At 48.8% G+C, this 106,645-nt stretch overlaps 3 protein-coding genes and 1 long non-coding RNA gene across 8 annotated transcripts; 3 read left to right on the forward strand and 1 right to left on the reverse strand.

Moving 5' to 3' along the window:
* Positions 1–24,944: 24,944 nt before the first annotated feature.
* LOC140703799 (uncharacterized) lies at positions 24,945–34,189 on the forward strand. Of its 4 annotated transcripts, none has more exons than XM_072987593.2 (3): positions 24,945–25,128; positions 26,789–26,909; positions 30,320–34,189. In XM_072987593.2, exon 3 carries the CDS (start codon positions 30,653–30,655, stop codon positions 32,192–32,194), a length of 1,542 nt encoding a protein of 513 aa, XP_072843694.2. In that variant the 5' UTR covers positions 24,945–25,128; positions 26,789–26,909; positions 30,320–30,652; the 3' UTR covers positions 32,195–34,189. The 4 variants fall into 4 exon arrangements, with proteins under 4 accessions (XP_072843694.2, XP_072843697.2, XP_072843696.2 ...); XM_072987596.2 differs by lacking the exon at positions 24,945–25,128 and adding an exon at positions 25,277–25,336; XM_072987595.2 differs by lacking the exon at positions 24,945–25,128 and adding an exon at positions 25,321–25,349.
* A 14,349-nt stretch (positions 34,190–48,538) lies between these two features.
* LOC140704271 (uncharacterized) lies at positions 48,539–51,672 on the reverse strand. Its single transcript, XR_012083369.2, has 2 exons — positions 51,484–51,672; positions 48,539–49,011 (listed from the first exon to the last, which is right to left on the reverse strand). It is a non-coding gene; the product is annotated as an uncharacterized LOC140704271 (long non-coding RNA).
* Positions 51,673–53,903: 2,231 nt separating this feature from the next.
* LOC140703787 (fatty acyl-CoA hydrolase precursor, medium chain) lies at positions 53,904–79,227 on the forward strand. Its single transcript, XM_078387123.1, has 13 exons — positions 53,904–54,061; positions 54,844–55,048; positions 59,677–59,806; positions 61,698–61,831; positions 62,689–62,842; positions 65,838–65,942; positions 66,781–66,891; positions 67,852–67,992; positions 70,369–70,449; positions 71,603–71,750; positions 76,733–76,882; positions 78,553–78,625; positions 78,726–79,227. Exons 1-13 carry the CDS (start codon positions 53,989–53,991, stop codon positions 78,910–78,912), a joined length of 1,692 nt encoding a protein of 563 aa, XP_078243249.1. The 5' UTR covers positions 53,904–53,988; the 3' UTR covers positions 78,913–79,227.
* Positions 79,228–83,913: 4,686 nt separating this feature from the next.
* Positions 83,914–104,160, forward strand: LOC140703734 (uncharacterized). Of its 2 annotated transcripts, XM_078386960.1 has the most exons (5): positions 83,914–83,985; positions 86,005–86,082; positions 97,050–97,224; positions 100,853–103,114; positions 103,449–104,160. In XM_078386960.1, the coding sequence occupies exons 4-5, from the start codon at positions 100,944–100,946 to the stop codon at positions 103,927–103,929; spliced, it is 2,652 nt and encodes an 883-aa protein (XP_078243086.1). In that variant the 5' UTR covers positions 83,914–83,985; positions 86,005–86,082; positions 97,050–97,224; positions 100,853–100,943; the 3' UTR covers positions 103,930–104,160. The 2 variants fall into 2 exon arrangements, with proteins under 2 accessions (XP_078243086.1, XP_078243085.1); XM_078386959.1 differs by lacking the exon at positions 103,449–104,160 and having other exon boundaries at positions 97,124–97,224; positions 100,853–103,311.
* The last annotated feature ends 2,485 nt before the right edge of the window (positions 104,161–106,645 follow it).

A 106,645-nucleotide genomic window follows, 5' to 3' on the forward strand; every position in this document is an offset into this window, starting at 1 on the left:
AAGGCGGGACATCAGGAGGAGGGGCTGTGCTGTATATATATGTGGAGTTTGTGTGGAGAAGTTAGAAGAAGCTGGAGGAGAGCTGAGAGAAGAAGCTGGAGTGGGAGTCTGTGTGTCAGACAGGGTACTACTGTGTGTCAGTCAGTACCTACCTGATAGGTTCAGGTGTCTGTATGGGTAGCCAGAACTGATAGGTTCAGGGTCTGTGCTTTATTTAAAGGTGTTCTGTGTGAACCAAACTGGTGTATGTATGATTGAGACTAAGCCACGTTACTGTATCTTATTCACTTGATCATTTTATTTTCCCTGTGTGTTATTTAAATAAACCTTATTCCTTTATTTGTTAAAAATCCATCCCTGGTCTGTGTGACTTCTTATAGGGAATGGTTGGTGGCAGCTTAGTGAAACTGTGGCATATCCCAGTAGGTCTGGGGTTGTCACACTAGGCCCTCCCACTAGGCCATGTGATGAGCCAGAACAAAGAGACAGGAAAAAACAGACTTCTTCACAAAATGCCTACCTTTCTCTTCCTTCCCAGCCAAAACCCTTAAGGAAAATGAACACAGGCGCCAGTAAAATCAGGATTCAAACTACCAGGCCCTCCCACTAGGCCATGTGATGAGCCAGAACAAAGAGACAGGAAAAAACAGACTTCTCCACAAAATGCCTACCTTTCTCTTCCTTCCTAGCCAAAACCCTTAAGGAAAATGAACACAGGCGCCAGTAAAATCAGGATTCAAACTACTAGGCCCTCCCACTAGGCCATGTGATGAGCCAGAACAAAGATAAATAAATAAATAAATAGATAGATAGATAAATAGATAAATAAATAAATAAATAAATAAATAAATAAATAAATAAATAAATAAATAAATAAATAAATAAATAAATAAATAAATAGGCCGCTGGCTGCACCCTGGGCATGTCAGAAAGACCGGCCTCAAGAGTAGCCTGACAGGGCACCATGATGGGGGGGTCTGTCCAGGTGGGGTGAGCCACGGTGGCTGCAGCCCTCCCCTCTCGGTGGTCCCCCCACGGGAGCCGGCAGGGCCCCTGCGGTCTTTCAATTTCTACTGGGATCCTTATTCCCCTCCCCCCCTGTCTGGTTCCAGGGGCAAAGAAGGGAAGGGAAGGTACCGGGGGAGGGCATGGCCATGGGTCACCCCCTCCCCTTAGGAAGCGGATGAGGAAGGGCCCCCCCGGGTCTTCCCCCCCATCGGCCAGGGATGGCCAAGCAGGAGAGCCTCCTGTGCTCGGCCTTTGTCTCACACACAGGTTGTGTTCAGAACACCGCAAAACGCACGCCCTGAAAGGCGGTGGGCTGGTGGGGACGGACAACCCCCCCCCCGAATATCAAGGAAGATTGGTGGAGGAAGAAGACTAAAGCCAAACTGCTCCTGTACCGACCTTTGGGAGGGATCTCTTGGGCGGGCTGCCTTCCAAATTCACTGCCCTGGGGTAGGGTGGGATGGGGGGGCCTGCATTTAACGCAGAGGGCCCACACCGTCCCACACCCTCCGCCTCCCCCCCCATGGCCAAGACCAGGTCTGTGCCGTGCAGCCTTTCAGGGGGGAAGAAAACCCCCATGGGAGGGCACGGGCCACATCCCCCGTTGAGGGAAGGGCTGGGATTGCTCCTGCCTTGGGGAGGGAGCGGCTCCCCCTCCCCGCGTTCCTTTCTCCGTAGGGAGCTGTGCCCCCCGCAAGCGTGGACTGGAGGTTCTCGGCTGTCTTGCTTCTGCGAGACACCCCTGCCCCCCCGAGCCTCTGGTCCCGGGAGGAAAGCAGCCTCTCCGGGCAAGGGGGTGACTCTGAATCCTGTGGGAATGGCCGCCTCTGCCTCCTTTCCAGCGTCATTGAGAATCAGACGTCGTTGACCAACCTGACGCTGGACGACATGAATCAGATGTCGTTGACCAACCTGATGCTGGATGACATGAAGGCTCCTTGGGAGCTGAAGAACCTGTGAGTCTCTGGGCTTCCCGGGGGTGGGGGATGTTAGGGTTTTTTGGGGGGATTTGGGGGGGCTTGGTCCCTTTGTAGGGGACAGGAGGGCCCTTGAAGCTCTTCCCACCCAGCAACTTTTCCCTCCCTCCCCTCTTTGTGTCAGGCAGGCTGGGGAGGCTGCCCCACGGCTGGGCTGGCTACAGTAGGCCCCGGTCAGGTGGCCTGGGTTCAACAGACGTGCCAGGGCCAGGGGGTCCCGGGGCCCCCTCTCAGCCCCACACAACCGCTGATGGGAAGCAGTAGAAGGGGGCAGCCACCCAGGCGAGGCAGCTGGATTTGAGTTCGGGTCCTACAGCCTGCCATCTCTTGGGCTGGGCGGGGATGGCGCCCCCCTCCCGGCCGTTGGGCCTGGACCCTGACGCCTGGCAAGTGGTCCATGGGGCCTCCCCCTCGCTTCAGCAGGGGAAGGGGGGCAAGGAGGGTGCCCTCGCGAATAGCTGTGGGAGAGAAAGGGGTCGGCGCGCGGGTGGGGAGGAATCTCAGCCTCCCGTGGCCTTCCTTGCAGGACCATCTCCAAGACCCGCCTGCCGTTCATCTCCCCCAACGCCTTCCAGTAGCCATCGCTCTCTCTCCGGGGGGGGGGTCTCTCTCAGGGGGAGCCGAGCCTTTTGAGCCCTCCTGCGCCTTTGGGGGGCCTGCTGCTCCGACATGCCCCCTCCCTTGCTGGCTTTGCCCCCCCTGCTCCACAGCCCCCGTCCTGCCCCCCTCCCCTGCCATAGCCATCGCCCCCGCCTGCCTGCCCTGAACTGGGAAGTTGTCAATCACCGTGAGCAGCGTTCATTTCCCATCGACAGAGTGTTATCGATGGGCGGCGGGGGGGGTTTCTGGTGGAAGCCAAAGATCTCACCTTTCCAGCTCCTCTCGGCAGCTGTGGGGGGGGGGGAAGAGTGGTGGGGGAGATGGACAGGTTGGCAGAGACTGAGTGAGACCCTCCGCCCCCCCCACTGCAGGAACCTGGCCTACAATCAGCTGCGGTTCCTTTCCTGGCGGCTTTTCCAGCACCTCCGTCTCCAGGAGCTGTACGTGGGGCTCTGCAGGGGGGCAGCTCTTGGCCCTGGGGGGGCATTTGGGGGCCAATCCTAGACTCACGTGAGGACCCAGACCCCCCAGTCCAACACCTCGGCTTCTTTTGGGAAGAGAAAAAAGGGCCTTAGCTCCAGTTGGACCTAAGAGGGCCCTGTGCGCCAGAGGGCTGGTGTGTGTGTGTGTGTGGGGGGTCTCTCTCTCTCTCTCTCTCTGCTGTGCCCTGCTCATCCCTTTTCTGGGGCGGGGGGGCCACATCTCACCCACCCCCTGCAGGGTCCTGGTGGGCAACCACTGCAGGTCTGGGAGGAGAGCCGGCAGGCCGAGCTGCCCGCCGACCAGTCCTTGCAGTGCTTGGAGCCAAACGGGAAGGAGATCTCCCCCCCCCCCGTGAGCAAGATGCGCCTCCAGGGCTGTGGTGAGGAAGAGCTCTGGGCTGGTGGGGCAGGGTGGGGTGGGGGGAAAAAGGGGGGGAATAACTCTGCGCCTGCTCTCCCTTCCCCCTGCAGAGGCTCCCCCCCAGGGTCTTTCCCAGATGCCCAAGGTTCCCGGGTGGTGCGGGGAGCCTCGGGGGTCCGTGTCTGAATCCGACACCTGCCCCGTCTCTCTTTGGTAGAGTTCCCGAAGGTCTGGATCGACAACGACCCCACCCCGATGGGGGAAAATGGGAACGCCACCCTGACGTGCCACGCCGTCGGGCAGCCGACCCCGGCCATGAAGCGGCGCGTGCCAGACATCGGCCCTGTGGCTCCCCTCCGTCACCCGCGTGAGAGCCCTGTGGGCAGGCAGACCGGGCCCCTGGCCTTTTGGAGGGTGAGGGTGGGGGCAAACGGCCTGGAGGGGGAGGGGGCCCTCTTCAGCCCACCCTGATCCTTCAAAGCGGAGCGAAATCAGGATCCTTGGGGGGGCAGGAAAGGGGGGAGGGAGAGAAAGGATCTCAGGCTCTCCTCTGTGGCAGCTCCGTGGTTGTTGCGGCCAGGGGAGGGAGGGAGGGAACGGATGGAGGGAGGGGAGCCCAGCCGACAGGCCGCGGCCGTTCTGTCCCCCTGCAGGTCTCCGACTCCCAGCTCGTGGTCCAGATGGTCAGGGTCCCCTCGCAGTTCAACCTCCAGAACATCACCTCTCTGGCCTATGGGGCTCCTCCTCTCCTGGGAGGTCTCCGAGATGCCCTGCGGTGTCCCCACAGTTCCGGCCACGATCCTCGACCTCGGGCCAGCTGTCCACTACTACAAGTGATGCGTGCCCTTCTCGGTGGACAGCAACCCCACCCCCAGCATCTGGTGGTGCTTTGAGGGCCGCGACCTGAACGAGACAGAGTACGTCCGCACCCGCTTCTACGATCCGGCCCCGAACTCCACGGTGGTTCACGGCTACCTTGAACTGGACAAGCCCACGCACGTCTCCAACGGCAAATACACGCTGCTGGTGCACAACCCCCTGGGGGCTGACGCCCGGAGGGCCTACCAGCACTTCATGGACGTCCCCGACAGAGGAGCCCATCCCTGGTAGGAAACGGCCGGCCGGCAGGGTGGGGCCCTCCAGGGGCCCTCCCATCTCGCAGGATCCCCACCTTGTCCTCGGAAGGCAGCCTCGCTTCAGAAACGGGCCAGGCGGCGGGCTCTGCTGGAGGAGAAGCACCCCCTGCACTTCCCCCCCCTCTGTCCTAGGAGAGCATCCCTCCCCAGCTTCTCCTCCAGAAGAAGGGGGAGGCCCAAGGTGGGCACTTGGAGGCGCCGGTGCCCTTTGCACCCCCGTCTCGCAGCCTTGCAAGCCCCCCCCATGCAGGCGCTTCCATCCAACCCGGGCCAAGCCCCGAACCCGACCTCCGCCCAGCCCCGACGGGTCGCCCGCATCGCCTCCAGCGGATTCCAAGGGCTTTCCAGCTCGACGTCCTCCCTGTGGGACGGAGTGGGGGGGGCAAGGGGTGGTGGCTGGGCCAAGTCCGGCTTTCCCCCCCGTGGGCTTAAGAAGGCTGGAGGGAGGCGCCGCCATGTCCACTGCCGCCTGAGGCCCTGATGCTCCAGGAGGCTCAGGGTGGGTCAAGGAGTGGCTGGGAGGGCAGGGCAGGGGAGGGGGCGCAGGGTGCCTGCCAAGCCCTCCAGGGCCCAGGTACGCTCACCCTCCCGTCCTCCCTCCCTCTCTCTCTCTCTCTCTCTCTCTCTCTCAGCTGCCATAGGGTTCCCTGAACTGGGTAAGTGTAACATGGGTGGGGTTAGAGCTGGCTGAGCCACAATTTTGTGATTCAGGTGTGGGGACGGAAGCTAGCGAGGTGCAGCTGGCCTGGTGAGGATGATGCCGATGAGGGGCAGGGCTGTGTGGGGTGAGCCTCAGAGCCCCAGGCCAGGCCGCCCATCAGCAGAGGGGAGGGCAGAGCATCCGCGCCAGAGGTGGCCTGCAACCCCCTCCAGGGTCACCGGGCGTTTCTCTGGCGCCTTACCTCAAACGAAGATGGCAGGAAAGCCGGGAGGAAACCCTGGAAGAAGTGGGATGGCAAGCTGTCCCTCCCCCCTGCCCTCTGCCCCCCCATCACAAGTGTCCTGAGGGTGGGGGTGGAAAGGAGACCCTGGGGAAGGACACCCCCCCAACCCACGGCTCCGGCATCGGCATGAGGGGGCCGTCGGCCCAGGTGCCTCTCCGGACATTCTCTCCTTGCCCCCCCCCAGGCACAGACAACAGGAACCGTACTGGGCAGGACCCCGTGGAGACCTCCAAGGTGGACACCGTTGGGGTCGGTGCCTGGAGCCCCCCCAGAGCCCTGGTGGGGCTGGTGGGGGCTGGCCTGGCTCATGCAGGGGGGGTGGTTGAGGGCAGCCTGGCCAGGGCACACCCTCCCTGGGCCCTCTGGCAGAACAGTGGAGGAAGGGGTGCCTCTGAGCATGTTCGAAGCGCCCAAGCAGAGCCCAGTCACAGGAGAGGAATTCTTCCAAGAGGGCACTCTCAGGCTTTCTCCCCCCCCCCGGGAGGGCAGCTTCTCTGACCTGAGCTCCCCCCATCTCTCTCTCTCTCTTTCTCTCTCTCTCTCGCCTCCAGATCTCTATGGCCGTGGTCCTGGCCGTCTGTGCCGGCCTCTTCCTCTCCATCATGCTGATCATCCTCAACAAGTGCGGCCAGCACCCCAAGTTTGGAATTAACCGTAAGTGTGTCTCTGCCCCCTGCGCCCCCCCCTCCGCTGTGGCCTGCTCCTGCCCTCCAGCAGCCCTTCTGGGGGGGGGTCAGATTCAGTTCTCTGTGCCCGAGGGCCCGCTGTGGAGGGAGGGGGCGGCTCTGGACGTCTCCCCTGGGTTTTCCCGAAAGGAATCCTGGAGCCGCCCCCCCATGGCCCCCCCCCAAGCGCCTCCCTGCCCGGTCGGTGGAGATTCCCTCCCTCCCTCCTACCCGTCCCAGTTCCCTGCAGCCAGGGTTGCTTACAGGTATACTGCTCCTGAGCAACATGCTCTGCCCTCATCTTTTCAGGCTGCTCTCGGCCTTCTCTGCCCCCACCCCACCCTGACCCCTCATGGAGCTTTCAGTGGACAGGGCTGCCCCCCCCGCTGGCTGGCTGCCTGCCTGCCGACCTATGGGGCGATTGCCCTCCGCCCGGGCAGGCGTTTGGGGCCAGGGCGGGTGCCGAGGAGGGGCAGCCGAGGCAGGTAGCGTGAAGTGCGGCTGTGAATGGAAGGTGGGGCCGGGTGGGGTGGGGTGAGGGAGTTGGCTCCTTCCACTTTGACCCCCCCTCCCCATTTCATTAGAGCAACTCTTCTCTCCCCCCCTCCATCCCCCCCCCCCGCCTTCAGGCCTCAGCTGCTAATTCACTGTTGGAATTGATTCAGGCTGTAAATGGGTTTGATCTGCCTGGATCACCCCCAAGGGGGCAGGGAGAGCAGGGAGGGGGAGCAGGAGCAGTCGCTGGGGGGGGGTTGTGGCAGGCAGGGAGGGAGGGAGGGAGGGAGGGAGGGGCCGCTGCCAAGCCCGGGTGGGGCGGAGGTGGGCAGGCCCTAGGGCTTCCCTCTGCCCTGGCTCGCTCCTTGGCAGAGGAGGGCAGGAGGCTCGCTGGCTCGCAGGCAGAGCCCGGCTTTGGGGTTCCCTGAGCCACGAGGAGGGCAGCTCTTGGCCAAACTCACGCCTGACCCCTGCCTGCCGAGGGCACCACCGTGAGAGCCGAGTGTGGGGATTTTGTAGTTTAAAGTTCCATCTTGTGGCTATTAAGGGATACATCACTGGTGTTTAGCATAATCAAGTTATTGTAGTATAAAGATGCATTGTTCTATGATTCTCTCTCTGCGCAGGCGTGGAATGCCTTAAGACTGATAACCACACGACGCCTCTATGGCCAAATTCTTATCTTATGCTAATTTTGCTTGTTTTGCGTGCTTAATAAAAACGTCTGGGGGGAAGAAGGTAGCCATATTCTTCATCTTCTTCTTCTTCTCTACCGGTACCTGAATACTAACAAGATAAAGTCTGCAGTGTCTTCATTTATCAGAGCTCTCCCTGGTTTTCATGCAACTGCTGCTTGGCTGGCTTCCAAGCAGGGTTCCCTGGGGATTTCCCCACATTTTGGTGCCCCGTGTGAGGCAAGAAGCACGGGACAAGCTGAGCAACGCAACAGCGCGACAATTCACACTGCCCTCGCCCGGCAAGGGTTCCAGACGTCACACATCCGCAAGGATCCCGGGTGAGTGTTGAATTTGTCAAGTTAGACACCTAGCCTCCTGGCAACATGGGGAGCTTTGTATCTAATCTTCAGGAAGTACAGGACCTCCACTTCTTATTAAAAAGGAATGGTCACACGACCACACGCACAGAAGTGGAAGATTTAGTTCATACTATTCGGGATGTATGTCCCTGGATCCCCGAAGAAGGGACACTGGACCTCCAGGAATGGTCTAAAATAGGCAGCTGTTTACAGGGACATCCAAGAGTTACAGCAAAAGTGCTTTCTACATGCTGCAAAGTGCGTACTTGCCTCCAAGGCTTGGCACCACCACGGAACATTCTTTTCGACCAAGAATTTGAAAATAATCTGTTCAAACAACTCCCTCAAATTTTGCCTCCCCTTCCTCTCACACCAGCCCCCTCGGTTCCACTGCTGGACTCTCTGTCTCATTCTGCCCAGCCAACCGAGCCTCAGCCTGGGAACACCTCAGCATTGTCTCCCAGTCCTGCCGTTCATCAGGCAACTGAGAACAAAATTTCTAACTGTCCTTTAATGGATACAATGGGTGCTGCTTTAGAAACTGCTTATCCTGGCGTTCAGGGAACACAGTCACAGGCACAGGGAGATGCCGCGGCAGTTTCTCATAGTTCTGAACTGCTCCCATATCAAGGCATCCGCGAACTGCAACTCAGTCTCAAGGACAAACAGACACAGACTCTCCCGGAATCCTCATCCGCCCAATGGCCGGCCCCTAGTGACTGGAGTAGGGGTCTCCTTCCACCAGCAGAAGGACTTATTTGCCTTCAAGGATGGCAAGATTTAGCAACTAAGCAAGCAGAAATTAATGCTGTTGTTTCTGTACGTCAGCCAATTATTATGGGAGAAGGTATATTCACTTCTGCTGTTCAAGTCCGTCTCATGGACGCAGTTCTCAGTCAGCCAAGGTCACATGGGAAATGGGACCCAGGGAAATGGGACCCAGGGCCGCCCCCAGGCCAAGAGAGAATAATAGGGGATCTGCAGGATTCATGTGATGTCATGGGCTGGTATACAAAAGAAGCTTTACAAGCATGCCATGTGTCTTGTGAGAAATCAGAAGGGGAGGAGGAAGAAAATGTAAGGGGGACAGCCCAACAGGAGGCCTGTTTTGAACTGCCACAATGGGTCTATGTTTCTAAAGCTAAATGTGCTGCTATTCCTCAAGGCTACACTGTTCTGGTTTTTACATGCACTGCTTTTGTTTGTCTCAGCTTGAATGTTGTGCCAGGATTGATAACTCGCATGGCAAACATTCAGGTTTGGGGAAAAATCCTACTCAGCTGGACAGTCATAGCTGAGAAAGATTGCCCCCCCACCTGGCCAGTAAGAGAGAAAAATGCATATGGGGTGGGAGGAGGTGAGCCAACTCCTTAAAGCGCTTCCCCCATCACCTTCCAATCTGGAGAAAGCATTGTTACTCTCAAGCCACTTGTAACATCCTGGACACTATGTTCCATGTTCTTCCTAGAACTACAAATTCTATCACACCTTGCATTGCTTAGCAGTTTCCTGAATATCTCAGCGTGATGGGATCTCTAATCTCATCCACGGATTCAGTGCAGCCTGCTAGGACATAAAGTCTGTATTGTTTTCTGTGCCTCTGGAAGTAACAAATTCAAGGTCCACACCTGGAGCAATGCCCAGACTTCTTATCAGCGATTCTGGGCATTCTGCCAAGAGAATGCCATTGTATTCGGACAGTCTAAATGGAGAATCATTTGGCAACCTACAGTCTTCTTGCAGAAGGGTTTTTGTGCAGCCCACAGAAAAATCAACAGACTGGACATAAACTTTTGCATCTATACCTTTGAGATATCAATTGGGCACATCAGTTTGGTATTGTCTACTAATGATCTCTCATGGTTGTTCTCTGCACTCCCTGGTCGTTCTTCACCTGTTATTGTTATTGTGGTAACTCCAGCTGACATCATCCTTATCACTGCATCGATGAAAGCTTCTTACAGCTGATCTCTCAGCAACTTCGACTGCAAGCTCGCCTGAGAGCATTCCTATTTCAAGTCCAATCTTAGCTACGTCATGGCTGTCAATTGCAGTTCTCTACACCCTTGACAAGGATAGGATCACAATTGTTGAATGGATGCACTTGCCACACACTCCCTTGAACTTGTACTCCTGTGTTAAAGCAGTTGCAGATTTGTTTTGCCAAGGCATCGTTCCAGATGTTGCCACAATTGTCAGGGACGTATTAACTCTATTTTTCTTTTCTGCAGGGTGATGTTGAACTCTCCAAAAGACAAGCGCCTGCTTTCCTGTATTTTTTATCAATTAACCACTTGTTTTTCCACAGACGCTTTTTTCAGATGGTTTGCCTTTCCAAGGTGTTGTCATGTGGCAGCGTTTGAACTTTTTTCTAATGATGAGTTTAACTTTGTTATAGACACACGTTTATAAGCTTTTTAGGCATTTGCTTTTTTAAATATCTGTCTCCTTCCATAGATAAGGATTGTTTTCACTGTTTTCCTGACTTTGTTACTTTAAAGCAGAACAGCATTCTGTTCCATTGCCCATATATGTTCCCACCCTCAACTTCCGGGATTTTTTACTGAAGGGAATGCTGTTGCTGATTCAACTTTCAAGCAGAATTCATGTGCTTTAGTCTTTTTTCTGATCCTATTTGCTTCTCATGACATGTTTCATTACTCTGTAAATATGTTTCACAGAATGTTTTCTATCCCAATGACACAGGCAAGAGACATTGTAGTTGACACGTGGATGTCACACAAGTGCAGGTTTTTGCCTAAATTACATTTGACTGTGGATACATTTTCTGGGTTTATTTGGCATCTCCTCTTCATGGAGAGACTGCAAGACAAGTTATTCAACATTACATTTGGGACAATTGCTGTAATGGGCCATCCTAGGCCTGAAGACTGGACAATGGACCTGTCTATATATCATCTGCCTTTCAAGAATTTTATGTTCAATGGGGACTATCACTGAAGCATGAGATTCCTTTTAATTCCACAGGGCAAGCAATTGTGGAAAGAGCACACTTAACGCTTAAATTTCTTTTGCAGAAGCAAACCTCAGGCAGAGGGGTTTCTGGGTCAGATTGTTCCTATGGTTGTTGCAAAAGTTCTGTATACTTTAAATTTTCTGCTTTTTCCTCATTAACAGGGTTCACAACCCAAGTTAAAGTTCATTTCAGGGCAGAAGAGCAACTTCCTCGACCACCTGAGTGGTAAGGGATCAGTTCTCTTGGTCACCTGGGGACAAGGATGCTGCAGTCGCACTGGACAAAGGCGCTGTTTGGATCCTGGCAAGATGGTGTGTATCTCTGCCATCCGACTCCTAGGACTGCTTGAACTGTTCTTGGTTCCACGTATTTCTGTTCCGGACAATCAAGGCAATTCTTGGGTGCAACATGCTCAGTATATATTTGATGTTCATGGACAGAATGTTTCTCTTTTATATGAATCATGAGCTCACTGCCTGGTCTTATTGATGATCCAACCTTAATTCTTGCCTCTTTGCAAAGTATTTCAGAACATGGTCAATCTGAACTTCTTTTCCATGCTGTTCCTCCTACTTTTAATATTTCAAAGGTTCAATTTACGCACCACATCTGAGCTTTGTGTTTCTGTTGTATTCATGCAGGGAACTGGCCACTACAAGAATCATGGTAGCTCTGCAGAGTGAAATACTGTAGATCAGTTAAAGCAGCTTTCAGTTAAAGCATCGCTAATTGCTTGCACATACTTATACTATGTTTTATTGTAATAGATACTCAAAGTATTATTTGCTTCCATAATTTGCAGTTTTCAATTGAGCATATATTAGTTGATTTGAGTGATACCATTATTACCAATAATATTAACGCTTCCCTATGGGATGGCTTTGCATACTACTAATGCATGGTATTATTTTACTGACAATTTGTATTTGCCTTATGCTTGTTTTAATCACTGTATTCCTTCATTAATTAATGTTTTCACTAAGTGATATCAAACATCTGTACAATCAATGTCTTTATCTGCTCAGCAATTGTATCAATTCTAATATCATGTGTTCCTTTCTAGAGTAGGTGATTTTTATGGTAAGGCTGATGCACGATATACAGGTTGAGATGCCATGGCTGTTGCCCTCCATCAATGAAGAGCTTCCATGGACTCAGAAACCATCAGGAGTCTTACTGGCAGTAACTTGCTCATTCAAAATGAAATACAAACGGAGGGAATGTGGGGATTTTGTAGTTTAAAGTTCCATCTTGTGGCTATTAAGGGATACATCACTGGTGTTTAGCATAATCAAGTTAGTGTAGTATAAAGATGCATTGTTCTATGATTCTCTCTCTGCGCAGGCGTGGAATGCCTTAAGACTGATAACCACACGACGCCTCTATGGCCAAATTCTTATCTTATGCTAATTTTGCTTGTTTTGCGTGCTTAATAAAAACGTCTGGGGGGAAGAAGGTAGCCATATTCTTCATCTTCTTCTTCTTCTCTACCGGTACCTGAATACTAACAAGATAAAGTCTGCAGTGTCTTCATTTATCAGAGCTCTCCCTGGTTTTCATGCAACTGCTGCTTGGCTGGCTTCCAAGCAGGGTTCCCTGGGGATTTCCCCACAGCCGAGGGCGAGCAGGCCCCTGGCGGAGGAACCTGGACATTTGGAGAGGCAGCACCTCGCTTCCCCTCGCTTCCTGCCAGGAAGGGACCCCCCCTCTGCTCAGGGTCTCCCCCGCCCCCACCCCTTTCCAGCTTCCTTCAAGATGGGAGCTGAGGTTGGTTTCTGCCTCCTTCCCTCCCCAGCCCTGACACGGACGGAGGGACAGGCCTCCCCCCCCGCTGTCAGTCAGAGGAAGGTGGGCGTCTGTCCCCGTGGCTCCTTCCTGGGTACCCGTGGCCGCAGAGGGAGGCTAAGCGGGACGGGTGGCGAGGCTCTCTTCTCCCCCCCCCCATCGAAGGCCTCCTCTCTCACCTGGCACAAAGAGGGGCAGAGGGACAAAGCCACCCTCCCGGCGGGCTGGCCCTGCTTTGGGAGCATTCTTGGTGTCAGAGGCTGGAAGTGCTGGGCCTTGGGCCAGGCAGGCAGGCAGGCAGGCTCTCCTCTCCCTCCTATACCCACCCCACCCCACCCCACCTGACGCCTGGATCAGGAGCCATTACCCCCACCCCCACCCCACCCCAGGGAGCTACAGCCAGGCATCCTTGCCTGGCGCTGATGAAGATGCATGGGGAAGAGGCTTGCCGATTATGGTCCCCTCTCGGGGCAATTACTGCAGGCTTAAACCCTCCGATTACTGCTGCCTTGCCAATCCCTCCCACTCAGCGACCAGGGAGGGGAAGATATACGGGGGGGGGGCAGGCGGGAGCGAGCGGGGGGGGCTAGGCCTCCCTGGTGCTCTCTGCCTTCTTTGGCGGGGCGGCGGGCAAAGTCAAAATCGGCTGCTGAGGGACACCGATATTGGTTGCTGTGAGCTTTAGACCTTTATTGTAATAAAAGAGCTTCTGCTGGCGGTGGGGGGGGGGGAGGGAGGGAGGGAGGGTCCCCTGGCTTCCCAAAATGCTGTTGGCTTCCAATGGGGCTGAGGGTGGGGTGAGTGGGAGCCCCGTGGGAACTGGGAGCTGGGACGGAGCGCTGTGGGTGGGTGGGTGCCTCTCTTCGCCGGGGGTGTTGTAGCTCGTATGTGCTCCGAGGAGGAGGAGGAGGCCTCCTGCTTCATCCATGTCCCCCCCCCTCCTTGTAGGATAGCAGGCACCCTTTCTGGTGGGGGCATTACGGCCACCCGGGAAGGGGAGCTGGGCTGCATGGGTGCTTGCTTAGAGGGCGAGGGAGGCCTTGGCCGGGGGGGGGGCTTCCTAAGCAGCGCCTGCCCCTCTCCGAGGGGGAATCCATTGTCGAAGAGACCAAAGTCAGCCGGGTCACGCACGCACGCGTTCCCTTGGCCGAGGAGGGGCCCGTGGGTGCCCGGGTGGTCGGGCCCGCCTGGAAGGGGCCACCAGCCCCTGGGCGGCTTCTGCGGAGCCCAGCCAGGTGTCGGGATCCCTTCTCCGTAGAGGGGGCAGGAACCTCTCACAGCACGCCCCTTAGAAGCCCCCCCCCTGCTCTCTTTGAATGTGGACTCTCGGGGATCGGGTCCGCCTCCTTGGCCCAGATCCACAAACGCTGGCCTTCCCAGAGGGGCGGCCATTGGCCTTGCAGCATCCGGGGGCCCGTTCTCCTCCCTCGCTTTTCTGCTCCAGCTTTTTTTTGTGTGATGTGGTGGCCGCTCCTCCTCAGGTGGGCAAGGGGTGTGCTGGGCCTGCGGGGTGGGGGCCCTCCTGGGGTGGCCATGCGCATGCACCCCCCTCCCCTGTGCCCCCTCCCTCCCTCCTTCCCTCCCGCTGGTCAACCCTCCACAAGGCAGGGGAGATGCCCAGAAATAATAATAATAATAATAATAATAATAATAATAATAATAATAATAATAATAATAATAATAATAATAATAATAATAATAATAATAATAATAATAATAATCATAATCATCATCATCATCATCATCATCATCATCATCATCATCATCATAATCATCATCATAATCATAATCATAATTAGGGGGAACATCTTTATATCTGGATGAAATCTACATCAATTTAAGTGGAATACATTAGATTAATACTATGCTAAGAGAGTGTAAAACAAGATTAAATGAATGGAACGTATTGCAATAAATCACTCTGGTTGCATAGGGATAGAAAAAGTACAAAAAATACTGTACAATAAAAATATTATATATATATTAAAAAAGAGCCCGCGGGCAACGGGCACAGGCCCCCCCGCGGTTCTTCCCCCCGCCCCCCCACCCGGCTCCCGCCTTTGGCCACCCCCCCCCCCCCGGGATGCCTTCTTGCAGGCGACCCTCCTTGGCCTGCCCCCCCTCCCGTGGGCTCCACCCCCCCCCCGGCTCCAATTCCCAGGTGGACGAACGAATGGGGCGGGGGGGGGCCTTCTCAGGCCGCAATGGTGGCATTGGGGGGGTGCGGGGGGGGGAGGTCCCTGCTATGCCCTGTGGGGGGAGGGGGGAGATCATTCCTTCCAGAAGCAGAACCGGGAAGGGGGCCTGGAGGAGGAAGAGCCCCCCCCTGCCCTTCTCGGGGCCCCCCCGCCCTCCTTCCCTGCCCTTGGAAGCGGCGAAGAAGCGCGAAGAACCGGGCCAGCCGGCAGAAAGAGAAAAAGGCTCCGGGCTGCTCAGCTCCGGGGTCCCGTCCTCTGGGCCCCCCCCCTTCCCGTCCGGGCACAGGACCCACCCCCACCCCCCACGCCTGCTTGCAAACCCTCCTCCTCCACCCACCCACCCCACTTCTCCCCCATTACCGTCCTCTCCCCCAAAAAGTGGAAAGAGGAGTGAGTGGGGTTGGGGGGAGGGGGAAGAAGGCTAATAATGCACTTACTGGCAGGGAAGGAGGAGTAGAAGGGGGGACGCCTGTTGCCTGCGGGCGGGGCGGGGGGGCGACTCGGGGGGGGCGGGTGCGGCTGGCGGGGAAGCCCGGGAGGGGGGGCAGGGCAGGTGTCACCTAACCCGCCCTCCCCAGGGGGAGTCCCCAAAGGGGATCCTCGCGCCACCTTTTTCCCCGGCCCGATGTCCGGCAGCTCCCCCCCCCCCCCGGGACGGGTCCCCGGTTCCCTTTTTTGGGGTGAGTGGGGGGGCGGGGGGGGTCTCTGGCTTGGGGGGGAGCAGCAGCAGCAGCCGAGCGGCTCAGAGTCTTCGGGAATCGAGGGGGCAGAAAGTGGAGCTCTGGCGCCGCCCAGTGGCCGCCCTGGGGAAAAAACGGCGGAGGGGGATGCTGCTGCTTCCCCTCCGAGGAGGAGGGAAACACCGAGGCTGCGGACTACAACTCCCATGAACCCCAGGAGGGCATCCTAAGGGTTAGAAATGTGTTTTATTAGAGTCCAAGGCAACAGGCGAGGCGTCCAGACCGGGATTGTTCTGGCGAGCCAAGCCCACCGAGACCCCCCCCCGGTCGACTCCCGCCCGATGGAAGCCACACTGGTCCGGGAGGGGGGCACCCGAGGGGGGGCCTTGGCCTGGCAGAGAAGAGGGGCCTGCCTGGCAGGGCGGGCGGGCGGAGGAGGCCACGGGGGGAGGGGGGCTCCTCTATACGGGCCCTCCCCCCCTCCCCACTGGGGAAAGAGACGGGGGGGGGGAGAGGAGGCGCTTCGAGGGGGTGGCAGCAGCCTTTCGAAGCCTTTCCGTGCCTGAAGGGGAACTAGGCAGGGAGGGGCGTCCTGAGGAAGGCCTTCGGGGAAACAGCCCTGCAGGGTAGGCCACCGCCGGGCGCCGGGAGCTGCTGCGTGTGCGCACACCCGTCTCTTTTTTTCTCTCTCTGCCCAAGGGCGGGGGGGGGAGGAGGGAGATGGACAGCAGTTCCTCCTGCCGGCAGGGGGCACCCCTTCCCCCCCCGTGCCTTGCACACATCGCCCCCCCTCAGGCGCGCCTTTCCTCCCTCGTCCGTGCGGCGGTTGTGGCCGGTTGGCGCATGCGCTGCGCGCGCTGCCTGTGGCGGGAGAGAACCGCCGGGCGCCATTTTGTTCTCGACGCTTCGCGGAGGGAAAGGAGAAGCCGGTCATGGCCGGGGGGGGGGGGGAGAAGAAATCTGCCTTCTGCGCATGCCCCGCCCTCGACGTACCCCAGCATGCCTCTGGGCAGATCTTCTTTGGGCGGGAAACCGGAGTAGGGAGGGAACGGCGGGGGGGGGGGTTGTTTCTTCTTCTTCTTCCTCTCCCGCCCAAGCCCCCCCCCCGGGGTGGAAGAGGACACCCCCGCCTCTTCTCGGGGGGGGGGGAGCCGCTGCCACCGAGGAGCCTCCGCTTCTGCCAGGGATGGGGTGGCGGGGCCTGGAAGGAACTCAGGCACCGGGGAGCGAAGGGCACGGGGGGGGGCGGCGGAGGGGAACAACTGGGTGATAATTCCCCTCCTCTTCCTCAAAAGCTTCCTGAGGGCTGATCCCGTCCCCTTTCTGCCTCTCCCCGCTCAGCGACCTCCCCTTGCTGCCTCTTGTTTCACACTCTTCAACTTTCCCTCCGCCCAGCTGGGGTTGGGACGGAGAAGAAGCTAAAGACCGTCCCAGAAGGACGCCGCTCTCAGAAGGGCTGGTGCCGCACTGCCCTTCCTTCCCTCCCTCCCTTCCTTCCATCCATCCATCCACCCATCATCAGCTCTTTCCTTCCTCTTTCTTTTCCTCCCTGCCATCTTTGTCCCTTTCTCCATTCATTCCTTCTTCTTCCTCCCTCCCTTCATTTTCCTTCCCTTTTCTTCCTTCGCTCTCTTTTCCTACCTTCCTGCCTTCCATCCATCCATCCATCCATCCATCCATCATGAGCTCCTTCCTTCCTTCCTTTTCCTCCCTCCCTCCCTGTGCTCAAGGGGGTTCCTGGGGGTCTCGGCCAGCCTGCTTCCCAGGAGGAGGGGTGTTAGAAAAGTAAAGAACCAAGTTGCATAGGAAATCTTCAAAAACCTGAACATCAAGTGTATTTCCATGTGAACGGTAGTCAATGGAAGCACTACACAGACCGGCCGTGAGGGTTCCTGCCCCCACGCCCCCACCCCACCCCTTTGCAAGCATCACCTAACACCTCTCCCCTTAGATATACATCGCCCGGAATCCTCCTCACTGCCAAGGCACCATCCACTCGAGTGCCCTGTGCCTCCCACACGGATCTCACTCAAACTCATGGAGGTGCACAGTGGTGCTTGGTGGATTCCAACCCACCCCAATTTCTTCACCTGCAGAACTCCTTGTTTAGCTGCCTTCCTTTAAGCTGCCCCTCGTGTCAGGAGCAGAGCGCCTTCACAGCAACAGGGACATAGCCCCTTGGTCCCTCTTTAGACCTTAACACTTGCAAACCATCGTTCACGCACCTCACCTTTCACCAAACATCCATCTACAATTTTCTTTTTTTAAAAAACAACCACTTAACAAGAACAAAAAAAGAGAAAACAGAAGAGGCAACCTTCATGTGCCCATATTTATTTGTTTGTTTGTTTGTTTGTTTGTTTATTTATTTAATATCCTGCCTATCTGGTCGTGCCAGGACCACTCTAGGTGGCTAACAACATAAAAAATAATACAATAAATATACATATTTATTTGATTTATACCCCACCTATCAGGACCGATGGACCACTCTAGGCGGCTTATATAAAAACAGTTTTACGTAACAAAAATATTAAACAGAATGGGAGAGCTGTAGGAGAGGGGAAAAAAGGGCGTCAGGAATTGCCTGATGGGAAGGCCTGCCTAAACATCCATGTTTTTAATTGATTCTTGAAAATACCCAGCGAGGGAGCCGCGTGAATCTCAGGAGGTAGGTTGTTCCAAAGGCGAGGAGCCACCACCGAGAAGGCCCGATTTCTTGTCTTCTCCTTCCAGGCCTCCCTCAGCGTTAGGCTCCTCAGCCTGAATGTAACGCCATGTTTTTAATTGACTTTTAAAAGTGTCCAAAGTGGGGGCTGCACGGATCTCAGGAGGAAGATTGTTCCAGAGGTGAGGAGCCACCACCGAGAAGGCCCGGTTTCGTGTCCTTTTTTTCCGGGCCTCCCTCGTCGTTAGGCTCCTCAGCCTCACCTCCTGGCTCATGCGGGTGATCCGAGTAGATTTAGGTGGAAGAAGGCATTCCGTCAAGTATCGAGGCTTTGTATGTAAGCATCAACACTTTGAAATCGATGCGGAATTGGATGGGCAGCCAATGCAATGCAGCCAGAGTGGGTGAAATATGTTGGTATTTTCTCACTCCACTGAATAATCTGGCCGCCGCATTCTGCACCACCTGTAGTTTCCGCACCAACCATAGTGTCGGGCCTGCTACTATTATGTCACAACAGTTATCAAGGGAAAAAATACTGCTAAATCAGTCAAGACAAATGTTGAATTTTAAAGTTAACCTGTTGTATCCAGGCCTAGTGTGATTGGGTTCTTTATCAAGAATGGGCAGCCGTAGGGATTCGGTGGGAATGACAGCCGGCGTAGACGTTATTGTTCCAAAAGATTTTGTTTTATTAACTTTAACATCAAACAACTCAGGACCAAACGGGTTCGGCAATTCTTCATCCATTAACAAATTATACTTCTTGGGTTTAGTCCAGGTTCCACATCTTTAACTTTTACAGTCTCTTCGCCCCAAAGCGGGAGATTACGTTCATGCTCCCGACTGGCGCACTCAGCACCACGCAGGTTGTCCTGCAGCAAGGATGGATTACCACCGAACCCCCCAACCGGGGTAAGAATGGGCTGGTTCCACCAAGGGTCCCACAATCCTCTGAGTGCGGAGTAGTCGTACCCACTCCCGGACTCCATCCCCTTTTCTTCTCACCTGCTCCAGACTTGTCTAATTCCTTTGGTATGGGCAGCAAACCATCTTCCCTCATCAGGTTTGGGAAACTCTTTATCAATGTTACGATCCTTTCCACCGTCTGTGTCTCTTTGTCTACTCCCAGAGAACTCCTCCCGCCTTCCCCTTTCTCCTCTTTTATACTGTCATTCCATCTCCACGTCTCCAACTCCTCCGCCCAGTCTCATGACCTCTCGGCTAAGAACACTTCAGTCGCTTTATTTATCTTTGCTATGCTAACAGGTTGTTTTCTAGGCGAGCAGAGAGAATGTTATTTTGATAGCCTGAGAAAAGGACTCGGTGTGATTAGATGGGAATTGTTGTGACTTTTTGCGAAACCACAGTAAACCCAAATAACATCTGGTGTGTATGGGAAAGAAGTCATGTGGTGCAACAGGACTGTTTGCCTAGTAACGAACTCTGATTGGATGACATTGTGGGAAGGTGCGATAAGCCCTTGCCAGTTACTCTTGAAAAAGGAACTTTTTGCCTATGGACATTGTCTTTCAAGACCGACTCTTCATTCATTCGTGACACACGGGACTAACCTTTACTATACTGGATTACCCTTGGACTTATGGGCTTTTTCCTAAGGACTATGGATTATTTCTCTATGAACTATTATTTTAGGAATACTTCATATGGACTATGCTCTTGTAATTTTGTAAGGACAATGGTACATTTACTGTAGGAACCGGCAATTCCACTCCAGTATCTTTGCCAAGAATGCCCCATGATCAGAAACAAAAGGCTAAAAGATATGACGCTGGAAGATGGGACCCTCAGGTCAAAAGGCGTCCAACATGCTACTGAGGAAGAGCGGAGGACAAGTACAAGTAGCTCCAGAGCTGATGAAGTGGATGGGCCAAAGCCGAAAGGACGCTCAGCTGTGGACGTGCCTGGAAGTGAAAGGAAAGTCCGATGCTGGAAAGAAAAATACTGCATAGGAACCTGGAATGCAAGTCCGATATGCAGATGATACCACTCTGATGGCGGAAAGTGAGGAGGAACTAAAGAACCTTGTAATGAGGGTGAAAGACGAGAGTGCAAAAAACGGTCTGAAACTCAACATCAAAAAAACTAAGATCATGGCCACTGGTCCCATCACCTCCTGGGAAATAGAAGGGGAAGATAATGGAGGCAGTGACAGATTTTACTTTCTTGGGCTCCATGATCACTGCAGATGGAGACAGCAGCCCCGAAATTAAAAGACGCCTACTTCTTGGGAGGAAAGCAATGACAAACCTTGACAGCATCTTAAAAAGCAGAGACATCACCTTGTCAACAAAAGTCCGAATAGTCAAAGCTATGGTTTTTTCTGTAGTGTTGTATGGAAGTGAGAGCTGGACCATAAAGAAAGCTGACCGCCGAAGAATTGATGCCTTTGAATTGTGATGCTGGAGGAGACTCTTGAGAGTTCCCTGGACTGCAAAGAGAACAAACCTATCAATTCTAAAGGAAATCAACTCCGAGTGCTCATTGGAAGGACAGATCCTGAAGCTGAGGCTCCAGTACTTTGGCCATCTCATGAGAAGAGAAGACTCCTTGGAAAAGACTTTGATGTTGGGAAAGTGTGAAGGCAAGAGGAGAAGGGGACGACCGAGGATGAGATGGTTGGACAGTGTCATCGAAGCAACCAACATGAATTTGACACAACTCCGGGAGGCGGTGGAAGATAGGAGGGCCTGGCGTGCTCTGGTCCATGTGGTCACGAAGAGTCGGACACGACTAAACGACTGAACAAACAAACAAAAGGACAATGGAACTTTTACTGAATTTTTCTTTTTAGTACAGGATTCTTGTTCTACAGGATCACTGAGGACTATAGCCTTTTTATAACCTACTTGGATTATTTTGTTTTTACTAATGGAATACTGGACTGGAACTGTTTTTATTCTTTTTAATGGTTTTTTGTGTTTTTGTAAGGTTTTTGAACACTTTTCTATTTTTCATGTTTTCTTTGCCTCACTACAGAGTTGTAAATAACTAACACAATGCTTATTTATTTGCTTTGGTTTAGTTTGGTTTGGATACCTAGTAACATGCTTATTCTTTAATAAATTACAGATTATAAAACTCAATTGGTTTTCTTAGGGTCATCTGAGAGTGCTGCCTCGGCCTAGCATACTTAAGGAGTCCAGCCAGTGGTGCAAGTTAAATCTAAGGACTACAAAGCCCACTTGATCTTTTCACAGTAATATCTGAGAGTACAAGGGTGTTCTTATGTGGGCAGACTTGTAAGATGGAGTGTTGTAGCATGGCTAGCTGAGCTTGGACTCACTCAGCCCATTTTAGCGTGTGCAAACTCCTGATTGCTCTCTGTCCAGGCTTACGCAGACGTTTTCGAACTCCGTGTTTGCTCGCAACCGGGAAGGTTAGACGCCTGTTGTATGCTAGAAATAAGGCTTTTAAGTCTGGGGATGATCTAGACTACAGTGCAGCAAGAACGAATTTGAGGAGAGTCATTAAGCAAGCTAAGGCCGAATACAAGAGGAGAATTGAAGACTGTTTTCTCAGCAATAACATGAGGCAAGTCTCCAGGGGGTTCAACAACTAACAAACTATAAAGCAAAAAAGGTTTCCTCGGGCGGAGGCGTGGAGGTGGCTGAGGAGTTGAACAACTTTTTCGCTCTATTCGAGATCGATCAAACTGAAACTGTTCGTTTGCCATCATTTACTCAGCAGAGTCCCCCCTTCATTGTGAATGAGCAGGATGTGAGACAGACTATGAAGGTGGTTAACTCCAGAAAAGCAGCTGGACCCGACTTAATTCCTGGCCAGGTGGTAAAAGGCTGTGCTGAACAGCTAGCCGGGATATGGACTGTAATTTTTAATCGATCCCTGACGTTATGTGCAGTTCCTGTCTGTCTCAAGGCTTCCATCATCGTTCCACTGCCTAAAAAGTTGCCTACAAACAGTCCGAATGACTATAGGCCAGTGGCACTAACTTCAATCTTAATGAAGTGCTTTGAGCAGTTAGTTCGGAAATATATTATCTCCTGCCTTCCGGATTCCTTTGATGGGCTTCAGTTTGCTTATAAAGAAAATAGATCAACTGAGGATGCGATTAATACAGTGCTTTATTTGGTTTTATCCCACCTGGAAGAATTATGTAAGAATGCTGTTTGCGGACTTTAGCTCTGCTTTTAATACCATTATACCCCGCAGATTAATAGTCAAACTTAAAGATCTAGATATTCCAGATTCTATCTGTCTGTGGATTTTGGATTTTTTAACAAATCGTCCACAAAGGGTTAAACTGAATGACTACATCTCTACTGACAAGATACTCAGCACTGGCACTCCACAAGGTTGTGTCCTTAGTCCACTACTGTTCTCCATTTATTCATCGGATTGCACCAATAACCATCCCAGTAATAGGATTATCAAATTTGCTGACGACACTACAATAGTAGGACTTATTTCCGGGGATGATGAGTCTGCGTATCGGGATGAGGTATTACAGCTATCTCTTTGGTGCAAAAAAACCAATCTTCTATTTAACATCCAAAAAACCAAGGAATTTATAGTGGACTATAGGAAAAAAAGAGCAGACATTCAGCCACTCTATATAGATGGAGTTTGTGTGGAACAGGTGACTGAATGTAAGTTTCTTGGGACCATCATAACAAATGACCTGACTTGGAGTGCAAACACCGCTGCGTTAATCAGGAAGGCGCAACAACGGTTATGTTTTCTAAGGATTCTTAGAAAACAACAATTGACTGAGAGTTTGTTAACCACCTTTTATAGGAGTTCGATTAAGAGCATATTATCCTACTGTCTTTGTGTATGGTTCACGAGCTGCACAGTGGCAGAGAAAAAGGCAATTCAAAGGGTGATTAAGACGGCCCAAAACATCATTGGCTGTTCACTCCTCTCTTTGGAAGAATTGTATCAGAACAGATGTAAGAGGAAGATATCTAACATACTGAAAGACTCCTCTCATCTGGGACATCAGCTCTTTAAACTATTACCATCGAGAAGGAGATTCAGGGTATTGAAACCAAGGACAAGTAGATTCAAGAACAGCTTCTACCCAAGTGCAGTATTGAGTTTAAATGCCGGGTCATAAGTTTTGGTGGAATTTTAATTGCTGGGAGAAATGGGGTATCTATATTTGTATGGTGAGTGTTGTGTATATTTTAACTTTTTTTGTAGTGGTGTTGTCCAGTTTTACCTTGGGGAAGAGCACCTCATTTCGTTGCACCCACTTGTGAGTGCAATGACAAATAAATTTCTTATGTCTTATGTCTTATTTTCGCGCGCTCTGTAAGCAAGGGCAAGGCGCGAAAATGCTTGCGGTGGCCTTTTGGGCACCCAGTGGCCATTTTGGAACAGCCGATCAGCTGTTTAAAAAAACATTGCAATGCGAAAATCGGTAAGCGAAACGCTTACTGATCATTGCAATGCAATATTTTGCTCATTAAAACATCGCAATGCAATCACATTAGCGATCTAAAAAAATAGATCACTATGCAGATTCATCGTTAAACGGTGCACTCGTTATGCGAGGCACCACTGCATCTATAAAGATTTTGTTTTACAATAAAAATATTCTTTAAAAATCCTTAAGGAATGGTATTTTGAACAGCAAGTCTGCTGAGCCTGCTTCCGGGGGGGGTGGTGGCAAGGCCAGGAGATTGCTAATAAGAGGGTCCTATCTTTCTGAGCTTTAGAGAGTCTTAAGGGACTACAAAGCCTAAGTGCCTGTACTTGTTAAGTATAATTTAGTGCAGGAGTGAACCTTTTAGGCCAGACCTGTGGGAAAGGATCTGTGTTACGCCCTAGCTGGGGTTACCAGGACTCAGCCCAGCTGGAAAGGGGTACCTGGACACCTGGATGCTCTCTGGCCGACTGAGCAGAGATCGCTAGAAGGAGGCTGGTGCGCAACACCCTCACCCAAGGCGGCTGCTGAGGGAACTCCACAGTCCAGGGGAGTTGAGGGCAAGTCTTCTTATGGGTCGAGAACTGGTGGAGAAACAGGGAACAGGGAACAGGGAGGAGGAGGTGTCAATGGGCGAATTCTCAGCATGGAGGGAGGTGAGGAGCAGCCTGCCCCTGGGATCTCTCCTGGGACCAGTCCTTTTTTTGAACCTGTTCACCAGTTACCTGGAGACAGGGAGAAGCAACGAGGGGGCCAAGTTTGAAGGTGACACAAAACATTTTTTTGGCGGCGAAGACCAGAAGGGATTGTGAAGAGCTCCAGAAGGATCTCTCCAAACTGGGAGAGTCGTGGCAAAATGGCAAAGGCGTTTCTGTCTAAGAAAATGTAAAATAATGCACATTGGGGCAAAAAAAAATTCAAAACTTGAGTGATCAGCTCACGGGTTCTGAGCTGTGTGTGAGGGATCAGGAAAGAGAGCTTGGTGTGATGGTGGAAGGGGGCGAGGAAGGGGGAGGCAGGAGCCCCGGCTGGGAAGGGAAAGGGAAGGAAAGGAAGGAAGGAAAGAAGGAAAGGGAAGGGAGGGAAGGAGGGAGGGAAGGAAGGAAGGAAAGAGAAGGGAGCGAGGAAGCTCCGTCTCTCTCTCTGTCTCTGTGGCGGAGTCAGTTCGACGCCTTCCTTTCAGCAAACATATTTTAGATATAAAACCAAAAGGTTGACGGTGAGGGCAGAACCCCCCCCCTCCCTTGGCAAAGAAAGCGCCTCCTTTCGCTCCTGAAGGGAAACACCTCGGGCGAATCCCCTCAGAGGAGGCTCCAAACGGGGAGAGCCCCCCGCACCCTCACCCCCCCCCACGCTCGCCTCAGTCTCCCTTCCTGAGGGGAAAATAGTGACCAACCCCCCCTCCAGGCCCCGCCCCCCCGCTCTCCCCTCCCCCCCCACCAGAGGACGATTGGTCCCTGACGCGCCTGCGCCCTTTGGGGATTTCTCTTCCTTCCCGCCCTTTTCTCCCCCCTCCCCGCCCCCCCTTCAAGGCCGGCGGTTGGAGAGAAGGAAGGAAGGAAGGAAGGAAGGCGGGGGGAGGGGACTCTGGAGGGGGGGCGAGAAAAGAGGAGACGCCCCTCACCTTTTCCCGCCCAAGTCCCTGGCCCCCCCTCCCTCCGCGATGAACAACCCCCCCCTTCTCTCCTCCTTCTTGGCCTCAGGTACGCACAAACTGGGGGGGGGGGAAGAAGTCGCCGGGCCCTCATGACCTCCCCCTCCCCCCTCTCCTTCTCTCTCTCCATTCTCTGCGGGGGGGGGAGGAGGAAGAGAGGGGACCCTAGAGCTATGAAGGCAGAAGAGGTGCCCCCCTCCTCCCTCCCTCTCCTCCCCCCACCTCTATGGGGCTCCGAGGATCTTCCCCCCAATCAGGTCTGGGCAGGAGGTGGGCAAGGGCGGGGGCGGATGATTTGGAGCGGAGGGAGGGAAGGAGAGCAGTGGGGGGGAGGGAAGAGATGGAGAGGGGGGGGTCATTTCCCCGAAACAAAAAGGAACCCGGATGGCAAATCTCCCCCAAGGCTGGCCTGTTGCTTCTTCTGGGTCTCCCCCCACCCTCTGCGTGAGGGGGGTGTCTGTCCGTTTGGAGGGGGGGAAAGAGGAGTCCAGATCCCCCTCCGAGCAAGGCACCCTTGGGGGCCGGGTGGGGGTGGGGAGGTCGGTCCTGGGTTTTCCTGCATGGCAACACCCCACCCACCCCCCCAAAAAATCACACCTTTTCCAGGCGGGTTTTCAAAAGGGAAGGAGAGAAAGGGGCCTGACTCTCTCCCCTCCCCCACTCAAGGGACCCCCCCCCAAGGGGGGGGAGGGGGAAACTCGACCTCAACATTTCCCCCCCCACCCGCCCACCCCGTTCTGTCAAATCTCGGTTCAGGTTGCAAGTCTTGGGTGGGGGTGGGGGGTGGGGGTGGGAAGCGAGCCTGAGGGGGTGGCGAGGAGGAAGAGGGAGGGGGCTCCGTCTCAAAAGCCTCTTGGGTCTAAATGTCAAATTCCACCTGGAAAACTCAACCGTCGTCCCAAAAATACCGGCAGGCCTTTTCAGGAGCGAGATTTAACTGCCTTCCATCAGCCGTTTTAGAGGGACGTTCCCACAGTAGACCTTAAGAAAATGTCCCTGCAATGATGAAGAAATCGAAACATTATTAGATCATGTCTTTTTCATATATAGTTTACAGGGGGTGAGAGCGCGCAGGGGAATCATCCTCGGGTGGTGGTTGTTTTTTTCTCTCCTGTGCATAGAGACCTCTTCTTTCCTTCCTTCCTTTTGGGGGGGGGGGGTTGTCCAAAGGGAAGGAGAGGCGGCAACTCTCCTGATGAGCCCCCCAGGCCTTCCTTTGCCCACACTTGGCTGTGGGGCCTTTTGGATTCCCTTTGGGGGGGAGGATCCAGGAGGAGGAGGAGGAGGTGATGCCCCACCCCTTGGGAGGAGGAGCCTTGGGGTGGGCGGGGCATCTCTGTCTCTCTTGCTTAGACTCTTCTTCCTTCCCTTCTCCTGCCCACCCACCCCACGTCCTTCTCTCCTTGCAATGAGGCTAAGGAGACCCTCCCACCACAGCCCCCTCCCTCCATAAAGATGTGGTTGGCTGTGTCAAGGTTGCTCTGGGACTTTCTTACGAGGAGCTCCTGCCTCCCCCAACACAGTGCCAAAGCCTTACCGAGAAAAGGTGTTCGCCTTAGCCCACCCTGCTAAATTGGACATGCAACTCAGGTTACTGAAGCTGAACTTCAGAGAATGGCTGTTATTTTCAAACCTTTTAAACAAACGGAGTTGGGATGTTATGGGATCTTTTCCACTTAGTAAGACTGTTTTCTCCTTCCCGCTTCCAGTGGCCTTTGAGGAGGTGACCCCGTATTGACCCCAACAGAGCCTGGGATCTTCTGGATCGAGGCTTGAGATCTCTGCGCGAGGACCTCCGGCTGGAGATTTCTGGGAACGACGTCTCTCCAGGTAACTTTAATATTTTTTCTAAATGTTTACAACATAATACAAAGCAATAGCCATTCTCATTACTTACTCCTTCCTCCCACCGCACTCTCTGTCCCATTGCAGACGTGGGATATAAGAGCTTCGAAACATGCTCTTAAAATGTTCATAGTTCAACCTGGCTCACAATCCCCCCAAATGTAAGAGCATCAGAGGCTTTGCTACTCCTCAATAACTATGAAAAGTTCTCCCTCCTGAATAAATAAATTAACGGGGAGGGAGGGCTGGGGAGATTTCATTCCTTTGGCTGCCTGAAGTTTCTTTGTTAACTTTCCCTCTAGTGTGACATTCTGGCCATCTAACACGGAGCTTATAAAAGGTGTATAAAGTAGATTTGCCTGAGCTCTTCCGTAAAGTGACTTGTAAGGCTAACTTTAGAGATCTAGCCTTTCAATCATTCCGGTTTCATTAAATATCCCCAAATGCCTCCAGTTTCTTCCAGAGCCCTTAGAAATCCTGAAACTCACCTCTTTTTCCACTAGAGAAGTGCATTAGAAATCGTAACTTCACTGGTGCGAGATGTCTCTTCTGGAGTCTACCCGTCCTCTTAGAACAGCTGAGCTGGAAGGGACCCTCTGGATCATCGACTCCGTTCGCTCTCCAGCACTTTATTTCCCAGGCAGGTTCTTTCATTTCCTCCTGGTTGACCCTCCCTTCAAGGGAGCCTTTTGAACCCTGTTGGCCCGGTCCCACTTCCAGATCTCAACGCCCCATTTGTGTTCCCTCACCACACCCAGTCCGCCCTTACAGGGAGGCCTGTTCCTAAACCCACCAGGCATGAGTATATTGTCCTTATGTATTGTGTTAAAGAAATATTTATAGGAGAACAATAGTTTTTCTTTAAATAAAGGACAGATATAAAAGTCCTTCTTCCATCCAATCTCATAGGAGGTATGGTCGATAGATAGATAGATAGATAGATAGATAGATAGATAGATAGATAGATAGATAGATAGATAGATAGATAGATAGATAGATAGATAGATAGATAGATAGATAGATAGATAGATAGATAGATAAAACCTTTATTGGCATAAGTAAAAATTGGACATAGTTACGGTGGTTGGTACATATATAGGCATCAAGAGGGGAGAAAAGTGGAGGGGGAGGGGGATCCTGAAGAGGCTCTGGATGGCAGGTCAGGCATGGGGGGGGGAGAGGAAGGGATCCCCGTTGCACCCAGCTGACTCCCTCATGTCCCCCATTTGCAGCCCCCCCTCTCCCCCTCCTTCCACCTGCACTCCATAGCCCACTTCCCACTTGGGGGTGAGGCTGGAAGGGGTTTACCTTGAGGAAGAGAAATTGGGGGAGAGGGAAAGAGCTCTGAGTGACACTCCCTCCTTTCCTCCTTTGCCACACCCCAAAAGGGTGCTTGCAGGATCTGGGGAAAGAAGGGATTCTCCTGGCATGAAAGCCGAGGAGGACCCAGGATATGCACAGAGAAAAGGCGCTGGTGTCTTGCTCAGGTGGGGGAGCGGGGAATTGAGTCCCCTCCCAAACTTCGCATCTGCCCCCCTCCAAATTTACCACCCCCAAGGAGGTGGATGAGGAAGCACAAGAGAAAAATAGACGCTTCCACCTCCCTCCACTTGCAAGGCCTTCATTCATTGCAGACCAAGTGGGAGGAGGGACCCAATCCAAATTATATGGTCTCTGGGTGTTGTGGGGGGCAGGCTCTTTTTTCTGGGTATTTTAAGAAATACCTTTCTGCAACTCAACATGGATGTTTCGGCAGGCCTTCCCATCAGATAATTCCCGACACCCTTTTTCCCCTTTCCTGTAGTTCTCTCATCTTGTTTAATATTTATGTTATGGAAAAATTGTTTTATATGTGTATTTATTATATTATTTTTTATGTTGTTAGCTGCCTAGAGTGGTCCTGAGTGGACCAGATAGGCGGGATATAAATAAAATAAATAAATAAAAAATAAATAAATAAAAATACCTTTCTGCAACTCTCTGTTGAGAACTCTGGGAACTTGCTTACGTTCCAGTAAAATGCACAGCAGAAGGCCAGCTCTTTAAGGTGAGAATTAGCTGTAGAAGTCCCCTTCTTTACCCAATTGTTCTTGGTATCCACCCTCACCAAAGCTTAGCACTAGAAAATAAACCTTGGGAGGTGATCTTTAAGAATAAAAGGTTTTAAGACAGGCTGGAAAAGGGGGCGGGAAGGGGATGATCGGGGAGCTGGAGACTCCCCTCCGGGCAGAGGAGGAGGAGGAGGGAAGGGGGTTAGGGTCGTGTCCAAAATTACCCCCAGGATTTTCATTTTTACCCCTTTCCACCCCCCTGTTTTGTGGGAAAAAAGTGTGTCTTATAGTGTGAAAAATATGGTACTTCTGCTTTATTTATTTATTTATTTATTTATTTATTTATTTATTTATTTATTTATTTATTTATTTATTTATTTATTTATTTGATTTATATCCCGCCTATCTGGACTACCAGACCACTCTAGGCGGCTTTTTGAGTTAGAGCTGCTAGCATTAGCAAAGTTACTTGAGCAACTGCATTAATTTCTGCTTGCTGAGTTAGGCAAATGAGTCCTTCTGCTGGGAATGTTTTTAATTCATCTGGGGTTTTCAAGGAAGTTTTCCCAGGCTGGTCAGAATGAGACTGAGAGTCCAGCAGTGGAGCCAAAGAGGCTTCATACACCGTAGGTCGGCCGAGCCACTCACAATTTGTCATGAACTACCAAGGTCCTTCTTCTCTGTTGGTGATCTAGTCTGCAAAGTGGCTCTGCCCTTCCCTGCCTCCTCCAGCAGCTGACCGCTCTGATGAGGAAGCAAGACAAGGATTCTCCCAACTAAGCAAATGATTAGTTGATCGCAGGAAGAGGCAAGGAAGGGCCAGCAGAGCTCTGTTCTGGATTGGTGCACTACTGGAGAAGATGGACCCCAGAAGTGCATGATAAAACATGACTGGCCCAGCTGGCCTGTGAGATGTGGGAGAGTTCATGTAAAAAAGGTAAAGGTTCCTGTTGATAAATTTCCAGTCATGTCCGACTCTAGGGGGTGGTGCTCACCCCATTTTCAAGCCATAGAGCCAGTGTTTGTCTATAGACAGTTTCAGTGGTCAAGTGGCCAGCATGACTAGACAGGATGCTGTCTAGGCCCATCTTTAGGTAAGAGTTCTATTATGTCTTTCCGCTCAGGCTTCTTTTTTCAAAGCTAAACACACCCAGTTCTTTCCTTCTTTCTATGTTGGCTTTCAGTTGTTAATGCATTGTTTTCAAGTTGCTTGCAGAGTGTCTGCTTTGTAATTGCCTCAAGAATTTTCCCTAAGATGGATGTCAAACTGAGAGGTCTGCAGGTCACTAGTTACTCTTTTGGAAGATAGGACTCTTCTTTCATCTCTTTTTCTCTCTCCATCAGGTGACGAAGAGGACAAATGGAATTCTGTTTAGCCAGTCATTCTTTCAGTCGGAAAAAAAGACATATGAAGGATGAAAAAAAAATTGCACAATTAAAAGGAAAAAGTGAAGAAAGGAAACCAGAAAACAAGAGGTAAAAAGAGATCTCCAGCTTCTGCTATTGATGTTGATGCACTTCTCTAATCATCTGAAAAAATCAACAGGGGAAAAAGGAAGGAGAAACGGTTCCCTGTGCACATAAACATTCAAGTTTGCCTCAGATGCCAGTGAACTTGACAAAGTCCACCCAGAGGAGGAACAAAGCAAATACATTGAACAAGGAAAGAGCATCACAATGCACAGTCATTGTACTTCACGTGAAACATCCCTGAGGAGTGAGAGACAGTACAAATGTGTACAGTGTGGAAAGAGCTTCAGTAAGAGCAGTAGCCTCAGTTCCCATCAAAGAACTCACACTGGGGAAAAAACATATAAATGCATGGAATGTGAAAAGAGTTTCAGTCAGAGCAGTTCCCTGAGTAGACATCAAAGAGCTCATACTGGGGAGAAACCATATAAATGCTTGGAATGTGGAAAGAGCTTCAGTCACAGCACTTGCCTGAGTTCCCATCAAAGAACTCACACTGGGGAGAAACCACATAAATGCTTGGAATGTAGAAAGAGTTTCAGTCAGAGCAGTGCCCTGAGTTCCCATCAGACAACTCACACTGGGGAGAAACCATATAAATGCATGGAATGTGGAAAGTGCTTCAGTCACAGCAGTGCCCTGAGATCACATCAGAGAACTCACACTGGGGAGAAACCATATAAATGCTTTGCATGTGAGAAGTGCTTCAGTTGCAGCACTAACCTGAGTTCCCATCAAAGAACTCACACTGGGGAGAAACCGTACAATTGCATGGAATGTGGGAAGAGTTTCACTGACAGCAGTGGTCTCAGTTCCCATCAAAGAACTCACACTGGGGAGAAACCACATAAATGCATGGAATGTGGAAAGAGCTTCAGTTGGAGCAGTGCCCTAAGTAGACATCAAAGAGCTCACACTGGGGAGAAACCATATAAATGCTTGGAATGTGAGAAGTGCTTCAGTAACAGTAGTACCCTGAGTTCCCATCAAAGAACTCACACTGGGGAGAAACCATATAAATGCATGGAATGTGGAAAGAGCTTCAGTCAGAGCGGTGAACTAAGTTCCCATCTAAGAACTCACACTGGGGAGAAACCATATAAATGCATGGAATGTGAGAAGTGCTTCAGTAAGAGCAGTACCCTGAGTTCCCATCAAAGAACTCACATTGGGGAGAAACCATATAAATGCATGGAATGTGGAAAGAGCTTCAGTCAGAGTAATGGCCTCAGTTCCCATCAAAGAACTCACACTGGGGAGAAACCATATAAATGCATGGAATGTGGGAAGACCTTCAGTCACAGCAGTGCCCTGAGTTCACATCAAAGAATTCACACTGGGGAGAAACCATATAAATGCTTTGCATGTGAGAAGTGCTTCAGTCGCAGTACTTCCCTGAGTTCCCATCAAAGAACTCACACTGGAGAGAAACCATATAAATGCATGGAATGTGGAAAGTGCTTCAGTCACAGCAGTGCCCTGAGATCACATCAGAGAACTCACACTGGGGAGAAACCATATAAATGCATGGAATGTGGGAAGAACTTCTGTCACAGCAGTAGCCTGAGTTCACATCAAAGAATTCACACTGGGGAGAAACCATATAAATGCATGGAATGTGGAAAGAGCTTCAGTCGGAGCGGTGAACTAAGTTCCCATCTAAGAACTCACACTGGGGAGAAACTAAAGAACTCACACTGGGGAGAAACCATATACAGTGGTGCATCGTATAACAAGCGCCCCGTTTAACGGTGAATCCGCATAGCGATGGCATTTTTGCCATCGCTTTTGCGATCGCATTTTTGCCATCGCTTTTGCGATCGCATTACGATGTTGCCTATGGGGAAAAATTGCTTTGCAATATTTTCTCCATAGGCCCCATTTTCACCCAGCTGAGCGGCGGGAGCCTCCGAAGCAGTGCTCCCACCGCTCAGCTGGGGGGAAAATGCCGGCGGTAGCCTCAGAAGGACCCTTCCGAAGGGTCCTTCCGAAACCCCTACCGGGATTCCCCTTCAGAGCATCCGGATCCCCCACCCTCCCACCCTGCCCCCCCGCTTGGATCCGACCCGCGGCCGGCTACCCCAGCCATGGCCAGACTCCTGAGAGTCCGGCCATGGCTGGGGTAGCTGGCCGTGGGTCGGATCTGGGCATCCAGATCCCCCCCCTCCCACCCTGCCAGCCGCCGCTTGGATCCGACGTGCGGCCGGCTGCCCAAGCCATGGCCGGACTCTTGGGAGTCCGACCATGGCTGGGGTAGCTGGCCGCAGGTCGGATCCGGGCATCCGGATCCCCCCACCCTCCCACCCTGCCCCCGCTGCTTGGATCCGACCCACGGCCGGCTACCCCAGCCATGGTCGGACTCCCGAGAGTCCGGCCATGGCTGGGGTAGCTAGCCGCGGTGCCATAGGAACGCATTAATTTACTGCGTTTCTATGGGGTTTTTTGCCCCGCATAGTGACGGATCCATATAGCGATGATTTTTTTGGAATGGATTATCGTCGCTATGCGGGACACCACTGTAAATGCCATTGCCTGTTTGTATGCAAGGTTCCAGTTCCTTTTTTAAAAACTATGTTTAACTCCCTCTAAATAGCTTCTAATTAGCTCTGAAGAAGCTTTTGAAGCCAAGCATTCAAGGGAGTTAATACAACCTCTGGAATTTTCTGCTGTTTCACCAATACGACAAGGAAAGGGGGAGAAGAAACAGCTGAACTGCTGACCTACTGCTCTGAAGAATTTATTTTTCAGGCAGAGGTTGTTCGAGGCAGCACCAGGGCCATCGCCTTCTCCCTTGGAGATAAAAGGCCACGAGGAAAGGCAAGCGAGGTGGAGATCCTGGTTCCTCATTTTTACTAGAGCAAGTGTGAAACATGGACAGAGATTTACAGCTTGCATTCTGGTGACCTCCCAAGCCCTTGGAAGCTAGTGGATGTGTATTTGCCTTTACAACCTTACAACTTTGGTTGAAAGCTGTATATCCTCACAGCCTCATTGCTAAGCAAATACTTACAATCAAGCAGCGACTCCACAGTGCAAGAATATCAGGTGCGGTAAGCAAACAGAATTTTCTGCTCTGCCTTCTCCCAACTGTTTAAAAGTATTGCTGAAAAGTCTAAAGCAGACTAAGACTAAGACAGATTGCTTTTATTTCTGGACAAAAGGGGATGAGTGAGGCCTAAGGCAGATACTTGATTGTGGAATCTCTAAGCACTCCAAAGTAATTGAGGGCCCGCCTGTTCTGTGCTTGTAACTGCACATGTACCTCTGGGTTTAAGTCAAGCCGTGAGAGGATAATCAAACCAAAAGATCTGTACCTGAGAGCAAAACCCATTCTCCAACTTTTAAACCTCCTCCAGCAAGTTGCTAGAAGACTGAAAAAGCCAGACCTTCTGACTGGACTATCTTACCAGAGGACACACAATATTAGTACGAAATTAGTACATTCTACAATATATGCTTGCCTTTATATATATATTTGAATTTTTCTGCTCCTAGACTTGCTAACACTGTTAAGTCAAAATAATTTTAAAGACCTTCTTTTCAAAGTATTATTATTATTATTATTATTATTATTATTATTATTATTATTATTATTATTATTATTATTATTATTATTATTATTATTATTATTATTATTATTATTATTATTATTATTACTGGCATGGTATATCTATATACTTACTCTTAGTAGTACACATTTTACTATATGTATATATCTTATGGTCTAGTACAGGAATAACCTGCTCTTGTTGGAGAATGGTTTTTACTAGATGGGGTTATAAAGAACATGGGGTTTCTCCATTACATGGAAACTTATTAGCAGAGAGGAAAGGGAGACAAAAGAAAATTACACATTTCTTTTCTCCCAAAGAGGAGGGCAATAAAATACCAATGAAATTACAACGATATCATCACCACCCCCCAATCTAGACTGGTCAGTTGAGTATCGTTGTTCAATAATAGAAACAAATAAGGAAGATTATGCTCCTGACCTGGCGACAGAGTTAACAGTTGCAGAAAACGTTTTGGACTCCAGCAGGGTGGAAAAAAGGAGGTAGATGGTCTCATGTTAAAACAAATAGATGAATTGGCACAAGGATGCATCCAAACAGAAAAAGGGCCCTTTCCAAAGCCAGTTAAGGCAAGAGGAGAGTCTGACACTAATACACTATTCCAGTGGGTAAAAGACATTCTAGAGGAGATAACCTTAATTAAAATATTCCTCTATGAATCTTATGAGCTATTAACTACTCTATCCAAACTAACTGAGTTAAAAAAATGTACCTAACAACAACAACAAACAAACTGACCAAGATAATGCATTTTACAGGACAGTTCTGCCAAAGAGGGTAAAAATTCCAAACAGGAAACCAAGAATAGGGCACAGGAAGGATTTCTGTATGGATGCACAAGTAAAAAAAAAGAATAAAATTAGCAAAAAATAAGACCACATCACCATTAATTAAAAATCCCAAGAATATTAAGAACGCAAATAAATCAAGAAAACCATCCCAAAAAATGAATTACCATAACTTATTTAAACACCTTGAGATGAACTCAAATAAAGAGTCAAAATCTTCCAGACTTAAAAAGAAACTCTGAGTGGTCGGAGGACCAGATGGGTCCAAAATTTTTCAGACCTTCTTTTTGACAAAGATAGAGCTGTTAGACCTTCTACCCTCTTCGCTCTCTCTGATCTTCCTGTTTGGCCACCAGTAACCATAGATGACTCAATTAGAAGCCAGAAAAGCAGAAGGCCTCCATGCCATCCCACCGGACTTATTGAAATGTGAACCGAACTGGTGGACTTCACTCTTTGCTTCCCTTTTCACAGCTAGAGATAATACTGGGATCTTGCCAAAATTCTGGACCGCTGCAATCCTTGCCCCATTTATAAAAAAGGGGGACCTGCACTTCCCGGAAAACGTCAGAACTATCAGTTTATTATCAGTTATTGGGAAACTCTATGCAAAACAGCAACTATTTAAACTTAATTCCTGTATCAATAACCAGACATTGCTAGGCCCTGAGCAAGCTGCATTCAGAAAAGGTAAGACCACAGTAAATAACTGCTTAATACTTTCGCATCTTATTAAGAAAACAATTAAGCATGAAAATTCTAAATTGTATGTGGCTTTCCTTGACTTAAAGGCAGCTTTCAATTCGGTAGACAGAGAGTTTCTCTGGGAAAACCTTGAAAATATGGGAATAGAAAAAAAAAGACTCATTTCCCTGGTAAGAATTTTATACTCTGGCACAACATGCCAACTTTGTGTCTCTTGGAAAGTGGAGTTATCTAATCAATTTCCAACCAACATTCTTGCTCCCTCCCTATTCAACCTATTAATGAATGATCTAGCCCCCTTTCTAGCCAGTGTGGAGGGCCATCCACCAAAACTGGGGACGCATTGCACACACACACACACCCCGTCTTGTTTGGATTCAGCCTCCGTCTACTGTCCCTTTTATCCTCCCATGGAAGGAGAAGGTGGGAACAGAACTGAGGTTCCCTGTTGATCGATCATCATAAGAGTTTTAAGTAAAAGTTGATGGTGCAAAGCAAAATCGCCCACCCTGGCTTGTCTGTTCAGGGGGAAGAAGGAGGGAGCCTTGGAGGGGAAGCCCCCCCCCCACAGACACACACACCCCAAATCAGGATGACCAAGGTTTGCCTCTTCTCAAGAGGACCTGACCTTGGGGAGCATGGGGTTGGGGTGAGCAGGATTGAGATTTTATTTTAAAAATACACCTAAATAAGATACAAAGAAAACCATACCACCAAACACCAGCAGTTTGCACATGCTCAGAAAAGAACTGTGGTGTCACGGATGGAGGACCAGACTGGGAACCAGGAGACCTGGATTCAAATCGCTGCCGGGCCAGGGAAACTGAGAGGAGAGAGAGATTGGGGGGGGCAAGGCTACTTCAGCCACCTCTTGAAATGTCACTGACCTTGCAAATGTTGGAGGGATTTGGGATGTGGTTCTTTGTTTTTGGTCCCAAAAGGAGCAAAGAGACACCAACTCAGTCTTGCCCCTTCCTAGGAGGAAGGAAGGAAGGAAGGAAGGAAGGAAGGAAGGAAGGAAGGAAGGAAGGAAGGAAGGAAGGAAGGAAGGAAGGAAGGAAGCTCAAATTGTTTCTAAAACTGCTAAGGAATCTAAGGAATGACATCAAAATAATAAAAATGCAATAGACCCTTTATATAAAATTTAAAGTAGTAACAGCTCACAACCCCAGCAAGCTCATTCCCAGGGGAAGCTGGTGGGAGAACAGAGTGGATTTATTTCTTTATCAATGAATGCACTCCGTCCTGCTTGGTTGCAGATTATGCTGATCACATAACTCCGTTCGTGCTCTTGTTTAGCCCAAGATGCTGCATTTCTCCTACTCCCACCGAAGATCAGACTGGCTGTTTTCCTCTTCTCTTTCTTCCCCACCTTTATTTATCCTCTTTCTCCTCCTCGGCCGGAATCATGATCTCTCCTCTCTAACGTTTATACTTGCTCTCACATCCTTTTCCAGACCTCCTTCTCCTCACGTACAAGTGGGTAGAAACCAGTGGTTCTTAACCTTTGTTACTCAGATGCTTTTGAACTGCAACTCCCAGAAACCCCAGTCAGCACAGCAGGTGGTGAAGGCTTCTGGGAGTTGCAGTCCAAAACTCCTGAGTAACCCAAGGTTAAGAACCAGTGGTATAAACTACCAGATTTTTTACGAGACAGAGGTTCTCCACAATGTTTTTCCATGCATGTATTTCTTGCTTGTCTTGCATGTAGCCATTGATTCTGGCCATTTCAAAAGAAGCTTTTTAGAAGTTTAGTTATTTTTACTTAGCTAGATTTTGTTATTCATTTAACTGCAGTATTCTTTAGAAATGTAATCTATTCTATGCTTAGGCAACAAACTGAATATCTATAAAGACTTTATTTTCAAAGAAAAATTATTCTTAAAAAATCCTTAAGGAATGGTATTTTGAACAGCAAGTCTGCTGAGCCTGCTTCCGGGGGGGGGGGGGGGAGCGGCGGCAAGGCCAGGAGATTGCTAATAACAGAATCCTATCTTTCTGAGCTTTAGAGAGTCTTAAGGGACTACAAAGCCCAGGTGCCTGTACTTGTTAAGTATAATTTAGTGCAGGAGTGAACCTTTTAGGCCAGACCTGTGGGAAAGGATCTGTGATACACCCTAGCTGGGGTTACCAGGACTCAGCCCAGCTGGAAAGGGGTACCTGGACACCTGGATGCTCTCTGGCCGACTGAGCAGCGATTCCTAGAGGGAGGCTGGTTCGCAACACCCTCACCCAAGGCGGCTGCTGAGGGAACTCCACAGTCCAGGGGACAAGAGGGGAAGTCCTCTTATGGGTCGAGAACTGGTGGAGAACCAGGGAACAGAGAGGAGGAGGTGTCAATGGGGCAGAGTCTCACCATGGAGGGAGGTGAGGAGCAGCCTGCCCCTGGGATCTCTCCTGGGACCAGTCCTTTTTTTGAACCTGTTCACCAGTTACCTGGAGACAGGGAGAAGCAGTGAGGGGGCCAGGTTTGAAGGTGACACAAAACATTTTTTGGGTGATGAAGACCAGAAGGGATTGTGAAGGGCTCCAGACTGGGAGAGTCATGGCAAAATGGCAAAGCCGTTTCTATCTAAGAAAATGTGTAAAGTAATGCACATTGGGGCAAAAAAAATTTCAAAAGGAAGGGTGGAGGCAGGAGACCTGGCTGAGAAGGAAGGAAAGAGGGAGGGAGGGAGGGAGGAAGGAAGGAAGGAGCTGATGATGGATAGAAGGAAGGAAGGAAGGAAGGAAGGAAGGAAGGAAGGAAGGAAGGAAGGAAGGAAGGAAGGAAGGAAGGAAGGAAGGAAGGAAGGAAGGAAGGAGCTGATGATGGATAGAAGGAAGGAAGGAAGGAAGGAAGAAAGGAAGGAAGGAAGGAAGGAAGGAAGGAAGGAAGGAAGGAAGGAAGGAGCTGATGATGGATGGAAGGAAGGAAGGAAGGAAGGAAGGAAGGAAGGAAGGAAGGAAGGAAGGAAGGAAGGAAGGAAGGAAGGAAGGAAGGAAGGAAGGAAGGAAGGAAGGAAGGAAGGAAGGAAGGAGCTGATGATGGATAGAAGGAAGGAAGGAAGCTCCGTCTCTCTCTCTCTCTCTCTCTCTCTCTCTCTCTCTCTCTCTGTCTCTCTCTCTCTCTGGGCAAGTCAAAAGATGGCAAGGAGCCTTCCTGCTTGTAGAAGGGGGGGTGGCCGGGTCAGTCTGTGCAAGGGACACCCACAAACACACACAAAAAAAATAAAATAAAAGGGTGTCCCTCCTGCTCTGCCAGTGAGGAAGGCCAAAAAGGCGCAGTCTTTCCCCCCACACTTCTTCTTCTGTTCCCCCCCCCTTTCCCCACCTCAATCACATGCTTACGGGCTTCTCTCTGGGCAGAATATCCCCCTTGGTTGTTGTTGTTTAGTCTTTTAATCGTGTCCAACTCTTCGTGACCCCATGGACCAGAGCACGCCAGGCCGTCCTGTCTTCCACTGCCTCCCGGAGTTGGGTCAAATTCATGTTGGTCGCTTCTATGACACTATCCAACCATCTCATCCTCTGTCGTCCCCTTCTCCTCTTGCCCTCACACTTTCCTAACATCAGGGTCTTTTATTAATAAATAAAAAGTTGCCAGGCTTCCCATAGGAAGGGGCAGCCTGAATATTGACAGCAGGACTGGGAGCAGTGAAGACGGTCTGCACAGGACACCCTCTTTTCTGCTCCCTGACATCCACACTTGCTGAAAAACAGCCCTGACCTTTGCCTTGGGTTTGGGAGAGAAGTGGTGGACTGTCGGACTGTCAGCTTCTGGGATTTCCCCTTGTCGGATGTCACCCTGTGAACGGACCCATACTCTGATCACACACCCAATAGTAACAAATCTTCAAACTTCAGCTATTTTCCTAAAACCCTAACCCATAAACCCTCACCACTACATTGAATAATATTTCCCCCCTCTTTTCGGTAAGATCCTACCTGGACACTGTTAAGTGCAAAGTCCCGCACCTCAGAAAAAGAAACCAATTGCACAGTTACAAGATGTGGGTTACTTGGCTCAGCAAAACTATGAGCGAGAGGGATCTTGGAATTGTTGTAGATCACAAGCTAAATGTGAGCCAACAGTGGCTTTTTATCAATCCAGGTTCTCCTAGCTCTTCCCTTTCTCCTTTAATGGGTTCACCATTTTCAATACATTTATAGACTTGCAGTGCCTTTAAATTAAGTACAGTGTGTCAAGGAAAATTGCAGGCCTGAGCAGAATGGAATGGAGTGGGGTGGGACTTCCTGCTGTAAAAGAGTATGTCCCAGGACCGCGCGCCTAACGACGCGCAAAATTCTCAAATTTTGTATCTGGCCTTAATATGGTAAATAGAAAAGCCAATTAGATTTGCAAAAGCCGGGGAGTTAGGAAAGTTTTAAGGATCAGATCATACTTTTGCAGTATTAAAGAGCAGGCCGGGTAGGTGGGGCTCGTCAGCCATGGAAGGCAGCCCATCTAGGAGAAGGAAAACTCCGATTTCAAACCTCCACTGCCTTGTGGCTATATCCACCAATGGAAAAGGCTTCAGGAGTTAACCTCGAGGCAAAATCTGGAGCTGGAGTCCCGAAGGCGGCTCGTGTCGTTCTGCCAACTCCTGCGACGTTGCTGGAACCAGTCGTATTGGCTCTTGCCTTTCCATTGGACCATTTCAGCAATGTGGAGAGGGGGGATCTGCTGCTTGGGTAACAGCCTATCCTCCATATTACCTAACCCGGGCTTCATGCTCTGGAGAGGACACTCCTCGATTCAGAGCATGTTACCATAGTCTCTCGAGACTGAAGGATGCCTATGAGATCAAACCCCATACTACATGCTCCATGGGAGGGAGCCTTCCATACAGCATATGAGAGTTTTTGGTTGCAGTGCTTGGGTACATGTACCAAAGGAAACCAGAAGAAAAGGAAAGCCAAAAGCAAAGAAAATGAGGTTTTTGAGCTATGAAAGAGGGTCAAAAGCGTATCGTTTCCTAGATGGAAACAGAAATGTAGTAATTTCCAGATCTGCAAACTTTTGTGAACATGAAAACTGGGATAAGGTACATGCAAACTCTCAAGTGTACATTCCCTTCACAGAAAGACAAAGGAGACAGGGAAATCAGGTAGAGCCAAAAGAAGAGGCTGAAGAAAGTTCCAGTCACCGCAACTCAGAAGAAGAAGAGGAAGATGGAGTGTGTAGTGAGACAGGATGTGAACTTGTAATTAAAGAAGAAAGACAAATCCCTAGAAGGTCAGAAAGGGCTAATAAGGGAATCCCACCAGAAAGGTTTGGTGTGGGAGAAATAAGAGTGTGTCACATATACCAAGAGCCAAAGAATTTTGAGGAGGTAATGCTTCTTCCAGAGATTGAAAGGAAGAAATGGGAGCAGGCCATGAAAGATGAATTGAAATCAATGGATGATCATGAGGTGTTCACTGAAACAAAGTTGCCACCAGGGCAAAAGGTGATAGGCAGCAAGTGGGTTTACAAGAGAAAATTGCAAAATAATGGTGAATACAGATACAAAGCTAGATTGGTGGCTCAGGGGTACACACAGAAGAAAAACGTACATTACGATGAGGTTTTTTCACCCACTGTGAAAACAGACAGTAAGACTGGCCTTAGCCTTAGCTGCATCAAGAAACTATGTTGTAAATCACTTTGATATTACAACTGCTTATTTAAACGCAGAGTTGCAGGAGGAATTGTACATGGCAAAGGCACCTGGTTTTGAAAGCCACAAACCAGGAGTGGTGTACAAATTTAATAAGTGATGTATGGCCTACGACAGTCAGCTAGGAATTGGAATCAGTGTCTACATTCGGCTTTGGAGAAATTGAAATATAAGAATAGTTTAGCAGATCCATGTTTGTATGTTAAGGAATATGGAAAAGAACTAAACATTTTGCTGGCCTATGTAGATGACATTTGTTTCATGTCTAAAGACCAAAGCCAAATAGATTTGTTTGAGAAGCAATTAAAAAAGGAATTTAAATTAAAGAACTTAGGCCCAATACAAAGTTATTCTCCAGAAACAAGAGAAAGGGTTTGTGTTAAATCAAAAGATGAAAATAGAACAAATGTTGACAAAGTATAACATGCAGGAATGTAAAATTGCAAAAACTCCAATGACAGTGGACTTTCAAAAGTCAGAAACTGAAAGCAAGGAGTTTGAAAATCAGGAAATATACCAATCGGCAATAGGAAGTCTAATGTACCTAGCCAATTGGTCTAGACCAGATATTGCTGCAGTAGTAAATATTCTGAGCAGGCACGTATCAAACAAAACCTTGGCAAGGGGTAAAAAGAGTATTCAGGTACCTAAAAGGAACGATTGACAAATGTCTAGTTATAAAACCCTCAAATGAGTTAAAGTTAAAAGCATTTGTGGATAGTGATTGGACAGGTGACAGGATTTGCAATATTGTTTGCTGATGTTTTAGTGGGATGGAAATCAAGAAAGCAAAGTTCCATCGCTACATCAATGAGTGAAGCTGAATTTGCAGCTTTGTCTGAGCTGTGCTCAGAGATTATTTGGTATAAACAATTAGTCAAAGATTTGAGAATTGAAGTAAACCAAGCAATTATGGTATTTGAAGACAATACAACCTGTATCCAGATGGTGACAACTGAAAAAATGTGAAGCAAAAGTAAGCATGTAGATATAAAATATAATGTCAGAGTATCAATAAAGGAGAAATTAATTGAGTTACAATATTGTGAGTCAGAGAGAAACATAGCAGATATTCTGACAAAACCCCTGAATATACAGAAACACACAGAAATAACAGAAAAGCTGGGAATACATTCTGCTCAGACCTTAAATTTGGAGGGGTGTCAAGGAAAATTGCACGCCTGAGCAGAATGGAGTGTATTAATGAGAAGCCATAATGATCAGGTGTGCTGAAACTGAGTCAGGATGACTCAGCAGAGCTGATATAATCCAGGGCTGATGCAACCCAGGGATGAGGTAATATGTAACCTGACTGGATATGTATATGTATATATGTATGATTGTACAGTTAGTTATATCTTCTCCTGCATGAAGATCACATCTACTCGTTATGCTGCCTGACTGCTGTAAATATTGCTGTAAATACACGTTGCTGAAGGAAATGCTGCTGGACTATGTGTGAGTTATTCCTGGACTCCCTGAACCGCGAATTACTTTGCTAAAAACCATGATTTCCGCTAAGAAGCTGACACAGTGGAGGAAACTTGCAAGTAAACCATGGAACTTTTGCAGTAAAACCTCAATTCTAATCATAACCTCTCCTTGTATTTCTGAGTAAGCTGGCTGGATAGGTCAGTGGTTTAAATATCTGGATGGAGAACCAGAGGTTCCTTGCTGTGTCTCCCACGGGTAAGTTCAGCCTGTGTGGCCTTTGAGAAACTGCAGGGTCCCAGAAGCAGGGAATGGGGAATGACTTTTGAATATTCTCTACCTAGAAACCCCTGAAAAAAGGGTTGCCATCAGTCAGAATTGACTTGATGGCCCATTATTGATGGCCCAGAGGAGAAACCACTTAAACAGCTTCAGACTAGTGCTGCTAGTTCAATTTAAAGAACTCACCCTGGGGAAAAATCAAACAAAAAACATGGAATGTGAAAAGAGTTTCAGAGGGAGAAGAAATCTGTGTTCACATCGAAGAACTCACACAGGGAAGAAACCACATAAATGCATGGAATGTGGAAAGAGCTTTAGTCAGATTGGTCAGCTTAGGGTACATCAAAGGACCCACACTGAGGAGAAACCACATAAATGCATGGAATGTGGAAAGAGCTTCAGTCGCAGTGATGCCCTTAGGTCACATCAAAGGACACACACTGGGGAGAAACCACATAAATGCATCGAATGTGGAAAGAGCTTTAGTGACAGTGGTAATCTTAGGTTACATCAAAGGACCCACACTGGGGAGAAACCACATAAATGCATGGAATGTGGAAAGAGCTTTAGTCAGAGTGGTCACCTTAGGGTACATCAAAGGACCCACACTGGTGAGAAACCACCAGAAAGACCTTTAGTCGCTGTGATGCCCTTAGATTACAGTGGTGCCCCGATAGATGACGGCCTCGCTGAATGACGAAACCGTATGATGATGACTTCTTGCGATCACTATAGTGATTCGCAAAACAGTCATTCCTATGGGGGATTTTCATTTCACAATGATTTGGTCCGTGCTTGGTGAGCCGTTTGTTTACAAGACAACAAATTTGACAGCTTCACAAAATGGCTTCCCTTTGGAAAATGGATGGCTTCCCTTCGCAAAATGGATGGCTTCCCTTCGCAAATTGGGTGTTTTCCAGACAGAAGCTTCGCAAGACAGTGATTTAAAACAGCTGATTGGCGGTTCTCTATGGACGATCTTCGCAAAACGACCAAGTATTTTCCACATTGGAATGCATTAAATGGTTTTCAATGCATTCCAACGGGGAATTTTTTTTCCACGACAATTTTGCTGTTCGGCGATTTTCCTGGAACAGATTGTCATCATCATGCAGGGCACCACTGTACATAAAAGTACTCACACTGGGGAGAAACCATAGAAATGCATGGGATGTAGAAAGAGCTTTATTCAGAGCTCCTGATAAGAAGGCATAAGGAGCTCATTCAATTTTGTGCTGGTTTCCACTGGAAAGAATAAACAAGAAAATGCTGACGTAATGCAAAACAGAGAGAAAAGACAATAAAGGGAGTGCATTTTGAATGGCCACTTCTGATGTGTTTTACTTCCATCGTTAATTAACAGATATCACAAAATAGACGTGGAACCTTGTGCTAAAAAAAATGAAAATAAGCATATTTTGTGCAATAGAAGCTTTTAGAAAGGGATGGATGTTCTAAGGCTAACTGATGAAAGAAAAGCAAGTAGTGAAGAGAGAGAGCTGTCATTTGTTTTATAAGGCTTCACCCTCAAAATAATAATAGTAATTGAGTTTTAAAGAGGGTACCAATTAATTTGTATTCTCTCTCTATATAAATATATATATAATTAATGAATATACATTATTCATGAAGAACGAGGGATTTCTATGCTATTGTATTGAGAGTATACTGCTTTGTAATGGCAAGGATTGGTGGAAGAAATTTTGGTTTTTCAAGTTCCAGTCTCTTTGGGCCCTGGACTGCACTGGGTCAGAGGTGACCAAATCCTTTGATCCTTAACATCTGAGCTTCTCGGAGGCTGGGAAAACTAAGCCTTGGGAAGATTTGGTTTTGCTGACTGATGCAGAATAAAGGAATATAAATATTGGGAGAGACCTCCCACAAACTATTATTAGAAAGGAACTGAGAACTGTAGATTTTTGGTTTCAAGGAGTACAACAGACGGTGGAACTGATGCCGGGTGAAAGTCCTTGGAAGAGCAGGAAGATAACCATGTGGCAGTGACAGCCTGCAATGGTTTTTACACACGGCTGGGTGAGAACAAAATTTTCTGTGTGTTGACAACACAATTGCAGCCAAATAGTACTTTTTTATTTGTATATATTTTAAAAGTTTAAATACTTCTGCATGTTTGTTGTGGGTTTTTCGAGCTCTTTTGAAGGTTGTTCTTCCTAATGTTTCGCCAATCTCTGTGGCCGGCATCTTCAGAGGACAGGAGTCGGAACTCTTTGCTCTGGTGCAGTTCTGACTGCTGTCCTCTGAAAGTGCCGGCCACCAAGACTGGCGAAACGTTAGCAAGAACAACCTTCAGAAAATGGCCAAAGAGCCCCAAAAACCCACAACAACTACCAACATGAAATACAGTATGAGATATGCAGGAAAAGAAACCAAGAGGAGATTCAGACAATTTCCTGAGAATATTTTTGAACCCAAAACCATCATCAGCAAACCTCACAATCACACACACACAGTTTTCCCAGTGTAGGAAATGGGCAGCCCCTCTCTCTAGGGGCTCTCCTGCCCCCATTGCTCTGGTTAGGGGAGAGCATGGGGGGATTGAGGGTCAGGATTGAGGCTCAGGGCCTGGTTCATGTGTCCGGAACTTCCCTCCCTTGCAGGGGCATCAGGAGCTGCCTTGGCTGCCAGATGGGTGGCATAGAAATGCAGTATCATCATCATCATCCACATTGCCAGCTATCTTCCAACCTACCCACTCCTGCTCTTCCCTCCGACTTCACTCACAACCCTCGCAGGAGCTGGGAGAGACGCAGGTGGTGGGGTCTTGCGGCTGGGCTCCCCCCCTCCTATCGTGATGCCTGGGTTGGTCTGGAATGGACGCTTCAGAGCCATTGGCTTTACAAAAGACCTGCCTCCCACCCACCCCCAGATGCAAAGGCTGAAATGATCCCTGTGAGGAGGGACTCCTTCTGGGTTGCATTTCTCTTTTTATTTTCTCCAGCCCTCCGTAAAGGAGGGACAAGTCTTCTTCTTCTGACTCTTCTCAAAGCCCCCTTCGCCCGTCCGTCAAGAGGAGCCTCCAAAATCAGAGGCCGCAGGAGAGGTGGTTCGTCTTTGGAAACGAGGAGCCGGCCTTTGGGAAACGGGCTGGCCTTGAAGGGGGCCTTTGGGACCCGACGCTCGGAAAGGGCTCTTCCTGGCAGCCAGGAGAAAACTTTCCAGCAGAGATCTCCTTTCTTGGGGGGGACCAGAGGATCTGGCCCACAGGATCTACCCCTCCAGTGCTGGCCCGGGAGGGGGGAGGGGGAAAGGGGCAGAAGCCGCCTGGCCAGAGGGCAGACTAAGGGGCCAGGATCTAGCCTCCCTCACTCCCAGCTAACCCCCTATATTCTCCCCCCTCCAAACCCCATTTCTCTGGGGCCCCTCCTATGCCCCCACCCCTACACAGGAACTTCACCTGAGGATCCAGACGGAGGTGGTTGATGGCCGGGGGGGGGAGAGGAATGAGCAGTGGGGGTGTCCCTAGAAAGATATTCCCCCAAAGGGGAGAAATATACCCCCTGCCCCCAACCTCCTCCCACTCCTCGGGGGAGCTGGAGGGGCCTCTCCATTCCTTGTCTCCTGCAGGGGGGAGGGGGATCTTTAGTGGGGATTGTTTGTGTGTGTGTGTGTGTGTCTGTCTGTTTGTTTGTGGGGAAAGATAGATGGGAAGTCAGGGTGGGGCCGAGATCCCGATACTCGGAAGGGTTAGGGTTGGGTTTGGGTTGGGGTTTGGGTTGGGGTTTGAGTTCGGGTTCGGGTTCAGGTTGGGGGTCGGGTCAGGGTTTGGGTCAGGGTTCAGGTTGGGGTTGGGGGTTCGGATTCGGGTTAGGGTCCGGGTCAGGGTCAGGGTCAGGGTTCGTGTCAAGGTTAGGGTCCGTGTCAAGGTCAGGGTCCATGTCAAGTTCAGGGTCCGGGTCAGGGTTAGGATTAGGGTTAGGGAGCACTGGAGGGACTGAGTCTCCTTGAACAATCTTGACTCCAGGGCTTGGCTTGGCTTTGGCTCTCAAAGAGACCAGTTTTGGGCAGAGAAATCTTACCCCAAGCACACAGACCCTTGTCTCCGTCTTCTTCTGGAGGGCAGAAAACTTGCAGGGTTGGAAAACTCCTTGCCACAGTGTCTTAGGATGTCGAGACAACTCCAACTGATGAGTGCAAGGAGATGAGGAAGTGTTTTCCTGGTCCCTCGTTGAAGATCTAGGCAACGCTGGCAACGTCACGGGTCGGGGGCAGGGGGGGCGCGTGGATTGTGCTCCCTGGGAGATTCTAGTTCTCCTTTAAAAGCCAGTTTCCCAAGCACTGAGAAGGTCAGAACCAGAAGAGAAAGGGGTCTCACCGTGTAGTCTCTGTCCCCCCTTGGTTTCTCACTGCCGGGAGTGACCAGCTCACCAGGGGCTCCTGGCATCCCATCTGCTGAAGGCAGAGACTAGATTCAGTCTCTGTAACTCTGGCCTTCTTTCCTTTAGTGCCACCGGCAGGATCTGGAGGTACTTAGGTGGGGACCCATCCCTGGCCTTGCTGATCCTCCCCAAGCTGCTGTCCTGCATGACCCGGCCATCCATCCTGGGGACTATCTCCTGCTCTGGCTGCGAAGAGCTTGAGGAGGAGGTGTGGGAAAAACACCTCAAGGTAAGCTCTCAGGGCCCACTTTTGACCCATCCTGGTAGAAGAGGTTGAGCCCGAATTCTCCGCGGTTCTCCTCCAAGAGCTGCTGGCCTGGACGGCTCCAGTCTGACCAAAACCAGGGCCTTTTGGAGGACAGGGCCTGAGAACCCAGGAGGAGCCTCTGGTCTCTTCCCCCTCCTCTCTTCCTCCTCCTCCTCCTCTCTGCAGGTCACCTGTGCCATGTATGAAGTGCTCTTGGGGCTGCACATGGAGGCGATGGTTCAGAAGGGGAGACATTGCAAGAACGGACTTCCTTATTCTATGCAGCAGCCGCCACTTGCAGCCAGTGTCCATGAAAACCCTTCTCAGGTAGGAGGAGGAGACATCTTACAAACGGCACCGTTATTCCACTCAAGTGCCGCCACTTGCAGCCAGTACCTTTAAAAACCTCTTTTCTCAATCAGGAGGAGAAGGAGTCATTATAGGATCACCCTGGGAGCAAATTCCTTGCAGGCAGACTTAGAACTTTGCGTGACAGCCCTCCCTTGGCTCAACTCTGCAGACTGCTTGTGGGCAGGGATGTAAGGACTACCCATCAAGTAGCAAAATTTGCCATGGCAGCCAAGAAGAGTCGTGCCAAGCATCAAAAATCCTAAATCTTTCTTTTTAAGTGTAATTGTGATATGACCGTGCCACGTATGTTTGATGCTGTCATGGATATATTGCGATGACCTATGGTTTTAAGCAATCAACCAATAAAGTAAAGCATTAAGATTCAACGGGCAGAACTGGCCGATCCATGCACCTTCTTCTTCCTTCGTTCACATGAGAAGCCACCCAGTGTTGTTTCCGGAGTTGAAGAAGAAGCCAGGAGGGGGCCGTCATTGCCCAGGGAAGGTCAGAATGGGCTCACTCTAGTCATCATCCCATTCTTCAAGGGGGGGGGGAACACTTTCTATTAAAATTGACGTTTTCAATAGAAAGGTATTTCTGCTAGGTGGCAGCAAAGGCCAGATAGAATGTGGCTAAAATAGTCTCGAATTGTACCCTTTCTTGTTATAAATTTTTCCCTTTTTGTTTTGTTTTTTGTAATATGAAATACACATTAAATAGAACCATATCAATAATAGTAGCTTACATGATTCAATTTCTATTCAGAAATGTTAAAATAAAAACGTCTGCGATGCCCAGGGACCGTATTGTACTGTGTCCTTTCTGGGGCCCCTGTGAAGGCTGCGGGGGGGCCACGCCATTACCCGATGTGGTTGCGCCTTCCCTGAATCCTGCAACAAGGATCTTGTAAGCGAAATCCTGGGCTCCTGGAATCCTCCCAGTCCAGTACCTGCGGTGGAGGGCTTTGCGCTCCGAGGGACACAATGCCTGGCCTGTGGGATGCGAGAGGGTGACAACGAAGGGGAATGGGGTAGGAAGAGGGCCCTCGTTTGGGCAATTCTATCAAGGGCCGATCTCAAAGGGATTCCAGGAGTCCACTTGCGTCTGGTGAAGCAAGCGATCCAGGGGTCCCATCTGGTCCATCGAAAAACCTGCAAGCATATATTGAAAAGAAGTGTGAATTCTGAGAGAAGTCAGAATACGGGCAAATAGCCCAAAAAACCCACAGTGTGAATTTTCTTTGATTGGTTGCAAAAGAAAACATTTTTGACTCTAAAATTGTGACATAATTGTGGGCTGCCAGCTGCCTCTGGTTGTGGAGCTGTAATTGTGAGTTGGTTTAACCTGCAAGAGTTTGGGACGTGGTGGCGCTCCGGGCTAAACCGCAGAAGCCTGTGCTGCAGGGTCAGAAGACCAGCAGTCGTAAGACTGAATGCACGCCACGGAGTGAGCGCCCATCACTCCTTGCCAACCTAGCAGTTCGTTGCCAACCTAGCAGTTCGAAAGCATGTAAATGCGAGTAGATAAATAGGTACCATCTCGGTGCGAAGGTAAAACGGTGTTCCCTAGTCACGCTAGCCACGTGACAACGGAAACTGTCTTCGGACAAGCGCTGGCTCTACGGCTTGAAAACGGGATGAGCACCGCCCCCTAGAGTGGTCTATCGACTAGATCAGTGGTTCTTAACCTTTTTGAAAGAAACGCCCCCTTGAGCCATTGAGGAAGTTATCGTCGCCCCCCTCCCTGAGGGGATATCTTACCTACCTACCTACCTACCTACCTACCTACCTACCTACCTACCTACCTACCTACCTATCTACCTACCTACCTACCTACCTACCTTGTCTCCCTCCCCACCCGGGTGCGAGGCAGCGCTTCACGGGGCGAGGATGAGGACCCAAGAGACCCTTTCCTTCCACCCGATCCACACTCAGTGCTCCCCTAAAGGAGAAAGGGGAGACGTGGCAGGTAGAAAGAGCTGGATCATCTGGCGGCAGCAGCAGCAGCACCGGATCTACTGCCAGCACTGTGGCTGCAGTCGCCTTCACAGGTTTGGCTCACTCCAGCGCCCCCCTACCACCCCCTTTCTGTTCTTTCGCCCCCACACCGCCCCTTTTCATTCTACCGCCCCCCTGAAAAATGAAATCGACCCCTGGGGGGCATTATTGCCCACGTTAGGCGGGATATAAATAAAATAAATAATAAAAATAATAAATAATAATAGAGTCGGACACGACTGGACTAAAAATGTCAAGGGGAACCTTTACCTTTACCTTTTTAACCTGCTAGAGTAGGGGACGGTGTGTCCTGCAATGAAAGGGGAAGGATGCCAGCCAGTAATGCCACACCCACCCACCCCGTCTATTCCTCACTGAATGGGGGCAGGGGGGGGAGAGCTTTTACTGTCTTGTGCTAGCAGTGGTCTGCAGTTCTGGCTGGAAAAGAGCAACGCCTGAAGCACAAGAGCTAACTAAGGGGCTCAAGAACGGCTTTTGCTCTCTGTATAAGAGTTGCTTTTTAGTCACCTCTTTCTGCCATTTGTTGAAACAGGACTGTGTGGTTTAAGCAAGAGAAAAATGGGCTGCGCCCACCCGCTGTGAGCAGTAGTTCTGCTTCTGAGCTGCCTGCAGTCCATCTGAAAAACCAGTTGCCTCTCCCCTGTGCCAAGAAAACATGACCACTCTGCTTTGTCCCCATTGCCGAGCAGCCTCCTCACCCTGTAGCTTGTGGGACAAAGAGCAGGCAAAGCAGCTCTTGGCAGCAGCGATGCAAGGGTTTTGTGCCTCACTTGAGGGCTCCTCCTCCAGTTACTGTTGGGAAACATGCTAAACGGAGGAGGAGATAAGCAGGGAGGATCCGACTTCATCAGGGGCGACCTTATAGTCGTGGGAGCTGTGATCATTTAAGCCCCCAATTGGGGATGCGAGTGGGGGGGGGGAAGCAAGCTTGGAGAGCCAGCTGGGAAGACTTAGGGGTGCTTAGGTTGCCCCTCTTGGGGTGCAGAGTCAGCTCCAGGCTCCAGCTCTGCCCACCCAGACTAGCAAGCACTTAAGTAGCTGCTCCCCCTGCCGTGTCCTGGAATGGAAGCGCTGGGGAAGCCCAGAGGGACCCCCGAGGGATACTGGGGTGAAAAGCCCCACTGGGGGCCCTGGGACACTTTCCCTCAAGGGGCATGCAAACGGCTGGCAGCCAGCAGAGGGATGGGGTGATGCCACACAAACATACCCATCACTTTTCAGCCCTATCGTTTTTCTCCCACACAGTCCAGGGCACCTCGGTGAATATCATCTGGGAGAAGCAGACCAGCTCCACGAACTACAAGACAGGCTCCTGGACGTACTTGGAGGTGCACTTGTTGCCATCCCTTCCGTTAAAAATTTAATTTTCAGAAAGGTAGGAGTCCCACGGATCACATCTTGGACTGTGTTAAAGTTATTTAAAATAATTCTAACCCACCTTTCTCATTAAAATAGGACCCAGGAGGTCAATAAAAGGCAATATTTAAAGCAAGAAACAAGTAGATATACAAATACTAAAAAAGTATCAAACGAACAGCACACTAAAAAGACAGCGAACCAAAACCAACACCAAAAACACATTCAATGCAGTATGACCTGACCAACCTTTTAAAACTTCCACTCAGGCAGCCCGTCACGAAGGGAGAGCTTGCCTGAAGACAGAGGTCTTTGTCAGTCTGCAGAAGGACAGCAAAGGTGGGGGGGGGGCCCAGCCTGGGCTCCTGTGGAAGGGAGTTCCAAAGTCTGGGAGCAGCAACATAGTGGCCTTTGCCCCTCTTTTTTCCAAATCAGATATTAACGTAAGAAAGCCAAGTACTCTATAGAGCAAGTTCCCAGTTACCTTTACCCTTTGGTCTGGCTGTACTGTTTTATATAACCAAGAACGTAGGTCTCCGCTTGCAACAGCAAAGAGAAAACACACAAAGAGAAAAATGGTGCCCCAGGTCTTTTCCAGATGTCAGATGTCATTTCTGCATCTCTTTTGGGAGATCAGCAGTGCTTGGAGCCTAGGTGCTGCTGGGGAGCAAGGGAAATAACAGAACAATGAAGAGGAAAGGGGCCCGTAAGACCATCCAGTCCAACCCACACACAAACACCCCAAAATAAAAACTTCCATCAAAAAGTAACAACTAGAGGAGGGGTGTCCTTCCCTCCTCCTTTCCTTGAAAGAGGATACAGAAGCCTGAACCTCATCACGGGACAACAGGAATCAGAGAAAGTTAAACAGGTAGTTGGAAATAAAAATATTTAGTTTGAGCTCCTTACAGGCCATCATAACTTGGCGGAAAATACGGCTGGCTGCTTGGAAGCGGGAAGAAATTCTGTCCGGACACATGAAGGCTGCTTCTCTTATCAGAGGCTCTTCCTCCTCACGGTCCCATGGCGCCTGCAAGGGCCACGCTGGTTGCCAGGTTAAGATCCTCTCAGCCTCTGTGACCTGAGGGTCTCTGAATGGGGCTCATGCTATTGCAGAGCCCCCCCCCCGGTCACCTCCAGCCAGCCCCCTCTCCCCGCCCCCGAGTGGGAGATGGAAGGGTTGGACTTGCTGTCAAAGCTCACCCCCCCCCCCACTGCCAGCACCACCACCGAAAGCTTTGGGCATTTCCCTCCAGGCTTGGTTTGCTTGTCATATGTAGCCTGTGTCATTAAAAGGGGAAACAGGCCCGAGGGGGGCTTTAAGGCTTTAAGGCTTTAAAGGGGGCAGCCTAGAAGCAGCACCCGTTTGGGTTTGGCTTGACTGTCCGAACTGAAGGCCAGAGGAACAGCTGGGATGGGACGAGGCCAGAAGCTGCCCTGGGCCCTCCCCAGCCCTGGATTAGGCACTTTAGGCCGTGGGCACGTACGGGCCCCTCCCGGCCTGCCCCACCCACCGAGCGTGAATAAGAGATGTGTGGTCTGGCCTCGGAGGGAGAGGGCGAAGGCACCCACAAGAGAGAGGGAGGGAAGGAAAGAAGGAAGGAAGGAGCAGGGCCCTCACCCAGCCCCACACGGAAAGGCAGCCTGGCCAGCAGCGAGCCCGAAGGGGGTGGGGTGGGGTGGGGTGGGGTGGGGAGAGAGCTGGCTAAAGCAGCCGGTGGACTTCCAGCAACAGAGAGGGGTGGCCCGGAGGAGCGCGGGGGACCAGGGGCAGGTGCGCTTTGACCCTGTCGGGAGGGGCTCTTCCACCTTTCTGTCTTGAAACGTGGGAAACGTGGTGTTCCTTCCAAGCAGGTATTTTGACCTGGGTCCCGATCCCAACCCTGCCATGGAAACTCCGGGATGAGGGTTAGCAGTGGCGAAGGTGAAACGGCTCCTTAAGTATCTCGTGTCTCTTTGAAACTCTTCCATACTTTTCTCCAAGAGTATTAAGGTCACCCTGAGTGGGACGGGACGGCAGATAATGCAAAACGGCTGTCTTGCTGTAGGGCAGATGGCTCTTCATTTAGAGGACTTCCAGAGGAACTATCCTCCCTCTGAGGTTCTCCTCCATTAGAGTAGCTGTCTGGTCCAGCTCTGACGTAAAGTGACTCAAGAAGGGCGATCGGGGTGTGTCTGATTCCATCCTTCCCCCCACAAGAGCACCTGGACTGCTGACCCCTCACCACACACAGGTCACCCGGTCATTGTCCACCTGCCCTCTCCTCACCCCCATGGGAGGCATAATCCTGTTTGAGTTATAAAAATCATTTCTGGAGGTCTGCATGTCCAGTTTTGTGCAAGTCAGCAGCCTCCTTTTACAGGACTGTGAAAATACCCCCCCTGCACACACACACACACACACACACACACACACATGACACACACACACACCCTTCCCAATCTGTTCTTGTAGGCCTGGAGAACCCGCTCTGAACTCTGTCTCCCTTTGGACTGGGCGTGATCCGACCCTGCTGGAATGCGTCCAAGGCTGCCCCGGAAGGGAGGGAGCTGGCCGGGGTGTGTTGGGTGCAGGGAACTGGGGTGGGGGATCCGCTCCCTTTGGGCCCTCCCCTCCCCTCCCCTCCCTCCCTCCCCTCCCCTTGGGTGTTTCCTGCCCTTCCCTGGCAGGCACCGTCTTCACAGCAACCTGGGTGCTGCTGCTCAAGGCGGAGGAAAAGCAAGGCGTTCCAAGCAGCAGAGCGTGGGCAGAAAATGCTGCTTTCCTCGGCCAGGCTTCAGCGGTGGGGAGCTGTCCTTGGCCTGCTTCTGGTGGCTGCCGTGGAAGGTAAATGCGGGCAGGCAGGTCCCGTCGAACAAGCCCTTATCCCCTGGAGGAGTGGTTCGTTTTTGGTTTCTTTGCCTTTTCTGCTTTATTTTCCTCCTGCTTTCTACTGAGAGACACCGCGTCAACAGAGGGATGGTTTTTGCTGGGCTCGGTTGCCGTTTGGCAACCCTGGCTTCCTTTCCCTCACTGCTCTCCGGCAGAAGTGCCTTCTCATGCTCCTCACACAGGACCAGCCTCTTGGCCAAAGTGTTGCCTTCCAGGGTTGTATGGCTGTACTGCTGATAAAAAAAATTTTTTAAGAGAGAATGTGTAGTCAGGGTGACAAGAGAACCCATGATTTTAAGGACAGGACACTCGGGCTGAAATATTTCCTCCTTTAAGAATTTTAATTGATTTGCCAAGAGGATGTCGCAGACGGAAGCCCATGGCCTGTTTCTACGAACTTTTGCCTGGATGCCTTCTCAGGTGGCTTTCCTTCTGCTCCAAGGCAGAGGACTTGCTTGTGGGGCGGTGGTCCTCGAGGAGCTGTGGGTCTCGGCAGGAGCTGGGGCTACAGGCCATGTCAGGACTGGGGGGGAAACGGGGTGGCAGGGCTGGGACGTTCCGAGGGAGGGGGGAGAGCCCAGGATCCAGAGGGAAGACGAGGGTGAGCCAGGAGCCCCCCCTCCCCGCTTTCCCCTCCCCATCCACAGCAGAAAATGGGACAGAAGGAGGACCCTGGTTAAAAGCTCCCTGTGGTTTGCCCGGCCTTTCACTCCTGCCCTCGTGTGCCTCTTTCCTAGGTCAGGGAAATTACCGTCCGGAAGTGGCTACAAAATATGGACTCCTCCGTGGGAAGCTGGCCAGCGTGGAGGGCACAAGCCAGCCTGTGAACGTCTTTCTGGGGATCCCTTTTGCCAGACCTCCCGTCGGAGCCCTCAGGTTCTCACCGCCACAACCGCCCGAGCCCTGGAGCCACGTGAGAGAGGCCACCTCGAACCCTCCCATGTAAGAATGTCCTTTCCCTGCTAGAATCATGATGCATGCGGTCGGGAGGGGCCTCTAAGAGCACAGAGTCCAACCCGCTGCTCGGTACAGAAATACAAATCAAAGGATATCTGCAAGGCGGTTGTCTAGATTTCCCTTGAAGGCCTCCAAGGTCATCGGTTCCACTGCCGTACTGCTCTAACAGTTAGGACGTCTTTCCTGATATTCCACTGAAAAATGGCTTCCTGTAACTTGAGCCCTTTGTTGCCTGTCCTGAATTCAGGAATGATTGAGAACAGATCCTGCCCCTCCTCTGTACAACAGTCTAGCCCAGTGATAATGAACCTTTTTGATCCCGAGTGCCCAAACTGCAACACAAAACCAACTTGGTGGTGTTGCAGGCAGAGGCATCGCTACCATTGGCGTCACCTGGTGCCACCCGGGGGTGCAGAAACTAATGACGTCACCCCCACAAAACTTTAAAGCTGAGCTCTGGGCTAACCAATTTTTTTTTAACTCTTGCAGTGGAGCTGCCCCTGCACTGCAAGGGTTAAATGCTTGTCCCCCCCCCCCCCTTGGGGCAGTATTAATGGAGAAATACTTATCGGTCTCCCAATCCCCCATCAGACTAGACTGGTAATGGCCGTCATTGCACCCCTCTGTTGGACCGCTGCACCAGCAGAGGGGAGTGCTGGAATCCGGAATTGGAGGACGGGTAAGTATTTCTCCATTCAAACAGCCCCTAGACAGTTTCCAGGGTTTGGCTGCCGGGGGGATAGCGATCCAGCGACTTACAGCTCATGTGCCCACAGAGAGGGCTCTGTGCGCCATCTGTAGCACGCGTGCCATAGGTTCACCATTGCTGGCCTAGCCTATCTCCCTTCAGTTTTCTTTTCTCAAGGCTAAATATGCCCGATTCTGTTACTTAAATAATTTTGAAATAAGGCTTGTTCTTGTAAAGTTATGAATAGAAAAGTAGTAGGAAGTTAAAAAGTTGATTTTTTTCTTTTCTCGTGTTCAAATTAAAAAAACCCCTAGAAGCCAGCTATAGAGGACTCTGAATAGGAGAGACAAAATTCCAGAGACAGAACACAGAATGGATCAGTGACTTGCATGGCAGGGGCGGGAGGAGGATATTGGGAAGACAGTGAATTATAATAAACAGGAAAATATGGACACCATGAAGGTTTAGTTATAGAGAGGATAATTTTGACAGACTAAAGTAACAAACTGCAATAGGAAGAAATATGGTGAGTGCTGTGGAGGGCCAAATCCTGACACTATGTAGATCATACAGATACATGTCAAGAGAAAGGCAGCCTGTAAATAAAACAAATAAACAGATACAGTGATGCCTCGCATAACAAGTGCACCGTTTAACGATGAATCCGCATAGCGATGCGGATTTTGCGATTGCTAATGCGATCGCATACCGATGTTTTAGATGGGCAAAAATCGCTTTGCGACGATCGATAAGCATTTCACTTACCGATTTTCGCATAGCGATTTTTTTGAAACAGCTGATCGGTGGTTCCAAAATGGCCGCCGGACACCCAAAATGGCCACCACAAGTGTTTTCACTCCCTGCCCTCGCTTACCGAGGGTGCGAAAATGGCAGCGCTATGGAGGAACTTCGCTGAACGGTGAGTTTAGAAGCCATAGGAATGCATTAAATGAAGTTTAATGTGTTTCTATGGCTTTTTCCATTCCGTATAGCGATGTTTCCTCATAGCGACGATTAATCCGGAACGGATTAACGTCGCTATGCGGGGCACCACTGTATAAACATAGGTATCTGGAGATAGAGACAGTGATGGAAAAAGAGGTGACACTCAGTATAGTGTAGTGGATAGAGTAACAAACCAGGACTCAGGAGGCCAGGGTTCAAATCCTTGCTCAGTCCTGGGAACTCACTGGGAATGTGGAACTAGTGAAACCACTCCTGAAATATGTCACCTTGAAAGCACTATTAGTGCCTCTATTTGTCAGAGAGGGAGAGAGAGAGAGAGAGAGAGAGAGAGAGAGAAATGTAGTGGAGCTGTATGAAAATTCAAGAACATTGGAATGAAATTGCAGACACTGCTTGAGCCATAACTTCATATGTGTTAAGCGTTAGAAGGTTTTTCTCTGGTTAAACAAACCAGTTGTTTTCATGCGGCGAATGCCCTTGGAAAGCAGAAGGCAGAGGGAGAGCGGCCACCTTCACCAATGCCGAGGGTTGTGCCAGGCTGTCTCCACAGAGAGCAGTATCTCCCCATCATCCTTTGTCTGCAGCCCCCTCAGCACCACCCAGAGAAGGAAGGAAGCCCTCCCTTCAGCCATGGCAATGACATGGAGCTTCCATGCTTAAGGGCAGTATACTTTTGGATGCTAACTGATGGGGGGTCAAAAGCAGTGGAAATATATTTGTCCACTCACTGCTGCCTGGAGTGTTGGACTGCTCCCAGATAAAACAGATTCCAGGGACTGCCGCCCCATAGGATTGCCACATGCCTAGAAAAGGGTGATGGGGATTGTTGTTGATGAGGAATGACTGGAAGATCTGGACACATTTAACGTTGAGAAAAGAAGACCAGGGGGAGATAGGACAGCATTCTTGAAATGCTTGAAAGCTTGTCTTACAGAGGAGGGACAGGATCTGTTCTTAATCATCCGAGAGTGCAGGACACACAATACTGGGTTCAAGTTGCACAAAACCAGATTTCAGCTGAATATCAGGAAAGGCATCTGAATTGTTCAGAACAGTATGATAATGGAACCGGTTACCTCAGGAGGAGGTGAGTGGTCCGGCACTGAAAGCATTCAAGAGAAAATTGGACAACCACCTGTCAGATTTGCTTTGTCCTGGATTCCAGCCTTGAGCAGAGGGTTAGACACTCCATAGCATAACAAGCCCATTCCAACGCCATTATTCTATGATGGTGATGATAATGATGTTTTATCTGGCGTGTATCCCACAGACTGTGACTCAGGGTAGCTAGTAATAACATCTAACAAAAGAAGCACAGTTAAGATTAAGATTAATTAGAGCATGGCCTCCACTTAGAAAACAGTCAACACCCCATCAAGAAGGGGGGGGGAAAGCCAGCCCACATAAAATGGTGTTTGCCTGCTGGTGGAAAGACCTATGGAAGAGAGCCAGGCTGGCTCCCTTGGCCTGGAGCGACCGCTGGGGAGGGGGGCTGATCCGCCATCCCCATAAGAGCAGGCTTTCCCAAGAGAGCTTGAAGCATAGGAGTCCTGACTGACCAGAAGCACCTTGGGCTGAGTTGTTGTTTCGAGATAAATTAAAAGATGAAGGGAAAGGATCCCAGTGGGAATTGCCAATCTCAGCAGGGATGGCTCTTTTCACAGGTTTCCGCTTCTGCTCTTGCAGACTCCTGCAGCACGATAACTGACGGTGTTCGTGCAGGTGGCTACGCTGGTCTCATAGGCAGAGGCCAGCAGGGACCTGGTTTGGAAAACTTCAGAGCAAACTCCTAAGTCCCCACCCCCAACGTCCTGTAGGTACTTGCACCTTAGGACAAATTCCTTGAATTTAGACAGGAAGAAAGAGAGCAGGATTCCCTACACAAGTAGCTTCTCACCACAAGCACGACTGTTGGGGGGGCCCTCCGGGAAAGGCCTCCTCCCCCCACCTTTTCCTCTCAGTCTGTTGTTTATGGAAAGGAGAGCGTTTGGAGGCTGTGTTGGCTGTTGAGCCAATATGCTCAGAGTTGGAAAACTGGTCAGGCTTGGAGGGGCAGCTCCCCTCTAAGGCAATGAAGTCCCCCTTTTTCCAGCTGAGCCTCCTTGGCGTCTCTGAACGTAGATCAGGTCTGGGACGGGAGGTCACTAAGACAGCCCCCATGCTTGGTGCTTGCCAGAGGGGGGGGTGGCACCAAACTCTACCAGAGGTGACGTCTGAGCAGAGACTAAGGAGGCCCAAGCAGCCGATGGCGGCTGGGGGGGGCTTTGTCATTTCGTAAGTGCTGGGTGGGGAATCCACTCCTGTTTTAATCTGTCTGTTATAAGCAGAAGCTCTCCAAGGTGCTGAATCCCACCCACAAACTACCATCAGCATCTCAAATAATAACTCAAAGGGCGAGCTGGAACCTACGGTGGATACAGAGTCACCACCATTACCACAACCACCACTGTCAAAAAAAAAGGTGGAGTCTCCAGTTGCCTCTGGCTCAAGCAAGTCACAATCCTGTGCTCTAATGCAGTGGTCCCCCAACCTTGGGCCTCCAGATGTTCTTGGACAACAACTCCCAGAAGCCTTCATCACCACCTCTGCTGGCTGGGATTTCTGGGAGTTGAAGTCCAAGACCATCTGGAGGCCCAAAGGTTTGGGGACCCCCTGCTCTAACGGAAGTGCAGGCTGATGGAACGCCCGTCTCCTCCCAGGACCCATGGTCGGCTGTCGGGAGTGCTGAGAATTCTCGCCGTTAGATCTACGCCTTGTCTAACAGAATCCCCCTCTCATGGGTTCCCAGAGGCAGAGCAAGAAGGGAAAGCGCTTCACTTTGTTCCCTCCACCCCGTTTTTTCTGGATGGTGTTCTGCCATATTGCTTCCAACATATAGAAACCCTGTGAATTAACTCATATTTTCCCTTCTCTATCAATCTCTCTCTCTCTGACTTGGCCTTTGTTTTCCATTTTAAAGCTGCCTGCAAGATTTAGGATGGACAGATACTTTTAGGAAGATGATGAAGGGAGATTTTTTCAACCTTCCGGTCTCTGAAGATTGCCTCTACCTGAATGTTTTCACCCCAGATCTGAAGGCCAAATTACCTGTAAGCAAAAATCCCCTCCATTTTTCACATCATATTTCTCTTTTCCAAAAACAGCCACATTGTTTTTTTTTTCCAAAAAAATGTTAAGGTTGCAAATGTTAAAACTTGGTGACACAATGCAGACCTGAAACTGGGTCTTTCTGATGCCACAGCAACTAGAACTGTTTGTGGTGCATTCTTTCATAACTGGGCAATGAAACCATGGACAATGAAACCATGGCCGTCCTCCCCAGTTAACTCCTGACTCTTTCCCCTCCTTTCTCTATTTGATTTATTCATATGTTTTCCGTCTTGTAGAATTGTTTAATTGTGTTATAATTTTTTTCTTATATTTGTGTTGTATTGTATGTTGTAGGCCGCCTAGAGTAGTCGCAATGACCAGATAGGTGGGATATAAATAAATAAATAAATAAATAAATAAATAAATAAATAAATAAATAAATAAATAAATAAGTAAATAAGTAAATAAGTAAATAAATAAGTAAGTAAGTAAGTAAGTAAGTAAGTAAGTAAATAAATAAATAAATAAATAAATAAATAAATAAATAAATAAATAAATAAATAAATAAATAAATAAATAAATAAATAAATAAATAAATAACTGAGAGCCATCCTCAGGAGGGAAAGAGAAAGCCACAGTGTTGTGAGCCATATTTATTTGACTGCAAAGCTCAGTTTAATGCAGTTTATTGCAACAAGCAATCACTGGTATTTAGAAGAGATGCAGTCCACAGGTATAGAAATGTTAATGCAGATACAGAGCATTTTCTGCTAATGGCAGCTATTTTCCCTTCTAACGCCTATTCCTGTTGATAGACAACTGGCCCTAGTACTGAAACTGCTGTTTTTTTTCCCCCCTGATAACAGAAACCAGGCATAGGCTGGTCAGATCAGAGGACAAGTCAACAGTGAACTCCATCTTACGGGCTGGGTTGGGAGGTGGGGAAGGCAACTTGTCCACAGATTCTGCACCTTGGTTGCTGCAGAGCCAGCCCTTGCGGATGGATTGAAACCCGCCCACTGGCCACGGAAAAGGAGAGTAAAGGCCAAGCCGTATTTTGTGATGTGTACACACTGCTGAAGGAGGGGCTGGCTGGAAAGAGCTTTCATAAGCCATCACTGGTGCATGAAGTGAACAGGTCCCGCCTGGAGAAGGGGAAAGCTCAGATCATTCGGTTTTCACACGGCTTCCAGAGTCCTGCCCTAATGTCCGCAGAGAGAAGAGAGAGAGAGATGCCTCTTTGATACAAGGGCTGTTGTTGTGCAGCTGGTCGGCAGAGCAGATAGCCCAGCACCAGCCTGGATCAATAAACCTCTCACTGCTGAAAGGGGCTCCCTTGGGCCAAACTGGCTTCTGAAATCAGAAACAGGATTTGCAGTGTTTGTGGCACTCGTGGCCCCATTCCCAGCCCCCCCCGTGCGAATGGCCGTCAGTGCTGGTGGATCCTTTCAGACGGTACTGCCTGACCCCAGCTCTGCTTACCTTTCTCGAAATCATGAGATTTTACAACATGTTGTCTCATTAAACAGTAACAACTTTTTATTTTTGGTTGAGTAGCCTAATCAAGCAATTAAGCACTGTTAACTGTAAATTTGTTGTTGTTTAGTCATTTAGTCGTGCCCGACTCTTCGTGACCCCATGGACCAGAGCACGCCAGGCCCTCCTGTCTTCCACTGCCTCCCGGAGTTGGGTCAAAACTATAAATACAATGTAGTATTGAATCCTGAGCAACATACAGAGCCCTTGTGTTTCATGGCTAAATGTTGAGTGTTTGAAAAAACAAATCCTCTTCTAAGAGCGTACAACAAGTATGCCACCAATTCTAGGCAGGGGCCGACAGCAGCCAGCTCAGTGCTGTTAGCCGTTTGCTTTTCTTCTGTGTTTTTCCAGGTCATGGTCTGGATCCATGGAGGCGGATTGATAGTGGGGGCAGCTTCCATGTTGGATGGATCAGCTTTGTCTGCTTACGAACACGTGGTGGTGGTCATGATCCAGTACAGGCTGGGTCTCCCTGGATTCTTCAGGTGAGCAACTTTATCTTGACAGTAACACCCACACCCATCTGTGCACGGTCTCCATGATCTACACACACCCCCGCCCACTTTCAACTTTTCCTCTTGACCAAAGCTTTGCTTTGCCAAGCTGTCCATTCCCTGGCCTTACGGGGAGAGGTTGGGTTCCTCCACCCGACGCCCCTCCTGCAATGCCGGAGAAGGCTTCACAGCTCAGAGGGAATTTGTCACCATTCGAGAGTTAACCCAGGTGGCTGTTCGGGTGAAGATTCCCACCACCTAAGATGCGGGGAGAGGCTGTCAGGAAGAAGGGGAAGAGTAGCTCCCTGGCCTTGCCACGTTTAATTTTAGCTGAAGCATTTGCTATTCTATGGTTTTTTTAAGCACTGTACTGTAAACTATGCTAAAACACTTGACAGCAGTGGTGTGTATAAATCTAAATAATACATTAAGTTGTGAAAGAGAGAAAGCACAGGGTCTTTCTGAGTGGGGGAAGAAGAAGGTCAAAAGCAGCATGGAAAGTTAAGAATCTAAATGCTCCAGCTGACGGAAAGTGGGAAGGATGGACGGACGGACTGACCGACCGACCCATGGAGGGGCTGACGAGGGCTGAGCAGGAAAGGCAGGCAGAAGAAAGAGAGCCCCAGTGGAATAGGGCTTGAGCATGGAAGGTGGGCGAGGTGCAAAATCTTCACAAAGGACAGAGTGCTACTATGGAAACGGGGTGTGGGAGGGGGGAGGCTGAGAATCTTGCATGCTGGGCTTGCCAGTTTTGTGTCTTCGCTAGGAGCACCTGTGGAGAAAAACGCCTCCTTGCACCCGTGTCGTCGCTGTTCTTCTCCTGCTTGATTTTGCTGTGCTTCTTTCAGCACTGGTTCCAAAGATGCCCGTGGAAACTGGGGGCTACTGGATCAAACAGCAGCCCTTCAGTGGGTTCAGGAAAACATCGAGCTTTTTGGAGGCGATCCCCATTCAGTGACTATCTTTGGAGAATCTGCAGGAGGATTCTGTGCCAGCGCTCACGTGGGTATACTCACCACACCGAGGTTGCAACCAAAGGCCTGGAATTTCTGCCACTCCTAAGTGATACACAGAGCTATTAATTGCAAAATCGCTTGGGAAGCAAAGTTCCAAGGTGAAAACATGCCCAGCCCCTGGACTGAGCTCTAGAGAGGGATGTGAGTGGAGGGGTGGCCATCTCAGGATGTGTCACGGATGAAGGCTAGGGTAAAATGCAAGGGGAGACAATGTGCAGCTGGCAGACAGGCTGGACCCAAAGAGCACTCCCTAAGAGTTCCCCATCATCCTGGAGGAGGAGGAGGAGGGACACATGTCATGGCTGAGGGTCCTGTCCTGGGTCCATGGCTGGTTCAACATCTTGAGTCATCATAATCAGACTGCAGGAAGGGACCCCTAAGGATCATCCAGTCCAGCCTCTGTCCAGGAGGCCCAATGTGGGGAATCGAACTCCCAACCTCTGGCCCTACAGCCAGAGACCTCAACCCCTGAGCTATCCAGACAGCTAAAAAATCTTAGCAGAGCTGGGAGGGACCCTCTGGCCCTGAAGCCAGATAAATGAGTTAGATGAAGGTGTGGGAGGGGATACTCACCAAATTTACAGATGGCACCAAAATGGGAAGAGTGGCTCATACTTCAGAAGGAAGAATTGGTATTCAAAACGACCTAAACAGATGAGAGACCTGGGCCAAAACAAATAAAACAAGTTTCAGTCGGGGTGTGTGTGGGTGTGTTTGGGAGAAGTCAAGTATATTTAGACAGGATAAATCAGATGTGCAAATACAGAATGGGTAACACCTCATTTGGCAGTAGTACGTGTGAATACAGTCCAGAGGTCACGGTAGACTACTGTGCTAAACATGGGTCAACAATGTGACGCAGCAGCAAAAGAAGCAAATACAATACTCGGCTGGACGTGGAGGAGAGGTTTCATGTCTAGATCAGGGTAAATCCCAGTGCTACTCTACTCTGCCTTGGTCAGATCTCACCTAGAATGTTGTGCCTAGTTTTTGGCACTTCCGTTTAGGAAGGATAGTGCAAAGTTGGAATGTGTCCAGAACAGGGTGAGCAGCATGGTAAAAATTCAGGAGACCAACCCCTACCAAGAACAGCTGGTATCTTGAGCCTGCTGGGAGAGAAGGTTGGAAAACAACACACTCATAGAATCCATAAAATAAATTATTTGGAAGGGGCCTATAAGGCCATCAAGTCCAAATCCCCTTGCTCACTGCAGGAATACAAGTTAAAGGAGATCTCCCAGGTGGTTGTCTAAATTTCTCTTGAATGCCTCCAGTGTTGGAGTGCTTGCCGCCTCTTGAGGGAATTGATTCCACTGTTGTGCTGCTCTAACAGTTAGGAAGTTTTTTTTTACTCATATTCAACTGAAATCTGGCTTCCTGTTGTGTGTCCTGCACTCTGGGATGATCAAGAACAGATCCTGCCCCTTCTCTGTGGAAGTAACTTTCAAGTATTTTAGGAGTGCTCTCCTATCTCTCCTCAGTCTTCTTTTCTCATAGACTCGTAGAGCTGGAAGAGACCACTGAGACCATCCAGTCCAACCCCCCACCATGCAGGAACATCCATCAAAGTATTCCCGACAGATGGCCATCCAGCCTCTACTTAAAAACTTCCAAAGAAGGAGATTCCACCACCCTTCGAGGCAGCCTCTTCCATGGCCGGACAGCTCCGACCATCAGGACGTTCTTCCTGAGATTCAGGTGGAACCTCTTTTTCTGAAGTTTGAAACCATTGCTCCCTGTCCTCGTCTCTGGAGCCCTGGAAAACAAACTTGTCCCCCTCTTCAACATGACACCCTTTCAAATATTTAAACATGGCTATCATGTCCCCTCTCAACCTCCTTTTTGTAAGGCTAAACATTCCCAACTCCCTAAGCCGCTCCTCGTAGGACATGGCTTCAAGACCTTTGACCATCTTGGTCGCCCTCCTCTGGACACGTTCCAGGTGGTCAACATCCTTCTTGAACTGAGGTGCCCAGAACTGGAAACAAGACTCCAGGGGAGGTCTGACAAAAGCAGAATAGAGTGGTACTATCCCTTGCCTTGATCTAGACACTATACTCCTATCGATGCAACCAAGAATCGCATTGGCCTTCTTGGCAGCCGCATCGCACTGCTGACTCATGTTCTGTTTGTGTTCTACCAAGACTCCTAGATCCCTTTCACAGGTCCTGTTGTCTATCCAGGTGTCTTCCATCCCTATATCTGTGCAGTTCATTTTTTTTCTGCCTCGCTGTAGGACCTTACCTTTCTCCCTGTTGAAATTCATTTCGTTAGTTTTGGCCCAGGACTCTAATCTGTCAAGGTCATTTTGAATTTGAATTTTGTCCTCTGGGGAATTAGCAACCCCTGCCAATTTGGTATCATCTGCAGATATAATCGGCATACTCTCTATTCCTTCATCCAAGTCATTGATAAAGATGTTGAATGACACGGAACCCAGAACAGAACCCTGAGGCTCCCCACTAGTCACCTCTTTCCAGGACGAAGGGGAGCCATTTGTGAGCACCCTTTGGGCTCACATTAGGGAAAGGGCATTTCACCTCTACTGTTGGGAAGAACTTTTTGACAGTGATAGCTGGCAAGGACTGCCCCTCAGCCGGTGATGGACTCCTTCACTGGAGATTTGTAAACAGAGGTTCAGTGGATGCTTGTCAGGGATGTTTTAGCAGTAGGTTGAGTTGGGCTCAGTGATTGTTGGGGTCCCTTACAGCTCTACAAGTCCATAAATATAAGGGTAGGCAAACAAATGAATATACCAGGCTTTGCAGCAGGCCCAGTATTGAAAGGGCAGGTCAGAAATACAAGGGGACAGGCTGTGGAGTATTCCCTAGCCTCCTGCCTGCCCTTCTGTCCTGTCAAGAAAACCCGAGCTTCCTCCAGCTCCAGGAGTTAATGAGGTGAAACCACAGGCCTCTGGTTAAAACACCTCAAACATTTCACATGGCGATAGCTGTCCTCTCGCCTCTCTTTTTTTTGTGCAGACGTTATCCCCGTTGTCCAGAGGCCTGTTCCACAGAGCCATCTCAGAGAGCGGAGTGGTCCTTCTGCCCTCACTCTTCACCAAGAACCCAGAGGCCATCGTTCAAGTAAGTCCGGGATGATCCTCTGAATGAACACGGTGGTCCTGCAATTGCACACTTTTAAAGAGACACACTGCAAACAGCAGAGTTGCATTAAGGGAAAAGATTTAAGAGCTGAAAGTCAGGAACTAAGTGTTGAAATCTCATTGCACTTGGTGTGGAGTAAATTTGCAGCTGCAGAAATTCCCAGAGAGTTACAGCCAGGCAATCCACGTGTTCAATTGTGCAACTAATTGTGCAGCTCACCATGCATTTCACTGCACAACGGACTGTGCAACTGTGCTGGTGGAACTGCTTCCTGGACAGGACTTCTGCTTCTGGTAAATTTTGCAAGGATTTGCAGAATTTCATGTTACACAGGCCTGCCGCTGCGATGGGATTTCACCCAACACCAGTTAAATCAGGTGAGATTCCAGTGATACAGGGGAGGCTAGAAAGAGGTCTCTATGCTGCATTTGTTGTTCCTCCAGCCAAGGAAAGAGCAGGAAAACAAAGCCACATCTCTGCGCCTGACGTGACGTTGATGGCAGCAGGGTCTTGGCCGCAGGATACAGCCAGCCCCTTAAATCAGGGCACGGCTCCATGCACATGGCAGTAAAGAGATGCTGTGAATATCAGCAGTGCCATCTTCTTACAACGTCTGACGGGCAGTCCTGCTGAAATCAGTTGCTGAATAGTGAGCGTAGGGGAAATTTCCTGTCTGCAGATTGCCCTCAGATGGCAGATCTGCAGAGATGCCCATCATCCTAATGCAAAGCTGCTGCTCTAAGCTCAAATTTCACTCGGAGCCCATGGCATCACATTTTTCCCTACTGTATTTTTCTTTTTTTTTTAACACTCGAAGAGAGTGGCAAATATCTCTGGCTGTGAGGTCAGTGGCGCTGCTGCCTTGGTGTCTTGCTTAAGAAGCAAAACCGAAGAAGAGCTACACGCCCTGAACACCCAAGTGACGTTGGTAAGTAGCAGCTCCTGAGCTGGGGTCCTGAACACCCGCGGGGTCAGCAGCCATCATCATCAGGCGGGGCTAGCCCGCTCTGGAACGTGCTGCATCATCATGTCCCCCCCCCCCACTGCATCAGAGTGGTGCCCCATGAAATCCTTCCAGGTCGAACGGATGAAAGCATGGGGGGGGGGGGTAAGCAGCCTGTCCTTCTTCTTCCTTCCCATCCGAGAGTCTTCTCCTGCCCGTTTATTAAAGAAATTCATCCACGGGCGGCATATTCCTGCCTTGAGCAGGGGGTTGGGTTTGGATGGCCTTGTGGGCCCCTTCCAGCATCACTTTTCTACGATTAACTGTGATATTCCACAGCGCCCAGGCCAGATTTCTGCCATTTTGGAGAGGTTCCCCCAAAGGGGAGCGACCCTTCAGGACAGGGAGCAGGCCCTCGATTCTTCTGCAGCCGGACTGCTGCGCTGGAGCTGCTCCAGAGAGGCCTGCCAAGCGGCAGCCGTCGGCAAAGGCTGAGCACAAATGTCCTTGAATGCCTCCGGTTGCAGGGAACGGGGAGAGAGACTAATTGATGGGGAAGAGGAGGAGGAGGAGGTCCCATCAAGTTGATTCTGATTCCAGGCTTTTCTTTCAAGGGTTTTCTAAGAATATAGCGCTCAGAAGTCATTTATTCTTCCCTTCTTCCGGGGTCACCCCGGCACGGTGCAGCTTGCCCAAGGCTACCCAGGCTGGCTCTTCTCCTGGGAGGCCTGATATGAGGGGGAGGGAATCGAACCCATGGCCCCTGACTCCACAGCCATTTGGATAAACAGTCCTTGGCTGGGTTTGAAATGCACGGACACTTCCAGCTTTTTCAAATATGTAAATGCAAAAATTTCTCATGGTTTATTTTAAGGAGTAAACACAACTTAAAAGGATGTTCTTGTTGTTGTTGTTGTTGTTGTTAACACCACCACCCGCTCCTAGGAAATTGGAATTGTTCCTGCGGTCATTGATGGAGAGTTCATTCTGAAGGACCCAGAGGAGCTACTGGCTAAAATGGAGCTCAACGCAGTCCCATATCTAAGTGGTGTGAATAACCACGAGTATGGATGGGTGATTTCTCAAGTAAGAGTTTGGCAATTTAAATGTCATATTTGCAGCTCCTTGCACTATCCTAATGTGCAACTGCAACATGGAAAAGAACAGAGTGAGGCACTTCTAGAAGAGGTCATTGAGGAGCCAGCCCGTGAGGATTTAGAGAAGAGGCTGATGATTGCTAGGAGCCAGTGCGGGGGGGGGGAGGGGGGGTTTGCTCACGCCTGACTCACCTTACCTCCTTCTCTGCTAGAGTGGCCAGCTTGGTAGACAAGGGGAATGCCTTGGCTATGGTGGACCCTGAGCTCAGCAAGGTTCTCACAGAGCTTTTCTCCCATCCCTTATCCTTGCGGCCAAGCTGGTAAAATATGGTCTACACCAGTGGTGGCGAACCTTTTTGAGCCTGAGTGCCCAAACTGAAAAACAAAACAACAAACAAACAAAAAATCCCCCGGCGGGCAGAGGTGGAAGTGGCGGCAGAAGGGGGGGGAAATCCCGGGCACGGAGGGAGTTCCAGAGTCTGGGAGCAGCCAGAGAAGGGCCTTCTCTCCCATGTCCGCACCAACTGTGAGGATGGCAGGACGGAGAGAAAGGCCTCTCCTGACGGTCTCAATATCTGAGCAGGCTCAAATAGGAGCCACGAAAGGGACACGACCCTTGAGATAGCTTGCACCCAAGCCATTTAGGGCTTTATAGGTTAAAATGAGCGCTTTGACTTTTGCCCAGAACCTGATTGGCAGCCAGTGGAGCTGCTATAACGGGTGTGTGTGTGTGTGTGTGTGTGTGTGTGTGTGTGTGTGTGTGTGTGTGTGTGTGTTATGTGATCCCTGTAACCAGGCCCAGTCAGCCATCGGTCTGCTATGTTTGAGATCTGCTGAAGTTTTCTGACACTTTCCACAGAGAAGGCCCCATGTACAGTGTATTACAGTAGTCCAGCCGGGAAGCAACTAAGGTATGTGTCGCCATGGCTAGATCAGAATTCTTCAGGAACAGCCGGCGCACTAGTTTTAATTGTGCAAATGCATTCCTGGCCACCACTGAAACCTAGACATCTGCACTCAAGAGACAAATCCAGGAACGTCCCCAAGCTGCGTGCCAGTGTTTTCAGAGGGGGGAGCGTAACCCCATCCAGCACAAGCTGACTCCCTATTCTTTGATCTGCCTTTTAACTGACCAGGAGCACCTCTGTCTTGTCCGGATTAAGTTCCAGTTTATTCGCCCTCATCAAGTCCGTTAAGGACACCAGACACTGATCTAGAGTTGAAACGATTTCCCTGGATTTAGGTGTCAAGGCGAGGTGGAGTAAATTGCTCGGCCTCCATGGATCTGGCGGATAGAAGGCTAGCCTCATGTGAGGATCTGGCGGATAGAAGGCTAGCCCCATGTGAGGTGTGCTGCTGTCAAGGAGTGGTGGGCAGGAATGTCACACAAGGAAGGTCTGTGGAGTGGGGAGGCTTCTGGTGGGTGGTATCCAAGGGGCTTCTGCCACCCTGTTGCAGCAGCTCCATTGGCTGCCAATCTGTTTTTGGGGCACAATTCCAAGTGATGGTTTTAACCTGTAAAGCCCGAAGTGGCTTGGGCCCCGGCCGTCTCAAGGACTGCCTTACCCATTATGAGCCTGCTTGGGTGTTCAGACCATCAGGAGAGGTCCCGAAAAACTTCATAGGTGCCCTTGGTGGGGACACAGGCGAGGGCCTTCTCTGTTGCTGTTCCCAGATTTTGGAAAGCTCTCACCACCAGAGGCCAGATTGGCCCCATCTTTGTCATCCTTCCACAAGAAAAGACTTTTCTCCCCAGGCAGGCTTTTCCTTAGCGACTGGTGATTTAAGAGATATTTTAAAATGGGGCGGTGTATTTTTGTTGTTTTTAAAATGTATTTCAGTAATACTTTTGCCTAGCATTTTAAATATAATATTAATTTAATTATTTAAAAACATTTAAATAACCTAATGTATTTAGCTTTTGATATTGTGTTTTTAAAATATAAAAAAAAAAGCACGCTGCTTATACACTGGGCCCAAAGCACTTACAGTACGCTCTGGGCAGTTTCGAACTAAATTGGGCAGGCGACACGCACCTCCCACGGTGAAATAGGTACTACACTCAGTTTTCCAACCTCAGAAGGATGGGAGGCTGAGTCAAGTACCAGCTACCTGAGCTTGTCGGCATCAAAATCAGGTCATGAGCAGAGTCTTGACGGCAATACTGTGATTTAACCACTCTGCCACGAGGCTCTTTTGAATGCTATAAGTCCCCTTGAACCCCTTTTTAGGAGAAAGGTGGGGGTGAAATATTTTAAATAAAATGAAATAAAAATGACGAGAGACAGCCGTAGAGAAGGCGACGACACAGGAGCTCATGCAGATTGGCCAACACCTAAGAAGGGACTATATTTTAACTTCCCAGGCACTGAATTTCTCAGGCATCACAGAAGGCATGGACAGAGAGGCCATAACAGCAGCCTTCCGACAGACCGCTTCCGTCTTGGTGAGTAAGAGAAGGGCCGACGACGCAGAAGGAAGGTTTGGTTTTGTACCTTATGCTGCTGGCGGGAGTTAAGAAAGGGGGCAGGTGGTATGAAGAGTCAGGCAGGACGGCCTGAAAGGCTTCGAGAGAGAGAGAGAGAGAGAAGGACCCTTCCATGGGGTCCCCTTGCCTCTTGGGGTTTCTCCTCCACAACTAACTTCATTCCACACGACTCTCAGATCAGCCAGCCCAAGGGTGGGTGGGGGCTTCCCCGGGGGGGGGGAGGAAATGTCAGTCGCAGTGCAGGATGCCTCCCGGCACATGGGCAAGGCCCTCAGTCACCTCCCCTCCAGATCCTGAAGTGCGTGCTGCTAGCAGTGCAGATGATGGCACGGGCAGGGTGTCCTAGAAGGGAGAGTCAAGGTGGGAAAGCTGAGTCTTACGCCAGGGCGGAGGGGGTGGAGTGGGAGACGCAAGGAGGAGCCGACCTGCCCCCCACCCCTGACCGTGAGAAAAATGCCTGTGAGAGAAAACCCCGAAGGGGAGGTAGGCTTCCCATTCTGGGAAGCACCAAAAAAAAAGCAAAACACGACGTGGTCCTCCTGGTGGAAGCGTTTGCCTAACAGGCTGCTTTGCAGGATCCGTCCAAGTGTCAGGGAGAAGCAGTTCAGGCTTCCTTCCTGTTAAACTCCCAAGCTCTTGAGATGGACGGAGGAGCGTTCCTTTGCAGGGAAGGCACCTTCTTTCTCCAAAGTGGTGCTAAAATGCTTTTTCCTCTCTTCTTTTTCCGGGTGGGGGGGGGAGGGACTTTCCTGGAGTTTTGCTCTTTAAAGGAAGCAATGCAGCTTTTAAGCCTGTACACCACTGAGGCAGAAGCTTCATGGAGGAGAAATACCAAGGTTTCTGGGCTGGAAGGCATCCTGCGTACACCTGGGGTGTCCTGCCTCCTTTCCAGCGTGGTCTCTTGTCTCTCTGCTGGCCTTTCCGCTTCCTTCCCCTTCTGCTGCTTCTTTCCTGCAACCAAAAAGGGACTCTGCTCTCCACCCACCCCACCCCCGAGTTTGCTCCCACCCACCCAGTCTGCGACCCCATGGCATGGTGACCCCAAGACAAGGGCCGAGCCGGCGGGGAGAGGGCAAATACTAGCCGCTTTACCCGGTTCTCTGCCCTGCAGGGAATCCCGCTGGAGTCTGTGCAGATGATCCTGGATGAGTATCTGGGAGACACGGAAGACCCTACAAAGCTGCGAGAGCGCTTTCAGGACTTCATGGGAGATATCATGTTTGTCATCCCTGCTCTTCAGACTGCCCGGTATCACAGAGGTGAAGGAAACATGCTCAAAGCAGCCACTCCAGGCTTCCTTTGCTCTCATCATTGATTTCAGCTGGGAACAGCTTTGGGTGGGTGAAGCAAGAACGGGGTGGGCGGGTGGGCGAGGAGGCACAGAGTGGGTACTCTCACGCCCGCCCCTCTCATGCTCTTTCCAGGTCCACCCACCCACCCACCCTCCCTGTTTTCTGCTTCGCTTAGAAAGGCAGCCCCACCGTCAGTGGTGCTGGGAATTCGTGATGCTTTTGTGTCGCGCTGGCACCAAGTAGCGAGGTTGCTAAAATGTACAGACTATAATCCTTCAAAGGTGGGGTGAGCATTACAGTCCCCAAATTCTTCTCAGGAAAACAGCTGGGTTGCAGCACTGCTGTCATGGTTTCCGAATCAGACCCCCTCTGAGAGCCACTCTGCTACCCTAGCCTTGTTTTGAGCAGTAAGAGGTGATGGTCTGTCGGGCCTGGGGAATTGTTTTCTGCTCCCAAACACTCTAGAGTACCATAGAATCATAGAACAGTGAAGTTGGAAGGGGCCTGTAAGGCCATCAAGTCCAACCCCCTGCTTGAGACAGGAATACGAATCAAGGGCGATCTCCCAGGTGGTTGTCTAAGTTTCTCCTGAGGGCCTCCAGGGTTGGTCATCATCGTCGTTTAGTCGTTTAGTCATGTCCGACTCTTCGTGACCCCATGGACCAGAGCACGCCAGGCCCTCCTGTCTTCCACTGCCTTCCAGAGTTGTTGTCAAATTCATGTTGGTGGCTTCGATGACACTATCCAACCATCTCATCCTCGGTTGTCCCCTTCTCCTCTTGCCTTCACACTTTCCCAACATCGGGGTCTTTTCTAGGGAGTCTTCTCTTCTCATGAGATGGCCAAAGTACTGGAGCCTCAGCTTCAGGATCTGTCCTTCCAGTGAGCACTCAGGGTTGATTTCCTTTAGAATTGATAGGCTTGTTCTCCTTGCAGTCCAGGGGACTCTCAAGAGCCTCCTCCAGCACCAGAATTCAAAGGCATCAATTCTTCGGCAGTCTGCTTTCTTTATGGTCCAGCTCTCACTTCCATACATCACGACAGGAAAAACCATAGCTTTGACTATGTGGACTTTTGTTGGCAAGGTGATGTCTCTGCTTTTCAAGATGCTGTCAAGATTTGTCATCGCTTTCCTCCCAAGAAGAAGGCGCCTTTTAATTTCAGGGCTGCTGTCTCCATCTGCAGTTATCATGGAGCCCAGGAAGATAAAATTTGACACTGCCTCCATATCTTCCCCTTCTATTTCCCAGGAGGTGATGGGACCAGTGGCCATGATCTTAGTTTTTTTGATGTTGAGTTTCAGACCGTTTTTTGCACTCTCCTCTTTCACTCTCATTACAAGGTTCTTTAATTCCTCCTCACTTTCTGCCATCAGAGTGGCATCATCTGCATATCGGAGGTTGTTGATATTTCTTCCGGCAATCTTAATTCCGGCTTGGGATTCCTCCAGTCCAGCCTTCTGTGTGATGTATCCAGGGTTGGAGCACTTGTCAACTCCCGAGGTCACGGGTTCCATTGTCGTCCTTCTCTAACAGAAGTTTTTTCCTGATATTCAATCGGAATCTGGCTTTCTGTAACTTGAGCCCATTCTTGCATGTCCTGCATTCTGGGATGGTTGAGAACGGATCCTGCCCCTCCTCTATATGACTACCTTTCAAGTATTTGAAAACTGTTATCATATCACTCATCCGTCTTCTTTTCTCAAGGCTAAACATGCTCAGTTCTTTCAGCCTTTCATCCTAGGGCCAATTTTCCAGCCCCCTGATCCTCCTTGTCGCCCTCCTCTGAACTTCTTGTGATTTGCCAGCATCCTTCTTGAAGTGCGGCGTCCAGAACCGGACACAAGACTCAAGGGGAGGCCTAACCAGTGCTGAATAGAGGGGGACTAGCACTTCGTGGGATTTGGAAACTGTACTTCTCTTAATGCAGCGAGAGACTATGGTAACATGCTCTGAACAGAGGACTTGGAACAGTGTCTAGTGTGGCTGAGGAGGCCAATTCGAGAGTGACCGTCCCTTCCACACTGAAGACAAATCCAATCTGTCCCCTGTCCAGCTCCCTGGTTTTGCTATTTTCGGGACTGCCTCTTTGCCTCGGCCTGCTGAACTTTGCACTTATCTCTGTTGAATTTCATTCTGATATTTTCAGACAAGTGCTCCAGCCTATCATGATCATTTTGAATATTGTTCCTGTCTTCCAGGTTATTAGCTAGTCCACACAATTTTGTTTCATCCCCTAATTTGACAAGCATTCCCTGCACCCCCTCATCCAAGTCATTACGAAAGATTTTGAAGAGCACTGGACCCAGGACTGAGATTCACCTGTTATCTCCTCCCAGTTGGAGAATAAGCCATTAGGCATCACCCTCTGAGTAAGATTCTGTAGCCAATTGTATATCCACCTGACACTTGATCTATCCATCCCACACCTAGTTAGGATATCATGCAATACTTTGTCAAAAGATTTGCTGAAGTCAAGATATATTATGTCTATAGCGTTCCCTCTCTCTATCAGGGACGTTACCTGATAGAGAGAGGGAACCTATTACTCTTCTGGCAGTGCTTCCAGGAAGTTTTGTTTTAATTAACTTAATTTAATTTAATTTATTGCATTTATATCTCATCCATCAAGAGCAAACCACTACTCTCGGCAGCTTAGTAGGCATCCTTCAGGCTCGAAAGACTATGGTAGCGTGCTCTGTATGGAGGACTTGGAACAGCGTCTAGTGTGGCTGAGGAGGCTGATTCGAGAGAGACCATCCCTTCCACACTGGACACAAATCCAATCTGTCCCCTGTCCAGCTCCCTGGTTTTGCTTCCTTTGTGACTTTCTCTTTGCCTCAGCCTGCTGGACAAGGGTCTCTTCAAATTGGGAGAAGCCGTGATGTACTGCCTGCCTCCAGGCTGAACGATCAGATGTCAGAGTTTCCCATCTGTTGAGGTCTATTCCTAAGGCCTTCAGATCCCGCTTGCAGATATCCTTGTATCGCAGCTGTGGTCTCCCTCTGGGGCGATTATCCTGCACTAATTCTCCATATAGGAGATCCTTTGGAATCCGACCATCAGCCATTCTCACAACGTGCCCAAGCCAGCGTAGACGTTGCTGTTTCAGTAATGTATGCATGCTGAAAATTCCAGCTCGTTCTAGGACTACTCTATTTGGAACTCTGTCCTGCCAGGTGATACCAAAAATCCGTCGTAGGCAACGCATATGGAAGGTGTTCAGCTTCCTCTCCTGCCGGGCACAAAGGGTCCAGGACTCGCTGTAGTACAGGAGTGTGCTCAGGACACAGGCTCTATAGACCTGGATCTTGGTATGTGTTGTCAGTTTCTTATTGAGCCATACTCTCTTTGTGAGTCTAGAGAACATGGTGGCTGCTTTCCCAATGCGTTTATCCAGCTCGACATCTAGAGAGAGGGTGTCAGAGATGGTTGAGCCAAGGTACACAAAGTCATGAACAACCTCCAATTCTTGTGTAGAGATGGTAATAGAAGGAGGTGGGTCCACGCCGTGGCCCATGACTTGTCTTTTCTTCAGGCTGATTGTTAGTCCAAAACCCTGGCAGGCCTTGCTAAAATGATTCATGAGTTGTTGGAGGTCTTCAGCAGAGTGGGCAACAATGGCTGCATCATCTGAAAAGAGGAAGTCCCGCATGCATTTCAGCTGGACTTTGGTCTTCGCTCTCAATCTAGAGAGATTAAAGAGCCTTCCATCTGATCCAGTCCGGAGATAGACACCTTCTGTTGCAGTTCCAAAGGCATGCTTCTGTCTGACTACCTTTCAAGTATTTTAGGAGTACTATTCTCATCTCCCCTCAGTCTTCTTTTTTCAAGGCTAAACATGGCTAAACATCAATCTTTCCTCCTAGGGCTTGATTTCTAGCCTCTGATCATCCTTGTTGCTCTCAACTTGCTCCAGTTCGTCAGCCTCCTTCTTGAAGTGCAGTGTTCAAAACTGGACAAAATATTCAAGATGAGGCCTAACCACGGCCGAATAGAGGGGAACTAGTAGCTTACAGGATTTGGAGACAATGCTTCTGGTAATGCATCCTAAAATCACATTTACCTTTTTTTTACGGCCACATCACACTGTTGGCTCATATTCGGCTTCTGAGTTAGGATGTTTCCAAGATCCTTCTCACTCATAGTATTGCTGAGCCAGGCATCCCCCATCTTGTAACTGTGCATTTAGTTTCTAGGTATAGAACTTTGCACTTATCCCTGTTCAATTTCTGTTGTTTTCAGGACAGTGCTCAAGCCTGTCAACTCAGAGCTGGAAAGGATTTTATGTATTTTATTAAAAAGGTAGCAGGGGAAGGAAAAGAACAAAGCAATTACAAAAAAAGTAGAAGTTCCACACAGTAACTAAAAATGGATTTCTAGTATAATGGTGCAAAATTCCAATACTGACTGAGGAAATACATTAGAAAATAATAAAGTCTAACCTAACTTATCTCAGACTCACACGGAGGTAAAGTAGATTGCCACAGACCTGTTCTCCTTGGGAGTAAGACCAAGATGGGGTTGTCCTACGTGGGGGAGGGGGCCACGTGGCAAGAGAAGGTCCCTTTCATCTGTTACCAGGACAATGGGTAGCTTCCTGAATAGGTTCTCAATATCTCTCTCTCCCACAATCAAATCGGCTTAGCCTTAAGCACAAAGGGAACTCACTTCAGGATAGCTGAAATACACATGAAAAGGACTCTGAAAAGCAGGGTAACATGAAAGTCAGTCGTAACGGAGCACATGAGGAAGAGGAGGAACTCCCTGTAATCCAGGGAATCAGGCACTTTAACATTATTCTGGTCAGATATGAAGTTAAGCTTGTGATGCCTGGCATCTCTCACAACGAAACAGGGGTTGCCTGGATCTAACCAGGCAGCTAGAGCATGCTCGTGTTCAATGACAACGACAATCTCTCTCTCTCTCTCTCTCTCTCTTGGTTTATAGATGCTGGTGCTCCCGTCTACTTTTATGAATACCAGCACCCACCCACAGTCTTCAAAGACTTAAGACCGGATTTTGTAAAAGCAGATCATGCGGATGAGCTGGGCTTTGTTTTTGGAGCACCCTTCTTAGGAAATGACACAATCAGTTTTGGTAAGTATGTATCATCAAGGAGAAATCGAAAGCAGGGTGGCAGGATGGTTGTGATGGGGCCACAATGAATACCTGAAGTTGGTAAAGGCAAGTGTGCCAAGAGAGGGAGAACTACCAATTCTCCTGTACAAATGTCAACAATCAATTAGCTGCTGGGTACTCCTCAGTATAACTATTTGATTTCAGTACCCAGTTCTTTTTTCAAATTTGCTACCTGGTACCTGTTGTAATCCTGGGGGTGCGGGAAATGCCTTTAAAGGATTTGGCATACGGTGAGGTAATAATGGAGACAAGTTTTCAAACTAGGCTGTAATGTCAGCCCCATGCTTTATGTGCTTTTTGATAGCTTTTCTTTAATATATATATATATTTAATATAGTAGGACCATGGTATTCTCACGATTAGTACCCATGCTTTCATTAATCTGTTCCCTGAAAATATTAATTAAAAAAACCCAGAAATATACAGTCAACCCTCAACTTACAAACTTAATGCGTTCTGGAAGGAAGTTTGTAAGTCAAAACGTTCGTAAGTCGAATCAGCATTTCCCATAGGAATGCACTGAAAACCAATTCATCTGTTCCGGCTGTTTTTGGTTCTTACATAGAGAGGCGGTTTGTAACTCGAATCATTAGTTCCCACAGGAACTAATGCAAAGTCAGTTAATCAAATCCTACCACTAGGGGCAGAATTTTTTTATTTTTTTCCTTTTAACTTAAGATGATTTAGGTTTTAAAAAAAGGAAAGGAAAGAGGGAGAGGAGGGAAGAGACACCTTTTCAACAGAACACCTTGAAAAGCACCTTTTCAATCAAGACAAGCCAATACAAGCACCTTTTGGGGAAAAGGGGGCAGCAAAGGAGGGAGGGAACACCTTTTAAAAATCTAAAAATCAAAATTTTTTAAAAAGCCAAAAAAAAATACAGTCCATACACCACTGTACCAGGCAGTCTGAAAACTGTCTCCAAATCCACTCTCAAAACACTGGGAAGAGTGGACAGTTAACTGAAAGTTCAGATTTCACACTTTCCCCACCTCCCGCACGTTTTTTCGGTTTGTAACTCGAATCTAAGTTTGCAAGTTGAGTCAATATTTTTCTATCAGAGTGGTTTGTAACTTGAAATGTTTGTAACTAGGGCCGTTTGTAAGTCTAGGGTTGACTGTATGCTCCCAAGGTATATTACCAGAACTGGCCACTAGAGGGAACCATAAATTACACTTGATATAGCGTTTTTACACCTGCCCTTTTTGGCATCTGTGGGATGTATGTGCTTGGAAGTGATCCCCGTGGATACTGTAGTCCTACTATAATTAATTTAATAATTAACAACAACAACAACAACAACAACAACAACAACAACAACAACAACAACAACAACAACAACAACAATAATAATAATAATAATAATAATAATAATAATAATAATAATAATAATAATAATAATAATAATAATAATAATAATAATAATAATAATAAGGTTTTTAGTTAAAACTTGTATTTGTTATATAATACCATTGTGTCTTTTCTCTTTTATAGCAAAGGCTAACTTTCATTCCTTTAGAAGAAGGGAGCATTCTCTTAAAAATACTCATCGAAGACAAAGAGTTCATGAGTTCCAAGGAAACCATGTGTTCTTTGAATAATTGCTTCCTCTCAATGGCTCTTTTCAGGTGAATTTACAGAGAAGGAGAAGGAGCTCAGCAGGACAATCATGAAATACTGGGGCAACTTTGCCTACAATGGGTGAGATCCTTGGTTAGGCTTTGAAAAATTGACGGTTTTAGTTTTAACGGAGGTCGACACATAGAGCAAGAACTAAATTCTGCATTCCGATATCTTCCAGGAACCCAAATGGCAAAGGATTGGTGGAATGGCCGCGCTATGATATGAATGAAGAGTATTTGGAATTAAACTTGGTGCAAAAGAAAGCCAGAAAACTGAAAAACAACAAGGTTGATTTCTGGTTAAAAACCTTGCCTGAAAAAATGAAAAAAATTATCCAAGAACCGCAAATACACGTGGACCTGTAACTGCCAAATAACGGTTTCCTGGTTGTTTGCCTTGCAGTGCATTCCTAGAGGGTGTGGAAAACTGATTTTGTCAGAACACGGTCTGACCCTGAAAAGAGGGCTTAATTCCTGTCACTCTTTGTAAAGTTGAAATGTTAATCAGAAAGGGAAAATGATCAGCGAGGATGGTGAGGGGTTTGCAACCTTGGGATTGTTTATCAGTGAATGCTGCACATGAACATTACTAGGAAAGGAAAGCAAGCTTGCAGAACCTACATGATTAATTCAGTGCAAGTACTTACAGAAATGACTCAAATAAAAGGCACTTTCGTACAAGAGGCACCCTCCTCTTTTCTCATACATTATGCAATGCACCTCTTCTAAAACTGGGCTCTCTCTGACATATGCAGACATAATTCATATGCAGAGTCCCAATCCAGCCACAAGAGGGCACTCTTTTCTTGTGCATTAAGAGGTAGCGTTCCCTAGCCTGCAGAGTCCCAATTCAGCCACAAGAGGGCACCCTTTTCCTGGGTATTAAGAGGTTGTTTCTTAGCTTGCACAGTCCCAGCTGTGCCACAAGAGGGCACCCTTTTCTGGGGCATTATGGGGTAGCGTTATCTAGCCTGCACAGTAGCATTTGAGCCACCGGAGGGCGCCCTTTTCCATGGGAAGAAAGAGAAAGCATTCCCTAGCCCTAGAGGTTGTCTTCTTTTTAAAAGTTTTTTAAAGTTTCCAACATCATAGAACACACATCCCTGATTCTAGCACAACTGTGTAAATGCCAGACTCATCTGACAAAGCAGGCATTTTTAGCAGTGCAGATCTTGTACCATGAGGTCTGTGAGCATTTCTGGAAGGAAGGCAGAAGGAACGCCTCTGGCTCTCTCTTTCTTTAGGACTGGCGGTGGCAGAGGAATCCAAAGGGGTTTCCCGAAGGTTGGGAAAATCAGATGCAAAAGCATCAGTCGGTCGGTCGGTCGGGTGAGGGGTGAGGGGAGGCTGCTGGGAGAGGCCAGTTCGGACACAGGCCTGATGTCCCTCCGAAGGTGACCAGTCCCACGGGCAGAGGCATCCTCTCCCCCACGGGTGGTTCGGGTGGCTCGGGAGGCCAGCGATGCATGTACTGGACAGAGGCTGAGAAGAGGGCTCCTTAGGCAAAGAGGGGAGGGCTCTCGAGGGGAGCCCCTGCTAGGAGGGAGGGAGCTTTCCCTTCGCTAGGGCTCAGCAGGTGAGAACGTCTGCGCTCTTCTCTTGCCGACCCTCGTTCCTTCCCAGAGAAGCTGCAGTGGAAGCCAAAGCAGCGAGAGCAGCTGACGGAAGCCCTCTTCATCGGCCCTGTCGGCAGAGCGGCGGGGAGGGTGGGTAGTGCTGGACTGGAGGGATGTCGTAGTGGCTGGGAATGTGGCTGTTCTTGGGGGAGTCGTAGTGGTTGGGGGCGGCGCCCAGGGCTGTGGGCGAGTGGCCTTCTGCCCCAGCTGCGCCGTTCCCTAGAAGAGGGTAAAAGGAACAAGCCTTGAACTCTGGAAATCCATGCCCTCTTTGCTGCAGCAGCAAAGGGCAGAAACCAGGCAGAAAAAGGCAGCCGGCCGTGGGTTTGGCCTAGACCCGAAGCCTGGGTTTTGTTGAAGTCCCCCTTAAATCTACCTCACACACCCCATCGTCCCCGATGCCTCCTTCCGGGTTTTGCTCGGGCTCTTCAACGAGGCTGATCTCGGCATACAATTTCCTTAGTTGCTGAGGGATTTGGCGAAGGGAGGACGGCATGGAGAGAATGAGGGGAATCCAGTAGCCTATAGCATCTTCTTCTAGTAGGCTTGGAAGCCTCTCGGAAACCTCTCGCCCAATCCCCGGAGGGTACTGGTGAGCGTCGGAGGGGAGAGGGCCCAGGATCCAAGTGGATATTGAGGTGGCCATCAGAGGAGAGGATCCAGGGGCTGGAGGTTGGAGGCTTCGTGCAGCCCCCCCCCCCGAGCTAGTCTGGTGGCGCACCTAAAACCGGAGCCTGGAGCTGTGTTTGCTGTGGCTGGCTGTGGCGTTTATGAGATCCTAGGAGCCCCAGAAGTTTTGAGTCACTGGCGAGGCGGAGTGGCCCACTTCTGGCATCGGAGGCAAGGCTGTGGTGGAAGAGCTCGGGCGACCGTGAGGGGGAGTGCTGCCTATCGTGAGCAGCAGTATTTTTCCTAAGACTGGCTTGTTCAGCTTGCTCTCCTCAGACTAGTTCCAGTGACGCTCTACCTCTATCCCAAGGGATAAATCAATCAATCAATCAATCAATCAATCAATCAATCAATCAATCAATCAATCAATCAATCAATCAATCAATCAATAAAGATGGCCTATTTAGGAATGCTTCCAAGAGGGCAAACACACATAGAATCATAGAACCATAGAATCATGGAAAAGTGAAGTTGGAAGGGGCCCATAAGGTCATCAAGTCCAGCCCCCTGCTCAGCGCAGGAATACAGTCAAAGCAGATCTGCCATGTGATGGTATAAGTTTTTCTTGAATGCCTCCAGTGTTTGAGCACTCCAAAACAGTTGAAACATAAAACCCAGAAGGGACCTGGAGGCATAGCTCTGCCTCTCTTCCATCTGCTGACTTCTGTTTCAGGCTTGGGAGTGAAGTCTTGAGAAGTCCAGGCTGAAACGTTCACCTCCCTTTCTTATACAGTGGTGCCTCGCATTACGACGTTAATTCATTCCAGCTAAATCGTAGAGCGAAAACGTCGTAATGCGAAAATTAAAAAAACATTGAAATGCATTAAAACCCATTTAATGCATTGCAATGGGCTTAAAACTCACCGTCCAGCGAAGATCTTCCATACAGTGGCCATTTTCAGTGCCTGTATAGAGAGGAATCCGTCCCTAAACACAGCGGGGAGCCATTTTAATTACACGGTGGCCATTTTGAAACTACTGATCAGCTGTTAGAAAATCATCATTTTGTGAAGAATCGGCTCCCGAAGCAGGGAACTGATCATCGCAAAGCCAAAAGACCCTATTTAGACCATCGTTTTGCGATCACAAAAACGTCATCATGAAGCAGATTCGTTGTAATGCGGGGCAATTGTAAGGCGAGGCATGACTGCATAATTTTTAAATCCTTACTTTGGTTCCCCAAAGCAGAAGTGGTTCTTTAGTTCACTCTTGAGGATCCCAAAAGGAGAACGAAGAGACTCACAAGAGCCCCACGGGAGAAAGGGGGCAAGATGGTCCTACCCTCCACCCAAAGAAAGTGGAGGGAGCCCAAGCCAGCGAAAAGGGGAAAGGGGACAAAGAGGAAAAGGGGAAACTCACCCACCCCCATTGGACATGAGGGGAAGAGAAATGGAAGGAGACGAGGAGCCAGAAGGACGAGAAGCAGAGAGACTAAGTGGGGGCCAGAACAGTAGACGGGAACAGAGTAAACTATTGCTAGAAGGGTGGGAAGGTTTCTAGATGGAGAACCCGTGGATTCCTATCTGGGGGGGGGATGAGGATGCCGAGAGAAGAGGTGGAAAGGGGAAGGAACCCTCGCTCATCCAGGAAACCTTTCTACAGGAGAGTAGAGGATGGAGCTGAAAGAGAAGGGAAGAGTGGGCGCAAATAGCGGCAGAGGAAAGAGAGAATGGAGAACGGAAGAACCATCACCCACGCGGGGGTGTGGAATCGCCTTCCCAGGGGAGACGACCGGAAGGGGAGAGCGGTGGCCTGAGGAGACCCTCTTGCATCGGCCGGTGTCAGCCTCAAGGGAAGCCCCACAGAAAGAGGATTACGGTAGTCTCATTTTGAGAATATCCGTGCGTGGACCAATCCAGCGAGTGTCAGGGCGTCCTGGCTGGGGTGCAGCTGCGCAACTGCTCAAAGAGTGGTCCTCACCGACCACATAGGCGGGGTAAAAATTAATTAATTAATTAATTAATTAATTAATTAATTAACTAATTAATTAATTAATTAATTAATTAATTAATTAATTAATTAACTAACTAACTAACTAACTAACTAACTAACTAACTAAATAAATAAATAAATAAATAAATAAATAAATGAATGTACAGTGGACCCTTGACTTGCAGACGGCTTGACTTGCAGACTTTTCGAGTTGCAGACTTCTCTGGCCGCAAAATTTAGGTTTGACTTGCAGCCTGAGATTTGACTTACAGACCAGAAAAAAACCAAAATGGAACAAAAACGGCCTGTTACGGAATTAATCGGTTTTCAGTGCACTGTAGGTCGATGGAGACTTGACTTACAGACTTTTTGACTTGAGAACCGCCTTCCAATACGGATTAAGTTCTCAAGTCAAGACCCCACTGTACTCTGCTTGTGTGACATTACAAATCAATAAGGGCCTGGTCTCAATGGGGTCGGGGTGAGCAGGATTGAGATGTTATTTTAAAAATACACCTAAATAAGATACAAAGAAAACCGTACCCCCCCAAACACCAGCACTTTGCACATGCTCAGAGAAGAACTGTGGTGTCGTGGATGGAGGACCAGACTGGGAACCAGGAGACCTGGATTCAAATCCTGTGTGTTTGGGGGGGGGGGGGCAAGGCTACTGAAGCCAACTCTCTTGAAATCTCCCTGACCTTGCAAACGTTGGGAGGGAATCTGGGATTGGGTCCTTCGTTTTGGGTCCCAAAAGGAGGAGCAAAGGGGATTCAGGTGAGTCCTGGCCCCTTCCTAGGAGGAAAGAGAAGAAAAGATCATCATCCTGGAGGCTTTTTGCATAAAGCAAATGAAAAAAAGAATCTTCCCTTGGGGGGTCTCGAACCCCTGTTTTCTCCCATCGATGGAGGGTCATGAGAGGAGAAGGTGGAAGGAGAGGTTCCTCGGGGGGGGGGGGAGGAGGCAGAGCCGGAAGCAGACCTTCCTCCTCCTCCTCCCACTCCTCTCCCACTTTCGTAGCTCTACGTTCTCCCCATCCCTTCCCCTCCCAACCAATCCCCGCGGAGAAGAGGTATCCTCGGGAAGAGGAGAACGTAGAGCTACGAAAGTGGTAGAGGAGCGGGAGGAGGGGGCTGCTTCCGGGGCTGCGCCCCCCCGGAACCGGAAGTGGAGGCCGTGCCCCCTCCCTTTCATTCCCTCTCGCTTCAGGAGGCGGTCGGAGGTGGGGGCCATTTGGGGGCCTTTATTGGGGGGGAGAGGGAGGGAGGGGGGAGGAAGGGGAGAGGGCAGTTTTTTTGGGGGGGGTCTCCGTAGAAAGAGGTTCCCTCTCGCTCCCTCCCTTTTCCTCTCTCGCTGTTTCTTCGGACCTCTTTTCCCCGCCAGAGGGAGGTGGGGGCGATTTGGGGTCTCTCTTGGGGGGGGAGAGGGAGGGAGGGAGGAGGGAGGGCAGTGGGGTGGGGGGGCCCTAGGAAGAGGTCCCCCCACACTCCCGAAGGGCAGAAAAATACCCCCCCCCGGACTTCTCTCGGAGTCCCCTCAGGCTCGCCTCTCCTTCCCCCCCCCCAAAAGACCTTCTCCAGCCAAAGTCTGAGCGCGATCCCCCCCCCCAGGAAACCCCTTTTGTTGGAAAGCTTTGGGGAAAGGGGTCCTTTTTGTGTGGGGGGGGGGGTCAGGGCGGGGGCGAGATCCCGATACTCCGAAGGGGCAGGAGGGGCAAACAGCAAGCCCCCCCCCCGGGCCCCCCTATTGTGTGCCTGTGTGTGTGTGTGTGTGTTTCCCCTCTGAGCCCCCTCAGGCTCGCCTCTTCCCCCCCCCCGTTGTGGTTGTTCCCCCTCCTCCCCCCCCACCTTCTCCAACCGAAGTCTGGATGCAACCCCCCCCCAAAAAAAAACCCCTTTTGTTGGAAAGCTTTGGGGAAGGGGTCCTTTTTGTGGGGGGTGGAGGAGAAGGGGGAGGGCGTGGGTGTCGGGGGTGGGGGGCAATCGGATGGGGCCCAGAGAAATGGGGCTTTGAGAAGGGAGAAGATAGGGGGTCGGCTGGGAGGGAGGGATGTGGATGATAAGGATGATTCTTCATTTCTATGGCAGCCTGCAACGGAGGGAAGTTCCTGGAACGCCAACCAGGCCCTGACCTGAACCCAGACCCTCAACACCCCCCCACCCCCTTTCTTCCCACCCAGAGCAATGGGGGGGGGCAGGAGAGCCCCTGGGGAGAGAGGGGCTGCCCCTTTCCTACCCTGGGAAAAGTGTGTGTGTGTGTGTGTGATTGTGAGGAGTCTTGTGTGAGGTTTGCTGATGATGATTTTTGGTTAAAAAATATTCTTAGAAAATTTTCTGACTCTCCTCTTGGTTTCCAGGAAGAGACTTTCTTAGAGGCAGGAAATTCAGTCACTAGATTGATAATTAGCTTAGAATTCATTCTTTCATTCATTCAAAATTACTTTCCTCCTCTTGGTTATGTCTTAATTATTTTCTTTGCCACAAGGGACGGTGGTCGGCTGGACGGCCAGACCTTTGGGGCTGGAGAGGCTGAGCGAAGGGCCTCCTGGAAGGTCTTAAAAAGCAGGCAGAAATTGTGTGTCATCATCACACGGGGGTGCCGGACCACCACATTCTTCTCCATAGCCTCTTTCCGGTTTTTTACGAAATAGTACGAGGAATTAATGGAAACCTGAAACACTCCACAGGCTGAGGGTTGGGGGGGGATTGAACAGGAGTCCCCCCCCCAGTACCACTGTCATTCGCAGAGTGACACCACACGAGGGAAAATCTCCCACAGAGTCCAGGGGTCCCCAACCTCAGGCCTCCAGATGTTCTCGGATTGCAACTCCCAGAAGCCTTCACCACCGCCTCTGCTGGCCAGGATTTCTGGGAGCGGAAGTCCAAGAACATCCGGAGGCCCAAGGTTGGGGGGACCCCCTGCTGTAGACCCTCTGGACGGCTGGCTTCGGTGTGGCCACCCCTCAGACAGACACCCTTTGCTCTGTCAGGCTCGGCCTCCTTTTTCCTGCTGGCAAGGCGGGCACGAGATTGTGCAGCAGTTTTGGGCTATTTCCTCGCTTTTGGAATCACACAGCCCCCTCCCCCACACACACATTCATAAACCAGAGGGTATTTTTTGAAGAATTGAATTCTCCAGATTGTCAAAAAGACAAAGGCTTCTATGCTAAGGGAAAGCTTTTGATTTTGTCCATCCGAGAAGGCTCCAGAATGATTGGTTTTGTTCTTTCTTTTCTCCCAAGGACGGGGTGAGGTTCACCTGATGCTCTCCCAGCTTTTTTCTGGAGAAAAAGAGAAATCCAAAGCCCCCCTTAAAGCAGGTAAGATCTCTTTCATTCTTTGGGACCAGAAGCACCGTTGTTTTTGTCTATTTATTAAACAATAACCCTATGATTAGCAGGTTGCAAGATGTTGTAAAGGTGACATCAGTATTTCAGAAACTTTTAGCCCAATCGCAGGATGCATCAGGAGCGTTTGGAGGGCGCTGTGACGCACCCAGTTTCCCCGGTTTGTTTCTCCCCACAACCCAGGTTCACTTTTGGGACTGAAACTTGTTTTCAACCCTTTTCGCCGCCAGAGAGGATTTATCCTCACTCTATCAAATACGATTCTTCAATCAAGTATTATTCAATTAATCATGTATGTATAGGCATCCTTCACTCTCGAGAGACTATGGTAACATGCTCTGAATCGAGGAGTGTCCTCTCCAGAGCATGAAGCCCGGGTAAGGTAATATGGAGGATAGGCTGTTACCCAAGCAGCAGATCCCCCCTCTCCACATTGCTGAAAGGGTCCAATGGAAAGGCAAGAGCCAATACAACTGGTTCCAGCAATGTCGCAGGAGTTGGCAGAACGACACACGCTGCCTCCGGGGCTCCGGCTCCGGATTTTGCCTCAAGGTTTACTCCTGAATCCTTTTCCATCAGTGGATATAGCCACAAGGCAGTGGAGGTTTGAAATCGGAGTTTTCCTTCTCCTAGATGGGCTGCCTTCCATGGCTGAAGAGCCCCACCTACCCGGCTCAATTAATCAAAGTTTATTAAAATATTCATAAGTAAATCATATAAAGTAAATCATGGATGGTCCCTCAACTCCCACTCTAACTGCCATCCATTCTCTTAAATATCCTTAGTTCCGCCTCTTCTGTACAGCCATTGGCTCCCGAGTCAGGGTTCCATTGTAATGGACAGGAGTGGTTCTTCACCTGTCCGTCACAGGCGCCTTCCACCAGACCTTCCGTGGTGCCTGGTGAGGGCCAGAGGGGACACCGAGGTGGGGCGTGACAGTCCAAAGGAGACTGAGTTGGTGTGAAATCATATCCTGAGGTTCACTTTGAGTCTCTTCTGTCAACTTTCTTCTGTCGCCCAGTTCTGGAGACCTCTGGTTTGTGAAAACAAGCACACACTGTCAGTTCCCTGGCTGAGTGGAGGTTTCAATCTGGGTTACGTAAGTCCCAGTTTTACTGTCTACCGCAGGGCCTCTCTGAACATGTGCAGAGTGTTTTTCTTTTGGTTCCCAGTCCTGCTTGGCTCAACTCTGTGGTCACCAAGAGCAGGTGCTGTCGGTGAGATTCCAACCCTGGACAGTCTAGTATGGGGCCTCCCCGGAATTTCTCCTTTCCTCTTTTGGGATCCAAGAGGGTGAAGTGAAGAATTCACTCCTGCATGTGGGGATTTTTGGGGAAGGAAAGATGGAAAAGAGCCGCCTTCTTCTTCTCGCTTCAGTCCATGGTATCTTTTTGGTAGGTTTCAGTTGATTGATCGATTTGGGGAGCATCCGTTATCCTTCCGTGTGACATCTCAGGCACATTGTTAAGAGAGAGACACGTTATCTTAATTCTCCGTGAGTTTCTCCTGCAGAATTAAGGGGATTAATATTCCAAAGGATGTTGTTTCTCCCACTTTGAGAGGGAAAGTGATCCTTGATGACCTCTTCCATGTTCTGAGAATAGTTTTTGCAGGATTGAGGCTGTCCCAAGAGAACACCTGCCAACCTTCTTCCTGTATCTCTTTGGCTTGTTCCTGCAATGACAAAATCAGGGTTCCCCTGGCCGGGCGCGGAGCCTCAGCTGCCCTTGAAAGGAAGGGAAGGGAAAGCTTTGCACAGCTTCTGGAAAGAAACAGGAGGTGGCGAGATTGCAGGGTGCGGGCGTGTGGGCGTTTGTGCATTTATCGGGCCCCAGGCATGGACTTTAGAGAAAGTGCCACTTGCTTTAAGCAAATGGTAGATGGAGCACATGCACACAGAGAGAGACTACATGCATACGTACATCAATGCGGGTTGAGGATTTCTCCCCTAAGGTTCCCACAGAGTTTTAAAAAAACATTTTGTCAAGATCTTTGTCCATCATTTCCCCAAAACCTACTGAATCTATTGCAGAAACGTCATTGAAATAAAGTTTGGGGTTGATGATCTTTGGTCATAAGGAGAGGACATTGAGGGAAAATGTTTCCATTCTGAATGCCAACGTCAGATCATGGGGTGAAAGATACATGGAGACAGAGAGTATAGGATCCGATGGACCTCTTCAGTATTGAGGGGAAAAATGACAGAAGGAAAATGAACTAAGAGGCAAGTCATTTCATTTACAATCCCCTTCCTGTTTTTCATTGCTTCTAGCTTCAGTCTTTTTTCAATAGACTCCTCAATTTTCCTAATTTTTCTGCCTTCTCCTTCCTTTCTTTTCTATTCTTTTGCCCATTTTTCTAATTGAACTATGTTTAGTCATGACATCCTCTCTTCTCCCACCGTCTTTCCTATTTGCTTGTTATCTTGTATCTACTTCGTCCAGTTTTTTTATAAACCCATTCAAGATTTTCTGGAGAACTTCTCAACCACTTTGGTCAGAGGGGAGATTGGGGAACTTAATACTCCCTTGTAACATTACCAACTTACTAACAAGCTGTAGTTTTCCATGTATAAGATGGTATTTTTTCCACAGCCCACTGGTTACACAGAAGTAAACTGAGAGCACAGAGAGAACAAAAAAGGGCCCGTATGTTGCCTGTGTGGTCAGGACTGGAAAAGATCCGAACCAGATTTATGGCCTTCAGCCTCTGGGTCCATGCTGTGTTTTATGTTTTGACTATTTTGGATCATCAGCTGGCAGATTATTTATTTATTTTATTTATTTATTTTATTTATATCCCACCTATCTGGTCGGGTGAGGACCACTCTAGGCGGCTGCTTTGACTGTATTCCAGCCTTGAGCAGGGGGTTGGATTTGATGGCCTTATCGGCCCCTTCCAACTTCAGTTTTCAGGTTCTATCTGTGTCTGGCCTCTGGGCAGCATTCCTAACTGGGCCATCTGCTAGTTGAAAGGTGAGGGGTCTGAAGGTGTGAAATACAGGCCTTTGACTTAATACAAAGCTCAAGAGAGACGTAATATTGGAAAAAATGTAGAATAAGATTTTCTACCCCAAGACCAAGAATAAAACTAATGTTGGCCATATCCAGGTATCACTCCCCCCTTTTAAATTCAGACAATAGAAATGACGATGAATCTAAATCTGTTCCCCTTTGTTTAGCTGTTCCTGGGCTTGGAGTTGAACAAAAAACAACACACAGAGGCAAAAGTCTAGATACCGCACATACAAATAATCCCAAAATAATAATTTGAATTAGAAATGGTTCTAGTCCAACCCTCAGTCCACTACATTACACAGGCTCTGGTGTTTTCTAGATGTTGATTTTGTTTACTATCCATAGTGATTCATTTTGATGTTTGTAGTCTTGCTGTTTTTAACTTTTAAATATTGCCTTTTTCTGATGCATGTAAGCTACCTTGTGTCGTTTTTAAGAAGAAAGGCCTCCTTCAAGTATCTCACCTGACCAATCTGTAAATTTTTTAAAATTGAAAGTGGAGGCCATCCGCCGGGAGCTTTCTCCTTTTTTGGTGACAGTGGATCGAGCAGAGATGTCCAGCGCTCTGCCTTGCCCGGTGAGTTTTGACCATTTTGAGCCTGTGACGCCAGACATTGTGGACAAGGCGCTAGTTCGCTCTCGGGCCTCCACCTCCTCCCTTGACCCTTGCCCGGCCTGGCTAATCCCAGCAACCAGGCCTATAACAACTGAATCGGCCACAGCAATAATTAATGAGTCTTTCCGGGAGGGCAGGAAAGAAACTCAGGCGGTGGACGATATTGACAATTATAGGCCCGTCGCCATCGTTTCTTTCATTAGCAAAGTGGTCGAGAGGGTGGTGGCTGATCAGCTTCAGGCGCACTTGGATGAAACAAATGCCCTGAGTCCATTCCAGTCGGGCTTCAGGCTGTGCCATGATACAGAAACGGCATTGGTTGCCCTGTGTGGTGACCTATTGAGGGAGGCTGACAAGGGAAAAACTTCTCTGTTGGTCCTCCTTGATATCTCAGCCACCTTTGATACCGTCGACCATGGTATCCTCCTGAGGAGGATCTCTGAGTGGGGAATTGATGGCTCGGCATTGGCCTGGCTCCGATTCTTCCTGGGGGATCGTCCTCAGAGAATTCAGCTCGGGGAGAGTGAGTCGGCCCCATGGACCCTCAATTGTGGGGTTCCACAGGGCTCATCTCCCCAATGCTCTTTAACATCTATATGAGGCTGTTGGGCGAGGTCATCAGGGGTTGTGGAGTGGCGTGCCATCAATATGCTGATGACACAAAGCTCTACATCTCCTTTTTTCCAACTACAGTGGATGCTGCTCTGTCCCTGCAGCGCTGTCTGGGGTCTGTACTGCAATGGATGCAGGAGAATGGGCTGAGACTGAACCCAGACAAGACGAAGGTCCCAAGGGTGGGCAGACCTACCATCAGCGGTTTGGCAGACTCCCTCTCTTTTGGGGTGTGTGACTCTCACTGTGAAGGGTGAGGTTCGCAGGTTGGCGATTCACCTGGACCAGGCGCTTACCATGGAATCCCAGGTGGTGTCCGTGGTCCAATCCGCCTATTTCCCTCTGTGGCGGATTGCCCAGCTGCGTCCCTATCTAGATGGGGGGGTCGCTCACCACTCTGGTCCATGCGCTCGTAATCTCGAGGTTAGACCACTGTAATGTGCTCTATGTGGGGCTGCCTTTGAGATCAATGCGGAAACCCCAAATGGTGCAGAATGCGGTGGCCAGACTTCTTAGTGGGGTGAGGAAACATCATCATATCTTCCCCCACTCTGGCTGCCTTGCATTGGCTGCCTGTTCATTTCCGCGTTTATTTCACAGTTCTAATGCTTACATATAAAGCCCTAAACGGTTTAGGACCTCAATATCTGACAGAACCTCTCCTCCCACCTAAATCTACTCGTATCACTCGATCTAGCCAGGAGGTGAGGCTGAGGAGCTTAATGTCGAAGGAGGCCCAGAAGGAAAAAAACAAGAAACCGGGCCTTCTCGGCAGTGGCTCCTCGCCTTTGGAATAGCCTCCCTTCTGAGATCCGTATGGCCCCTTCGCTGGGCATCTTCAAAGGCCAACTGAAAACCTGGCTATTTAGTCAAGCCTTCCCTCCAGCCACCACTTGATTTGCTCTTCTATCTGGAGTTCTTGTCTATTGATGCATTATTTTCTTCCTATATATTAAATTGCTTATTTTATGTTGTTAGCCTCCCAGAGTAGTCAGTTGACTAAATGGGCGGGGTACAAGTTCAATAAAAAGAAAAATCTGGGGGCGGTCTTCCAAGAAGGAACGGAGCCAGGCCAGAGCCAAGCCACCGATACCCAACTCAGAGAGCCTCCCCAGGAGGATACCGTGGTCGACGGCATCGAAGGCTGCTGAGATGTCGAGGAGGACCAACAAAGAAATTTTACCGCTGTCGGCCTCCCTCAACAAGTCATCGTACAGGGTGACCAATGCCGTCTCTGTACCGTGGCATGGCCTGAAGCCCGAGTGAAAAGGATCCAGGGCATCTGTTTCATCCAGATGTGCCTGAAGCTGGTCAGCCACCACCCTCTTGACCACTTTGCTCATGAAAGAAATATTGGCGACGGGTCTATAATTGCCAATTTCGTCCGCCGCCAAATTAGGTTTCTTTCTTATGGGCCTAATGAGTGTCTCCTTGAGGGCATTCTGTTGGCCCATTCTGTTGTTATTGGCCTGGCTGCTTTGATTAGCCAGGCCGGGCAAGGGTCCAAGGAGGAGGTGGTGGCTCGACAGCGGTCAAGTACTCTGGCCACAGAATCAGGCGTGACAGGCTGAAAGGAGTCAAAGGTTACCGGGCAAGACATCTCTGCTCAACTTACTGTGTTCAAAAAAGGAGAGAGGTCCCGTCGGATGGCCTCCACTTTAGATTTAAAAAAAGCTGCAAACTGGTCAGGTGAAAAACTAAAGGGAGGCCTATCATCCAGACCAGTTCCGGATAGGTCACGCACTATACGGAATAACTCCGCCTGCTGATTGGACGCTTCGCTTATCTGGTTAGCAAAGTAAGTTCGACAAGCAGCCTTTACCTTAGACAGGTAAAGGTTAGTTGCGACCTTGACAAGTATCCTATTATAATCCGTTGGGTTCTTCCTCCATCTACGCTCTAGCCTTCTCCTATGTTGCTTCAGCGCTCGAAGCTCCTGGTTAAACCAGGGCGCTGGACGAGCTCTACGATGGAGAGGGTGTTTAGGTGAGATCGTGTCTATAGCCCTGTTTACGAAGGTGGACCAGTTATCAACCAGAGCGTTGACAGGAGCGCTAGCCAGCTCCGCCGTGACCCCTCTCATGACGTCCTGGAATCCAGCTGGATCCAGTAGCCTTCGAGGGCGGACCATAGAAATAGCTCCCTGCGAGGCGGGAGAGCCACTGTGAGGTTACATTTCATTAGGTAGTTACCTGACCATGACAAGGGGACTGACATGAGGTCTGTCACCACCAGATCACACTCGCTCCAACTGGAGGAAAAGACCAGGTCCAGTGTGTGACCACCCACGTGGGTGGGGCCGCTGACATGTTGGGACATGTTCAAGGAAGCCATGGTTTCCAAGAACTCAAGAGCTGACCCAGATGGCCCTGCCCCCACGTGCACGTTGAAATCACCAAGACCAAAAGCCTTGGGGATCCCAATAGTGCCGCAGAGACAAAGTCAGTCAACTCCGGAAGGGAAGTGGCTGGATTGCAGGGAGCGCGGTAACCCAGCAAAATCCCAAAACCATCCCTGGCCCCAGTCGACACGTGGAGTGCCTCTAAACCCGGCTTTACTACCGAGGAGCGCCTAGTAACCTCCAAGCTGGATTTATAAACAATGGCTACTCCTCCCCCCGCCTCTCCAGTCTTCCCTGGTGCTGGACAGCATAACCGGGCGGACAGATAAGAGCCAGGGGAGGACCCCCCCTCCCCGCTGATCCACGTCTCGGTTATGCATGCCAGGTCTGCATTCTCCTCCAGGATAAGATCGTGAATCACCTGAGGCTTGTTGGCTATAGACCTGGCATTCAACAGTACCAGAGTTAGAGTGGAGGGTAGGCTGGGCTGGCTACCTTGATACCGAGGGTTGGTCATAGTCTCAGAACAACAGACAGCCTTCAAACATCTGATCACCGGAATGTTAAAAGGCCCCTCGCTGGGCAAACAGGTCTTCCATTCCATGTCAATAGAAAAGTAAAGAACAGAACCTTAAATAATACCGCATCTTAAAGAAAAGTGGATGACAAATACAAATACAAAAATAAATACAATATTATACAGTATTATAATTAAAATCTCAATACAAGAACCATACATATAAAATTAAATTTTAAAAAAACTCCAAGAGGTTACCCCCTATATATAGTCCAGGTCTGTCCTCCTCCACCTCTTAATCTTGTCCTTTTTACTGGTCTTGATGTTATTAGAGTTATTTTTAAAGTTGTTAAAGTTGATGTTATTAGTAGTAAAAACAGTGGAGTGAGGGTGTTATTCACGGGTTGCATCACATAGGTCTTAAAACTGAGCATAGGGAGCATCAGGAACAGTAAAGATTCAGGCAGAAAGATATTCAGTTACTGGCTTTTCTTTATCCTTCCTTAAGAAGGAAGTGTGGCGTCTCTGTAGAAAGTCCAAGAGCAGCAGGATGAGCAGATCAGTTCTAGGAGGAAGGCTGCCGTTAGGGCACCCAAGATGGTAACTGCCCAGCTGAGATCCACTGTATGTAGATAGCTCTCTCTCCTCCACGGCCATCCAGAAATTTTTCCCTGCCGTCCTGCCACCAGAGCCTGGGATGGTCGGTTCCACCTCACTAACAGCCAAGACTTTTGGGGCTCCCGGACCTCAAGTCCATCTCAAATCGGGCAGTTTGGGCAAGCTCGTCGGGAGGGGGTGCCGGGTCTGTAGCCTCCAGATCTCTCAAGTCCTCTCCCCTTTGGTGGTAGTCTCCGCTCTGGGCTTGGGTTTGGTCACACACACACACACACACACACACAAAACATTCCCCACCAGTGCTCATCCACCTCCTCTTGAGAAAAAGTCTCACGAGCCTCTGAGCTCCGCCAAAACAGCTGAGGCTCTACAGCCGAGCCTCAGCTCCAGCCCTGCGTTTGAGCTCCAGCTCTAGCTCCCGCGGTCCCACTCTCAATCTGGCGACCGAGTAAAAAGAAAACAAGGAGGGGGAAGGCAGACTGGGAAAAACTTTAAAAAGGAAGAGAAGTAGAGCAAAAATAGAAAAGGGGGCCTAAGAGGGAAGCCGGTGCGGTGGAGAAAAGTGCTAGCCAACTGCCACCGGCGCCATCTTGGAATAGAAGCCAATGTTCCTTCCCCTTCCTGCCTCTTCTCTTGGTATCATCATCCTCTCCCGCATAGGAATCCATGCGTTCTCCATCCCTTCTAGCCATACCTTTCCTACTTGTGGCGATCTCCTCTGAAGCCCCCAGGCTTTCACGAGGTTCTCGCCCTTCTTTCTTCTTCGCTGCCACCAGGTATTAATGCTTTAATACCAAATATGTTTAGAGACAAGTGTGCTGTTTAAAACTTAAGGCTCTTATTTGATCAAGGAAGTTATTAGGTGATAAATATTCATTAGATCAGTCACAGGTTGCCAATCACTTGTATTTGAATCAAATCTGATGTAACTTTAAAACTCTTTTCACCCTCTGTTTCAATCATACAGATCTCTAACTCACTCTCTAGTCACTTTCAAGATACACACAGTCTCTCTCTTTCTCAGCATCTTCTCCTTCAGACCTCATCCACCAGCTTTTATATATCCAGCTCCCTCCCGCCTTGGCTCCGCCTTCTGTCCACTCATAGGCTCCCTGCTTTAATGTTCTGCGGTGACGGACAGGTGAGGGCAGGGCTGCTCACTACCGTCCCCTTTCCCCTCTTCGCTGGCTTGGGCTCCCTCCACTTTCTTTGGGTGGAGGGTGGGACCCTTCCCCCCCCATTTCTGTCATGGGGCCTCTTGTGAGTCTCTTCTTTCCCCCTTTTGGGATCTTGAAGATTGAACTAAAGGAGCCGCTTCTGCTTTGGGGAACTTTGAAAAGGGGAAAGCAAATGAAAGGTTGCAGGCATGAGATTGCATCTGGCTAGAGAAAATACCCTGCATTTTTGTGGACATTTAAGCAGGGAAAGGAAAGCAGCTGGTTTTCCAATCATTTGGAAGGCTTGCCCTTGATTTAGTGAGCCCAAGGAGTCACTATCTAAGCCAATATATATCGGTTTTTTGAAAAGGGCAGTAGTCCCAAAGGGAGGTTTAGAGTCCAGAAATAGTTGATATAATAAACTATCTGGGTCAGAGTTTTTAAAAAGTTTCAGCCAGAATTGAATTGAAATGATCTCAGCCAAGCCATCATTTCCAAAGAGGAAAATCTGGTCTTTCGACAAAACACCGAGTAGGGAACATAATTTGGTAGCACCAGCACTTTATGTAAGTATAGAGATGGCATCCGTTCAATTGACCTATCCATGGCATTTAACCAGAGTGGGATGCCGTGCATAATTTGTGGGATAATTTAGGATTTAAAAACCTGTAAAGTTTCTGTTATTTTCCTCTATTTCTTTGCATTGTTCATTTAAGAAAGCCCTCTTGTCTCTCCTTGCTATTCTTTGGAAGTCTGCATTCAATTTTCTGTAACTTTCCCTATCTCCCTTGCATTTTGTTTCCCTTCTCTTCTCTGCTATTTGTAAGGCCTCGTTGGACAGCCACTTTGATTTCTTGCATTTCCTTTTCTTTGGGATGGTTTTTGTTGCTGCCTCCTGTACAATGTTACAAACCTCCATCCAAAGTTCTTCAGGCACTCTGTCCACCAAATCGAGTTCCTTACATCTGTTCTTTACTTCCACTGTGTATTCATAAGGGATTTGGTTTAGATTATACCTGAGTAGCCCAGTGGTTTTTCCTACTCTCTTCAGTTTAAGCTTGAATTTTGCTATGAGAAGCTGATGATCAGAGCCGCAGTCAGCTCCGGGTCTTGTTTTTGCTGACTGTATAGAGCTTCTCCATCTTTGGCTGCAGAGAATATAATCAATCTGATTTTGATATTGCCCATCTGGTGATTTCCATGTATAGAGTCGCCTCTTGATAAATAAATAATAAAACTCTCCACTATGATTTGTCCATCTTGGGTGGCCCCGCACGGCACAGCCCATATTTGTGGAGATATTATGGCAGGGTCTGGTACTTCTAGCCTGGAGGAACCAGCCACAATTGCTTCAAATGTTTCATTGTTTTTCTGGGTCACTTCCTGTTGCAGCTTGCTCTATTGTACGCAAATAAATGTCTGCCTTTTGTTCTTTTATACCAGTGGTTCTTAACCTTTGTTACTCAGATGTTTTTGAACTGCAGCTCCCAGAAACCCCAGCCAGCACAGTTGGTGGTGAAGGCTTCTGGGAGTTGCAGTCCAAAACTCCTGAGTAACCCAAGGTTAAGAACCAGTGTTTTACACAACTCCTTAATTGAGTTTTTAGGAAGAGATATTTGTGCCAGCTTTGGACAGATTCCGTCCTCCTATATTCCCTATATGAATGGTGGATTTGTACTTTCACTATAATCGGGATCAAACCCAAGTGCTTTGTTTTGAGGGATTGCAGCGCCTTTGGGCTGAAGGAGTTTGTCCTAATTCCCAGTGGAGATTTTCCATTAATCTATCAGATGCTTTATTTTTATCAAGTGGTTCGATGGAATTTGTGGTGGAAATCTGAAGGTCCTAACACTTGTCCCTTAATCACAGACTTTAGAACCTGCTAAAACCTTATGATCCCATGCTAGTCCTTTTGAGGCATCATGGTACATACGACGTGTTTGATTTATATACGCACACAGGCCGCCATGATGCAGGAGCATCCTACGAGTGGCTAACCTCTTTTGCAAAACCATATTCTTCAGGGAAACTACTTAAGCCTTTAATTTTGCTTGTGTTTCCATAGTGACATTCTCCAAGAGATCTATGGCTCCTGAAGTCTTACATACAAATTCTACCAAGGTGTGAATCTCTTTATAGGCTTCTGCCACCTCAACTGCTGGAAAAAGGCTCCTTCCCATTTGAGTCCCTGTTGACCATTTCCAGGCCTCCAGAGAAGACCTCCCGGTGACACGTGTGGCGTGAGTAGAGTAACTTGTATCTGATTTAATTCATTATTCAAGAAGGGCCGTTCGGGAAGCAGAATCTGCCCAAACTCTGTCATAGAGACAGTTGCAAAAAAACCCTCATTTAATTTCTCTGCATTTTTCTTGTACCCCTTTTAAGGCGTCTGTAACTTTGCTTGTTAACTATTCCAGCACTTTCTTGGACTTAGTTGAGCCCCCCCCTTTTTTTTGCAGTATACAATTCCACTGGGCCTCTACTACCATTGTTTTAAAAAGACTATGCACTCTTGAGATTATTTTTGTAAACTTCCCTTTCAACTTCTTTCTTACTTGCTTCCTTGTCTGAGGGAGGTCCACCCTTCAGAAATCAAGGCTTTTTGTGTCAGATTTGCTTAACACTCTCCCCCCAACATGCACGGCAAAAGAGATGGCAGCATGGTCGCTATTCCCTAGCGACTCAGTGACATTCCTGTCCCTAACCAGGCCCTGAGTACCACACGATATTAGAAGCAGAGTCACCTGTCCTCTTTTGGGCTCCATGAGAAATTGCTCCAAGATGTAGTCGTTTAGCATGTCAAGAAATCCGGTCTCTCTTTCTTGACCCGAGCATGCCTTGGCCCAGTGGATGTGAGGATGATTGATGTTCCCCGTGTTTACGATCCTGTCCATTTTGGACACCTCCCTGATTTCTCTCCACTCCATTTTCCCCCTCAAATTTTTCCCAACATTTCCCCCTCAAGTTTTTGATCTGGAGGATGATAGCAAGCCCCCAACCCACTATCACATTGCTCCTTGGTGCTGGCAGTTTAACCTACAGTGATTCTATGGTGGAGTCAGAGCCGCCGTCCATCCCCATTCTGCTGGGTTCTACCCCTTCCTTGACCTAGACGGCCACCCCGCCTCCCACACGGCCCTCTCTGTCCCTCCTCTAGAGTTCATCGTCTGGAATTGGGGTATCCCACTGGCTCTACAAATCCCACCAGGTTTCTGTTATGGCCACTCTATCAATCTTATATCTACCCTCCAAATAAAAGTTAAGTAAATAAAAAAGTTAAAATGAATAAAATGTTCCAGTTCTTTCATCTTTGCTCAGGCGCTTCGGGGATTTGCCTAAAAGCACCTGCCTACGGGGTCCCCCAAGAAGGGCGGCTTGTTTGCTTCTCCTTCCAGTGGACCAACAATCCCATCCCATCACGCTCCCAGTCCTAATTCCTACACTATCATCACTTTGTGTTTCTCTATCCTCTCCACCCTCATTCCACAGGGATGAGGGGTCCCGAAACGAACGCCCCTCGGCTCCTGTTGGCTTTCCCCCTGGCATTCAGTTTAAAAGCTGCTCTGCCACCTTTTTAATGTTACGTGACAACAGTTCAGTTCCGTGTTCATTCAAGTGGAGCCCCTCCCTCTTGTACAAGCCTGGCTTGTCCCAAAAAATTCCCGAGTGCCAAATGAATCTAAACCCCTCCTCTTGACACCACCGTCTCAACCAGATGTGGAGACCCTTGAACTCCACCTGTCTGAGGACACCCAGCTCTACATCTCCTTTTCTCCAACCACAGTGGATGCCGTTCCGTCCCTTCAGCACTGCCTGGAGGCTGTACTGCAATGAATGCAAGAGAATGGGTGGAGGATGAACCCGGACAATGCGGAGCTCTTGATGGTGGTCGTCCCCTCCATTGGTGGTTTGGGAAACTCCCTCTCTTTTGGGGGAGTGACTCTCACCATGATTAGTGAGGTTCACAGCTTGGGGGACTATCTGGATCCAGCGCTCACCATGGAAATCCAGGTGGCGTCTGTGATCCGCTCTGCTTATTTCCATCGGTGGCGGATTGCCCAGCTGCGTTCCTATCTTGATGTTGGGGCGCTCACCACTCTGGTCCATGCGCTTGTAGTCTCGAGATTAGACTACTGCAATGCACTCTACGTGGGGCTACTTTTGGGATTGATGCAGAATCTTCAAATGGTACAGAATGCGGTGGACAGACTTCTCAGTGGGATGAGAAAATATCAGCATATTTCCCCCACTCTGGATGCCTTGCATTGGCTGCCTGTTCATTTCCACATTGATTTCAAAGTGTTAATGATGACATAAAGCCTTAAATGGTTCAGGACATTGATATCTAGCAGAACCCCTCCTCCCACCTAGATCTATACGAATCGCTTGTTCTAGCCAGGAAAGATGACTGTGGGGCCTAACACAGAGGGAGGTCCAGAAAGAAAGAACAAGAAACCGGGCCTTCTTGGCACTGGCCCCTCGCCTTTGCAACAGTCTCCCCTCCGAGATCTGTCTGGCTCCCTCGCTGGGTGTTTTTAAGAGCAAATGTAAGACCTGGCTATTTAGGCAGGCTTTCCCTCCTGTCATCACTTGAATTTCTTCCCCTCCATCTTGAACTATATTACTATTGTTGTTTTTTATTTTATTATATTCTTTTTATTCCTTTTTTTAATGTTAGCTGCCAGAGTAGACTTTGGTCTAGATGGGCGCGGAATGAATGAATGAATGAATGAATGAATGAATGAATGAATGAATGAATGAATGAATGAATGAATAAATAAATAAATAAATAAATAAATAAATAAATAAATAAATAAATAAATAAATAGCTGGCCCTGTGCGATTAACAGGTAGCACTTCCAAGAACAATACCTTTGAGGTACAGTAGTATCTCATTTTATGTAGACCTTGGCTTACATAATTTCTGGTTCACGAACGGAAATCAGTTCAAAAGAATGCCTTGGTTTAAATGTCTTTTCCCCCATTTCTTTCACTTTGTGAAGGAAGTTTCCCTGTGCCTGGAGGCTTGTAGCGCCACGACCATCCCTATGACAACCTATGTTCCAGTTTTTTTGTGTTTTTTTTTTGCATAACGTAATGTCCTGGAGGACACATTGATTTTGTAAACCGAGGTACAACTTTAATATGTAGCATTTAGATTTTGTAATATTTAATTTAGCTGGGGGTCACATACCTTCTGAATTTCAATGTTTAAATTTTTGCTTTTATTCTCACAGATGTGATTTATCAAATTCTTCGCTCCCCTCTTTCCATACACATTGGTTTAAGTACCTAACTCTGGAGCCAGACGTTTGGAGTTGACTTCCCTTCTAGCTCTGCAGTTCCAAGATTATACTATCTATTTCCTTTACCATCTCTGCTTCCTATCCTGTTTTCAGAAATTCGTGATGATTCTCTACACATAATAGCATTTTATAAATTCTACATCCCATCCCTTTCGTGGACCTGTCCTTTCTCTTCACCTTCTGAATAATAATCTCTGCAGACGTTGTCAGTTCCTGGCATTTGCCACTAACTTCTCTTTACCAGTTCTCGAGTCTAATAATCTAGCTACATTCATCAACTTTTCATATTCATAACTGTCCTCCCCCTGTTATTCTTTTTTGCTTATAAAATTCCTTTAATTCAATTATTTGTTTTCTCTTTAATCAACTTTGAGAAATTCCTTTCTAATTTTCTGGAAACTTAAGTACAATCATTGGGGAGAATTTGAGAAGGGAAAAAAGTTAAAATACTTTGAATTTGATGTACTTACTTGGGTGTGGAAATGATCTTACCTGAACACCTCATCATTGATTCCTCCAGATTTTGGAAGTGATTGAGCCTCTTCTTTTTCTAATCTACCAGATGATGGCCAGGAGAAGAATTGCCCAGTAACATCTGGGGCAACCTGGGAAGGAACTCGCAATCAAGCAAGAAAACAGAACTGAAAATAGAAATGACAAGGCATGGACTTCACATGAAAGGGGTAGCGCAGCTGAGAAACCACGTAAATGCATGTCACCTCAGTAGACATCAAAGAACACACGCAGGGGAGAAAATGTATCCATGTATGGAATGTGGAAAGAGCTTCAGTCTCAGTAGTAATCTTAGGAAACATCAAAGGATTCACACTGGGGAGAAACCACATAAATGCATGGAATGTGGAAAGAGTTTTAGTCGCAGTGATGCCCTTAGGTTACATCAAAGGACCCACAATGGGGAGAAACCTCATAAATGCATAGAATGTGGAAAGAGCTTTAGTCGGAGTAGCACCCTTAGGTTACATCAAAGGACTCACACTGGGGAGAAACCACATAAATGCTTGGAATGTGGAAAGAGCTTTATTTCAAGTGGTGAACTTAGGTTACATCAAAGGACTCACACTGGGGAGAAACCTCATAAATGCATAGAATGTGGAAAGAGCTTTCGTCAGAGTAGCACCCTTAGGTTCCATCAAAGAACTCACACTGGGGAGAAACCACATAAATGCTTGGAATGTGGAAAGAGCTTTAGTCGCAGTGATCACCTTAGGTTCCATCAAAGAACTCACACTGGGGAGAAACCATATAAATGCATAGAATGTGGAAAGAGCTTTATTTCAAGTGGTGAACTTAGGTTACATCAAAGGACTCACACTGGGGAGAAACCTCATAAATGCATAGACTGTAGAAAGAGCTTTGTTTCAAGTAGTGAACTTAGGTCACATCAAAGGACTCACACTGGGGAGAAACCTTATAAATGCATAGAATGTGGAAAGAACTTTAGTCGTAGTAGCACCCTTTGGTTTCATCAAAGGACTCACACTGGGGAGAAAGCTCATAAATGCTTGGAATGTGGAAAGAGCTTTATTTCAAGTAGTGAACTTAGGTTACATCAAAGGACTCACACTGGGGAGAAACCTCATAAATGCATAGAATGTGGAAAGAGCTTTAGTCAGAGTAGCACCCTTAGGTTACATGAAAGGTCTCACACTGGAGAGAAAGCTCATAAATGCTTGGAATGTGGAAAGAGCTTTATTTCAAGTGGTGAACTTAGGTTACATCAAAGAACTCACACTGGGGAGAAACCTCATAAATGCATAGAATGTGGAAAGAGCTTTAGTCAGAGTGGTCACCTTAGGTTACATCAAAGGACTCACACTGGGGAGAAACCACATAAATGCTTGGAATGTGGAAAGAGCTTTAGTCGCAGTGATCACCTTAGGTCACATCAAAGAACTCACACTGGGGAAAAACCACATAAATGCATGGAATGTGGAAAGAGCTTTAGTCAAAGCAGTACCCTGAGGTCACATGAAAGAATTCACACTGGGGAGAAAACACATAAATGCATGGAATGTGGAAAGAGCTTTAGTAGCAGTGCTGTTCTTAGGTTACATCAAAGGACTCACACTGGGGAGAAACCTCATAAATGCATAGAGTGTGGAAAGAGCTTTAGTCAGAGTAACACCCTTAGGTTACATCAAAGGACTCACACTGGGGAGAAACCACATAAATGCTTGGAATGTGGAAAGAGCTTTATTTCAAGTGGTGAACTTAGGTTACATCAAAGAACTCACACTGGGGAGAAACCTCATAAATGCATAGAATGTGGAAAGAGCTTTAGTAGCAATGCTGTTCTTAGGTTACATCAAAGGACTCACACTGGGGAGAAACCTCATAAATGCATAGAATGTGGAAAGAGCTTTAGTCAGAGTACCACCCTTAGGTTACATCAAAGGACTCACACTGGGGAGAAACCACATAAATGCTTGGAATGTGGAAAGAGTTTTATTTCAAGTGGTGAACTTAGGTTACATCAAAGAACTCACACTGGGGAGAAACCTCATAAATGCATAGAATGTGGAAAGAGCTTTAGGCAGAGTGGTCACCTTAGGTTACATCAAAGGACTCACACTGGGGAGAAACCATATAAATGCTTGGAATGTGGAAAGAGCTTTATTTCAACTGGTGAACTTAAGTTACATCAAAGGACTCACACTGGGGAGAAACCACATAAATGCATGGAATGTGGAAAGAGCTTTAGTCAAAGCAGTATCCTGAGGTCACATCAAAGGACTCACACTGGGGAGAAACCTCATAAATGCATAGAATGTGGAAAGAGCTTTAGTCGCAGTGATCACCTTAGGTTACATCAAAGAACTCACACTGGGGAGAAACCACATAAATGCAGACTGTAGAAAGAGCTTTGTTTCAAGTAGTGAACTTAGGTCACATAAAAGAACTCACATTGAGGAGAAACCACATAAATGCATGGAATGTGGAAAGAGCTTTAGTTGCAGTAGTAACCTTAGGGAACATGAAAGAACTCACACTGGGGAGAAACCACATAAATGCTTGGAATGTGGAAAGAGCTTTGTTTCAAGTAGTGAACTTAGGTCACATCAAAGGACTCACATTGGGGAGAAACTTCATAAATGCATGGAATGTGGAGAGAGCTTTAGTTGCAGTAGTAACCTTAGGGAACATGAAAGAACTCACACTGGGGAGAAACCACATAAATGCTTGGAATGTGGAAAGAGCTTTAGTCGGAGTGATCACCTTAGATTACATCAAAGGATTCACACTGGGGAGAAACCTCATAAATGCATAGACTGTAGACAGAGCTTTGTTTCAAGTAGTGAACTTAGGTCACATCAAAGGACTCACACTGGGGAGAAACCTCATAAATGCATGGAATGTGGAAAGAGCTTTAGTTGCTGTAGTAACCTTAGGGAACATGAAAGAACTCACACTGGGGAGAAACCACATAAATGCATGGAATGTGGAAAGAGCTTTAGTTGCGGTAGTAACCTTAGGGAACATGAAAGGACTCACACTGGGGAGAAACCACATAAATGCATGGAATGTGGAAAGAGCTTTAGTTGCGGTAGTAACCAGAACTCACACTGGGCAGAAACTATAGAAATGCACAGAATGTGGAAAGAGCTCCTGAGAAGTTGAGTACGCAGAAGGAGCTCATTCTGTTTTCTTCTCGTTTCCATTGAAAAGACTAAGCAACCAAATGCTGACATAATGCAAAACAGAAAGAAAATAGAAAAAATGGAGTGCATTTTGAAGTACCATTTGTGATTCATTTTACTTCTATTGTTAGTTGACAGAGAGATATCACAAAATACACTTGAGCCTTGTGATAAAAAGTAAAAATAAGCATATATTGTGCAATGGAAACTTTTACAAAATTAGTGTAAAAAGAAAAAGATGGACATTCTAAGGCTAACTGATAAAGGAAAAGCAAGTAATGAAGAGAGAAAAGCTGTCATTTGTTTTATAGGGCTTTACCCTCATAAATAATAACAGGAATTGAGTTTTTAAAAGTGTACCATTTAATATGTATTCTGTATTATTTATGAAGAACTAGGCATTTCTATGCTATTGTAGTGAGTTTTCTGCTTTGTATTGGCAAGGATTGTTGGAGTGGAAATTTTGGTTTTTCAAGCTCTGGTCTCTTCGGGCCCTGGACTGCACTGGGTCGGAGGTGACCAAATCCTTTGATCTTTAACATCTGAGCTTTTCGGAGACTGGGAAACCCAAGCCTTGGGAAGATTTGGTTTTGCTGACTTAATAGAGGAATATTAACATTGGGAGATATCTCACAAAAACTGTTATTAGAATGGAACAGCTTCTTCATGGATTGCTGCCTTGTCGTGGCGAAGGGGCTTGAGTAACTCAGAGAAACTATGGGCTATGCCGTGCAGGGACACCCAAGACGGACAGGACATAGTGGAGAGTTCCGACTAAACGCAATCCACCTGGAGTAGGAACTGGCAAGCCACTCCAGTATCTTTGCCAAGAACGCCCCATGATCAGAAACAAAAGGCTAAAAGATATGACGCTGGAAGATGGGCCCCTCAGGTCGGAAGGCGTCCAGCATGCTACTGAGGAAGAGCGGAGGACAAGTACAAGTAGCTCCAGAGCTAATGAAGTGGATGGGCCAAAGCCGAAAGGACGCTCAGCTGTGGACGTGCCTGGAAGTGAAAGGAAAATCCAATGCTGCAAAGAAAAATACTGCATAGGAACCTGGAATGTAAGATCTATGAACCTTGGGAAGCTGGAGGTGGTCAAACAGGAGATGGCAAGAATAAACATCGACATCCTGGGCATCAGCGAACTAAAATGGACAGGAATGGGCGAATTCAGCTCAGATGATTATCATATCTACTATTGTGGACAAGAATCCCGTAGAAGGAATGGAGTAGCCGTCATAGTCAACAAAAGAGTGGGAAAAGCTGTAATGGGATACAATCTCAAAAATGATAGAATGATGTCAATACGAATCCAAGGCAGACCATTCAACATCACAATAATCCAAGTTTATGCACCAACCAGCATTGCTGAGGAGACTGAAATTGAACAATTCTATGAAGATTTACAACACCTTCTAGAACTGACACCAAAGAAAGATGTTCTTCTCATTCTAGGGGACTGGAATGCTAAAGTAGGGAGCCAAGAGATAAAAGGAACAACAGGGAAGTTTGGCCTTGGAGTTCAGAACGAAGCAGGACAAAGGCTAATAGAGTTTTGTCAAGAGAATAAGCTGGTCATCACAAACACTCTTTTCCAACAACACAAGAGGCGACTCTATACATGGAAATCACCAGATGGGCAATATCGAAATCAGATTGATTATATTCTCTGCAGCCAAAGATGGAGAAGCTCTATACAGTCAGCAAAAACAAGACCTGGAGCTGACTGCGGTTCTGATCATCAGCTTCTCATAGCAAAATTCAAGCTTAGACTGAAGAGATTAGGAAAAACCACTGGGCCACTCAGGTATAATCTAAACCAAATCCCTTATGAATACACAGTGGAAGTAAAGAACAGATTTAAGGAACTAGATTTGGTGGACAGAGTGCCTGAAGAACTTTGGATAGAGGCTCGTAACATTGTCCAGGAGGCAGCAACGAAAACCATCCCAAAGAAAAGGAAATGCAAGAAAGCAAAGTGGCTGTCCAACGAGGCCTTAGAAATAGCAGAGAGGAGAAGGGAAGCAAAATGCAAGGGAGATAGGGAAAGTTACAGAAACTTGAATTCAGACTTCCAAAGAATAGCAAGGAGAGACAAGAGGGCCTTCTTAAATGAACAATGCAAAGAAATAGAGGAAGATAACAGAAAAGGAAAGACCAGAGATCTGTTCAGGAAAATTGGACATATTAGAGGAACATTTTGCGCAAAGATGAACATGATAAAAGACAAAAATGGGAGGGACCTAACAGAAGCAGAAGACGTCAAGAAGAGGTGGCAAGAATACACAGAGGAATTATATCAGAAAGATGTGGATATCCCGGACAACCCAGACAATGTAGTTGCTGACCTTGAGCCAGACATCCTGGAGAGCGAAGTCAAGTGGGCCTTAGAAAGCCTGGCTAACAACAAGGCCAGTGGAGGTGATGGCATTCCAGTTGAACTATTTAAAATCTTGAAAGATGATGCTGTTAAGGTGCTACATTCAATATGCCAGCAAGTTTGGAAAACTCAACAGTGGCCAGAGGATTGGAAAAGATCAGTCTACATCCCAATCCCAAAGAAAGGCAGTGCCAAAGAATGCTCCAACTACCGTACAATTGCACTCATTTCGCACGCTAGCAAGGTTATGCTCAAAATCCTACAAGGTAGGCTTCAGCAGTATGTGGACCGAGAACTCCCAGAAGTACAAGCT

The sequence above is a fragment of the Pogona vitticeps genome, chromosome 2 (assembly GCF_051106095.1).
Source record: "Pogona vitticeps strain Pit_001003342236 chromosome 2, PviZW2.1, whole genome shotgun sequence".
In the NCBI taxonomy this organism is placed as follows: Eukaryota; Metazoa; Chordata; class Lepidosauria; order Squamata; family Agamidae; genus Pogona; species Pogona vitticeps.

Coding starts and splice junctions, on each gene's coding strand:
- LOC140703799 (XM_072987593.2), top strand. CDS start 30,653: ATGCACAGTCATTGTACTTCACGTGAAACATCCCTGAGGAGTGAGAGA.
- LOC140703787 (XM_078387123.1), top strand. CDS start 53,989: ATGCTGCTTTCCTCGGCCAGGCTTCAGCGGTGGGGAGCTGTCCTTGGC. Junction 66,892..67,851: donor TGAACACCCAAGTGACGTTG/GTAAGTAGCAGC, acceptor ACCCGCTCCTAG/GAAATTGGAATTGTTCCTGC. Junction 67,993..70,368: donor ATGGATGGGTGATTTCTCAA/GTAAGAGTTTGG, acceptor TTAACTTCCCAG/GCACTGAATTTCTCAGGCAT.
- LOC140703734 (XM_078386960.1), top strand. CDS start 100,944: ATGACAAGGCATGGACTTCACATGAAAGGGGTAGCGCAGCTGAGAAAC. Junction 103,115..103,448: donor AGTCGCAGTGATCACCTTAG/GTTACATCAAAG, acceptor TAGTAACCTTAG/GGAACATGAAAGAACTCACA.